We start from the raw sequence: 144,179 nt of genomic DNA on the forward strand, positions 1-144,179 counted from the left end.
TTCTGTCTTTGATAAACACTCTCTCCTAAAATTGTTGAGCAGTTTCATAAACCTTTTGGAAATACAAAAAGATACCTAGAAAGAGAAATTGAAAAAAAACAAAAAACAAAAAACAAAAACCCAAACAAATCAGAATAGTACAAACAAGCAAACAAAAACACCAAGACATTTGTGTGTGACAAAAAATATTACAATTAATTTTTTCTTGACCCCTTTCCCCATTTTTTGTACACTATAACTTATTATCAGTGCTCTTTCTGAACTTCCATAACACATGATTCTCTGGTGTCCAATATAGATCAAAGTATGCTGCACCATTTTCCTGCAGGGGTGCAGATTGCTGGACAGATTTGAAAATCATTATAGAAGTTGGGGGGCGGGAGGGGGAAGCTGATGAGCAGAGGCAGTCAGATGCACTGAGTATGGTTGTGTAGATCTTTCCTTCTTTGAGGAAGACTGCCTAAAAACTGAGATCTGGAGTTACAGGCAAAATTCAGAAGTAGCAAGACTTAGATGTGTGTAATAGAGCCAGTGGAGGAAGTTCATAAAAATTAGGTACTGAAACATGTGTTGTGTTCCTTTTTGATTAATACCCTTTCCCTAAAATCAGTGTGCAAGTTAGAGAAGGCTTTGCCTTCACGGGAATTGGTTGCTCTGACCCAAATTCAGTGTTTTCCAAGTGAAAGGAAGTGCACATATTTTTAGGCAGTGTTTGGATATCTCTCTTCGGAAAGACGTCTTCCTTTCTCATGGAATACTTTTTTCTTCTCGGAAGCCTTGTTACAGGGCAGCTCACTAAAAGCCTTCATGTCAGTTGATTTCTCTGCACAATACTTCAGAGTCTCATCAATTTTGGGTTTGAGAAGAGAGGAAATAAATTCTTGAGAGAAATTCTGTTTCTTTTTTAAATTTTCAATTCATGTGAATTAAATAGAGATACAATAAGCTGTTGCATTTTACACTGAAAAAGCTATACTGGCGTAAGGAAACAGCTCACCAAAAGCAAAAATGAACGCAAATACATTGTTGTTCTACAAAATCTACCAAAAGTTCCGTCTGTCCTTATTGAACCTGAAAGTTCAAAATCAGTTGTAGAACCTGTAAAATTTTCAAATGTAGATCCAAAAAAAAGTGACACTGGATCTTAGCCTTCATTCATTTACTTACTCACAGTCAGGAACTGTTCAAATGTTTTTCTTAACTTGGGGTTACAGAAAAAAACACTGAGGTTTATTGGTTCTCAGAATTGGTAACTGTGCTGCAGGTGCTGGAGGGCAAGACTGAGCTCTGCCTTGCTTTAATTAGTAGGGACTTTGCAGTTGGAAGGAAATTGCAGCAAGATCAATCTACTTCATGGTAATCTGCATTATATTTCAGAGCAATACCGCATTAGTTATATTGCACTCTAAAAGTCCTTTATTAACGCAAGGTAGTGCACCTTTGCTGGCAGTTTTTAATTTGTATGTATTCTCCATTATTTCTTTATATTATGAAAAATGAAAGTAAAGGAATAATGTGAGCTCTATTAATTTAAATAGTATCTATCTACATTGAAAGCTCAGATGACAAAGCAATTGCAGAATAATACAGAAAATGAGGAGGGGAAAGTAATAAAAGCACCCTCTAACTAAGAGCACCTAATTATTGGTTTTTAATTTAGGTGATTAATGTTGCCATTCTATTTGGAATGGTTTGGATTCTGTAGCTCATAGCTTGGTAAAAGACTTTTTTAGTTCTTAATATTTTTGAATAAATGTGTCATTAATTGATCACTCAAAACATCTTAACCTTCCCAACACTGAATTCCAAAAAAAATACTTTTTGGATACTTTTAATTCCAAAACATCCTATTGCTTTTTTTATTTCAAAGACTGAATTCTAAATTTCTGATTAAGATTATTGATCTGATCTTGGGGAAAAAAAAACCCCACCATATTTAATATGTTTTGTTTTTTTTTTTTTTTCTTATGTGCAGACTGGAAATTCTTCAGACCACCCTTTTTTTGAATTTTCTTTCTCCAGGCTGAGCAGGCTGATCTCATTTACTCTAACGTTGTATCCAACTCTTCTTGTCTTGGAGATGGTATAAATTACATTCAGATCACCTTCCTACTATCAAAGCAGACGAAGGTGACATTAGTCTTTGTCTACACTAAATTGTTAGTACTGCAGTGTAGCAAATGTGTAAGAACATAATATATTTTCTTCAAATACTTCAACGTAGATGGAAGTAGGCTGGTAATAATATAGTTAGACCTTGTGGTATGTAAATTATTAATGCAGGGAACTGATTTCAGTTATCTTTTAAAAAATCTTTTTTACTCACTTAAAATAAAATTTCTACTAACCAACATCTCTATATCCCCAATTTCTTAAAATTTAAACAAATTCTTCCTGCAAAGGAGAATCATACCTTGCATGAACATTGTATTATTAAGACCAAACACTTCTGTCATATCATATAGTTAGGTCATTGCTGTGTTTTTATTAAATGGACTAATCTTGTTTCTCAGTTGATTTATCAACTGTCCAAACCTCTGTAATGCCACGCATTCTGGCAACCATTGGAGAGCATTCTGGTGGAGTATGCCAATATACCACTTCTTTTTCTTGTAACTTTTTCCCAAGACTGACACCACACCACAAAGGGTTTACATTTCCTTGCTCTGCCAGATTTTTGATGAGCACCTGATGCTGCACTCTCTGAGAAGGGATTTGGGAATTACAGGTTTGTGCTGGTTCGCATGAGAAGTAATTGCATAAACCTTTGCCTGGCATAATTGTGCCTCTTGGTAAAAGAATCACATGGATAGATTCAGTACTTTATTAATTAATAGAGTATATCAGCTGCTTTGGGGTCACTTAGGTCCATAAGTGTTAACTCAAGTTCTGCTTAAAACTTATGCTATTTTCCGTTCCACCTGTATCCATGTGAGTATTGACCACTGAGATTCTGGAGTTAAGTGTGACATGTCCTGTCACCACTCACATACAACATTTGCATATAGCTGGCTTTAGAAACTGGGGAAGTTTTATCCTGCTATCCTGGTGAGCCACCAGGGTCCATTGAGCTTTTTGTCATTTGCTTATTGATTCTCAACTGTCAGTTTTCCTTAGGCATTAAAAATAGCCTTTCTCTCCTACCCCTTCTACCTTCTGAAACCAGATAAACCATTAATAATTTCCTCACTTAGAACAGGAAGAATAGGTTAATTGCTTAATGATCCAGAATTTTTATTTTAATAAAACTGACATATCATAGAAACACAGCAAAGTTCACAGATTCCCTTTAATTGTCGATTTTTCCTGTTAAACTTGTAAATGCTTGCAAATACCACACCATACTGATGCTGAGTTTCCATGGCATTTCATAGCAAACCTAAATAATAGGAGAAAAAGTAGATTTAAAAAGGGATTGCTTTTTACCAACTGATGAAAAACAGATTTAATTGTCTAAATGGGCAATAAAAATAGCATTAAGACTTGTAAGCAGGTCTGGGTAAGACCTGTATTCTTAGTCAGTGTTGCTACAGTCCCCAAAAATTTCGGAGCCAACTTAGGAAACACTTTTCTTGTCAAGCTGTCAAAACATGTTTCAAAGGAGTGAAGGGGAGGGAGTGGAGGTAAACTATATATGAATAGTGGCCATGGTTGATGAAATGGCAAGCAGCTAACCTAAGGTCAGATTCAGCTCTCAAGACACCACTTTAACCTACTGTTTAAATTCTTGCTATGTCTGGGTTTTTGTCACGGTCCCACTCTGTGATTATGTGGAAAAGTCATCTTTTTCTTTAAAGGTCCTACCCCATTTGCTTGTTGGAAGAAAATTGAAGGAATTCATCTTTAGAGGGTCAAACAAAGAAATGAAAGTACTCTGCTTGATACTGTTTGTTAAGAACATGGCATCTCATCATAAGGGATGGTTTGAGTCACAAATTTGTTTTAACACAGTTGTAACGTTGGGGTTTACAACACCACATAGTAACTTTATAAAAGTTACTTTTCCCACAGAAGTGACAACACAATTTGTTCATTATATGTCTTTTTTTTTTTTTCTTTTTCACCAGAGTGGGAAGGCAATGGGCAGAGAAAAGCCAAAAGCATTTAAATTTAATTTGTGAATATTTAAGTAGCTGCAGAAGTAGTTGTATTAATTTCCAAGGAACAGTAATTTACCCATTAATCTGGAAATGATCCATTTCTGGAATGGAACATTTGTCTTTATATATAAATGCATGCCTATTGAAAAGAAAGAGGTGATCAGTTTTGCAGCAACATGCTAGAGCGTATTTAATTACTTTATGTTGTTAGATGGAATTGCCATACAGAATAGTATACCAGTGTCCCTGAAATACTTGCAGGCATCTATACTGTGCTTTACAGAGCAAAACTGTTAAATCAGTTCTTCTTAGTGACATCTGTGTAAATTTGAACAGCTGTGTAGATACTAGTTCGGTTACTCTGAATTTAAATTGTTATAACTGGAAACAAACTTTCTCCAAGAATCTTCTTGAAAGTGTACAGACTCCTAACTTTCACTGAAAATAATAGGCAATATTATCTACCTATTTCTTTAAGAGAATGCTCTACTGGATCTGAGAGGAATGGAGAATGAATCATCAGGTAATTTTCTTACACTGTTCAGATGCTCTTTACTGGTGTGTTTCATGTATACACTCTGTATATATTTTTAAATATATCTTGATGAGAATTGGAAACGTTCTTTTTCCTTACTATTTTATGCTTTGAAGACCATATATTGTTGAGCTTGCTGTTAGAGTAATTAGAGTAATGTGTGGTGTTTTTTTCTGAAGTTAGAAGACTGAAAGAACATATACTTGTATAAATTTTCTTCAAGTGGATATAGCTGTCAGAGGGTGGAGCACAGCAGAGGAAGAGATGTTAACCAGGTCTCAAGTCAGCATCTGAGCCTGGAATAACACATGCCCTTGACTGCCATTTACCTCTTTTCTTCTCTTTAGAACTTGGACAATTTTGATAGTAAGATAATGAAGTTGTGCATCTCTTCCTATGTATAAATATAGCAGCGGTTACAAGGGGGGCTCATTTCAGTTGGGCTCTCCCGGTACTAATATAATTCAGATTGATAACATGAACAAACTTGAATTTCCCAAAAAGTTCCATGTCCCGCAGTAAAAACTTTGCTTCAGGTTTTGACAGAAGGTTCATTGATCCCTAAAGTGCCACAAATGTAAGTAATGAAAATTTCCATATTTTGACCCAAATCTAACATTTTTCTTTCATAAAGCTATGTTGTAAAGAATCTTATCAACCTTGACTGACATGCTGCTGCTCTCTTAGAATGATTTATATATCACTTGCAAGAATATTTATTTATACTTTCGCTTACTGTGAGAATTATGTTCTCCAGAAGTCCTTAATAAAACACAGTGTACTTCCTTTACAGTGAGATTGATCATATCTGGAATTAAAGTGTACAATCACATACCTATAAATAAAAAGAACACCTTATTGTGTTGCTGATGCACTGAACTTTGAGATATTCCTTGGCAATGGTGTAGAATATATAAAAAACTTTTGTTGAAATATGATATCTGAAAAGCAAATGCCCTGTCACTGGATGCTCTTGTAGACAAATAGTTTTCTTACAGGAGGCAGCAGATATAACCTATATTTGAATTTCTGTAAAGATAGTTGCATACTAATCATCCTTCAGTAAAGCACCTCGAGAATCTGGCCATCTGAGGTCTGAATTTTTTATTGTAAATCATGACAAGAAGTTTCATTGGTGGAGTGTAGGAGAAATGATAAAAGGATGTGTATACAAGAAGTCAAACGTGACTTGCTGTATCTCACTATGCTTGCTTCCCTAAAATATCACACATCAACAACAGTTCATGCACAAAACTAAACATACTGGTGGAGTCCTGAAGAGAAAGTTGATGGAGATATACTTGTCTGTTCCAGTGAATCAGGATCATAACTGAAGTGGTTTTGACCTACAACAACTGCTTTACAATTAGCTCATTTTCATTCTCATTTGTCTTCAGGTTCAGGATCTTGATGAACCCAGTATATTTGGGTTCCATCAGCACAGGTAGCAGTAGCTGCTAATAACCTGAAAGCCTGAGAGGAGGCACAAGAATTTTGAAAAAGTTCAGGAGAAAAGGAACTCTTTGGTTCCTGAGTTGGCCGTGCCAGCAATACAGAATCTGTAATGAGTCTGTGCAGAGAGCATGCAAACTTCACTGCTCCTGGGCAAAAAATCTAGTGTTTGCCTAACATAATCTATCCAATTTCTCCTAGTGTGTGTAGAAGGCTGTATGGTGTCTGTTTTTCTCTTCTATCACCTACAGATAATTGTTTGTATCATGAGAGACCCTAGGAGTTTCTTCACATACAGAGATCCCTTTGCTAAGCCCTTTGTAAACCCAGAGTTGATCCCTGCCCATCTGAATTTACAGTCAGGGTTTTACTCCTCTGCACCATTGTATTGGGCACAATGTGCTTTGTAATTCTGAGTCTCTCACTATATTGATTTCCTCTATTCAAAACTAAAATTCACTTTTTTTTTTTTCTTTCTTTCTTGTAGTTAATGTGAATGGACATCGACATCCATCACCATTAGCAGTTCTTTCTTCAATTAAATTTAACTGTGATCTACAACATGCCTCCACTCTTGGGTAGAGGCAGGTATTATTGTTCCCAAAGTATAATTTTTCACGTCTGTCTTCTCCTTCATTTTCGTGACAGTGTTGTGCAAGTACTTACAAAATGCTTACCAAGAGATATAAATATAGAAAAAAAGGGTGCATTTCTGTTTCCATTTTCCCAAAAAGGTGTCTTTACCAATTACCTGATAGAAAGGATATTGATATCTGTAACAATCTTTGCATTTATCTAAAGTAGCCTTTGTTCTGGTCCCAAAACAAGAGAACAACGCATCTTGAGAGGGAGAACTCCAATGGTGTAATTAGGAAAAGACACTCATAGCCATGTATATTACATTTGCATAAACTGATATAAATAGATCCTGCTCATTCAGCAAGGAAGTGAAAGAATGGGCTGTCATGACGAGTAAGGCCAGATAATAAGACTCTGCTTGCTGTATTTTATGTCTTCTTACAAAGAGTTTTCTCCATTTCAACATTTTGTCCTGCTGTTATCTGAGTCCAGTATTTAGAGTACTCACTGAATCTGATGGAGAACTACTTTCAGAAGGATGAATTCTGTCGGGTAGCAGGAGGTTAAGCAGGCCAGCTACGGCTGCCTTATAGGATATTGCTTTGCCAGACTTACCTATGGCAGAGCCAGTAATCTGTAATGGAGATATCGGGCCCTTGTGTCATGGTGATTACATTCTGCAACTCTTCAAAAGAACTTTAGGGATACATACAATACAATATGCATCAGAAACTTTACCACAAAGGATAAATCCAGCAAAATAATTAGATTGGCTTTTTATTGGGTTATCTAGAATACTCTGTTAAATAATAAAATTCAGGTATGCTTTGAAGGAACAAAGGAAAGAAAGCATGTAAAAGCATATCTGTGTTTGCAGCTTTGCTTTGGGGAAATCTAATTCATGTTTGCTTAGATTTACTGTAAGAAAAGACCTTGAAAATGAGACAGTCTTTGTTCTAGTAGTCCGATTTAATCCATACATAACTGCATTGAGATAAGTCTCGTACCTCATTGATTTATAGATTTCCTCCTCTATCCTTGTCACTTCTAAAGAGGGAAGACTTTTCCTCTGTACAGAGAATATGTAACTAGATAATAAGTGCCAACTTGAAAAGTCACACCAAACTGCAGGGCCTGTCACATGTCACCACCATGAAGATTTTCAGTTTCGTTTCATAAACTGCATCTTATTTTCCACATGATTTGGGTAGGTGATATTCACTGGAAAGAGGCACAATCACAATCCTTATGCAGGTGAAGATCTGATAAATATTACCCACTGTCTTGTTATAATTTATTTATATCACATAATATTTACATTTTACACCTCATTGTTTTGTATACAGCTTTCGGGTACTGGATTTGTGTGAGAAAAATCCAGTAAGGTATCTCATTTTAATGAGATCCGTTGGCCACCACTAGGATTGCAATAGACTGACTTCAGAGAAGGGGATAGGGATGGCTGTATTCCTGTTATTTTCCATTCTCAGCAGAAGAACTGGTTTTATACTGGGGGAATAAGTGGAATAGATCCCCAGAGCCATGAAGGGCCAGGTACATGTCAAACATGTCTGCATCCCTGCTGAGCACAGCAGGGGCCTGTACCTGCCAGGAAGTCACACTGTATGATGTGAAACACCCTCTATCAGTGGTGATCTGGGGACAGAAACAGTGAGGTTAGTAAAGTACTCCAGACTTTTTTCCTTCCTTTCTATACCCTGATTTTTCTCATCAGGCACTTGCTTGAAAGCTGGGCTTTATAAGACCTTTAATATACCATCAAACCATCCTGTTGGGAAGCGACTTTTGTGAAGAACAAAATCCTCCAACAGATGGTAATCATGAAAACTTTGCTGGGCCAGGTTTCATTAGATCTGGTTTGGGAGACCTAACAGCTCTCGTTAAGAGAAGAATTAACAAATGTATGATTCCTTCTAATTTTACAGAAGGACAGAAGGACTATTATCAGCTTGATAAATGATTTCATCTTAGTCATTAATGTAAGGACAAACAAAAGTAAATGTCTCAGAAGCAAGCATGTGTTTTTGTACATTGGTGCTTACTTATTCCCATGGCATGAAGCAGGAGGAGAGATGTATTCTTTTTTTTTTTCATGTCTATTATTATAACTTAGCCAAATTAAGATGAAATCAGTAAATCAGGGTAGAAATTCCGACTCAACTTGCTTAGCAATATCAGTTCTGAAGTAGAAAAAAGAAATAATATGTCTTTCTAATTCTGAGCCTGTGTATAATCTTACGCTAATTTACATCTGTCTGGTGTTCCTGTATATTGTAAGCTCATAATAGACTTTGAAAATAGTTTAGGGAAGTTTTTTTTTTTAACAGTGGTTACATTTATAGAGTGAAGTGTAGCTGAGTTCCAGTTTACCTTTGCATTTGCTCTGCCACTGCCTCTCTTTTGCCTAGGTTTTCGTGCTGCCCTCAGAATGAGCCTCTCTACTTCAGAAGTGGATACATTCAGAGATTATTAGCTACATTCAGTGTCTGTGTGTTAAATCCACTTAGACTGGAAGTAGTCATATTAGCTCCAATATATATTTATTTGTGTAAGAAATATGAAGCTCTTAGTTGACATTCTAGGAAATTCTTAATAATCAAACCTTGTTTTAATACAACAATTTTTATTATTAGATAGCCTAAGGCTTTGTCAAGGAAGTCAGTGTCTTGGATGTAGCTTTGAAAGTGGAGAAAATTACACACAGGAAATTAGAGAGACACATGAAAAGTCAGCCGTCTTACTATTTTTCAAGCAGTAGCAGAATAAGTATTAAGAAATGGATATCCTTATTCTCAGCTCCTTTTGAGCTAGCCTCTAAATTTTTCTGCCACAAACTTGAAGTAAGCTCACCTTTACATCTTAGTTTTAAACACTGATCTATTTTTCCGTAATGATTTTGAGTTAAGCAAAAGGTGTGCAGTTGCTTTGACCTCTGTGGATACATCAAAGAATGTTCCATCTAAGTAAATTATCTACCTGCCAGTGTTGGTAAAGAAAAAGAAATCTCATATTGTTTAGTGGGAAGGATAAACTCATGTGTTTTCTAATGCTGCATTTGTTTCAGTGTTCTGCGGTTATAGTCTGCAGCATTAGGTTATAAATGTAGACAGCAGTGAATACATTTTCTTGATTTTGAGTTTTGGTCTTAGGGAAGGAAGCTGAGATTGCTTTCTTGTCCAACAAGAACAATATAAATGAAATTCTGCCATAGTATATGGTCCAGTAAATGAGAGAGGCATTGGAAAGATAGTTTGTAAAAAGAAAAGGTATAATTATCCCAAGTGCAAAGAGGGAGTCTGGGTCAAATATGAGGTTTTGCTTTTCATAGAAGACTGTGCCTTCAGAAGGTACTGTATGTCAGTTATATTACATCTAAGTGCATAGCGAACTGTACAAGTGAGGAAGCGACCTTCATGGTACCCTACAAAGACATTCCATGCTTGTTAAGCATACTATGTATAGCAAAGTTATAGTCATGATGCTTAAGCAGGGGAGGAAGCATAATTAATTGGAACAAGCGCATTTACGACATGAACAGCAAATACTGACCACCTCTCTTCTGAAGGGATTAACCTGACTTTCCCCCTGCATTACATTTTGACTTAGAAATGGAAGTGGCAGTTCTGCAGGGATTTGTCATGCAGAATTTTTGACTGAACTTTAGCAAGATGAGAAAATTTATGAAGAGTTTGTATTCTCTACACCATAAGTAATGCTAGGAACTCATGTATTTTAAAGTTGGTTACCTCGACATTCATAAAAAGGAAATGTTTAAAAACAATTGCACGTTATTTTTAAGCAAATAGTATTTTGTAAACATTTAGATTAGGGATGACTTTCCTCAGATTTAAAACTATGATACTTTAGGGAGAGGAAGAAAAAGTAGACAAAAGGATAAAAGTTTTGGTTACAAACTATTTTTAGTGGAGTGATTTTGAGTATTTAAGGAAAGTAATTTAATCTCAAACTCAAACCTCATCAATCAGAAAGACTGAGACTCATATTATTCATGAGGATTTTTCTAGCAGCAGAGCCCTTGTTTAACTCCCTAAACAGATGCAGGGCTGTATAAGCACAGTGTGTTGCATCCTAAACTTTGCTAGAAGGTATGAAAGAAAATACTATTCTTGTCTCATTGAAAAAACGAAGTCACTCAGCGCACTCAGGAGTGACTAATACTGCTAACAGCGACAGTGATGCTGTGAACACCTGGGAAGTAAAAGCTGGGGGAAGGTTAACTGAATTTGGTGCTCTTGTATATTGTAACACATCTGAATCGTATCTGGAGAATATTATCATCATCTTTTGATAGGGAAAAATATTGTCATTCTTCTCATTGCCCCCCTTTTTCCTGTAGTCTATAGTAAGAAAAACTACAGATCTTTTCTGCTTTATATCAGTCTGGGTCATTTGATAGTATACTGAACTTGATAGCAAATTCCAAGCATGAGGGAACGTGTTGAGTTTCAGGTTTTCCAACTAAAGGCAAAGAAACCAAAAAGTAGTTTTCCGAGTTTAGCCTTATTTCCTTCTTAGATCCTGTGGAATGTGGTATATCTTGTTCTTGACTTCACTAGAGATATTTGGTTATTTTGATATTTAAAGCAAAGAAAGCTTTCCCCTTTCCCTACACACTAAATCTTGATACTTATTTCCCTAAAATCAACTGAGTCTAGGCACTGTTCAGGAGATGTGATAATACTGATTGTCATGGTGAATACGTGAACTTAGATGAAACGCAGATGGAGGGAAGTAAACATCAGTGGCTTTTTCTAAATATAGAATCCTAGAATGGTTAGAGTTGGAAGGGACCTTAAAGATCAAGTTCCAGCCCCCCTGCTGTGGGCAGGGACACCTCCCTCTAAACCAGGTTGCTCAAAGCCCCATCCAACCTGGCCTTCAACACTTCAGTAGTGCTACTATTAAGAAATATGCTAAACATGTAAGTTTTTTAGTTTTATGAATGATATTTGTTTATTTTTTGGGAGGTCATGCCACTTTGATCTTGTTTCCTGACCAGTATCTCATTTAGGAAGATTGGGAAATAGTAGACAGAACTATTTCCTAGAATTTGTCCTTACCGTCACAGAATAGCTTATAGAGCAATTTAAAAAACAGATTGCAATGCATAAAGTCATATTATAACTTGCTAAATTAGCTAGTACTTAAAGCAGTGCAGCCATGGCAACCAGGAGTTTAGTGGACACTAGATCCCTGAACTTAGGCAGGTTTTGTGGCCTGCATTGACTTTAATGCTACCATAGCAACACTCCCATTGCAGCAAAGATAGCTTATTTAAAGCCAGTACATCTACATAAATTGTCATTATGCCTTTGAATTTCATAATAGACACACTCTTAAAGATAGTGGATGTCCAACAGCCACAAGAAGTGAGTCTGGAGCCAGATCTTTCTGGTTTACTACCAGATCCGGTAGATATAACTGAGTTGGTTGTCAGTATAAAGAAAAGGAACTTAGCTGATGCAGGTGTGCACTGAGAGGATTTTGGCCAGACTAAACACATATTCTGTTTTTTTGATGAATACCATTTTTTAGTTGCTTGGATTGTTTTTTCTCCTTGAATAGATTGTATTGAATCTACTGACTCAATTGGCAGCAGTATCCTGTGATAAGGTAAATATACAACAAATCTCAAGCTAAAGTTCTGCACTTGTAAACTCAGGTGTTCCTATATAGAGTACAAAATATCTAGGTTAAAAGACAATTTAAGAAAAGAAAATTTGGCTCTGTAAGTAAAAATGGCAAGAAGAGGCACTGGCTTATATGTCCTGGAGATCATAAACCAACACAGTTTTATCTGAAATACGCCTCAATTTCCTAGTGGCCGGTGTGCTGTTCAAAATCTTATAATCATTGCAAGAACAAAGGGTGCAACTGTGACAGATAATAGCTGTAAATGAAAAGATTTAATCACATCTTTTGAGTTTGCAGGTTATAGAAATTGAAACCTGTGGTTTTCTTGGCCTCAGCTGGGATATTGAATTCATTCATAGTAGGTGGAGATGTAACAACAGCAGCCGCCTCATTCCTCTCCTGAAGCCTATACTGTTGCACTGTGGTCTAGCTGGAAGTGGTTCTCATGGCCTCCCAGCAGTTACAGCTTCTTGATACTCAGCTTATGTTATGATTTCCTTTTCCAGAGCCACTCATACATTACAGTAATGTTCTTTATCTTACATTCTCTGCTAATGCATTCTTGGGGTCATTCCAAAGTATTTAACACTGAATACAACACAACCTGAATACCTTATGCTAAATTTATATTCCACCACATCAGCTGAATTCCAAGTGCTTGAAGGATGGCCTTCATCATGAGGATTCTGGGACAGAAAAGTTTTTATGGTTACTGTGTTTTGAGTCTAGAGATTTGGAGAAGGAATGTTGGCTATTTTTCATTTTCAGATGTGGTGGTATCTACTGAATCTGAAATCGAGTGGCTTATCAGCCTATGGCAAAGTGTGCACATGAAGAGAAAAAACTTTCATGCAAGGATCCAAAATTATACCTGGCACCGAGCAGTTGGGGTCTTGTCCTCTGTTGTGTAATTTTGTAATGTAAAACATTACAAATTGATTACTTGCCATTGAATCTAGCTGATAACGGGCCTTCAGTGCTCCAAAAGAAACTTGGTTCATAAATGCCACAGAAACTTGCATTTTCTATATACGTGAGGTCACTATATTCTTTCAGGGAAGGGGACAAAAGGAAATGGGTGAGGACATGACTCCTGAGATGGCCTTTCCAGTGATTTTTGGAGAGGCAGAAAACAATTTATATGTGCAATTATTTTTCTCTTTGAAGAACTTTTTGTCTTTGCATTTGCTGGAAAGTGTCTTCAGCGTCAAACAAAATTTACATCAATATTTTCTGCAAGTGGAATTAAAATACAGCAATTGTAATTTTGAAAGGCATTTTAATTATTGAAGAAAAGATTAAAATAATAAAATTTAGCAAAAATGTATCATACCTGACAGTTGTTCATTATTAAAGTATGAATGACGAGCTAGGAAAATAAGTAGTGTTTTAAAAAATGTTATGTTCTGAGAAGTGAATTAAAATGCTGTTGAATTTAATCGAAATAAAAATGTAATATGAGATTGTGTGTTAAAAGCTTAGAGTAACATGTGATCTTGAAGGCCTGAGGGGCAAATTGACAATTAAAAACTAAAAAAGAGCAATTAAGCTTTTATTATGGCAAACATTTTATGCGACAGAGTTTCAGTTTATTGTCTGCTACTCCATGCCAAAGATGGATGTTTGAACATGATCAAAACCGGGTGAGAGCTGGTTAAGAAAAGTAGCTGGGAATATTGAAGGATTTTTCTGGCACCTTCCCTTTCTGCCGTATGTAAACAACTTCTGTATGTGATGGTTATACTGCACATATGATTATTGCCTATAGCTCCAGCAGTGTCCTTGTGTTGCTTTTAACCCTGCTCCTCTGTACTGTGAAATCTTTTCATTTGCACAGAACGGAAGACGTGTAATCTTTTCATTTGTGCTCTTTTAGAAATGTTTTTAAAAGTGTTAAATGTACATTTTGAGTACTTCATTTTAAGTGATGGCACAATGCCAAGAACACGCCGCTGTGTAGAATCTTAAGGGAGAGAAATTAAGCCTGTGTGTTGCAGGCTACTTCTGTTATTTTGTAGGAGTGTAGTTTCAAAAAAGTTTCCACTTTTATTCATTACTTAGATATGCCACATTGCCATGTAAAAATATCTGGATTTCCTCAATATATGAGGAATGAAGATGTTATAATATAGATCTTTATGCATTTTATGTTTTTATTGCATTTATTTCCACAACATTTGTGCTCCATCGTTGTCATATCAATTTGGAACATCAAGACCCTTCAAAATATTCCTTACTGCACAGATCTAGAATCAGGAACTTTGCTGTATGACAGAGAAGCTGTGAAAAGTGGATTAATTTAAATTTTAAAAAGTGATTCACCTCAAATATAGACTTTTTTTTTTAAAAAAGTTAACGTGTATAAAATTGTTTTTTATCTCAAGTGTAGGATGTAAGTATCACTGGGTGATGTTCCTGGGACATCACAGGATCTTCAGTCCAAGACAGTTTACTTTCAGTATGCTTTCCTTAAAATAAGTTACTGTCAATTGAAGCAAGTCATCTGTTTGCTAGTGATTCAGAGGCAGTATTTTCACACCTATTTTTCAGCATAATTAGATAGCGTTATGGATCTATGAGTCTCTTATACCTGCAGAGAGTACAAGTTAGCCAAACTAGTTGATTTAAGCAGTAGGATTTAATATGATTATTTAAAATAGAAAATGTGACCATACCAATAACCTGTTGTACTTACAAGATGTATGTTGAAATCTATATAAAATTCAGTAGTGGAGATGTTTAATCTGTGCCCTGAATTTGCCTTAGGGAATGCCCAAGGACTTGCTGGTTTAACAGCTAGTTTGAAACAAGTAATTTCTGTATCAAATTTCACATATGATTTTCTCTTGTTAATCAAACCTATTATTTGGTGAAATTCTCAAATGGTTTGTGCTTTGGAATGGTTCAGTGCTCCAACAGAAACTTTAGGACACAGGAACTTGCATTTTCAAAATAAATGAGAGCACTGAGTTCTGCCAGGGTAGGGCACAAGAGGAAATGACTTGAGATATGATTGTTGGGGTATTTTTTTCCAAAGACTTTACTGCTATTACTAAATATTGTTACCTTTATCTATGAAGCAGCACCAGAATAAATAGAAATGAAACCAGAATATTATCCAAACTTAGAAGTGTTGGATTTTTTCCAGATGATGATGTTTGTTTCCAGCCTGTGGTGAGATGAAGTATGTAATTATCATTTGAGGTTCAAATTTTAGAACTTTCACTCTAACAAAAGATCAAATATGTATTTTTATAACTGTTTGTGATCCATCTTACTGCCTTCCCAGTATTTAATCACCTAGACCATAACACAGATGTACAAAATCCATGTTACTTTGTCATGCCTTTGCTGCAAACAAGGGCAAAATAATTGTTACAAATAAAAATAAGGTTATGTTTTTACTAATGATCTTGCTACTCAGTCCTGTGAATAACATCAAAGATTTATAATAGGGTTCGATATACATCTGTGGAAAGTACCAGACCATTTTTTCTCTTTTCCTGTATTCTCATGTTATTTTTAAATGTTTTTCTGCTCAGGTCAATTCAATTTCTCAGTAGACAAAATGCATGAAACAACACCGATTTGCTTTATATCTACTTAAACTGGAAAACTCAATTTTCAAGTCAGATTTTTCAATCAGAAACACATGAGAACAATAAATTAATTTTAAAATGCTTTTATTTACAGAGATATGATACATCAAAAGGGAATACTTTAATGTGCCAATAATACATTTGGCTTCATTTTTTTTCAGCCAAGCACATGCAACAGGGTAGGTTTTATCTGTGGCCATGATAGTACTAAGGAGATGGATTGAAATGCACATTGAGAAAATGAAAAATCTTCAGGTTCAAATACAGAGAAGCTGCATGGATCTTTCTTTGCCTTTTCTTGAAAATGAGAATATGTCCTTCATGCCTGTCTTTGAATGCATCCTTTGAATGATATGTTCCTTTTGTACAGTGTTGCCTGAGCAAATACATTTACCCTGACTGTAAAATTATGGGAAGATTTGAGATAATAAGTTGATTGTAGGGATAGGTGTCGTGGTTTAACCCCAAGCGACGACCAGGTCCACACAGCCATTCACTCACTCCCCATCCCCCTACCCCAAGTGGAACAGGGAAGGAGAATCTGAAAAAAAGGAAACCTCGTGGGTTGAGATAAAGACAGTTTATTATAACAGTAATGGAAGAGAAGATAAAAATAATGATGAAAGAATGTACAAAATGAGTGATGCAATACAATTGCCTACCACCTGATAATCAATTGCCCAGCCTGTCCTGAGTAGCAAGAGTGGATTTTTTCCCCCCAGCATCCCCCAATTTGTATGTTGAACCTGATGTCTGTGGTGTGGAACATCCCTTTGCCCTGTTTGGGTCAGCTGTCCTGTGTATGCTCCCTCTCAACTTCTATGGGAAGCTGAAGAAGTAAGTAATGCTTAATATAAGCATTACTTAGCAAGAACTAAAACAATATGTGTTACCAACATTATTCTAATACTAAATCCAAAAAACAGCAGCTACTAGGAAGAAAACTAACTCGGTCTCAGCTGGAACCAGGACAATAGGAATAGTGTAAGCCTCTTCCTGCAGGCACTTTAACTTAGAGCACATCAAACTTGCAAGCTATTTTTTCCTTGTTAGAATGTGCCTTTTTCATTCACTAAGAAATGTAGGCTGGCTGGAAAACGGTAGCAGGCTCTAAAAGGGGCTTTATCCTGCCAGTGAGTGGTACAGGTTACTTTCTAAGCCAGGTCCTTTATGGATTTCACAGGGCAATATTTGTCAGTCTTAAGTCATAGGGGGTGCGATTCAGGCATTTGCTTCTCTGTATTGTCTGTGTGCTGTAAACCTGCTCATCTGGGAATGCTGTTCCTAAGACACAAGAAGACTGTTACACTTCTAAATATTGAACGTTAAAAGCTGGAGCTGATCAAGACTTTCTCTCAGCAGGGTTCTCCTGAAGAGCATGCTGAATTGGGAGAATTGTTATGGGACATATTGTTTGAACTGAAACCTTGTTTCTTACAGATCTGACAGATTTGTCAGCTCTGGTTCCTGGCAGCCTGTTCTCCCTTGGAGACTGTTACTATATTGCCTTTGGTAACTGCTCAGCTGCTGGTTCCTATTCACAGAGCCAAGATGCTCAAGCCAGGTGCCTCTATCTGCAATTAGCAGTGAAAATTAAATGTAAGGGAGTCTCATCGAGCCTTAGCTTTCTGACTGGAGAGCTTGTTGCCTTGCATGTGATTATGCCGAATATATAGCCGCTATGATCCATCCAGGAAGTGGAGGAGCAAGCTGGAACCCTGAGCTAATGAAAAAGCCAGAGTTGCTAATTGTCTACTTTCAATAAATCTCCAACTTTCCAAGCTGTGTGAGCAGCTGGCTAAAACAACACAGCAGCTACCTGGAAGCATGACTTGCAAGGAACAAATTGTAAAGTTTCTCCCTAAAGTTGATTTTTTTTTTTTTTTCTTTCCGAATCTTTGGGTAGTTACCTCACGTTCCTGTATTGAAATAAAGCATTTCCTTTTTCCTTTATCCCTTTCTGTGGGGCAGTATGTTTTTCCAACTAGTAATTTTTGGGACTCATGCAGATACTCTAATGAAAAAAAGAATATCTGTCAGGTGCAAGGTATATAGACATTGTGTGAGCTGACAAAGGCAGGGCACAGGAACAACCACAAAACCACGGATCAAATGCAAGGAGTAAATTTAATCTTGATACCTTATGAACTGGGGGATTTCCACAGCAACATCCAGGCAGAGGCACACAAGTAGGAACTCAGCCACTGTGGAGCTCAGTCCTTACCAGAGAGTGTTTCTTGAACCTGCTGTTCTCGCCTGTGTATCAGGGATTCACACAAGTGCATTTTTCCACTGTGCTTTGATCCTTCTGATAGCAGGACAGAAATCTCCAGCATGTTCGACAGGCTGCCTCTGAGTCTATCACTGGCCTATGTTGTCTAAGCACAGATGTTCTACTTGTCAAGCACACAAGACTAAACAATGATTAGTGCAATGTATGTGTTCTTCAACACCTCAGCTGCAAGTCACTTGAGTGTGTTTACAAACCTCCTCACCAATCTTCCGTTACTTTCCCACAAACACCCTCTGCTGTATTGAATCTGGGCACCTGCTCAATCTTTGCTAACCTGAGCAGCAGCCTCTAAACCTCTCCACATGCTGTTTACTCAAGTCTTAAATTATACTTTGGAGAAACCCAAGGAACATGAAAAGCACAGAAAAAACTTAAGTTGAGATTTATGCTTCATTGGTGCTTAATAAAGAAAAACTCCAGGGAGTGTGCTGTTCTGAGAGCTTGGGGTTGGGATTTTGCCTATTCATTCATTAATTTCACATCAAATGTTCATAGCAGTGCATTTTGGATCTTTACTATGGCATAAATTATGAGCTTTGGAGCCTAATTAATTCCAAATGAGAAAATATCAAAGAAACTTCAGCTGCTGCTTATGTAATTTGAATGATTGGATCACATTCTTTTTGCTTTTAAGGCCACAACAAAAGCATAGCAGAGATTGTCCTGTGTCACTCAGCTCCACCAGCAGGCTTTCATTTCTATGGTGGTCTTATTGCTGAGGTCAAGCAGCCTTCAAGAAACCTTTTCTATGCCTCCCTTTTATCAGAAAGAGTGGCTGCTACAACATTGCAAATTGAAAAAGGGTTGTTTCTAAAAGAGTGTGTAGAGTTCAGATTTAAATCTTTGGAAAATTTCTGTAAAAGAGCCCAAGCGGAGAAAAAAGAAGGGGCAAGAAATTTGGAATCACTTCACTAATGATTAGTTGAGGTGGAAAAAGCTACATGACTTAACTTCATGATCATGCTTGGGTCTCTGCGATTAAAAAGTATTCGGCTGCCAAGGAGCAATGTAAAATGTGTAAGGATCAAGTTAAAGAAGAAACATATTCTTAGCAGAAGCACATATGAGTTGCTTTGTGATTTGTCACTATGAGTATCTCACAACTATTCTTGAAAGATTGGAAGAATTGATGCTACTATTGACAGAATTAAAAAAAAGAAAAGAGAATTTCCTCACTGCATTCATTGCTCTTCTAGACAATTAACAAGAGCTATTCTGCAAGAATAAGATGAGATGGCTGACTTCCCTGGCACTTCTGCTTCAGATGGATCTGAAATTATAAGTATGGGCTTATTAACTTTTTTCTATTTTTCCCAGGAGCCCAGCAAAGCTTTTTAAACAAATGTTACAAAGGAAGATGTTTTAGATCATTCTGAAATATTTTCTATTATCAATTTGAGCTTTCTAGAACTAGTTTGACGTTTCTGGTGTTTCAGACTCTTAGCTAATATTCGTAATCAACTTGACTAAATATCTAACAGTATGTGTCACCATAATTCTAATTTGAATTCTAAATTGAATGTTTTAACAAGGTCAGTTCTAACCAGGAAAAAAAGTGAATCAAGTTCACATAAACAGTCTTAGTGGCTACAGTAAAACTACTCATTTGCTTGCAATTCAACATCTGCACAACTGTTTTCATCACTGAAAGAGAAAGTTACCTTCTTACGAATGCCAACACATTCACTTTTTGTATGTGCTGAATTTGGGGGAGACAGAAGCCTCAGACTCATCCATAGAGTTATATTTGACCACCTTTTGTAGGATTTCAAAATTACTGCAACTGTAGATGGCAAGTTAGCAGTCAGTGAAAGTGTAAGACTGTAGAGTAAGATAAACTGGCTGAAACACTTCAGTGTACTGGAGACAGAATGATCTCCATAACCTGGAGTGTCTGTGTTTGCTTGATAGTGTTCTTGGTATAACATAGCTTACATGGCTAAGGATATTTTTTTTCTATACAGAGGAATATGCAATGTACAAAACATTTAGCAGAAAACAATTCTACATGAAAAATCTGAATAATTAGTAACAGTCATGACATTAATTAAGGTGATATTGCCTGAATATCCATTATTAGTTTTAGATAACAAGAAGAAAGTACGGAATTAACAATGTGACACATATATAATAATGTGTCACAAATAATGTGATTTAAACTAACAAAAAAAAAAGACAAACAGCACATAGGTTGAATCAAAGTGCCTTTAACATTTTGGAACAATTGTTTTCTCCTCCACAGTTATGATCAAGAAGGTGTAACAGGGTACTTCACTAATTGGTTTTGGCTTTGTTTTATTTTTAAGAAAAAGAAAAAAAAAAAGAACACTTTCTGGTTCAAAGAATTTGGGTGATGTTCATCCTTTCTTAACTTTTACAAGTTTTGCACAACCTCTGGGTTAATTCATTCTCAGGTTTTGACCTCCCATAGTAAATCATGCATCTTTATCATGAAGATACAGTCAGAAATTGCTACTTGGGTATGGGGTGATTAAAAACAAGAGCAGACCTGGTTGGTCCATAGGAAGTGTTTCTAAAGGAAGCTCTGTAAGACTCTCTAGAAGGTTTGGGCAGGACGGGGAGTGGATGAGGAGCACAGAATCCAATCTGGTGGAAAAAGAGTAGCCTCATACTGATGGTTTTGCTTTGTCCCTGGACACGTTGGCAGATGACAGAGGTTCCTAAAGCAGACATCCAAAGACTTCGGTGATGGTTCCACTGAGGAAGTAGAAGCAGTTACTGTACTGTGCCAAGGATGTGTGTGTTGGTCTGCTTGGTCCGTATAAATTGCCATGTAAGTAGATACTGTAAACAAAGTCATGCACTGATATGCATTTATTTCCATTGATTTAATAATGCACTTTGTCTAAAATATTTTTTTATTTTTCCAGAGATTTCATATGAGAGCTTCATGGGAAGTCAATAGCTAAAAATGGCAGCAAAGATGCCATACTAAGGCTTATTAGTTTCCCCTCCATATTTCTCTCAGAAAAGTGTTTCTGACAACCTAGGAAAGTATATTGCGAAGAAATGCATTTAAGAGACTGTGGCCAGCCACAAAGGTTAATGTCCAAGTTAAATAGTTGCAGAAAAGAGAAAAGTAGGGCAGCTTAATGGATTGGAAATTGGTTGAAGGGCAAAAAAAATGAGTAATCTTAAATGCAGCCTTGGAGAGAACTTGGTATTATGTGTTCAGTGAAAGCCCTTTTTCAGTAAAGTATGTATGTGGTTGGAAAATTCAGTTTAGAATGCGTAAAGGTTTACATAAGACATTGGAAAACATTTATGTGTTTGAGTGTATGTTTTTATTCAGAGGATGTTGCAAAACACCAGATAAATATATTCAGAAAGGAGCTTTCAGAGAAACCACTTTGCGATTATAAGTCTGGGTACTGTTGTGATTCATGCAGTTCTTGGGGGAGGTATATAGACACATGCAGTTTCACAACGTTTAAGCTTGGAATTGATAAGGAAAAATCCTATTAATTTGCAGAGTCAAAGTAACCCTGTTAATTATATAAGCACTAATCCAATTAGTTGAGAAGTCCTCAAGACATTCCACCAACATTTTTACCAACCTCTATAGCATTGCCGTTAGAGACCACTGACGCTCCATTTTAGCTTCCCAAGAGTGAGACAATTAGTACAGTTATGATAGTGTTCTATACGTTATACTCCTTGAAACTTAAAATGCTTATTTTAGTTTGCTGTCCATTACCATTAGTTTACTAATTATCCTGACCTGTTCCATCTTGTTAGTCTACATGCTCCAGTGACAATAGGTCAGCAGATGCCATGACAACCCACAGATTCTTTTGATTCACCAACTTCTCTCCAATCTTAACTTACCTCGGACTTAAAAAGAATTAGGCAGAGCAATAATTAGTAGAACTACATGGCACCACTTCTATTTGAGATCACCAATCAAAGGCACAGTACTGGAGAAGGAGGGAAAAATGAGTGTCTGAGCTGACTTTTGCTGTCAGACCTTCCAGCCACTTAGGCAGTGAGGAGGAGCAAACCTCACACACATGCCTTTTTGATAGCAAGACTTTTGGAGCTTTAGAGTTCAATGCAGCGTGACAATGCTTGTGGTTATAATGCTTCGGGGGTGCATTAGTGATTCGTTACAGTGTTGTGTAGGAGTTCAGCTGCCTCTGAGCTGGTGTGGGGAATGCTGAGGCAGTGTTGCACAGCATCACAGGATCACAGAATTATTTAGGTTGGAAAAGACCCTTAAGATCATCGAGTCCAACTGTTAACCCAACACTGCCAAGTCGCGTTGAAGATCCTAGAATTGTTAGAGAGCCCTGTACATCTGTGTCCTACAGCTGCTCACCCTATAGAAGGGTGGTGTCTCCATGGGAGCTGTAGGGTTACATTGATCAGGTAAGTAAGCCAGTGTGGATGCATCTGTCAGCATCTGTCAGTAATTTAATTTTCAATTTGTTCCTTTCACAGACTATACTGTGTGGTGGAAATCCTTCTTGCTTTCCAGCGTGCCAGGTAGTTGTGGGTAGCTCTTGTGTTTGATGTGACTAATGATATTCTTAACATCCCTCTATGTCTAGTCCAGATGAATATTTTTCTACTTTCTAAAGTTTCATTTAATTTTTAGATGATTTGGCTGAATTCAAGTGTTGAAATTACATTCAGAGGAAAGTGATAATTGCTTTGGTGTATGGTAAAACACGGCATGTTTTCTCTAACGATTCCTAGCTTCTCTCGAATTGAGGGACATATTTAAAAAATGCTTCACAGGCCAAGATTGCTGTTGCTTGTTTGGCCATCTCTGTCTCTGCTTATATGTGCTGTAACAGCTTAAACTATTATTTATGTGCCTTTCTCAGATGCTGCTTCCTGAGGGTGACTCTTCTATGCGTGACCTGTGATTGTGTCTGAGAATTATGTAATTTTTTGACAAGTTGAACATGTCCAGTGAGTGTAACCAGTCCTGCCTGTACAAGTGGCTTCACTCTCCTGTTTCCACATACTGTGATACTTCCGATTGCACTCTCTTTGAGGTTATTATTTATGCTTTTAATAGTCATTGGTAATCCTGAGCCATGCAAGAAATATTTTAACTGTTGTACCTTTAATTTCAATTGCTTTGATACAGATAGATATCTTTTATAATGTCAATTATTTAGATAAGTTTATAGCTGCCCAGTGTCAATTTAACAGGTTCCTTTTCCTTGGCTCTTTCTCCTTGGAGGGGTGCATAATGGAAAAGCAACTCATAGGGTAACAATTTTAGTTCTTGGTCTGATATATCAGTATACAAATGAAGTTGAGCAGATGTTTACATTAACTTTTAATTGAATTTATAACAGGATACCACATGTCATATACATTAGTAATAAGCATTAACCAAAATAAAAAAAAACATTATGCATGTGCCCTAAGCAGCAGCATGACATGAGGAGAAGATCCCTCAGCAGTTGAAATTACTACTATCAATGGGATGAGAGGTGCAAGCCAGCTGTGGCTGTTTATGCTTTTTTTTCTTACTGTTCCAAATGGGAAGGAGATTTGGCCTCTTAAAGTTGACTTTAAGGCCTGCTTTGGCCCATTATGGGAAATCTGAAGCCTTGGCAAAGTGAAGAATAATCACAATAAGTCTCGGTATTTTGGAACTCTCAGTTCAGAATAAACCTTTCTACAGACAGGGCTGGATCTGCAGCCTGTTGAAGTTAACTGGAAATTTTCTACTGGCGTCACTAGGTTATGGGTGGGGTCTCATTAGAGAAATATTTTCTGTCATTCAGGAGACACACAGACTACTACAGATGAGGAAAAGATAACAGAGGATCCCATGCTGATAATAGTAATGGGGGAGAACTAATTTTAGTTTCCTCTTTTAGTGTACTGGGGATAGTTTCCAGGCCATGATTTCCCTCTTTGCTGTGTTTCCAATATGTCCCATGTAAAATTCCTGCCTGTTTGAAGCAATTCCTCATCTACTGACTCTTTTTATTTAGTACTATACTCATAAATTCCCAGCCAGTCTCTAGAAGATGGTGTTAAGCTTTTCTTGTTTCTTCTGACTATGTTGGAATGTTGTCTGTGTACTCACTGACTATGGGTTTTTTACTTAAAACAACTTTAGGCTTAGCGTTTAATAGGCCAAGACTATTGGTATATCCAGCATCCCAAGGTTTGTTCAACATCAATTCAAATTGCACATCCCACAGTTTCCACTTGTCACGGTTTCAGCTGGGATGGAGTTAATTTTTTGCTAGCAGCTGCTGTAATGGTGTGTTTTGGATTTAGGGTGGGAATAGTGTGATAGAGCACTGGTGTTTTTGATTGTTGCTGAGTTCTCAAGGCCTTTTCTGCTCCTCACACCACCCTGGTAGTGCTGGCTGGGGGTTAACAAGAAGCTGGGAGGAGATACAGATGGGATAGAGCTGACCCCAACTGACAAAGGTACATTCCATACCAGCTCAGTACATAAAGCTGGAGAACAAGAAGGGTGGGGGAGGTTGTTTGGGCTTATGGTATTTTGTTTTCCCAAGTAATCATTATGTGTATGGAGCCCTGCTTTCCTGGGGATGGCTGAACAGCTGCCTGCCAATGGGAAGCAGTGAATGAATTCCTTGTTTTGCTTTGCTTGCAGGTGTGGCTTTTGCTTTACCTATTAAGCTGTCTTTATCTTAACCCAATAGTTTTCCTTGCTTTTACCCTTCTGATTCTCCTGAAAGGAGGTTGTAGAGAGGCGGGGGTAGGTCTCTTCTCCCAAGTCACAGGCAATAGGACAAGAGGAAATGGCCTCAAGTTACGCTGGAGGAGGTTCAGGTTGGATATTAGGAAAAATTTTTGCACTGAAAGGGTTATCAATCCTTGGAATGGGCTGCCCAGGGAAGTGGTTGAGGCACCAACCCTGAAGATATTCAAAAGACGAGTTGACATGGTGCTTGGGAATATGGTTTAGTGTTGGTGGGCTTTTTTTTTTTTTTCTAAGGTTGGACTAGATGATCTTAAAGGTCCCTTCCAATCTAGGCGATTCTGTGATTCTCTCCATCATCTGAACTGGGGAGAGTGAATGAGTGGCTTTGTGGTTCTAGCTTCCAGCTGGGGTTAAACCACAACGCCGCTTCTGTCTTGGTTTTATTGTCCTGCTCTTGAAAATAGGGCTGTTTTCAAATAAGATTCTGAATGAGTGTAACCAAATCCTAATGTCAGACCATGAAATAAGATTATAAATGAAAATGTCAGAACCCTGCAACTTCTTGTCTATCCTTATTAACGTTCTGGGTGTTGAGTGCCCTCAGAATGGTATCTGTCCTGTTATTTAAAGTAGCAAAATGTATCATATCAATAACAGCAGTGCTCTTATTTTATCTAATATATTAATGTACCTTTATCATAGTCATTTCCGTCATTTGTCAATATAGTCTTTCCTTTTCTTTGTTAATTCTGAAGCCTGAAAATGAATGTTAGTGATCCAGCTAGTGTGAAGGCAAGGAACAGCTGGTAATAAGAAAATTATCAGAATTATTGGGCTGTCCACAACACCCATAAGACCTATTTACCAGAATTATAGCTGTTTATGAGGAAACTCTCAGTAATACTTCATCCTTTTGTCAGCTGAGTATTATCTATCTACAGGAAGGCATAAATACCTATCATGTTGGTAGCAAACCTTAAGAAGAGATTATGTTCAGAAATAAGTACGGTGGTGGTGTTTTATAATGGAGGTAATTCTAGGAACTGTGAATTACCCTTTTATCTCAGTGAATTGTTAAATCTCATATTTCAATATCACATGCTGAGCACCAAAGCAGTAACTCCAGCATGCTGGAAAATGATGAAAATTCTTCCTCCGCCAAATTTATTTATGTGTTCTAGTTGCTAGGTTTTCTTCCGTATTTTGTTTGAGATACCTTTATGTAAGAACAGCCAAATTCATGTGTCTACTGAAGAAATCTTTGCCCAACTTATGAATCAACAAGATACATTAATTGCAATAAATGTAATTATTTCACTACCAATAAATTTAAGACACATAATCTTTAACGTTAGATATACTCAACAGTATCTCATGGATTCTGTGATTATTGATGTGTGCCTGACTGCTCAGTTTCACAACGTCTTTTTGGCTTTGAGAAACTTAAGTACTCAATGAATATTTTATAGTCTCTCATATATTTTTGTTGTTAAGAAGAGTCCCATAAAGTAGAACCTCAAAATCAAACACTTTGTTCCATGTCTTGTTTTTGATGATGCTAATTTTAAAAATAGCCTTTCCTGTGTATGAATGACCATGCTATTCCCTGTGCAGTTCCCCAATGCAAAGGATGTGATGTCCACAGGAGACACCTCTTTTGAACATTTTTTTAAAAAAACAACATTTCTCCAAAATGCTTGTAAAGAATTAGCCAATGATTAAGGAGAATGTCAGATGATTAATAATAGATGAGACTACTATTCATAATATTGGGAAATTGATATACCTACATAACAGCTACATACATTTGTTTTCCATCCAGTCTTCTGTTTGGAAATGGATCATCTTGTACTGTGGTCTTATTGTGACAGAGATTATATCTTTATAGTTTTTACTTAGTGGAATAACATGTGATTTATTGAAACGGGGGATCTAGCACTTGTTCCAAAAAAGTACACGTTGCTCTGATTTGAAGTAATTCTGTGACATTAGCAGAAAGAGCCAGAAAGAATCCTGAACTTTGGCACTAGGTTCTTATACAAGAAGTTACTAAACTTCATGGAACTACTTGTGCTCAAACCTGAATACGTTAAAGTGAATGGTTTGGTAGGTCATGAGTTAGACACCAGGATGAAACTCTGTTAATGTTATTTTTGGTTATCTTCATCCTGGAAAAAAACTTTCCATGAAGAACTTGCTAAAAATAATGTGACATAGTAAGTGCTGCCTTGGGAGAAACAAGTTATTGGCTTGAAATTTCTTTGTAGAAGTGTTAATGCCTTTTTTTGGTTAAAAAAAAAAAAAGAAGAGTACAGCAGAAATTCTTCTCTTCATTTTAATTTGTCTTTTACATTTTTCATTTTCTTCAATAGACCCTCCTTGCTATAAAACAATTGTTTTTCTTAAATAATTGAATATATATTTGTTGATTTTGTGTGGATTTAATAGATATAAAAATCCCTGTATCAGGAGGTTTTGTGAAATGCAGCAAAGTATTTATTTCTCTGTCATTGTTTCCATTGTAAGCAATGTAGAATATATTTTAATTTGTCTCTGCAGCCTATGTAATGATTTTATTCTATTTCTTATTACTTACATTATCCATATATAATTTTTTGTGACGTTCTTGCATAAAGCTGTCAGTCATCTTCTAGAAATGTTACTTCATCAAGTTCTATTGAAGTGCAAAGATTTTATTCCCGTGTTCTCCAAGTCTTTAAAAAAGCAATAGAGCTACTGAAAAATCTGCAAAGTGAGCCTTCATTCAACAAAGCACAAGTTTTACTCCCTTCACTTTTTTTTTCAATAAGTTTGCATATAAAAGTGAAAAGAGAATGAAAATGCAAACTTGTTTATTCAATTAATAACAATCTGTATATGAAACATAGAAGACAGAAAATGGACAACATTTTATGGAATTTGAATCAGGCATCTGGAGAAATCATACTGTGTAATGAGATACTTTGGGTAATTTTCTGGTTCTTGGTCTTACACCATACAACTAGTTGCTTAATAATTATACATACATACAATGTAATCATATTACTTATCTTTTCTAGAGATGAAGTAATTCAGCTGTGTTTCTGTGGCTTCTAATTATACTACTGGAATTAGAATTTAGATATGAGAGCTGATGGCTGGAAAGAATACTTACGTAGCAGCAGTAGAACAAACAGTAGGAAAAATTAAATTACTTACAATTTTCAGTACTGCGCTACTATGGCTCTGCACTGTTTCCCAAGCTGCTTATTTTTAATTAAAAAAAGATAAATCAGCATCATTATATTCCATTATTTGTCTTTTCAAGCAAAACGAATCTGCTTGAGGGTGGGACGGCTCTACAGAGAGATCTGGACAGGCTGGATCGATGGGCTGAGGCCAACAGGATGAGGTTCAACAAGGCCAAGTGCTGGGTTCTGTACTTGAGTTGCAACAACCCCATGCAGTGTTACAGGCTTGAGGAAGAGTGGCTGGAAAGCTGCCTGGCAGAAAAGGACCTGGGAGTGTTGGTTGTGAACCGGTTGAATATGAGCCAGCAGTGTGCCCAGGTGGCCGATGTGGCCAACAGCATCCTGGCCTGTGTCAGGAATAGTGTGGCCAGCAGGACTTGGGGAAGCGATCGTCCCCCTGCACTCGGCACTGGTGAGGCCACACCTCAAATACTGTGTCCAGTTTTGGGCCCCTCACTACAAGCAAGACATTGAGGTGCTGGAGCTTGTCCGGAGAAGGGCAACAAAGCTGGTGAGGGGTCTGGAGAATAAGTCTTATGCGGAACGGCTGAGGGAGCTGGGATTGTTCAGCCTGGAGAAAAGGAGGCTGAGGGGAGAACTTACACTCTACAACTACCTGAAAGGAGGGTGTGGAGAGGTGGGGGTCAGTCTCTTTTCCCAAGTAACAGATGACAGGACAAGTGGAAATGGCCTCAGTTTGTGCCAGAGGAGGTTCAGATTGGTTGGATATTAGGAAAAAATTTCTTCACCGAAAGGGTTATTGAGCATTGGAACAGGCTGCCCAGGGAAGTGGTTGAGTCACCATCCCTGGAGGTATTTAATAGATGTCTAGATGTACTGCTGAGGGACATGGATTAGCAGTAATTTGGCAGTGTTAGGTTAGCGGTTGGACTTGATGATCTTAAAGGTCTCTTCCAACCATAATGATTCTATGATTCTATAAATAAAATAGTTGCTGCTACTAGTTATATGATTAACTGAAGGCTGAAAATGACAAGTGGTTTCAGAGAATGGAAGAAGTTACAGAGCATCAGAGGAAATGATAGGAGACAGAAAAAAGGTCTGATGTTTGTATTAGAAAGAAGAGATCCTGGATGTAGAAGGGGAACTAAAATGAAAGGTAGTCCCCGTATCTGGCACACTGCAGTGAATTCAGGAGAGTTTAGAAAATAGATGGAACTGTTCAATCAGTAAAAGCAATTTGTTATAGTTCATTTTATCGATTCGTTCTGAAGCTTTTTCTTTCTGTTGATATTTTGGTTGAGGTAATTCCTCCTTCTGCTCTATAAGGAAAGGCAATTTGAAGTTCTAGGAACTCCTTCCTTTTTGTTGGTGGTGTAGATGCCTTGACTAACCACCAAGTGCAAGGCAGCTACCAGCTCTTTTTGTCATCTTGCTAAATGTAGCTTCCTGGGTGAAGAGGAAAAGGGAACACTGTTCCTAGAATTCTCTTTTTTTTCCTTCTATGCAATGAAAGAAGGGAAGAAACCTTGATGGATCTCAAAGAACAGGTCTGAGCTTCAGTCCCAAGCGAAAAAAGAGCTGAAGGACTGCACACAGTTTAGGATCTGGCTAAGAAGCAGTGCATATTTGCCTGGACTGGACTGTTTCAGATACCGCTGAGGGCTAATGTACTGTCTAGGATGTATAAGGTATATGGCTATGTCATGCTGCATGTTATATTACATACATGAATAAGAAAGTAAAAGTCCCTTTAGAAATGTAATTATAGGGTGATTCTACAATATGTTGCAGAAAGAAATCTAGGAGTGCACGTAGTGAAAAGAAAAGGAGAAGCATATTATTGCAGTGATTGATTTCATTTTCTGGTGAATAGAAATGTCAAAAAACCCACCCCAAAACAAAACAAACTACCAGAGTGCAAGGGAGCAAATCATTGGGTGCCTTGAGACCTGGGAATTGCCATGTCAGTCACTGATGTGAAAGGGACAGGTTTGCTCGTAGGACTGATGTCATGTTCCTATGCCATCTGAGTTCCTGTTGCAGAAAGCAGCTGTGTTCCTTTGCTCAGGAGACTTCCCTGAATTGGTCTTTCCCCTGAAAAAAGCTGCCAAAGTCAGTCATGTCAAGGAAATTACATACTTATTCTTAACATAGTTTAGAAGCAAGATTGCCCTACATAATAGACACATAATGATTCCTCCAAACACTTAGCAAGGTTACTTTAACTAGTAAATGAAATAAAATGAGTACGTCACAGTAATTTTAACCCAAGCAATTGATCTGGACAAACACAAATCCACCATTCAGACCTGAAAAATTCAAATTGGTCAGACAGTCTTTTATGTCCCACGTACTCCTGCCTGTTGCTTTCAAGGCAAATTTAAATGTTTTCTGTTTAATATAAAATGCTGATCTTTTATTTCATTACAGATTCATTAACCCACTGTGTTTACTGATTTAGCAGCAGCAAGGGAGTCACTTTCAGTGCTAAGCCAGTGATTTTTTAGAACTGTTGAAGCTATTGCTAAATGACCATTTGGTATAATGTTGTCCACATCTGCATATGCTGTATAATTCCACAGTACACTAACTACATTCCTCACGTATGTCAGCTATCCATCCCATATGGTACAAATTCAGTCTGCATTAGCATTGAAGGCTCAGCTCGAGACTTGTGGAACTTATCACCAGGCATTGAATCAATGCATTTAAGTAAAAGGGTTTAAAATTTCATTCTTGATCATAGGGTTCAATACAAGAAGGAAAAGCAGATTCCGAGGAAGCTCATGTATCTCTATATTGTCTGTTGTCTGAGGAGAGTGGACAGGCAGAAGGGTCAACGTACCCTTGTTTTAAATTGGATATGTTCAGGGCTCATACTATTTACAGTGGCATCCAAAGCATTAGATAGCAATAATAGAGAATTCCCACGGTATTTTGTGCAATAGAGATATTTTATATTTTTTTTTTTTTTGGGGGGGGGAGCAATATTCAGTTCATTCTGTTGCACCAGTGCTGTGTCCTAGGTTAGGTATACCCTGACAATAGAAAATAGCTCTTGTGTTGTTGAAATGCCACACATTTGCCACACATTGAGTTATTGGTGCATTCGTGTCTCAAAAGTGATTAATGTTGCAACACTGTTTTATTACGTTCACAAATTTAAAACACCTATGGTTTAGTTTCTATTTGTGTTATATATGTGTGGTTTTCAGAATGATGTGAACTTTTTTCTTGAGTCTGAAACTGCAGATTGTGGACGAGAGAGATATTTTAATATCTGCTATTATAAAATGCATAATGAAGCTACCCTATTACTCAATATAAAATTAATTTCATATGTCTTTTTAAAATTACGTAGTAATGTTTCATTATGCACAGCACAGGACTTGATTCTAATCCATTTCTGATAGCTGGCTGATCCACAATACTTATCTTTTCTTATAATAAATTGAATAATCATATATTTAGAAATTTACTTCCTGTAGTTGGAGGGAAAAGTTGTTAGACTTTACTGTGCAGTAGTCCAAAAATTTTTTTGATTAAAATTATTATCTAGATGTGCCCGTTATTTTCTGGCTTGACAGTTATTAACCTCTGTGAAGATATACAGATGGTCCATAATAATAAGTTTTTGCTTTAAAAAATAAATTTGTTCAGCTTAACAGTGGTTTTGATGGGTTTCTTTCCCATGTGTAAAAACAAAGCCAAAGAAAGACCGGGATATTATGGATTAGGTTGTAGTCTCCTTATCTGCAAAGGAAGGATTCTATAGATCCCTCAAAGAGTACTGTTTTACAAGATCGGTTGTCTCAAGTCCACTATTGGACTTTGGGATCCAATAATAGTAATAGAATGGCATTCAGTGTCTGCAGATTACTAAGCACAAAGCCCTGTACGGTCAGTGGGAGCAGGTGGAAGAGCTGGAGCCGTTGCTGTGTGCGGTAGTGGGTCTGACTGCGCAGGCTCTGATCCGTGTTGCTGTTCTTCTTTCCTGCTTTTGCAGCAGTGTAACATAAATGCTTCTTTGAAAACTTACATTACTGACTGTGGAAGAAGAATACAACTTCTGCTATTATGTCACTTGAAAAGAATAATCTCAAGTGTCACTAGCACTGCTTCTAGGACATTCCCACTAAACATCCTAGGGATGCTGAGAAGCAGCGTCAGGATATTTCAGACAAGGCCACATGCAGAAAGTGAGGCAACCACGCATGCCCTCAGTGAGACATTGGGGAGATATGGAAAAAGGAGTCCAACAACCATGACATACTCCTTTCAGTGTCCCCCTGCTGTGGACAGAAGGGTAAGCCCGGTTGTGACTGAGCCAGTTAAACTGCATTTGCCTGAAGAAGTGCATAAAGCATATAGGAGAGTCTTGTTATACCGTCTCAGCTGTAAGATTCATCGTCCCTCTGAAGTCAAGTAGCTTCCAGAAACACTTTCAGACTGAGAACTTTCTGGAGTTCATGGCTGTATCAAGTATGATGTACACATTAAATTTGCCAGCTTCCATTTCCTTCTGCTCTTCCCTTCTTGTGACCAAAGCAGCAATCTGTCCTGGCATCGCAATCTCCCAAAAACTACTGAGGGTTTTACTCTACTGTTTCCATTTGGTAATTGGTCTGATTTTGGCTGAACATCATAGTTCAGTTCACTGCATTTATCGAGTACTCTGATAACTATTTTTCAAGGGTTTGTTTGCCTTCCAAAGAGAAAAGCTGTTCTCATTTGATCATGACACTCAAGCTGGTGAAAATTGCTGGATTCACTACTGTTTGGACCAGCTGAAGCTATGACTCAGTACTTGCACTTTTAAATGCTATTGAGAAATACAGTTCATTTATAGCACGACACAGAATGTCCATAAAGGATAATTATCAAAATGTAGTATTCTTTTATCCTTCAGCTGTATTGCTGATATGAAATGTGTGGAAAATATTATCATTTTAAATCATATTTTACATAGAGGCTTATCTGATTACCACCAAAAGTCTTTGCAGCAGTTTTTAATTTAGCCTTATGCATTTTTAACATGACAGCTGGAGCTGCATGCATATGGCATACTAATAGAGAAGGAGGCTAATAGTCAGTTCTGTCTATCTCTTCTTGCAAAGAAAAGAAACAGGAAATAAGCAAAAATGTTTAAATTGCATGCTGCTGGATAAAAGCACCAGACACTGCATGGCAAACTGAAGCAGCGTTCAGAGATTACTTCATTATTCAATCTCCGGTTTGCTTTTCAGACACTAGCTGGCTTTTTTGTTTGTTTTCAGTTAAAGTACTGTGGTGTACATTGAGAGATCTATCATTTCTCTATCAAATAGAAAGTTGTGCTGGAAAAGCAGTTCGCTGTAAACTCCATTTTCAGTTGCTCCTCACTTTGCAAACAAGAAGTCCTCTTGAGTTGAAATTTCCTCTATTTGATCATGAGATTTCGGTGCTTGTTTGTTTCTGCAAAACTGGGTCTTATTCAGGCTTTTTGAAGCTAATGTTTAAAAACAAACATGCACTAAGTGATTAAGAACATGAAAACAAGTGTTCCATTTTGTTATTCAGTCATAATGGAAAAGAGAGAAACAATGTAGAGCTCGCTATTTTTAGAGAAAATAAGCTCACAAGCTTTAAAATAATATGTATTCTGCTTCTCCATTCTCTCATGATATTCTCTGTGGGGTTTTTCTGGTAGATTTCTTTTTCAAACTAAATTTTTAAATGTATGGATTTTATAGGTGATCTGCCACATGGTATATTTTTGTGCAGCTCTTCTGATGAACAGAGTGGATTCAAAATGAGTTCTCAAAACTCCATTCCATCAAAGATTATTGAACTTCAAAGCCATGTTAAAGACAACACTCTAACCAGTCTAAAACTATGGGAAAAAGAACATTGTTTCTCACTGTTCTTGGCTTTTTCAAGGAAAAAAGGAAACCTAATATAAAATGCAAACAAAAAGCTTAAGAAATCTCAGTCAACAAAGAATTTTAACTTGAGTAGTGCACGGTTAATTTAATAAATATTAAGTTTCAGTTACGGTGTAAATTTAACATTAATTTTCCTCTTAATTTTCATTAAATCAAATAAAGAAAAGATGATTTGCAGAAACTAATTTTTTCGAAATTTTACATGGCTATAGCTCTGAGAATCACAAATACTTCCTTGTCTTGTGATTTCCTCACAAAATTCACTGGCTTTCTACCATGTTGCAGTTCTGCATTCATCACTTGCTTGGCCTATATTAGTCTTCTCTTGCACAGCTGAGTCCATTTGACCCCATGCACTGGAAATGCACTGGAAACGTTCCTGTCTTCAGTACTAGCAAGCTTAATGGCTTTTGACACTTTTCTTCTTCTTTCTTACTAGAAATAATGATCCTGAACTATATTTGTAAAGTGCCTTTGAAGTGAATGACCTCTAAATCAACACTTGGTAGTTTAGCACATGAGGAATTCGGGCAGAGGTGGAATGCTTTAAACACCTATTGACATTCTGAAGCAGTTTGCTTTCTGACCTTTCATGACAGAATGAGTTCAGCCAGCAAACAAGAGAATGTCAGAATCTGCTGCAAAAATTGACTGCAATTATGAGCCTAGAAAAGGAAACAAATGCCTTAGGGCAATATTTTTAGATTGCAGAATGGTGGGCAGATTATGGATATAGTACTTAATAGTGAGGTGACATGCAGGTACCCTTTTAAAAGGTCATGCCTCCCTGAGTTGGGAGTGGTTTGGTTTGTAATGACGGCAAAGTCTCTTTCCTGAAATGGTTTCCATATGTGATGGGGAGGCGTTGCCTGTGTAATATTCCTGGAATACAGAAATCCAAAAAATTGTATTTCTGGAAATTGGATTGCTGCTTGGCATACTTGAGAAGGTGTTAAATACTGGTCATGGAACGATGGTAATTTCTAATTTGATTTCTTAATTGACTGTGAGTCACATTTTTTGAACTTGATCCTCAGCTGGTGCCAGTTGTTTGGTAATGTAAAGCCACTCAATCTGAATCACCTTGTTTATACTTTACAACATGTCATTTTACACAGATATTGCCACATCTTCTGATGTATTTGTGCTCCTGGTAATTGACAGTTTCATCAAAAAATGCAGTGAGGATTTGCTGAAAAGAATTGCACAAATATCCAGAATCTTCATTTGGTTTCTCTTCTCCATACTCTTTGGCCTTTCTCTAAGCCCTGGAGAAACTCAGTGAATTTGGATCAAGCCTTTGATTATCCTGTTTCAAAGAGGGTGATGCAGCCACTTTTCCTGTCAGTTGCTATTCTTGGGAAATCAGAAAACCAAGTGAATGTTCTTTTCTAACTTCAGTGCCCCTTTAATTTGATTTGTGTTATGAGAAAAAAAAAAAAAAAAAAGCAGCCTTATAAGAACTGTAGAGAAATTTATGAGATGAATGTTGCATCCTTCACAATTTTTCAAGTGTTTTTATCTTGGTGGTGGTTTAGCAATGTAATAGAAAATGATGGGGCTCTGACAGCAATTCTGTAGGAATTTTTGTATCAGACAATGAGAACTGTGTCCTCTTTGATTTAACTGATACTTGTGCGGTAGACGTGGGTCTTCCTACCATATGATTAGAAGCTTAAGTGTTTTTCTGCCAAGTCTTGGTATTGTAGGACAGGTGGGGTTACTCCTGACTGGGAGCTGCCCTGAAGGACGCTTCCATCATGTGCGCAGCTGCAGTGCCACAGAAGTTCAGTTAAGCAGAATTTTTCACTAAAAACAACTTGGGCACGCAGAAAGCATCTTGCAAGAACAAGATGCACATATGCCAAATGATCCCTCATCTCCTTAACTTTCAGCAAGTTTGCTTTACACAGTATTCCTCAAGGATGTGAAAGGCAGACCATGGCACAGTATCTTCAGTTTCCAGACAGAACTGTCAACTCCAGCAGTCATTCCGCTGTAGCAACCTCAAACTCATTTACGCAGGCAGCGGACACATGCAGGCTTTTACAGTCTTTTGAATTTTTAAACAATATTGGTTTAATGTAATCAGCTAAAACAAATCCACAGTGCTACCCTAGTGATATGAATAATATCTGAAATCCAGAAATAGAATATGATCAGAATAGATGAAATATTTTACTTTCCTGATTGGCTTTGAATGATGTTATATTTATAGAATTAATCTCTGAAAAAGTGAGGGCTCTGATTATTTTTTTTTTCCTTATTTTTTTTTCCTTAATAATTTCTGTTTCAGAATAATAAGAAGTCTCTGCAGGCAAGGTACTTCTGGAGGATTATTTCACTGATCAGGTGGCTGTATGTACTTGACCTTCAGTCCCATGTGACAACATACCTGAAGAATAGACTTAATCCTCTAAAAATGCACTATTTGTTGTGTCTAATGCTTTGAATATCACATGCCTCCGTGCTTTTCACATCATAAGAAGTTCGTATGCAGGCTAGGATGAATGCATTTAACTCTTATTTTGCAGAATGACAACACAGTCACTATACCTACTGCAGTTATTTTTTGATTCAGCACAGTAGTCATTTTACGGCAGGCAGAATGAAGGTAGGATCAGGTGAGGAACAAAATTCTCGAGGTCAGAGGGAGAATCTCCCCGTCTGCTGCTTTATGGTGCCAGAGGAACCACTGGCACCTGAAGGCAGTTCCCTACCCTGCTGCGCATGGGGAAGTCCCACTGACTTTGTGCAGATCAGTCTGCCTCCTGGGCAAGAGCTTTGAGTGCAGGTTCAGCCGCAGCGGGAAATCATGGAGTAATATTTGGGTTGGGAGGCAAATGGCAGTGGAGTTTTTCTAACTAGAAAGTTTGCGTGGTAGATTCTTATTCACAAGGTCATTTTGTCTGCCTCTGTGTGACTCAAGTGCTGTATCAAGCCAGCTCAGGGGAGAGTAGATGTCAGACTTAAAGCTGAATTTCAGAGCCTGGAACACTAAGGCAGCGTATAATATTTGCTGAGGGGCACTGGTGCTTTGATTATACGTCACAGGAGGGTTATGCATACTGGCAGCCTTGAGGGTTGTGCCACATGTCTTCCCCAAACGGGATCTATGTGCAAAGATTCTGTAAAGGGAAGGATGGCTCCCCAGCTGCCAATGGACATTAGTCGATAGTTTTAAAGCATTCCTCCCTATCCAGAGTGCAGCAGTGCAGAACGATGTATCAAATCCTCTAGCACCGAAGAATCTCTTTGGAGGAAAGCAAGTACAAAAATCTGAAACCAAGTGAGCAGTACAACAGCTGAACATTCCCTGCTACTTCTTAATATCAAAGTGTGCAGGGTTTTTTTTCCTCCCCTGTGTGTTTCTCCTAAGAGAAGTGAGTCTGATGCAGAACAAGAATATTTTTAATAAAAAAAAAGGATGCCAAAATGCTGCAGTGAACAGCTAACTTGCACAACTTGCTAACGTCTAAAACAAGCACCAGTGTACTTTTAGGGATATTCATGCTTGTATTGCTGACATCAATATGTTAGTATTGAAATCAACAGGCTCACTATGTCCCATCAGCCTCTGTAAGACTAGACCATTTTCACTGAAGTATGACATATGCCGAAAGATAATAGGCTAACAAAAGGTAGTGTGTTTTTAAGTTTGAAAGAATAGAAGGTTTTCTCTTGTACTGAATGGCTGCAATGTACAGCTTAGAAGCAAAATGAAAGAAGATTTTTCTGTCAGTTTGTGTTTGGGCTGAAGGAGAAGAACAGAAGGTGATGTTTTCCACTTTGGTTCGCTTGCTGCTCACTGACCTGGGGAGTCTACACCAGTTCACTCTATTGCTGACCGACTTAGGCATCTCGGTGGAGACAAGTGCAGCCCCCAGTAAAAGGCCCGGGTTCACAAAGGTGTTTAGAAAAACAACTCCCTTTGAAGCCAATTTAGCTAAAAGGAGCTAAAAATCAAAAGGCTGCTGAAGATGTTTGCTGTACGTCTTTACGCTTAAATTATGGAGCTGCCTTTGTCTCACTGTGGTCCAGGCTTCTTTTGTCGGTTGCAGTGTGTTCTCACCTTAGCCCACTAGTTAAACATCCTTGCTCACATGTCAAACAGCGGCATGCTAATTAAGAGTGGAAATACAAGCCTGTGGAGGATTGGAAAAGGGAACTTTAAACTAGGATTCTAACTTTATAAGAGATTGTCTGCACATAAAGAACTTCACAGATCATAGAGTTCAGATTCCTGCCCTCGGGTGCAGGGGAATCCTACAAGATTATGAGTTTGCTGCTGGTTGCTCTGAATTTTCCCAGATTTTATGTATTATTTGCTTTCTCTACAACATGTGCTAAAAAATATTTTATGCAATACATGATTTTACAAAAAAAAATCTAAAATAGTAGCAGAGAGGTGGTGTTGCAGCATTCTTACACCTATTATTGCTACTTTATTAACGCATTTGTAAGGACAAAAATTAAATATTTACAAGGCTTACTCTGACTTAGTGTGCCAATATTAATCACATTGTCATGTGATAAGTTTGGAGCAGAAAGCACACGTATCTGTATACACACACTACTGTCTAAAATCCTAATTTACAAAATTACTTAGTAAATATAATACATTTCATATGAAAAGTTGAAGTAGGAAAATATGGTGATTAGAAAATCAGAAAGTAGCATTTTCTTCACCTTCTGCAGATAGGCAGCAGAACTGATCACTTGTGGTGTCCTTAACCCTCGCAGTTGATAGGAACAGACTTCACTTCTGTTCCTATGAAGGTTGTGACTCACATTTATACCTTCTTGTTATCACCTTTGTATTTTTACCATATGAGTCATTTTACATATGCTGGATACCGCTTCTTTTTTATCTTTGTTATACCCTAAAACCAGTTCTAGCCAACTGTCAAAGTTACATTCCTTTAGTAATTGACCATTTGTATTTAGATGCTGGAGGCCTTTGGCTTCATCCCGTGCCTTGTATTTTCAAGGTCTCTACTATCATCTTGTGCTTATGCTGTCAGGATCCCTATTTTGATGTGTGGAAAACATGTCATCAGTCTTACTGAAATGCTAGTGGCTCTCTGCAAAGATCCAGTGTGCTGGTTTAGATGATATGCTAGACTGATGCTCAACTGGTATAAATCACTGCAGCTGCACTGACATTGTCAGGGCCCTACTATCTTGAACCAACTGAATATGTGGTCCCCTTTTTAGATATTACTTTCTCCCATCAGATGTGCAATTTGGTTAAGTTTTTCTCTAAGAAGTAGTATAATTTTGCACACTTGAAAAAGTGTGCATTTAGGACACTTGTTAGAATGAACAACCTCAATTCATTCATAATCAAATCTCAATATGGAATTGTTACTGATTATCTCCTATTTTTTCTGGGTTCCTTACTGCACTGCAAGTGTGAGTATCTTGCCAGTGCTTCTATCATACTTATATATCAATTTTTCATTTTCTGGGAATTATTTCATACTCTTTTTTTGGTGGGTATGCATAATGAGAATAGTGATATGACATCCATGAAGACATGGTTTGAAGAGTACTTCCTTGTTTGGACAAATAGTTGATGTCAGATGTTTTAGTTAAGAGGCCACAGAGTGCTTAGAAAAAAACTGTTGTTCTCATCCAAAGTGGAAAGGTACGGTGCACATTACTGATAACCTCTTATCACTCTGACTTTAAAGATGGTGTTTTATGTTTTCCTTTCATCAGGGACAGTAAATTATAGTAGAGATCCAGTTCTGCTACAGTTGGTTGAAAAGCTCTTATGTCGAAATGTTGACTTTTCTAAACACTTTAAAATCTGCACGTTAATTCTCAAATCACCCCGTAAATTACTGTGCCAGATGGAGGAACAGAGTTAAGGTTTGAATTTATTGGAACAAGGGGCTCCTTAAACACATTCCCTTCAAATCGGTATTTTTTTGACACTCTTTCAAATTTATTTGTACATCTCTAGGGATCAAATCATCCTGTCGTCCTATCTTCCACCCGATTCATTTCTCTTGCTTAATTTTAGTGCCAGCTTACTGTAGTGGCTGTTGTCATGATATCCTCTGGCTGAAGCCAGGCAAGATAGTGCTTTTTTGCATACTGAGTTACAAGAAGTTAACCTCAATTAGCTTAATCGGGACAAACGTTTGTGCTTGAGAATCGGCTCTGGTGCAGCTGTCCCTATTGCCAGTTGGTGACTGCTAAATCAGAGCTGTCCCCAACTCTGAGCAGCGCCTAAGGGCTCCTACCAATGAAATGCATACGGTGGCAGGTCAACGTACCCAATAAAGTAATCCCTTCCCATGTGCATTTGAACAGTAAATTATACCCATCATTCATTTGGAAAGCAAGGCAAGTTTTAAAGTGTGTTTTTCATCTCAGTTGCTGTGTGGTTTGAAAACTAATCTGCCTCAAACTAATGCTGTTCTGTAAGTAGAGTCTTTTGAGATTTTCTCCTTGGTTTATAACCTTCCCCCTTTAGTCTGCTTGTCAGAGATTCAGAATAGTTTATTACACTCTTGCACAGCCTGCTCCAGGCTTTGCCTCAAGTCTGCTGGATGGCCATCAGCAGGTCACTTGTAGTCCAGCAACTTGGCTCTTCCTTCTGTTAATGAGAGTAGCAAAGCTGACACTGCTGAAGATCTCCTGGAGAAAACTGAAGTTTTGTTTAACAATGGAATGTTCTCTAATCTGGCATGATACACATCTCCACAAATTCATCTGTATTATATCTTTCAACACTCTGGTTTTGTCCTGCTGTATCTGAGAGGACTGCAAGAAGCTATGAGTAGTTCCTGACAGGCAGCCATCAGGGCTGATCTGGAGTCCTGGCATGAGGTGAAGCTCTGGTTCTTGTATTCCGCAGAAATCAATGGATGTAAGTAGCCTCCTCCAAAAGAGAGGATCAGACACCAAACGTGTATTTATTATTGCCCTGAAAGCTTCTTAAGTGAATGGTTTATCAAACTGATACCTTGATATCACCTATCTCCAAAGGAGAATTTACAGCTTGTATAATGCCTGGCTCTGCCAAAGCTCTTAAGCATGATGACACTGAGACAGCTCATAAGCTCAGGGCTAAGGATGTACTCAAATGTTGTGTTGGCTCACTTCCCGAGTCTTCTTGTTTGTCTTGGAATCAAGTAAAGGTCACTACAGAGGGTTGGCATTTGTCCCCCAGTCTTTTGTTTATCTGTATGTTCTTGTATTTCATTACAGTAAATATTCCTAGTAACTCTGCCTTCTGATGCTGATGAAACAATATTTGCTTTATGACTGCCTGAGAATACACAAATGTGTTATGTATAATCACATTTGGGAGAACATAATTTGAGTTTAAGGGAGTTATTTTTTTCCCACGGTAGAGGTATAATTCAATTAACATTAATGTTAAATCTAGATATCACTTTACCTCTGCTGCACCGCAAAGGTAATTACTTTCTGGTTAACTTAAATTCCTTTGTAGTTGCAACACTGAAGTTATTCTTAGTGTGTCTAGAGTACCAAGTCTCGTTTGTAGGACTAGTGAATCCTGAGTCTGATTCTAGCTTTGGACTGCTTATGAAAATGATGTGATTCCCTGTCCTGGAAGTACTCTGTTTAAAAACAGTGTTAAAATGAATGAATTAAAACATTCAGAGTTAAGGAATTGTGGCTCAAGGTTGGAATCTGTGAACACTTTTCCCGGTCCATAAACAGGATGTCTACAACTCTAAACACAAGGAATCTCACAGCATTTGGGGAGTTACTCCCAGTGGAGCTAAGAACAGGTGTAAGTGTCTCCACTACCAGGTTGGTGTGCATAGAAATCTCCAGATACCAGTTAAAATCAAACATTTTATCTTTATGGCATTAGAGACTTTTAACTGGAATATGGCTGTGTATGCCTTTATGTTACGGCACTGTGTGTTGGAGGGAAAGAAAAGGTTTCTGTGCATCAGTGAGCTTGGTAGGATGCTGTGAAGTGTCTTCCACCTGCTCTGACAGAGGGGAAAGAGTGTTTGTACCTTGGTTGTTAAAGCCCAAACTTTATATGAACTGTCTTCTCCTTATGCAGTGGTTTAAACAAGATCTTCTTGGGTCCCTTCTTTGCTGAGATAACCTGTTAGTTGTATTTAAGTCTGCTTATTAGTTGACTCCAGCTCTTCTCAGAAGTTAATCTTTCAACTGACAAGCTTTGCTGGAATGATGTATTGACAAAAAGCCCGAGTTATTTTTTTTTATATTTCTTTTTCTGGTAATCTCGGAAGTTCTTTTGGAATGGAGGGCTTCTTTTAAAATACCAATTGATATGTAAAAGCCACAAAATATACACTTCAAGGTCCAAACCCAGTTTATTCTCTGATAAATGGTCCTTTGGGGAAAATCAATTACAATGCCAGAAGATAGAGTTTAATCATGTCTTTTGAAAGGTCAAATGAAAATGAAAGGTCATACTCAAATTTATCCCTTCTCAGAGAATAAATGTTTTATGTCCAGAACAACTATCTTGGCCCCATACCTCTCTATATATGTATATGCCTGTACTTATATATAAATATACACACACACCCCTATACCTATTATATATTTATGTATGCCTATTATATGTTTATGTACATGTATATAAACACACACACGTACAACAAAAATGCCCTGTTCGATGTATTCTGTCACGGCAATCTGATCTTCAGCTACTCAGATTTATGATTAGTGACATATTGAAGGATATATAGATGTGTTCCTCTGAAGGCATAACAGGATGGCAGATCTGGCAGCAGCTCCTATTTTTGCCTTAAAAACACCTAAAGTTCTCACTGGGGAAGAGAAACAAGAACAAGGAGGGAAAGCAACCTTGGGGCAGCTTTTTTCACAGCTCTTAGAAATAATGCAAAATCAGTTCGTTAGCTAAGCCTAAAAGACCTAGATTAGTCTAAAATTGCTTCTGAGAATCCTTATTTTCTATAACCCTACATTGTATTTTGCTGTGGAATTAAATTCTGATGCCTCTGTCCTTTACCATATAATAGAACATAAGGTTGTTCTTAATTGTTGCTCTAGGGGTAGGTTTGCAGATTTTCCCTTTCAAATTTAAAGTTTATCTCTTCCCGCATGAGAAATGAAACCGTGCTGAAAAATGTGGAACCTTCACATTTCTTGATATAAAAATCTGAATAGGAGAGCCTTGGTCTTAGTTTTTAAGATCTCTAGCTTCAACTATATATTGCAGAGAATTTTCTTCGGTGGAGAGGTGGCTAGGTGAAATTAAATGGTCTGTTAAGTAGCAAGTCAAACACTAACCATGGCAGTCCCCTGTGGCCTTAAATTTATGAGTTCCTTAAAATCTCAAGCACTGTGTAGTCTTTGATGAATGTTTACCATGCTCACTGCCCCTGAAAGTTAAGCCATTGACAAAGTTGGGCAGAATGAAGGGAAAAGTTGTGCCACTGATGGTATTCAGGCTCTTGTAGATCTTCAGTAAAGATCTGATCACACTTTTTTTTTTTTTTCTAGACTGTCAATTTCTTAATTTCAGGTAGCTTCTGAGAGTTTATATGTTTCATGCTTAAAAATCTGTGTGCTTTATTAATATGACCTGCCACTTGTTCACTTGCTTATTTTTAGCAGTGGATATCTCATCCTTTACGGGTCTGTGCTAATTAAATTTTCGCAAACTTTGCTCTTAATGCCAGTGGGACTGACACCAGATTGAATTCTAAAATGTGTATATTTGTGCATGGGTTTCTTTAGGGTTATTGCTTGTATTCAGGAAGAGCACAGAGATCATTTTGAAGAGTGTGTGTTCCATAGGTGAGACATGCCACTTCTGAACGCTGGATTTGGGAACTCATTTCTTATTGTGTGCATCCTTGTAATTACTCATCTACGCTGATTCTTAGCAAGAATGCAGAGTGATTTAGATCTTGTTTTCTGGTGGTTTTCTTCCCCTCATGTACCATTGTGCACCAAGATGGACTGGTCTAGGAGAGACCTCACAGAGGTGCCTGTCAAATTGCATCATCCTGAGAAGAGGGTATGATGCTGTGATATATTCACGGAGGTGAAAGGATTCAGTGAAACCTCAGCAGAAAACTAAATTGCAGTTCAAATGTTTAAAAAGTGTTTTGCTTTGCAATAGCTTCAGTAGTAACTTCATGATTCCTCTTCTCAAACTTTAGAACAGGAAATCCCTTGAGCTTTTAGAAGCATCAGTAGACCCTTTCTTTTTCCCCTGATTCTGAAGATGGGTACAGCTTCACAGGAGCAAAGCTAATGTAGAAGGAAGTCGAAAGTCTAAGGGGAATGGAAGTCTGATTTCTTTTATTGCTAGATTATTATATTTAACATAAATATTCCCTGACTAATCAGGAGATGATTAAGGCATCCCAGATCACTGAAAAGTTTTGTCACCATTATCATTTGTAAAACCTAACTGGATATAATTTTACAGAAAAATCTTTTTTGCTTCACATAAAAAAGAAGCAATAAAGAACTCATCAACTAATCCAGCTAACACTTCATATTTCACTCCTAGACTGCTCTAGTAATCAGTTATCACGCCATGCTTCATCCTCATATAACCTAACCCCTGGGCAAAGAGGAATAACCCATTTCAATTTTAAAATCCTCCTGAAAGTAAGAGAACTTGATCCAAAGACTAGTGAAATAATTAAAAAGGCTTCCTTTAACCTTGATGCGGGTTTTGGATTAGACCCTTTTCTGAGAAATTAAGTATTTAAGCTGATGAACAGACTATCCCTTTTTTACAGCATAGAATGTAAGATAGAACTGAAATAACTTAATAGCAATTCCTAAAGAACATTAAAGGTCAAGGTTTTCAGAGGTTTTGCCAGGCCAGGTTTTCCCTGGACAATTTTCAAAGCTCTATTATTTTTAACACCTTTGCAAATATCCAGAAGTGGGCTGTGCAGTGTCGCTTTTTTAATTCTCCCAGGTGGAGTTGCTTACTACCCTTGCTCTCTTTCAGTAGCAACCAGAAATGCTAAGTGAAAGCTAAAGGTGGATATTAAAAAGTTGGCCTATGGCCAAGTTGAAGTAACGTAGCACTTTGGGGAAATGGCACATGTTGGACACTTTAGATGTGCATTAACCACACAAGAGGAAACAGCCACAGATGTTAAGAGGTTAATTACTATGAGTGAAACAAAACAGCAAAGATGTTGTCAAATTAACCTACCTGACTATGTCTCTTGAGCAATTGAAACACTGATACGGATTGTAGAAAATAATTAAGTTTATAATTAGTTGTGGTAAATAATATGATAATTAAAATAATTATTACATTTAACCCAGTGATATTAATTAGGTACTTTTTAAAATTCAGTTTTATTACATGCTATCATATGAAGAGTCACAGTTTCGTAAGTAAAAATGTTAGTCAGTTAAAATGCAAGTTCCACTTCAGTACTGTGACCAAGCCAGAAGTATATCAACATATATCCTGTTTCGTGAAAGAGGAATCCAGAGCTAAGCCACATCCACAATGAGACTTTGGCAGAATCGATGTATTTAATTTCAAAGACATGATCCCGTACACTATGGCATAACTGTCTCTGCAGATGCCTAAAGCAACTTCCCACTTAGTTCTCAATATGTCAACGGTCGTGCCGAGAATTACTTCACGTTTCTTGGGGATGATTAGCCAGAAATTCAGCCAGTGCCCTGCTTAAATCCCCGTGGAGCTTTCCTGGTGGAGGTTGTCAGAGCGCATCTAGTAAAGGATCACAGACTTCAGCAGCTCCTTCTTTAATTTGTACCCCAAGGAAGAACTGCCACCCTCTTTCCACATACTGCTGTAGTGGCTAGAGGATTTCACCAGGAAATGGGAGATTTGAATTTGTTTTTCTTGTCTGCCATGAGGATTGAAAATCCATGACTTCTCAGGACAGAACTATATTTAGTAAGGTTTGCTTAATGTTTTGAAAGAAAAATGTATGCTCCTGCCCATAGGGCAGGGTAGGCAGAGCTTCCAAGGAGAAGGTGTGATTTCTTGTAGCACTACGTGAAAGCTTTCTTCTCCTGTCTCGTGTCCTCTGTGCAATTGCTTCTGTCAAGAGCCTTTCTTTATTTGCTAGATTCCAGCACCTTCCAACTTTTAGATTTTGGATGTTGTTTGAGGAGTTTAACTTGCCACATAAAGGATACCTCGATGCCTAACAGAACTTACTGCACCTTAATCTGAGCACCTACAGCAGACAAAGCTGTGGTTAGCTCAGGTGACTTGAATCCATTACGAGATCTGGCCTGCAGCAATTAGTAAAGTGGAAATTTTATTAGCAAAGATGTCAGATTGCTATGTACGTAATGCAGATGTTAATGATTACAAGGAGCTAAGATGACCCATGCATGCTAGCCCCCTGTTGATTCTAACCAGAGCTTTCTCCAATCGATTTCACAACGTGTATGCAAGAAATTACAGAACAAAACTCTGCTTGCTCTGTATCTATCGCTTCCACAAGCCATAAGAGTTAGCTGACCTTTTCCATTCACGGGTGGCAGGCATCCAGCTGTCCATCTTGGATGCATAGTTTGTTTTATGTGACATGGGTAAATTCATGCCAAGAGTATCTTAATCTCAGAGGATGAGTCTTTACTGACTGTTGTCTTAACAAAAGCTTAGCAAGGACTAGAGGTTAATGACCGGACTCCATTGCCGGCTTCATTAGAAAAGATGCATGAACGTTTTGCAAGCATGTAATCTATGTGCAGTAAAGCCAAGGTGCTAGAATTACTTTGCTATGTGTCAGAGCTTCAGAATATCATGATTGTGGAAGTCTATGTGATGAAAAGATCATCCTGGTTTCGGCTGGGATAGAGTTAATTTTCTTCCTAGTACCTGGTGTAGTGCTGTGTTCCGGATTTAGTATGAGAATAATGTTAACAATATGCTGATGTTTCAGTTGTTGCGAAGTAGTGCTTAACCTAAGTCAAGGACTTTTCAACTTTCCATGCTCTGCCAGCAAGGAGGTGCACAAGCAGCTGGGAAGGAATATAGCCAGGAGAGGTGACACAAACTGGCCAAAGGGATGTTCCATACCATATGATGTCATGCTTGGGGTATAAACTGGGGGGAGTTGCCGGGGGGGCTGGGATCACTGCTTGGGGACGGGCTGGGCATCGGCCAGTGGGTGGTGAGCACTGTGCAATATTCGTTTTTCATATTTTTTATTATTATTAATTCGTCTTCCTTTGCTGTCCTTTTAAACTGTCTTTATCTCAACCCAGGAGTTTTACCTTTTTTTTTCGATTCTCCTCCCCATCCCACCTTGGAGGGGTGGAGGAGAGAGCAAGCAGCTGCGTGGTGTTTAGTCGCCAGCTGGGGTTAAATGGATGTGTAACAAAAAGCCAAATGTTTCTTTGCCTAAGTTGTAATTCCCCTGATATGTGCTTGGAGTTTTATATGCAGGCCCTTAACTTCAGGCCATTCCATTCCTGCAGAGATGCAGCACGTGCTGTCTCAGTGTTGGGTTAATGGAACTATGGACTTTTTGAAACATGGATAGTACTTGCTGTTATCTGTGTGAGGTATACTGTGCAGACAGGGTTTCCTTCTGGCTAGCCATCCTCCGTTAAATTGAAAGCATTTTGACCTGTCTATGCTCTCCAGTTTTTTATATTTATAACTACTTCATCACTTTGTTGAAAATAACTCTGGAACACACTCCTCAAAGTTTTGTTTCCTGTCAGCCAGTGAAATCACCTCGTTGTCTGATAATCTGAGATATTTTACCACATATATTTCCCCTTCATCAAGGTTTAATTCTGTTAGGCTCCAATTACACATTTCTGACTAATTGGAAAGGATGTCCTTATTGTCAAACTTCTGCAGAACTCAAGGTATAATTTAGGTCTGGAAAAAGGCTGCTTTATCTCAATTTGTGATTCATTAAAACACAAGAATTTTGAAATCTTGCTTAATCTCCCCTTTCAATCTTTGCATGGGATACCACAAAATTAATTGAAGAGGATGTTTTTCCATGTTGTTAATAAGTCTGTGTAGAAAGATTCAGAGAGACGCTGTTGCAAGTGTATTCTAAGGTACTATGACCCATTCTGGACTTCCACAACAGATGAGGAGAGACAACAATTACATTAATTCATGTGAATATTTCAATTCTGTGGAGTGAGGCTTTATAGTCATTGGAGCTTCAGCAGTAGAGTAAAGGAAATTCTCTGTGTTGCCTCTTCTGTGTCTTCAAGTCTTGAATCTTGAACATCCATTTGTGCTGCCAAGATTCTGACACAGAGGTGCCTTGGGCGTCGTGCTGAAGTTGAAAGCAATGGAGAACTGCTGGAAATCTTTGAAAGAAAATGCAACAAAACTGAGAAACGTTGCAAGGTCATGTTGCAGTAGTGTCATCCCACATGTGGGTGGAGGCAAGAGAAAGAAGCTGTTAAACTTAACTGTTGTACTTTTGATTGAACAAATAGAACTAGCCTGTCTACTCAAAGCAAGGTAGTCAACACTCTAAGTCCCGATGCAACATTTTGCCTCAAATGAGGCACTCCAGAATGAGATCACCATTGTTTGTGGAGGAACTTACAAAAAGGTTGGAAGTCATTTACCCCAGACTTTCAAAGTTATATAGGTAGCTACTCTCACTAACTTGAGTAGAAGTTGAGCTCCGTGCCCTTTGGGTTCTGTCAATCATGTGTTGCTGAAAGGACTATTGGGATATCAAGTCCTACAAGCCACCTCATAAGCCATATATGTACAAGTTAACTCATATGTTTGTGACAATGTGAGAATGGGAGCTGGCAGAATAAAAGGACCAAATAGGAAAGGTATTTCATTTGAGGAGCAGATAAGAATACAACATTGCTGTGTTTCACTGCTCAGCATGTAAAACATCTGTTTAATTCCTTTATGTCTTGGGTGTCCTTGTGGCTAAAGATTTGACATTCAGAAAATTTTATTAGACAAGCACATGGTAGTAAAATGTTCCTTTTTAGTACTGTATACTGTAATTCAATGTTTCCATTTGCTTTAGCAGCTGGCATAATAGAATAACTTCTACTGTGATGTCCTCCAGTTGTCCTCTGCTGAAATCTAAGCTATCATGCTGAGGGGTAGAATACAAAAGGTAATTTTCAGATAGACTTTTCTCAGGAAACTTTAGACAAAACTGCTTTGGGTGTAGAATATATGCTTGCCAGAATTGTAACCTCAAAACTTAGTTGTATTTCACCATGAATAAATCAGTTATTTCTATTTGTGATGTATTGCTGTATGTAAATATATGAAGCGTAATTTTTTTCAATATTGATCTCTTTCTAGATAAAACAGAGACATCAATTCACCTTCACTATGCTGTGAATGTGTATCTGCCTTTATATGTATGTTTGTATGTATATACATACGTGTGCTCTCTCTTTCCTTCCCTCCCCATACATGCACACAATGTGATTGTTGTGGAAAGAAGGAAATGCGGATCTGCCCTTTTGATACAAGCATTAGTTTAATTTAGTTACAACTATAATTTGGTGCTCTGGGGTGATTTTGGAAATTAGAATGAAAAGTTTGTTACATTTTATAGAAGAATGAGGGATTTTCTAAATTATTATTTTAGGAACAGGACAACATTGCTGCTGATATTATTACAGAATGAAAGCCAAGCCATGAAAAGGTGTTGAATAGATAGCTTTGGAGATAGGGAGCTTTTGCTTTTCTAGAGATGAGATTATACTTCTGACATAACAGCCATTTCACGTTGCTGAGATGTGTTCCATCACCACAAATCACATCAGAGCCCTTCCTCACCTTCTTTTGTAAAACTATGCTTATGGTTCAGAGTTCAGAGATACAAGGAAACCACTGAGATATATTTGCCTTTTTAATATGGGGAGCACTCAAGCACCATGTTGACGTACTATTAATATAAACCCTAGAGTAGACAGAATTCCCTTTCATGCTTGTCTTTTTTTTTTTTTTTTTTATCATCACACATTATTCAGGATCACATTTTTGTCAATATGTTGGAATACATAGGTATTCCAGATCAAACAAAGTAGGGACAAACACACAGATTATTTCTGGCAATCATGCTAAAATGTTATTTTTAATATTTTAAAAGTTGTTCTTTTCTTCTGGGCCTCACACAACAAAGATTTTTTTAATGCCTCTTGGCTTCGAAAAACACAGTGAATTCACACAAATATGAAGGATTTTGAATCAAACTCCAAGGACTCCTGTGAACAATTCTGAGTCTCTTCATTCCTGCGGATTTGGTGGCAGGTTGTTTGCAAGCATCTGAGTCCTCTGCAGGGAAACGGGTGTTGCTTATACCACATACAGTATTACCATTGTAACTTGTCCATATAGTGATGGCCATTTGTCTTTCAACACCATCATTTCTTAACTTTACTCCTTTTACTTTACTCGGTTTTGTTTTTCATGAGATTTCTGTCAAAGGGCCTTCCCTAAAAGACGGAAGGTGGACATTTGGCATGTCTAAAATATGGTGTTTGCAGATTCACATCCCCAGATATCGCCAACAAGAGGCAGTTCAGGCAAAAAGAGTAGTGAAGCCTAGAAATTGCTCATAGAACTATTAGAGCAAAAGCATACTCTTCAAGTGATCGGATTAGCTCGTATTCTTTGGGAAGTAGCTAACAGAGTTTCAGTTCATTTCTTGTCAGGTGGTAATGTAGAGAAAATTTATTTGCATCGTAGTGCATATACTGCAGTCAGTGCTGCTGTCAAGTTGCATTGCTCTGTGCAGATCACCAGGCCTTTTTGCTAAGCATTTTTAACACACGTTAGCACATATGCTCCTTCAGTATGCTACAGTCACTCACAAAACGCGTGCTGATTTCATTCCTAGAATATACTGTTTTTTTACACGTTCCTTTTAATGAATGTATGCAGGAGAAAAGAACAATTTCAACGAAGTAGAAAGTATCAAAGATAAGGCTCAATTTAGCATATAAAAATTTATCAATAAACCAAGTCCTTTTAACAGGATTGCTGGAAGCAGGAAAAAATGGATTATTTGACAAAGCTATATTTCTGTTTTCTAATTAGTTATACAGAGCGTTTCTGTTTGGGTTTCTTTTACTTTTTTGAAAGATCCATGTTGAAAGAGCCATTGTTTTTTCAATGAGAAGAATCTGAGCAGAGTAGATCTCTTCCCATCTTTTCTTTTAGAAAATTAAATAGCTTTGAAATATCAGAACTGAAGTGTCACTGTGACACTGAGATCGCACGTAGCTTCTGAAGGTACCTAAGTAAAAGAGAGAGCCAGGACACTCCCTGTGGTGCAAAAGAAGGGAATTACTCCTCTATCTGATGTGCAGAAGGTTCCTCAAGTATCCAGCCTCAGAGCCTGGCGCCTCTTCACCAAAGTCTCAGGCAAAAGTGTAGCTTATACCCTACTTTGAACTCACAGCTTTCATGGCTACATAGTGGGTGCAAAAACTTTCCTTTATTTGTTCTTCATGTAGTAACTACCTGCTTTAGCTTTTTACTGGGATCATTTTGCCACCTGGTTTTCCATGTGATTTCAGGTATGAACCATCAAAGCTTTTTTTCTGATTTTTAGAAGCGTGCAGAACTTTTTTCTTTCTATTTATTCCTTAACTTTGAGCTTTTGTGATCAAAAGTAGGAAAGATAGATAAGTATATGAAATTTAGAATAAACCTTTAGCCAAGAATTATTTCAAACAAATTGTGTGTAGCAGGTATAGCTGAGTAAAAAGAGGTTGCTTGTAAAGGGGAATGCATGTGACCCCATTTTGGATTCAAACCTTCACAAAGACAGGTTGGAAGAAATGCTGCCAGCCAGCCAAGGAAATTGATACTCATATATTGTACAAAAGGACAAATGCCAGGTATTTGGAGGGAAAATGTTTCCTAGGCACAAATAGAAGCAGAAAATATAACTGAAAAAAGTATATTGAATGAAGTAGTAGGTGTGGAGTCCAGTGCCACCGTGACTGCTGGTTGTCTTCATTACTTCAGGCTATTTCTGCTAAGCCTCCAGATAGATAGAGACAGTGTCTATAGGGCTGGTAAACTTGCTATCACATGAAGTTTTCTCTGATGTATTCTAAATGGCAACAAGATAAGCTCATTGAGTTTATTTTCAGTTTTGAAGTTTGATAAAGACAACCAAATCAAGCAACCAACAGAGAAGCAGACATGTAGTCAACAGTTTTTGTCTTAGCTCAAAAAAGTATGAAGTGCAAAACTCAAAAGGGAGAAAGATTTGTGGACATTTATGAAGTGGTGAGGTCATGCTTTTACTTCCTTGTTTTCATAACATGCGCTTTGAATGTCTCCATAAATTTGAGTTTGCCCTTACAGAACAGATGGCTGAAAGAGATTTGCACCAAAAGCTCTAGATTTATGCTTACCAATTGCTGAACCCAGAAGCACTGAAAGATTTGCCGTTGTAGTTTGACTTGAATGGTTATGTCAGTTCCCATCAATACAACTAATGTTTGTGCAGTGTGAGCTTCAGCATGAACAAGAATAAAGAACGTTGTTTATTGGTGCTATCTGAAAGCCATTATTGTGGAGCAGGAGAGAAAGAACAGCTGTTACCTCTCACAGAGAACTTCTGTTACTGTGCATCCATGTCACAGGACAAGGACTCCCCTGAATTTGTTTTCTTGAGCATAATCAGTGACACAGAGGCACAGGGGAACAGTGCAAGAATGGAGGAATGAATGGGCAGGGACTTCGGCTCTGTCTCTGCCACGCCATTGACAATCACAGACGAGTGGAATCACCACTTTCTGGGCTGCTCTTCCTTTTCCATACGGGGCACTTGGTGGGTTTGCATGAAGACAGGAATAGGCAGAGGCATTCGTCAGGGTGTATGTCGGCTCCATGCTATGGAAAGAGACACACGAAAGTGTTAGATGCTTATGGTATCTGCTGATGTGTTCATCTGGATGTGATCCTTGTTTCCGTTCCATTGCACGCAAATCAGATTAAAGTTGAACGTAACCAGTATGGAATGAATACTATAAATAGCAGAGTTTTCACTCCGCTAGTCTGAGTTTAGTCAACTGGTCTGTTGTGCCCTCCCAGCCTCTGGTAATTAAGATGGTTTATTTTAGCTTTTGGATATTCAGTATCCCTAAAAGCCATGCAGTCATTTTCTCTAGTTATCTGTTACAAACCATACAACAGCGATGACAACGGTGACTCTAGCAGGCGGCCTTCGGACAGGAGCTGAAATGAGGCTGAGTACGTCTGTTCTTCAGTTTATCAGGGCCTAGATAAAAGGCTCAGCAATTGCAGTGGGGACTGAGGGGCTTTCAGAGGATGAAGACCTCTGTGAATACAAATTAACATAGCATTTACCGCCCTACTAGAAACAAATTTAACTGATTTTAAAAAGGCACAGATGCAGTTTTCATCTGAATTACTTTTGCTGACTCTCTACCAGAGTAGGCTTACTGATTCTTTACTGGCATTCACCCAATTAGTATGCAGAAATTATCACTAATTAGAGAGATACAAGAAGCTGACCTTGCTCTTATTCACCAGAGCAATCTCTACTCCTTTCAAGCAACATATTACAAGAGGTGCGTGTGGAGCTGAACCAGTGTATCCTGCTTGCGGTAATGTGGAAGTCAAAGGAAGCTCCTCTGAGCTGTGTACAATACTCAGCCTTTGTGAAACATGCTTTTTAGTGGACAAGGACATTGATGAATTTCCAGGAACTGATGCAATATTTTCTGTTGAAAATGTAATGGACAGTGGACAATGTAACTTTGTGGAAAGAGCACTGAATTGGATGATGGGGCAAACTTGGATTCACTTTAAAAGATCTGTCTCCAATATACTTGGTGAATTTAGGTAAGAGATCATGTCCCCACATGTCTTAGTTTGCACATGCCAGCTTTTCCCTTTGAAGAGCTTAGAAAAGCACTTAACTACATAAGAGCTAGGTGTGTTGTATATTGGGAATATGGCAAACACATGACACTATACAGCTTGAGCTACAGACTGTTTTGCCTCATTTCCAGGGTTTAGGCTTTTTTATTCTGATGGCTAACATGTAGAAATATAATTTATTTTTCTATTTTTTAACTTTAACTTAGTATCAACTTCACATTGATTATTATTTTTTTCATTATGTATAGGTTATAACTTAAAGATTTTTTTGAAATTTCTGTCTACAAGGTAGAATAATCTAGTTTAATTAGAAATGAAGCTTAGAGAGACAGCCTTTCTCAGAGCTGAATGAGTAAATGTATTGCATTTCTCAGGCATGTGCTGCCCTTTAGAAGAAGTGCATACTGTCTTAATGAAGACCAGGATGCCAGAACACGCTATGATGACTTTATTGTCCCCACAGAGGAAGTCCTGCATGCAAAAGTCAGAAGTCAATATAAAACCAGGAAGTATGTTTTAGGTGTAATTATTTCAAGCTTTGTCTTTTTGTCAGAAAAAATATGGCACTTGCCTATAGTACATTTAGTACCTTAATGCATTTATAACTGCTTAAGAGCATTCGGTGTTCCACAGTGACACCAGTTTGTATCTACTGCTGTATCCCACCGGAGCAGTAATAAATCAGTCATTTGAAATGTCACAAGTGGGTGGATTAGTAGGTATTACAGAAGAGTTCGTGTCCTTGCAGGTGTGAAAGTTTACGAAGGAAATGTTATATATGCTTGCCCCATTCTTTGCAAGGAACGTCCTCTTTCCTTGCAATCTCAGTTGGCCACTGCTCGAGGCAAGGACTGAGCTCAATTAAACTGTGCTGTGATCTGGTGCCGCTACTCCCAGTTATGTTGTTATGTTCCAGGTGTCACTATAGAGATGGTTATAGACAGCCATGTATTCATGCTGCTTGTTAACATTGATTTGGGAGCCCACCAACCACTGTGTTGTACAGTGCTGTGTCTGAATTAATAAGCCATGCTAAACTCAGTGGGCAGAAAGCCACACTGGTGTCGCTGCAGTTTCCAGACTGAAGCTGGGTCGTGATCCACCAGATTGAGCACTGGCACAGCTATGTGTGATTGCCTGCATCCATTTGTCTGCATTGTTTGTCTCTTGGCAAACTGAGGAAGACAGTACTGGATCAGCAATGCTTGGTTTACATTTGAAAGGTCCTTTATCTAAACATGATGCGTTGGAAATGCTTATTTCCTCTGTCTCCCCTCTTCCAAAAGAAAAAAAAAAAAAAAAGAAAAGAATGAGGTTCCACATAATCCTGAAAACCCATATAAATACATCAAGCAGTCTGCTGTTTATCCATAACATGTTTTAGATGCCCGATCTATATACAGATGGATTATTATAACGGGAGAGTTGTTTATTATTGTTATTTAAGGGTATAATGGGGTGCAAATAAAGGTGCAAATTAGCATGTAATGTGGTTGAAAAAGGCTAGCTATCTTTTGGCACATAAACTCTTCATCAGTTTGGATAGCTGTTTCTATTTCAGACTTGGCAATAATTCATGTGTCCAAAAATGTGTCTGTGTTTCTCTAAAAATATCAGCTGGTCCAAGATGAAATCATAGTATCTTTTGTTGTTTTCAAAGTGTACGTGGGTCAGGCATGACTTTAAGAATAACCTCTGTCTTTTGTCTCACTATCCATATGCCAACAAGCAGCCCCTTTAAAATGTGCTTCTGTCAGTATTCTAACTTCTACTGAAATAATCCATTATAAAGATGAGAAATTTTACACTTTTGGTATTTTTACTGTAGTTTACAAATTAAAAAACTTGCAATTACAAATTACAGCAGAAATTACTAGAACTTGCACTGTTTCATAAAACTTCTCAAAGTCACTGTATTTAATTCTTAAAGACAAAGTTAGTGCTTGTATTTTATCAATATTCAAAACTTCTTGTGCAGAATAAGACTGTCTTCACATAACATAATACCAGCTGTTTTCACCTAAAAAGCATCTCTCTGAGGTACAAGCCTTCCAGTGCAATTTGCGTATTGTGTACGCATAAAGAAGTGCATTTTGAATACTGGGAGGGAATTTGCTAGTTCATGCTGCAGAATGAGTTAAGCATACAGACAGAATTTTTGACTTTTTCTACCATGCCTGGTGAAAGATAAAACAATTTCCTTCTGATCTGTAGATAATGACCAATGGTAGAGATTTAGGTGAGTACTTCTGTCTTGAATCTGCTGGTATTTTAATTAGTTTGCATCAGCTGGGTTCTTATAATCACTTTACGTTCAGCACGTCTATTCACTGGATTCAGTAACAGAAACATTGGTATTTTATTAAAGTTTTCAAGAGAGAAATGCAACACAAGCACCTGCATTTGCACCAGAGCCATGGTACATCATTTCTGTGACACGAGTCTGAACACTTTCCTTATTCTGCACCCACTTCTGACATGATCTGACAGCAGGAGTGAAGCCTCCTAATGACAACCAATGATCATACATCACATCACTATATTACTTTCTGTGAGTGGAAAGATCAGTGTAATGAAACAGAACTGATAGGGCAATATTCTTTATAGTACTAGTTACCCATGGGATTGGTATGAACTAAACCCTGCCCTGTAAGCTTATCTACGAGACATCACTGGAGTAAGTTCAATCCTGTTGTAACTCCACTGATTCCCATGATATTTTCAACAAATATGAACGTTGAAAGGTCTGGGCCACACTTGCTTGTTTCTGAGATTTGGATCACTGAATGGTCTACTCATGATTTTTTATTTTTTTTTTCTTAATTCATGTCTATTAGAAAAGGTGCACACTTTTCTCAAATTGCCCTTATTAAAGAGAAAACATAAGTGGCCAAACAGTTCATGAACATAGATCACCATTAAATGAAAGGATAGAAAAACAGACTGCTTGTTTATCTGTAAGAAATTACTGTGAAGGTTTTTTTTCTCAAGGAAAACTCCCCTTTTCACCGGAAGAATGAATTATTGTGGTCACACTGCCAGGAGTCTGACTGTTACAGAGTTTTCATGTGTAACATGAAACTGTCAAATATAGGAGGAAAATGCCTATAATTCCAGCCTTACATGGAATAACTGATGACTTCCATGGTGAAGCAGAATGATTGGCTTCATAGTGTGGCTACAATGTAGAGAGGGCTTTATTGAATCAAGGACACGGTGACATTCACAAATCTGCCAGTAGGGCTACTGCACAACTTGTGGAATAAGCACTTTAAGAAAAAATTAATAAACTGTCTCGCAGAAAAGAGGATGTGGTGGAATTACCCCAAGAGACCTAAATATAGTGTTCGACCAGATGGACTGCAGGAGAAACACCATCTGATTAGAACAATGTGGGCTTTTCTATACGACTGTTGCTGTGCATGAACTTGTCTATGCTGGATTTTTTTTATATATTTCTCACTAGCTTGTTTAGGAAAATCCTTCCTTCTGCATTGCTGTTTCCCTTCTTTGTTTCTTCAAAGCTCACTGCTTTGAAAAGCTTAGGGAGAACTTCATTAAATTTAATAGAGCAGTTGCAACAGAGAGGAAAAGAAAAATTGCTGGCTTGTTTTGTTTTGTTCCTTCTTTGTGACTAGCATCACTCTCAAATAAAATTTAATTTCTCAGGTATAAATATTGGCATCTTTCAGGCTTTACTCTGTCTTCCAAAGCACACTGGACAAACAGTAGCAATTGATTATAGTCTTCTTCAAGGCAGTCTGAGTTCAAATCTCTGTCCAAAAGCCCACTGTGTAGACTACCCACAATTTTTTTTGTGATAGTGTTATAAAAAGTATGTTTTAATTGCAGTGTTTAAATTTGCAATCAGCTGATCTTTAAATGTATCCAACACTACACAGAACAAATGCAGAAAGTTATATACCTATTCTTATAGTTAAATTTGACTCTACATAAGTTATTGGACTAAATGAGCTGGATTTAATCTAATCTTTTCAAGTTCCTGGAACTTCTGTTCAAAACATGAGAGCGTTTATCATGCATAATTGTTTCTCCTTTGTAGTGCTCCTCATTACCTCTGTTTGCATTCAGCTTTTTACATGGTCTAAATTCTGCTTTAAGTATCAAAATTCATTTCAGCAAGGCAAGAAACCAGCAGTAAGAAATATGTGTTTGTTTTGTGATACCTTAATTCTTTATAAAAAGCTATCAGTGAAATGAATAGAAGCCCTTGGTGTGCAGAAGATGAGACACCCCAAACCCTTGTGGTTTTTTGAAGCCTTTTGTGTATGAAGGTCTAAAATTTTGTTGCATCCGCTTGGGTGTTCATGGACATTGAGAGCTCTCTTGTATTCTCTGGTCCAGCAGTCATCCACCTCTGAACTTCCAGTTAACTGCATTTGCCTTTAATCAGAGCAGTCCCCTGAAGGGCTCCGCATGAAACAGGAGATTTCTGGTAGCCGCACTCGGACAGCCCTGCCAGGTACTGGCTAATGCAAAGCTCAGAGGGCTACTGTGGGCGCTGCGGTTTGCAGGCACCATGGGTTATAGCCCCCTGCCAACCTGCTAGTGGTGATGATTGCTCTGCTTTACTGCTTTGGGTTTACTTTGTTTTTAAATGCTTGAATGTTACATGGCTTCTTTAATTAAAACACTTGCACAATGAGGAAAATTCACCCTTTGGCACTAGATTACTCCCAGAGATACGATAAAAGTAAATAAGCATTACTCTTCTTTAGCGACGGGAGTTGTACAATTAATATCTACGAGCCAGAGCTGCAGACCAGGAGTCAGTGGCAAGGGGTTCTATATATAAGTGTTTTGCAGGAGGCTTTTCTTTAACTGTAAGAACTGAAGAGGCAGCAGGTTGTGGTGTCAGAGTGTTGGTCCTGGGGAGCAGAGGGCACTGCTACTGTTGCAGAGGAAAATGAAAACAGTCCAAAGCATGTGTACCTGCCTCCAAGTGTGCAGCTGGGCCACTGTTGCTGTGGTTGTCATTGCCACACTGTAGTACTTTTTCTATTAGATGAAAATATTTTTGAGTTTGATTTGGACTTCCATTTAACTATAGAACATAGACATGTGCAGTCCGGATTCATATAGAGTCATAATACAGAATTTGTAGTAAATCTTTCTTTAATAAACAAGGAGCTATAGAATGAATCCTACTAATGCACATTACTGCAACCTTTATGTATTCTCTCAAAAGAAGGAAATGGGAAAAGGGTGATTGTTGAGTTGAATTCAAGCTTCCAAGCATTGATGTGATATTCAGGACTTCAACACTCAGATGAACTGAGGTACCTGGGACTTCTAACATGGGTGCTCTATTCCTGCTGGAGGTATTGGGAGCTGAACATGCCCATGTGCAGGAGAAAACCTTCTTTCAGTAGACCTGGTTATGCAATTGATAATGAGCTCTGGCCATGCAAGCTAACATTTATGACAGGCTTTACTAGATTTGAAGCTGAGAAATAGAATGTCTGTTTTGCATATGCCGAACTTTAATTCTCTCTTTCTTTTTAATCCTACATGTACTCACCCATCAATTGAAAGCAGTGGTAAGCATTTGTCATCTCTGAAAAGTGTAGGAGACAGCAGGTGTAAGGTCTTTGGGATACACTGGTACAATTCCACTGAAGAGAAATATTCAAATCTAAACCAGTAGAAAATATATGGTATTCCAAAGATGACCTTAATGCACCTTAATATAAAGTTAGAATAATTTCTTTCTGTCTTTTAAATACGTAACATCTTTAGAGAGCTAAAAATTACATTTGTTTTTGCCACCGATAAATACAGATATTTTTCTGCTGTTTTCTTTTTGTTTATTTATTTATTTTCTAAGTCTTCTGAGTCCTCGTTTCTCAAAAGTAATTTATTGACAAACATAACTAGCCAGGTGTATACCCCATGTGTCTGGAACAAGAAGAGGCCCTGAGCTTCATTTAACCTGGCACTGTTCAGCGATCCAACAGTGATTTACTTTTTCTTGCTCATGAGATTATTGATCCAAATTCGAAATGTTTTTGCTGATTTTCAATTCTTCTTGACCTATGTAAAATCCCAATCAGTCACCCAGAGGTGAAAGGTTCCTTACCAAGCTAGAACTGCACATTGACATCAATTAATCAGCATGAGGACCTATAACCAAGCCACTGTGAAGGTTAATATAATGAATATTCATGAGTACCAATGTAAATCTAACCCTGCAAAATATGAGTGGGAAGATCCTTAAAGAATTTTCAATCAGCTGTATCATCCATCATTTTTTAGATCAACATTACATGGATCATGGTTTAATTCACTGCTATTCTCTGTCCTCTCTCTCAAAGTCTCCAGTTACAGATACCTACAAATAGATTGGACGCCTCCTGCGATAATTAGTTTTTCTTTTAAGGACCATGTATTACCCTTCAGGTTTAAATTGTGTGAGGATGGCTGCAATCCCTCTAATGATTGATATCAAGCTCCTCACAGTTCTAGTAGGTTAATAAAGAGTAACATGAGCAAATATAAGCCAGTGAGTGTATTAAAAGCTCACCTTCAAGCAATCAACAGGGTATAAGGAAAAAAATAGTTACTGGACTATGCCCTAAGCTCATCTAGGCAGCCTTCCCTTATTTTTCAGTTGTAACTTATTCTGAAAATTGTGTCCTTCAACTAAAAAAAGTGGCATGAGACAGGAGAGGAAGTGTCTGCCATAATTATCTTGTGAAGTTCTTCTTGGATCAGTTTGTCAGAATGACAAAGTTCAGACAGAGCACAGGCTTTTCTGCAAATGAGGAGATAAACAGCATCTGTAGGATTCCCACTGAAATAGGTGTCACAAGTTGCCTGATGGAATTTAATCTGCTTTATAATTGATAATTGTAATTGTGAGGCAATTTATAAGCTCCTGTGTTTGCAGGTAAGAAAGAGTTAATGGAATGACCACTTTTCCCCTCCACTTGCATTGCTTCCCTTGCTTCCATTACAAAGCTAATTAGTGGCAGCTCTCCTAAAAGACTGCAGCCCAACCACAAAGGGACATCCTGGCACTTGGCCAGAGAAATATCTCAGGCAGGAGAAGATTAGAGCCACATATTGTCATATTTTTCTGTGAAAGATGATGGGAGACAGAGAAATTAAGAGCAGCATTTGACTGCCTGTCCCATACCCTGTAGGCTTGCCCCTGCAGAAAAGCCCAGGTTTGGATTCTCCCTTTTTCCTGCAGGGGTGGAGGTAACAATCCCAACACAAACGAAGTAAACATCACGTGGGAGAAAACCTGAAAACTGTGCATGGACTTAGAGACTTTTTTGATTAATTTATTTTTTTTTTAACCCAGAAGCAGGGAAAGCAGAGAAAGCTGCAGAGATGATCAATTTTTTAGCTTTTTAGATTCTGCTATGGGAGATGTGGACACCAGGGGGTGCAATGACCACTGTCTGAAGCGCTGAGGACGCCAAGATGCAATTACATCCTTTCTCTATGTAGGTTAAACAGAGGAGAGATTATTCTGTGAGATGTGTTGTAAGGAAACACTCTCTGTAATAATTCTGTTGCCAACAATACACTTAGAAAACTTAATTTTTTATTATACAACTTCAAGCATACTCTTCTGAGTATCTGGCAACATGAGTGGGACTGAAAAGCCTGGAGAGCTGAGACGTCCTGAAACATCACAGTCGATTACTACACCTAAAGTATTGCAGCATCGCCTCTACAATTTTTCTCGGCAGAACTAAGCTATGCAGTGGAACTGCTGAAAACGTGCATGATGATAGAATAAAATTTATTGTAAAAGGTTCTTAAATACATGCTAATATTAAATATTATGAGATTATTCTCCAGTCTTGTGCTAATTTTGCTGAAGTGAGAAATCCTTTCACATTATTGTAAGCATGCATCTTTCCATGCAAAATCAATTCTGATGATAACACTAGCACTTAGCTGATCTCAGAAGGCAGTTCCATTGTGTTTGTGAAGTCAATCCCTTATTACTCGTCTATAGAAATTCATATACAATGTGTTGAAAAGCTTGCAGATAAATAGCTCTGCAATAGTGTACATCATTGCATCTGTTATTATGGAAATTGCTGTGATCATTTAGATGTGATAGATTTGGGACTTTTTAGTTAGCAACAGAGTTTCTGCAGAATAAATGAAAGAAAAATATTGATAGGTAAACTTGGTTCAACAAGATGAGAAGAATAGTGTAACACATTTGTAGTAAAGCAAGGCTGTTCAATTAAAAAGCTAATATTAAAGGACATACCTGTTTATAGAAAAACAAAACAACTGAAGAGAATTTCAACCATAAATGCTGACAGACAAATTAAGTAATAAATGGGTTGAAAGGATTTGTGTTACTTATCTTGATCTAAAGAAGCAAGTACATAATTGTAATTGACCACAGTTTAACCCGTTTGCAGTTCACTGTTCAGTGAACATTTTTAAGATAAGTAATTTCAGTTGTAAAAGCAAAATGAGATAAATGTGATACGGCTTGCCTTAGTGATATCTGAAGCATAAAATGCCTGTCTTCAACCTATAACCTCTTAAAAATAGAGCTAATGTAAGTGAACATAGTGCCATTCATTAGCATGTCAATGGTGATTCTCTTACACGGTGCCATTAAATTACTGTGGTGATAATTGAGACATTAAAAAAAGACAGATGCTAGGTCTGTTTCTAGGCTCTTATAACCCTTTAGCAATTAAATTTCAATGAGCTAACATAACACAGCTCTAGCTAAAATTAACAATTGGGAATATTTTTCTGTAAGATTGCCTTTCTCTAACTGAATTAATATTTTAAAGGGCCAAATTTTCAGTGCAGACTCTACTTGGTCGATGTGATTTCAGTATTGTTAAATGGGCCAAAGGCTGGCCTAAAGGGGCTGATCAGGATTCTCATAACGGGGATGAATAGGACATGGGTGGGGGAGATTGTTAGATGCTGTAGATTCAGTGTATTCTCTGCCTGAAAAGCATGGGAAACGGGAGAATGTGCCAGGGCTAAACCTTCAGTTAAGCAGAAGGTTCAACTGAAAGCAAGCAGGAACAGAGTGACGGGTAGAGACAGAGGTATGGGACAGGGAACGGAGGTTTTCAGTTTGTGTCGCCGTAGAGTAAAAGTGATGGAAATGTGTTGCGGACTCTGCCTGTCAATCCCGGTCTCTGGCAGTAACGACAATCTCACCACCCTGGTAAGACACCGGTGGCTGCCAAAGCAGAGCTGGCTGAAGGGATCCTTGCTTGGGAAAAGCTGCTCTATCACCTTCTGCACATGTGGGAGGGGGACCAAGACTGATGAACAAAACTCCCACAGCAAAAGCAAAACAAGCAGATGTGAATGCCATTGACCCTCTGGAATCTGAATGTTTTGTTTGAGTAATTTCATAAATTCTTATTTTCATCATGTATTTAGAGGATTATTTTTCTTTTCCACTTTTGGCCTTCCAAAACATGACAAAATAGTGAAAATTTTCCATGTTTAGTAACATCAAGGACAGGGGCTACTAAGTACCAACTGAAATACCTTGTCTTCTCAGCTAGATCAGTGTCTCCCCTTTGCCTTGTAATGAACCAGTTTGATGCATTGTCACAGGGCCATGGAATGCTGTAGTGCAAATATGGTATAGTTAGAAGCACTGGCTGCTAGCTAAAACCACCTGCTGTCGATGCTGCTGGCCCCAGGCATCTCCACTGGCTTCCAAATTCTTTCCCAAAATGGTGCTGGGCAACTAAATGCTGGGTGTGATGTTCAGGGAACTGAAAACCATGCAGCACAGCGTGCAGTGCGACACATCATTTTGTTCCTAAGGCAGCTTCTCACGTAAATCTCATGCAACTGTCAAACCTTGTGGGATATACTTCAGTTTATAGGCAAACTTGCCTGGGTCTGAATGGCAAAGAAAATTATAGAGAATGTCCTACTTCTTTCTCAGTCACGTCTGATTGTGGAGCACCAGCTGTGCTTGCTAAGGTCTAAACCCAACACAGATAAACTCTTTTGCCTCCCTATGACCTTGCAGAATCTTGAGGCTGGTAAATTCCGGGAACTTTCCAGGGAAATGGACAGGGCAGGACTGGAAGAAAAGGCAGCAGGATCTCTTCCCCAATCCCCTTGCCTCCCAGGTATCTGCTAAATGCTGGAATTCACTTATTAGAGGCTACTAACAACATTGTATGTGAGGGCTAGTCACAATGCACACATTGGGAAAAACTGGGATTTCTTTCGCTTCACTGGGATGTTTGCTTTATCATACAAGGCACACTGAATAAGGCTAATATTTCCCAGGTCACTGGGAGTAAATTGCAGTATGAAAGATCTACTTGCAGACTATGGGTCATGCTAATGCAAATCTTCTTATTCTACTGGTTTCCTTTGAGGTATGCCCATTTGCACCAATCTGAATAGTTGACCCTATCTATATAACGGTGATAGCATATGGCTTTTAAAAACTTCATGACGCTGTACTTTAAATCAGAGTGATCATTAGCATCTCAAAAATCATCATAGCATGGATTGAATTATCTGTAATAGCTTCAATATGCCAACACCTGGCTCAACAGGTGCCTGAAGTCACAGCAGGCCATCTGTTACTGGTCCAGTTGGATGCTTTCTAAATGCATGTAGCAAGAAAACAAGGGCACTGGGGAATAAAGCTGGAGAGAGGGAATCCAGCAACCTGCAGTCAGAATGCCAGGTACAGAAGCAAAGGAGGAATGTGTATTGTAAGTAAGGCTTTCCATTCTGTGTTTTAGTCTGCTGGGAAGATTGGAGGCACTGTGAAATTTTTAAATAAAAGCTAGATATAAACTTGGAGACAACCACCAGCTGTTCATTTCTCTTCTGCAGCATGTGGAGGAACAAAGGCACATTAAAGACCGACAAAAGGATTGAAACAGCATAGAGCAGCATCTGTGTGGCATGTTTCCCACTACCACAGGGGCCTCTGTCTTTACAGATGAATTTCACAACAGTGATAAGAGACAACTGGGTAATATTATTGCCCAGTGTTAAAGATCTGTCTGGTATATAAGTGGTTGTGTATGTCTATACTAAGTCATGCCCTGCTCTGATCGTATGTGACTATATCCAGTAGGATGGCTTGCTCTGTGCTGCGGTAGGACTGTGCCGCAGGTCTATGAGAAATGAGCCTTCACTCAGGCAACATTGGCTGTAAATCATCTAATGCATAAAAGCTACTGCTTGTAGTGTTAAAACTTAACTCTGTTGTCTTTGCCGCGTTCTTGTGGATTAGCAGCATGGCCCCTGGCATGCAATAGTGTGCCAATTAAACTTACTGTGCTGGCAAGAGGAGAGCCCAAACAGAATACAGAGCACCAAAAATCAGAAGGTCCTGAATGTCCATTAGTATTGATGTAAGCAGATCTGGCAGGCACCATCCATTCTGTTTGTTTCTAGTGCTGGGGCTTTTTGTGTTTGTTCATTTGGTTGGTTGCTTGGTTTTTAAGGCAGAAGACAGCAGAGGGAGGATGGTCTGTGTGCCTCACCTGGACTTATCCAGCTCTCTGGTTCAGGCCATGCCTTCAAGGTGATGTCTTCCACCAACCTGCATCCCACATAGGAAATATTCTGGTGCATAAACACAGCTTGTGTGGGACTGATTCACTCATCACCGACCCTGTAGCAGAAGGGCAAACGAGGATACTGTTGAGGCGAGACAGAAGCAGACGTGCTGCCAGGCCCCTGAGGGTAGGAAGGAAAGAGACTTTTTATAGAGATCCTGTGATATCGCACAAAGCTGTTGTCTCCAGAGGTGGCACTGAGACATGCTTGATCTAAGAGCTGGCCCGGAGAAGGTTTTCCCAGTAAGGACATGAGCAGAGGGACTGGTTTTATCCTTTTCTCTCTGAGCTGTTAAGACAGAGCTTTTGCTATGTTGGAAGTTTGTTTAGTTTGTGTTCTAATGAAATATTACAGCAGAGATTCAGAGCGTTCTTCAGCTGAGCTTCTGCACCACCTGGCATCAGCAAGTGATTTACCTCCTGTATGTCATTTAGTGAGTAGCCTTCCCTTTTCTAGCAAGTTGAGCTCCAGAAAACACTAATTTGGTTTCACAGAGAGCAGAACAAAAGTGATATCTGTCTCCTTGCCTGTAGGAGAGCTGGGCTTGGAGGGATGAGGCTGCTACCCTTTCTGTCCTCGCAGCTTTCCTACTGGTTTCAGTTCCTCAAGCAATGATAACATAGCACGTTGGCTGGAAAGGGATTTGCTTTTTGTTACTTTTGGCTCCACAGTAGTTTAAGTGAATCATTCACAGTCAGTAAGTTTTAAGAACCTGTTTCTCTGTCATGTGATGCCATAGGGAGTGGACATTATTAATTCAGAAAACAATTTCTTATTCATGTTCTCAAATGCCCTTAACATTATAGGCATGGGAAAGCCATCTTTAACATGCTGGTTGCATATATGTTCTCTTCATATAAAAAGAAATGCAGTAATGCCAATTTTATTGCCATTAGGAAAAGCTAAATTGTGACCCTTTATCCATTAATGCCTGTGATCTATATGTAAAAAGTCCCCTCTATTAGTGTTTGAAAGGAGTTTCAGTCCTGCTTCTCCATATTTTGCCATATGTACATTGTCCAGGGTAGCATAGTGAAACAGGAACATAAATGTTCCTAGTACAGGAGTCCAGTTCGTTTCACCCAGCTATAATTTTGATGAAAAGCAATAAAAGTACTTCCTAGTGTACTAAATAATGGAAAGTACACTCATATGTGAATTTTCCAATAGCTTTGTTGAGGAGCACGTAGCCTCATCACCAGCACAGTATGCACTGCATGATCTGCTCAGGCTTTTCTGCCAAATGTGCATCCAGCCTGAATGGTGGAACCCAGAGCCTTTACACTGGCAAATCTCCTGTGTGTAAGTGCTGTATAATGATGGCTAGCTTGGTGCTCAGTTGAGATATTAAGAGCGTAAAAGCTGAAAGCTGAACATGTACCTATGTACCTTCTCATCAAAGGAGAAAAGAAAAGGGCTTTTATTGCTTACATTTTTATTGGCATCCATGCTAGTGTGATCCAAGCTTCTGAGCCTTACATTTGCATTTACTAAAAGCTTTCAGTCCACATCCTCTAGCTTGAAATGTATCAATGAGAAGATCTGTCCTGATGACATCCCCTCTCTGGAACATAGGAAGGACTGAACGGCAGCTGTCTCTGCAGATAGAGCTCATCCTTGCACTGTAGAAGGTGCCAAACACTGATTACAGAGGTTCTGGATTTGGCAGCCCCCCTTCCTGCATTAAGTATCCCTGAACATAGGATTTGTTCATGGGTAGAGACCTGGCATTCATTTCAATATTTTCCCTTCTTTGCTGCAGAGATCCTAACATTCACATGTGTTTACCAAATGTATAAAAATATACTGTTATGAAAGTACATTGGAAACCATACCCCTCTGTGAGGAAGGAAATTGGAACTACATGTGAAAAAATGGCAGGACAGCTTAGCATTTCTCTCTCCTATATTAACAGGGTTTGATCAAGATTTTCATTTTTGTTCTAAGATATTTGAGATGCAACTCTTGTGTCAGTCTTGTGTTTTGAATGCTAATCTTGCTACTAGAAATTATGCGTACTGTTATGTTGCTTTAGTATGAGGTATAACAGGCACATGCCTATATTATTTTTAATGAGTATGAAAAATATTAAAGCATCAAAGCTTTAGCCTTCATAACCTTTGTTACCTGCTCTCTCTCTATGGAACATGCAAATCGTTTTTTGTAGTCTTGTGGCATCTTATTTGAGAATTTCCTGACTTTCAGAATCTAATAAAAATATTTAGGTAACAGTTGATAGACTAGTGCTTTTTTTTTCATGGTAAATATTTACAAAAAGGCAATATTCAGTATGGGGAATTTTAAATGTAAGTGAAACCTGTGGATTCATTTTTCATCAAGAGTTTGCAAGAAATATTTCCTTGCAGACTAGGGTTGATCTGCATGTCTCCACAAAATCCATGGAAGCCAGTTTTGATTTGAATGTGCTTGGGGCTTCACATCAAGTGTGTTTAAGGCCTGAAAGTGCTTTTCTTATTCTTTGTGTAAGAAAGCACAGAATTTGATGATAGGTTAAAGGTGTCCATCTACCAGAGACCTATGTAGTCTGTCTTACCCAGCAATGTTAGCCTCTATAGTCAAAGCAGTCACCTAGCCATGAAAAATTATAAATGTTTAGTGGACTGTGAACAAATGGCACACAAGTCTCTCCAGTCTGACAGATGTGAAGGAGAACAGTTTAATGGGGTAGGTCTTCTGGCCTGGTACAGCCCAACCATGTCTTTACTCGGGTTTCATTTTTATGGAAAGCTCTCATGGTACCATGATAACCAAATCATCTTGTGAAAACACTGCTCCTTTGGCTGGTATTTGTCAAAGATTTGTTACAGGACAAAATGACAAACACTGGTAAGATGTCAAGCCTGCGCATAGTCAACTTGTCAGCTTCTGCATGTGAAAATCATAAGGAAGCAAAACTGTTACTCACACGTGTCTTACTTCATTTGACCTGCCTCTGGATGGTCTGAGGAAAAAAAAAATCCTCTACATTTCAGGCTTTAGCTTGTTTTGATGAAGAAAATATGGATTTTCCCTTCTTGTTATTTATATTTTGAAAATAAAATACAAATTTTAGGCTTTGTTTAAGGCTGATTATCATTTAAACCTGTGTTTTCTATTGTTCTGCACTTATTTATGCTCTCCTGAACATGTGCATGCTGTTATCATTCCAGTCTAAGAGCAGTACTGGTTCTTTAATGAAGCATCAATGTGGGAGGCAGTAAAAGATGCCTCCGATACTTGTTTAATTAGCTTTTTCTCTACCATCACTTCCCTGCTACTCAAGGTAGCTGTAACTTAGAGAAGAGATTTATTGACATTTTCATTACAATATTGCTGATAATTTGAGAAGAGCACCCTAATTTACTACCCAGATGCACCCATACTCCACAGTGTGGATGTGGTTGTCGCTGCACTCTTGGCACAGACAGTGACTGCCATAACTTCATTCCATTCCCCAGGAGTGCCGAGGTTGTTGATTTGGAAGCCGAGCTGATTGCAATGAATGCCTAAGTGGGAATGAGGTTGGATATCTAACCTTGTCCCCTTCAACTTCAGTAATTCAGGTAAAAATGAACCCAGCTCCAAACCACCTTGCTTTCTGGGGGAGGAGAGGGTAAAATCTAGCAGCCGACTGACACGGCTTTGCAGTGACTACAGATTAACTAATTTCATAGCGGAGACGAGAAGTCAGATGCAGGCAGAGGAAGAAAGAAGCATGAGTAGCAGGTTAATCTGCTGTGCTGAGAAACACTGCTGCTGGCTTTACAAGGGTCAGGAGAGCAGCATCGAGTTTGTTCTGCCCCCCAGATTGCTTGAATGACAGGAGCCGTGAGTCTGAGAGTGCAACTGCCTGAGTGACAGCGGGAGATAGGGGACTTGAACTTTAGCTGAGAGGAAGAGTCTGTTTTCCTGATAAAGAAAGCATAACATGGCTTTGGTTATAGCAAGAGAAGTTTGATAGCACTGAAATACAAAGAGTTTTATGGTTTGGAATCAGATTAAACATGGATTCATGTAAAAGCCAGAGCAATATAGAGGAAAAGATCATGAATTTTGGGGCTTCAGTGATGTTTGATGGGTGTTTGTATTGGGCTAGCTTGTGGGTAGTTGCTTGTTTAAATGCATATGAAACTACTAGTGGAAAAGCTGATTGGAATAATAAAAAAGCAAACAAATACAAAACCCCCACCCCAACTCTGTCATAAAATCATGGTATTTGAGTTCCTCCTGGAAAGATACTCCTCTCCTATTCTGGCTTGAGTTTAAATATACATGTCAAGTCTCAAATGAGAAAGGGGCAGACTGAAAGGAAAACTAAGGAGTGAAATATAAAAACCAGACATTTCAAAGTCCTCTAATTTTTGTAGGTGTAATAGAACAGTACCTCTGTGTTGCTAAGACTGAAGGAGTCCATCATGAGCCTGCTGGGATATATGCACTCCATATTTTTTTTTCTGGAGAATGTTTTTTGAAATAGAAGTACAGGAGGAGGAGAATGGTAAATAAATTACATTTTCTTGCTGCATCTTTCCCTCTGTCTATTAAAAACTGTTGTGTTCCATGCAAAGAGAAATGCACTGAATTGTATTCCAACTGGGAAGAACACTGACTTAAATATGTGCTGTAATTAATAGCTTTTCATTCTGTATCTGCTGGGCAGAGCAAACACCAGGGCCTTAAACCCACCTTTTCTGGCTCTGAACGGGCAGCTGGTTTTGCATCAACCTTGGCATAGATTATATATAGTTGGGGGCTTCTTAATCAGTGTTAGTAGCATACAATATCCCGAGGGACAAATGCTATCTGAAGATTGCTAGAGTATTGTGCTGCCTTTCAATGACAGGCAAGAGATCCCCACATGGGAAGTATGATTTCCTGCTCCATCTGCTCTGGGTAAGGTTGAAATTGGAAAGTACCTTTAATGTTTGTTTGTTTTGTGGTTTTTTGGGCTTATGGTCCCTGTAGCATTGCTAAGATATAAGGAAAGGTTCTTCTGTAGGGTGCTCAGTCTAAAATAACAATGTAGGTGCAGATTTTTAATAATAAGTAGGGGATTTATGTGTGTACCCACCTTGAAGGTTTAATATTAAATATTTTATGTTTTCTGTTCTTGTCTCTAGTGTATTCAAGTGTATACTAGGGGCATAGTAATTATAGAGAAGAGAACAAAGAACATATGCCAACAAGGAAGAGAACTTCAGCAGTAGGCTTTTGTAGTTGGTCTGCACCAACATAAAGGATAATTCTTAAATTATCTGCAGAACAAAGCCAAGGACATTACCAATATTTCATTATATAGGGCCACTAATGGCCACAGTGATAAATAATATTCTTCATTACAGAATTTCAGCAAGGCTGTCTATGCACTGGGAACTGTTCAGTTAAAACAAGTACCTTGTTAAACTTTTAAGTAAGTCTGCATTTTTTAATCCAGCCTCAATGTTTTTACTGAAATATTCCATCACAATAACACAGTATCACTCATTCTGAAAGACAGTTACTGGATATTGTGTACTAATTAGGGGTATATTCAAATTAATGCGAGTTACTGGCTGTAAATTAAGATATAATTTGATAAATACATGTTGTGACTGTCTTTAAGCATAATCTAATGCTGTCAAGGAATCAGGATTTTTCCCTTCTCCCTCTACTAATTAAAAGCAAATAAGGATACTGTGTCTAAACATGCTGCAGCTTTGTGCTACTGTATATGTAAAGTGTCACCATAATTCTTTCACCTGCATCTTTTAAGTATGAAATTTGTGGAACATGGGTATTTATTTACCTTGTTGATGAAAGGAGGCTGGTTTTATGATTCTTAAAATGTAAGGAATAATAATCCTCACTCTGAGTGGATGATGACAGCGTTCTCATCTGCATGTTTCTATGTTTGTAAATCTAATACTGAAACAAGGTGAAATCTTTAGGAATCCTAAACTACCAGATAATCCACTACTCCACTCTCAACAGGAAATCAGGCCGGAGGCAACGCTTAGGCTTTACCAAAGCCAATTGAAGCCGATAGGGGACTTTGTACTTGTTTCAGTGGGTTTTGGATTAGACCCAAGTAGCTTTTGAAACCAATACAGACTGTATGTTTTCTGGGAAATCAATATCTAGACAATCTCCTTACTTATGCTGTTTTACATTCGCAAACTCATTAAAAGCCTACATCTCATTGACAGGGATATAGTCACGAAAATGCTTTGTAGTTCTGGGTCATACATACCAAGGACTTTATCTTGCCTTTCTCTCCTTAGTAACACAGTACAACAGAACAGATAAAACCGTGATTACCAACATGCGTTGGGACTGCACGATTCGTTCTACACACACATTTTTGCCATAATGCAAAAATACTTGGCTTCAGGGCCTGAATGCTCACATCACCTAATTTGATGCTATTACAGTTTGACACTACTAGGCTGCTCTTACAAAGAGCATGTGAAGCACAACTTGAAAAAAACCCACTTTGTTAAGAATTACATCATAGAAATTAATGAATAGCCCAGCTGAAATTTAGGTTCCACTCTTTTCCCTTGACTTTGAGAAAGCCATTATTCCACCTGCCTTTTTCTCATAGTTTCCCATCAAGCTTATGAAAGGCAAGAAATAAGCAAACTGAATGAAGTACTCTTCCCATTACCCCCATGTCGTAAAGAGATCTGAGATCAAGAAAACACTAAGAAACTTTAAGGGCAAACCCTATATTTATCATTTTATCATGCAGGTTTGTCGGGCTTTGACAGTAGAGGAAAAAGTGTCTGTTCTTTTGTTGTTTGTTTTATTCTTTCCCCTCAGGAAAAATAAAGAAAATCTGGGGAGCTGCTGAGGGAGGAAAAAAGATTTTTCGTGAAATACTTTGAATCAGTACTGAAAGAATCCTCAACATTGAAAATTATATTACTGCTACACTTCAATTCTTCCAAATCATTCTAAAATTAATTAGGATTTCAAATTATGTGTTTTTATTTTGAATTTAAAACAATATAGAGGTCCGATGCCTGTATTCTATGTATATCTATATGCCCTGGAGCTACTTTTCAATGAATATGTAGGAATGCCACATTCATTTTCCAGATTTCACCTATACAAAACATACTTTTCTTCTGCATCTGCATTAAAGCACTATGTTTTCAATATGGGGTGGGGCTCAGATGTAGTATGTAGATACTTTTCTGCTAAAAAGTCAATAATATTGACGTTTTGTATTTCCATTTCTTATTTTTTTCTTACTTTACAAATGTCTACAAGCAAACCGTAAATGTAGATACCTTAATATGCAGAACAGTTCTGTCTCAAATATTGCATATATTTCTCATTGTTCTAAAATAAAGTATGTATAGTTATTTATTACATAAAGCTGCCCAGCAGTACTTTCTGTTTCATGAATAAATTATGCATAATACATTTTTCACTCTTAAAAGAGTAATTAAATCTTACTTTCAAAGAGAAAAATAAGTGAAGTAGATATATTTATAATTCAATTTCCTCCCTCTTTCTCTGTAGAAATTCTCCTCTTCATTCTCTAAGCAATCCTGCTTCAGCAGGGGAGTTGGACTAGGTGATCTATACGGTCCCTTCCAACTCTAAAAAAATTCAGTAAAATTCAGTGGAAATGGAGCTGTTGCATTTTAATTTGTGCTTCTTCCCAGACTTCCAAACTTCCCATAAAGTTTATGTCTCTCAAGATAAATACCTATTGCATCTATGTAAGGGATACCACAACTACGCCTAATAAGCCGTTGTACTATAATTTCTTAATTCCAGTTCCTCCTCTGATTTATTTGAATGACCTGCTTTTGGTTTGCAGTAATATCTTTTTGGGATGTTGAGAACTCTGCTGTAGATTTCAGGACCAACTTTTCCACCTTCTCACCCTTACTTTTCCTAACAGCTCATTCATGGCAAACCAGCTATTATGGAACTTATTTTTTCACCACTCCATATTCTTTCTTTCCTCTCCACTTCATCTTGGCTAATGTGAAATATCTGTTCACTTAATTCCCTCTCTCTCTCCCGCCTTTATTGCCTTATTGCGCCTCTCTTATCAATGCCTTTTATTTTTTCATCAAAGCGTCAAGCCTCCAAACTTACGAATAAGCCTCCAGAAAGTGACCTATTCAGCCTTCTCCAATCATGAGTAACATAAACAAGAAGAGTCTAAATTTTACGAATGGTCTTACCCAATGCTTTTACTTACCAGGGGACTTGAATTGGTGACAGAACCAGTAGCTCCCTCAGTCCCCATCTCAAACCTTCAGATGGAAAATTAGCATTTCTTTTCTTGCTTTTTAATAACCTCACTTGTCTGAACACAAATCTTCTGCATCTGTATGTGTCCCCCTATCTTTGTGTCAAATAACTTATTGCCACTAGAATAAATTATTGACTGAGCTAGACACCGGCAAAGAATACCCTTTTGTGGCAGCATTTTAATGCAAGAGATTTCTAGGCCTGAATGTGCTTCTGTCTTGTACAATGGTGAGTTAAACTTGAGACAGTTAATTTTGTGCTGAAGCTGACCTAATCCACAACAAGGTTAGTGAAAGGAAAAGTGATCAAAAGGCAGGCAGTGAAAGTAATGTTTTGGAATCATGAGAGAAGACCTCAGCTTTTATTGATTTCTTCCCTTCTCTGCTAAAAACAGCTACATTCTGGCACACCAAGGGTAGGATCTTGCTTAATGTTAGCCTCCTAAGCATTATCTGTCTAGTCAAAGCTGGCCAGGCAAGCTGTCTCTTGTGGAAGGGGATGGGGACAAAGAAGGGCCACTGGTTTGCAGGAGCTGTCCATACTCCAGGTGGCTTAGGATAAATGAGATATATCCCCCCTTGTGAAATGGGGATGAGTAATGTCCTGGAGCTCTGGTGGGTAAGCTCGAATTTTGGCAGTGTTTACAGAGTTGCCATCTATTGGGCATTACCATCCTTTGAGTGGAAATGGTAGGATGGGTGCTGTTTCTCCTTTCAGCAGCCACAGTTCACAGTCCGGTAAACAACTTCCAGCTCTAGTTTAATTAAATATTTTGGTAATACACGGGTAACAAATATGACATTTTTCCAGGGCAGAAACTTTCCTCCATGGAGTAGGGTAGAAACTGGGATAATATCACTCAGACTTTGCCTAATCTTGGTGTGTAGTTATCTGCAAAAGTCCTTGTACTTTGTGTAACCCCATTGAAAATACTGAGACTAATACCAGATTAAAGCACTGCTTGGTGGGAAATTATGTGAGAGAACTGGGACACTTTGAATTCATCCATATTAAAAAAATCTTATTGAAAAGAAAAATAATGCAACTGAGACCATTGATGGGCATTTTGCCTTCCTCACTAACCCATGTACAATAAAAAATTAGCATTCTTCACTCAGCTGGAGACTAGTTTTTATTGCAGCTGTGTTTCATCACTGTTGCTTGTGTAGTTGATGTGTGCTGAATGAACCTTAGCTCCACAACAGCAATGCGAGAAATAGTAAAGGTGAATTTGCTTGGAGCACTGGTAAGGGACTCTGGAGCACAGGTAGTTTTGTCACCAGTCCTTCTGGTCAAAGGGAAGTGGTTTTAAAGGGCCAGTCGAATACAGTGAGTCAACAAATGGTTACAGGATTGGTGCCACAGCCAGGGGTTTGGCTGCTTAGACCATGAGAAACCATATCTGTTGGGGACTGATGAGGTCCATCTGTTGGAGAAAGGGAAGAGCATCTTCAGTCATAGGCTTGCCAAGCTTATGAAGAGGTCTTTAAACTAAAATTGCCAGGGGAGGGGAACCTCAATCCATCCTACTCCTACCAGTTTGATGCCAGTGCCAGAAATACATACCCAGGGCCTGGAGAAGGATCACAGGTCAGCAGGAGAGCACCTAAGTGCAGCACACAGAAGGAATTACTTACTGTGAGGGCTGTGAGAAACTGGAACATGTTGCCCAGAGAAGTTGTGGGTGCCCCATCCCTGGAGGTGTTGAAGGCAAGGCTGGATGGGGCTTTGAGCAACCTGGTCTAGTGGGAGGTGTCCCTCCCTATTACGGGGGGTTGGAACTGGATGATCTTTAAGGTCCCTTCCAACGCAAACCATTCTGTGATTCTATGATTCTATGATTTGTTTTTAAGGCTAAATAAACACTATGGGCCTGGATTCATTTTTGATCCTGTGTTTGTTTTTGAAGATGAAGGGGAAAGGAGAGAAGAATATTTGCGAGTGAGAGGTCATATCTGATCACCTTGCTCATTTTAACCACTATTGGGAGGTCAGCTTTGTACTGGTTTGTTCCTGATATCTTTACTGCCGGCTATGTCACTGATGTGGTGCAATGAGATACAGGAAAAGGTGGATGGCACAGGCTTTACATCAGCTGGGAGCTGCATGCAGATAGGATATTGTCTTGTTCAGAAGAGCAGACTGTGTTTCATAATCTGACCTTTTGGGCATTACTAAAAGCCTTCAACAATCACTGGAAATATTCCTTATGAGCTGCAGGCTGGATCAGGTCTCAGCTAGCACGGAGGTGCTAAGACCAGTAGACTAGTCCTGCTCTTTGTAGCTCTTAGTCCCACGTCTGTGTTTGTATGAACACTAAAGAAAAGGAAGAGAAAGACCAACACGGTCACAGGAGGCTGCTTGAGAAGCCAGTGCCTGGCTAGTTCCACGCAAACAGTTGCTTTTTAAGGGCTTGCACTACAGAAGTTGGGGAAAGGGACTGGGAATAGAGAGAGGAGATTGATTTGTTTGACAAGCATTTCCAGTGTGTCCATCTTTATAATTCAACCTGATGTCTCAATCTGAACACGTTTTATTGTTGGTGTTTGGGAGTAAGCTGTCACCCAAAGTGCCTGCTAGGAATTTCGTAATTAACATGCTAATCAAGATTCGCCTCAAGGTGTTGTTTAGACTCATTAGTAATACAAAGAAGTAGCTAGCAGACAAGTGTGGCAGGACTTGAGGAAAGAAAGTATACAGAGAATACTGTCTGCTTGTACCAAAACCATCAAGGACATGAAAAATAACAAATTAATTAAAGTGGGTTATAGTGAGTCATAAGGCCACATTAAGCGTCCGGTCATAATGAGTTAGTATTGGATTGTGCTTTGAGGAGAGAGACCAGTAAGGTGCTGCCCGGGGAGAATACCTTAGATAGGGGAGAAGTTTTGAAACCTCATCTTGTGACAAAGGAAAGCAGCTTTGAATAACAAGACTGCAAGATACTGATTTGCACTGCCTTCAGAGAGAGCAGGCTCCCCAGGTCCTTCAGTTGTGCGGTTCTCTGCTGGCACTCAAAGCCATATCATTCAAGGTGGATATCCGTGTCAGTCTCCCTGTAGCATAATGCCACCAGCTACCAGGTCCCTCCGGGCCAGGCCACGCACTAGGGCCTTTCACACTGGGTGCAAATTCTGCGTTTGAACGCAGCGCCGGCAAGTTAGTGTAGAGGAAAGAGAATTTCCTCTGGGGGAGGCCATGAGATTTGTAGCTGAAATACAGTTTTGCAAAATTCAGGATCCTCTACTGTGTCACAAGATATTACCAAAACAACAAGGCTCTGAAGTGAGCTAGCTTGACCTGGCTGGCTGCGGGTACACAGACGGGAACAAACAGACAACCAGAAGCACTGACACTTCCCTCTGTGGTGGTACAAAATATTTGGAATGTCTTCTGTGTGTTAGCATAAGAGGTACCTTAGAAACACGAGTGATAAATGACAGCAGCACAAATTATTTCCATTATAGTGAAAAGCCTTTGTAGGCAATAGTTAGGGCACCTGTATCTATTAGCAACAGATTAGTGGGAAGCTTGAAAATAAGACAGGGGGGCATAATAAGGTTAACGATCTCACCATGCACCTAAGTACATTCATCTGGGTGGAATTTATATTGCTAATTGACTTGGTAAGAAATCCTTCAGTCAGCCGATGTGGAGTCAGGAGGGAGTATAGCTTTCTGTTTTGTTACCTGGGAAAGAATCAAAGATTAATCTTGTTTAGCCTGAATTTGAGTTACAAAAATGAAAGTCTGAAGGCCGTAGGGAATCTCTTAGGGAAGGCAGTCATCTGCCATTTAAGATTTAAGGCTAAACTTAAATGCAACTACCTATTGCATATATAGCAATCAAGTAATCTGACAACATTGTAAAATATTCAAGTCTTCCTTGCATTAATGGACTAGATTCCAAGGGTTTGTTATAAGTATCTGTTTATTCAAAAATGGTTTGAAATGAAAACTATTTGAAAAAATATGAAGAAGTCTCTTAAAATCAAGCTGTTTGATGTGTGTCATTTAAATTAAAAATCTGACTTGATAGTCAACCACCAGGGATGCGTAGTTTCCTGAGATTTTGAAACACTTTAAATTACTGGTAAGATGTGTGGACGTTAATGAATGTGCATGTGTTCTCATTGTCATGGTCCATTCCAATTTAAATAGAATATCATAATCTATTAGATAAAAACCTGTGTATTGTAGCTGGTTTGCATTATTTTCTTTGCCATGCAGGGCTTCTTTCTCCTATCAACAGGAGATGACAGGCTGCGGCAATCAGTGCGCACAAGGGGACTGTGCACAGCCTTGAAAGCACAATTGCTTTGTTCTTGGCCTATACTTAACTGTTCTTCAGCCTAGCAGCAGGGGTTTATATTTTGCTGGTTTGCCTAAGAAATGTTAAGAGGAAGTTACAGACTCAATGCCTGTGTAATTATGTGGCTGTTAAAGGCTTTTGGCAAATTATAACTATTTGTTTGGAAAGAAATAGTACTGGCATGAACTCCTCTTACTAGCCTGCGTTTGAGTAACAGTGAGTCACCAAGGTTGTGGACGTTTTGCCTTATCAGATCATTTTTGAGGGAGATAGACAATAACAGCTGTAAATTGCATGTGTGTAGATGGGGGGAGAAGGAGGTAGCTATGGAAGAAATTTTATTTGTATCCTATGGCCTGTCTACCTGTAAATAGGTACATAATGATAGATAATCTGCATAGGTTTACCTTGTTATGTCATATTATATAAGTGTAATGAGATTACGCTTACAACTCAAAGCTGCAAAATTGAGGCCGTACCTTTGGATGAGAGGGCTTCGTAAATCTCCATCCATAATCTAAACTCAGGGGACTAGAGTATTAATGAATTTACAATTTCTTTTGTTTGCCTTGCTGTGCAGAGCAAGATGTAATCTTGATGCTTCTGCCTGTGAGTTTACTGTAAGAGTCTAGGGGTGACACCGGACTGGGCAACACAGCCCGTGAGAGTGTTTTGCTAGAAAGTAAAAATTATAATTGCAGGTTAGAATTGACAGGGAAGCAGCAGACTTCATTGAAGATGTTAGGAATGCTGCCCATGTGCCTTGTATGGCTGTTTACAAGAAAGCCCAAGTTGTGTCTGTCTTTCTTCAGTATGGAATAGTATGGAAAGGCAAGTAAGGTCTTGCTGGATGGCCAGGAGGACGAATTGCTTCCAGATCTCTGAGCCTTTGATCTGAGTTTTACAGATTATCAGTTCTTTCTTTGACAAGGACCTGTCATCACAGCAGAGAGACCTCAGTCATTTGCTTAAAGTAGTACCAAACGGAACAGTAGTAGCATTTCCCACATAATGTGGCTGAGTTTTAGATGCATGAAGATTTGCTGTCGAACAGCATTCCTTCCACTGTTCTCACACAATTTCATCTTCTGCAACAGTATGTTTGTGCGCTTAGCTTTCTTATTCTAATTAAAGGTAAAAAGGAGTCTCAACAATTTGTTCATTCACTCAATCAGAAAAGTTATTCGTTTCCTGGCTAAATCTACTGTGGGACAAGCAAAGAAAGGTGAAACAGAATGTGCTTTAATATTGAACCTGAAATGCAGTAAAGGAAAAGTTCTATAGAATCAGGTGGTAAGGCTTTCTTCCATGAATTTTTTTTTTCGAAGTAGCATGTTGAAAGTTTTCTTCCTAGCTCCTCTTAATTATGGGGCAGTTTTAGAATCTCTGTCTTAAGTTCTTAGAATCGGTGTTATACCTTCACAACAGACCATAGATGAAAAGAAATCTTTTCATCATATTTGAAGGAAAGAAAGAGATTTATGCAAAAAGCTTCTGAACTGGATGAATCTCAGCCTTGTTTTCTAGTGTAGCTTTTCAATACTCCATTTATACTTGATTATATTTTTTCAGTAGGATTTTTGCATTAAGCACTTTTCCTCAAACTTTCTCTGAGCATAAAATGAAATAGTTCACATGATGGCTACACCCTTGATATCTCCTACTTGAGGCACTCGTTCCATTATGTGACAGAGAACTTCTGAAGAAGTACTTTTGGGTTCACTTTTAAGCCCTTTGTCCCATTCTCCCATCTCTTCCCATTGTTTATTTAAAGTACTCCTTGGGTTGTTAAGCTATTTCTTAAGTTACTTCCCAGTCAGATGTTACAGAGAGTATAATACAGTCTATGAAGACCGATTTTCTACAAGGTATTGAAAACCTAAATTTTATTCAAGTATTCTAACAATCAAGTGTCAGCAAGTCTTTAATCAAAGTTTTATTATTCATAGAAGACCAACAGCTTTAGTACTTTTGATTCAGTTGTCTGTATCACATCTAGGAATACGTCTGAAACCAAATCCAGTAGAAATAAGGATCAACTACAGTTCTGTATTTGCACAAAACAGTGAAAGGAGTTTGATGTGATTGAAATGGGATCACAGAATATGGAAATCTCTTTTGATTCAGAGCATGAATAAATAGTTGGAATTGTTTTCACCTTTAGTATAATCAAACACTGAAAAATGACTTGCAGCAAACTATGTTGTAAAGTAAAGGATTTAAGTTATCAATTGTCAGACTGCTGTCTTTATAAACTTACTGTTCTAGGTTCATCATTGGGTGTTATACTGTGTGTTAATGCTATAAATGTCATTGTATATGTCAAAAAAGTGCCAACTACTTGTTACTGAATTTAAAGCAACTTTCAGAATTACCTGGATATTTGGAACATCTTTTGTTTCTACTTGTGATATTTGAGATACTTTAAAAATTCCAAATACTTTGGATAAATGAATACTTACCCTTTTTTGTCTTGCTTTCTGCGTATGATCTTCATAGATCTTTAGATAACTTGACTAGAGAATGCAATCTTTTAATTCATTCCATGATTGAAAAAATATAATTATTTCAGTTTTCATATGGGATATTTGAATATAGTTTAATTTTCATTTAAATATTGTTATTTGAGTGATCTATCTGTAAAACACTTTTATTCAAGACTTTCAAAATTAGCCAGACATGATTCAACCAAGTATATTTTTCATGTTCTTCCAGTGTTCGCCTAGTTTCATTACTTTACAAAGTAGTTATTGCAAAATAGCTTTTCTTTCCAGCAGAAACAATCTGTGAATTGTTTCATTGTCGTTATTAAACAGGAAAGAAGTAGTTCCTCAAAACTACTCCAGTATTTAAGGTGTCATCCCTTGCTGTTCACGTAGAAAGAGAAATGGCTCCATAAAATCAGAACTATTGCAGGAATCTTCCTACTAAGCAGGTAAAGAAATTACGGGCTGTTTATAAGAAGTGTATTATATAAACTCTAGTGCATCTAACAGAACACTAATCTTCCCTACATTACAGCCAAACAGCTTTGTCCAGCACCATTGGGTGAAGTTATTGATGTCTAGTAAGTTCATTACCTTTTTCTTTTTATCTTAGATAGCATTGTGAACTATATGTTAGTTGGTTTCCTTATTTATTGAGTTTTCACCGTGTCAAAAAAGGTAATGTCAGCATGCTTGCTCTGACTGGATACATTTATATGTATTTTTATGCTTCGTGTGAGCAGGACTGCTAAAACATTATTTCTCCAGTCAATCTTGAAAACCCTGAATGAGGAGAATGAACTACTTCTATTCAGTCTGCTGTTGTTGTTAGGCTTACCTTGTTGACTGAAACTGCTCAGACCTGCGTTATTTTGTACCTCTATTCTAACATCACTTGTATTAACGGAGGATTGGCAAATCACTGGCAGTGTTTTTATATTACCTGCTTGCCAAAAGATTGACGGATTAACTGATTTGTGCTTACGTACTTGGTTACAATAGCATCTTAACTGCAAAAAACTGCATAAGCTAAAACACCAGCACATGATAGACATAAATCTAATCTGCAGTTTTTCGAAGTACATCAGTGTTGTATTGTGAACCGTGAAATTTTAAGCTCGGTTGCTGCCGATTCAGCTTTGTCTCTCAGTCATGGCTCATGGGGTGCTGTTATACCTTCTGCATTTAAGTGGAAGGTCCAGAATCTCATGGAAGATTGCAGGGGGGGAGAGACTAATATTTCTGTATTTTACAATCTTGGTTGACACCAAAGATTCATTGCACTTTATAAAAGTTTTAAAAATTCATCATACTTTACCTGTTTGGATCACTCATTGTCTTGGATCTTTTTGAATTCGCAGTTCTAGCAAGTGCCAAGTAAGGGTATTGCATCTGCAGTTAATATGATTAATTACTGAACTGCCAAGAGTGGTCTTGGAATCTCTTTGAATGAACTACGAGAGTTGATAACCATGTTCTGTTTTAACTAATTTCAGGAAAATAACTTGCTAGTCTCTTCAATTGTTTTCAAAGTAAAAAACCAACAGGGTCTAATTTCCATTAAATCGTAAAATGTAAAAAAAAAAAAAAAAAAAAAAGAAACTGAAAAGAACAATTGATACAAGTATTTGCAGTCCTTAACATTTGCCTACAACCTCAAAGTTTAATTTAAATAAACTATGTGGTCTAAAAACACAGTTTGCAGCTTAATCGCTTAGTGACTGACTGACTTTGGGAAAACTACTGTGTTTTCAGGTGACTGTCCAGAGACTTGTGTCACACGTGCCCGTCCCTCCCCAACCCAGGGCCATCGGCTGATAGAGCTCTTTTTGTTGTTTTCTGTTCATCTTGAAAGCAATCTGTTGAAGCTGCTGCATTGTTAATGAAAACACACTGTGTAGTGCCCAAGATACTCTCCTTTGAAAAAGGAAATTAAATTTTAAAAGCTTAATTAAGGTAATGCTGAAGATCCAGTTTACCTACAAACAAATGGTATCAGAGTTAAGGGAGCGAATGTTGCTATGCCAAAGAGATTCCAAGACAGACATCTTAAAGCTGATCTTGTGCTGTTTTATTTGTAAGCAATTGTGTAGCTTTCTTATTTATTGCTCATCGCTAGTGAGGTAGCAGATAATTTAATTTGTGATATCACTGACAGAGAGGCTTCCTCATTACCATCAAGTTAATTTGTGCTATTAAATGTGTCTGTTACCTTCCCACTCATATTATGAGCCATTGTAGGATGTGTCCTATTGCAGAGCAGCACGTTCATGAACACTTGCTAATTAGAGAACTGCAGTGCAGCCTGTGATTAAAGCATTTAAATTTCAGAGTGTTCTGAGGACCTGGTATGAATTAAGAAAATGCTGAGTGTGAGCTTCATTTATGGGGATTTTGATTAGTATCCACAGTTCCACTGAGAACTTCTGTTGGGATTTGTCTGGTATGTACATACTGACATGGTATTAGTGGTTTGTTTAGGAAATGAGTGATGCCTAGCATCATATCGGTAGACATTTCACTTTAGACTCATAGAAAGAAATTCATGCCTTGCTCCAGGCTTTTATCTTTAACTTCCCTACAGATGAGTGTCTTAGTCCAAGAAGTCAATTAAGTTTCATGACGGTTCCAGTGCTTCTTCACCTGTTGATTACAGAATTAGGGCTGTCTGACAGCTACCTGATAAATCTTTTGTATTCTGAAAGAACTAAGAATGCAAACTTCTTTTACTTATTAAAATAACATGGAAAATATGTAGATTATTTCTTTTTGAGATCATATGCAAATACAAACTATTTTTTTATCTTGAAAGTATTTTAGCTTATAATAAAAGTATTGGTTACTCTTCTTACAGGACATTTGAGTGCTTGTAAGTAGTGTTAAAGGTGCAACAGAAGAAATTTTGGGTATTTGATACCCTTATCCAAAAATAAAAGTAGGATGCGTATCATTGTATTGAAGGATGTAGAGTTTACGTGAATGGATGTTCAAGATCCATTCGGGGAGGGACTCTTTATCAGTGAGTGTAGCAATAGGATGAGGGGTAACGATTTTAAATTGAAAGAGGGGAGATTTAGATTAGATATCAGGAAGCAATTCTTTCCTGTGAGGGTGGTGAGACACTGGAACAGCTTGCCCAGAGAAGATGTGGATGCCGCATCCCTGGAGGTGTTTAAGGCCAGGCTGGATGGGGCTTTGAGCAGCCTGGTCTAGTGGGAGGTGTCCCTGCCCATGGCTGGGGTTTGGAACTGGATGATGTTTAAGGTCCCTTCCAACCTGAACCATTCTATGATTCTATGAAGATATGTAAACTGCTAGGCTGGAACAGGATTCATAATTACCACCCTTTTTTCTGTCCTGAAGGAAAACTTCACTAGGATGAAGATTGTCAAGTGTGATTTTATAGAACAGAAAGAAACACAAGTGGATTGGGGAACAAGGAGGACAGCAAGGGGAAGGGGGAATGATGGGCACTTTCTGCCTTTCACTCCTGCACTCTATACAGAATTTAAGCACAGAAATGTTTAGGGCTCCATTGTCTGCTTGCCAGGGCTTGTGGTCCTTCTGTTTAAGTGTCTTACCCTCTGATCTCTATTACAACATGTTCTTTAAGAGGAGTTAGTCATAAAACAGCTCCCTAAAATAGAAGTAGTAGTGGGTGGGGATAGTTGAGCCTGCCACAGCAAGCAAGGAAAAACTTACGTTAAAAATATGAAAGATGCAAGCCATTTTATATGAAGTTTTTGAGGTCTATCAAAAGACTTGTCTCTGTGGAAGCAGACGCAGGACTGGGAAGCTGAGTGGAAAAGCCTTCATAAGACTCCTGAGCACATTATTATGAATCTCACCTGTGCTCGTGTCAGATAGTGAGGCTTCTTCAGGGAATATGTCAGAGTGACATTCAGTGACAACACCTGGAAATATACCACATTATTAATGGTAGGCAATTCTCACAGGCTGCCTTCTTTCCCTGCCTGCTCTCAGCCAAATGACACAGGAATCCTCTCTGACAGTGGTCAGAAATAGGAACCTAAATCTTCTTATATTGAAAAATGTTCCATGTCAATGTGTCTTAGCCAGATAAACAGTATCAAACAGAATTAACTTTAACATGAGGGAATGCTGCAGTCTCTTGCTGTAGAAAATCAATGCGGACTCTTTGGTTTCTGCTCAGATGCCCCATGTTCACTAAGCACAACTCTGCTCCATTGGATGTATTCTTTTCTGTGGGGCAAGCCAAGGTTCCAGACCCTATTAAGCCTTAATTCTCTAGTGAAATGAGACTTCCCCAAAAAAGAAACATTCTCCCTTGCTTGCTTTCAGGCTAAATTTAAAGTTGCCATTCATTTCTCTGTCTCTCAATCTCTCTTCTGGGGTCAAAACAGTCTCTCAGTTGTAAATGACTGGCTCTTGCAGATTGTAGCAGATGTGTTTCCTGATTAAAATATTTCAAAATTTGGCCCTTTAGGAGTACGCAGAGCAACATGAAAAATCCAATGCTAGTGCTCAAGTGAAAAAAAAAAAAAAACACCAAACACCCAAAACACCCAAAAGTTAGATATCAGTCACAGTTCATGACTATCTGAGAGTATATATTGATAGCACTCAGTAGATACATGAAGAAAGCAATTTACATGTACCAGCAATGAATAAAGCAGGAAGCTTTATTTACATGTGTATGTGCGCACGCACTTGCGCACGATTTCCTGCAGGTTCACTATAGCAACTAGGCTTCCAGATGTCATTAATTTCCAACACAGCCTATAATTCAAGGGTGCCTGAAGTCAGAACTCTGTTTCGGGCCCTCTGAGCCTCCTTCTACTCTACCCTCCCTTGGACGCCTTCCAGTAGCTGCTCTACAGATGTGCATCCTGTTCTGGATGGCTGCACAAGAGAGCTGAGCACGGTAGGTCCCACACAGACACTTTCAGAAACCACTCTTGCTCTTCCCTTGCTGTAGATTTGGTGAGTAGATGATTTCAGTGATAGTCACCTTCGTTCTTGTACTTGAGCATGGGATTTAAGCATAAAGAAGTCACTTCTTTGCTTGCCTAAGCTTTGTGGTTGATGGGTCTTGACAGCTCTCCACATACCCTTTGTAGGGAAATCTCTTATGGTAAACCGTAATTATTTTTTTTTAATGAAAAATTATGAAAAAGTCATGAAACAGCATACTCTTTTCAACTTGTGCTTCTGAAATGCTATTGGTATTTTGCTTTGTTTGCAAGTTTTGGAGGCTAGGGAAGAATTTCTCATGCAAGCTAGTCTGACAAGAGGCTCTGTGGACTCTTTCACTTTAGGTTAATTAAATGGGGACTATGGGCAGGGTTAAAGCACAATATGCCTGACTGTGATTTATTTCAAGCTTTTGGCCGGTAGGCAATCAAGCTGAGAGTCAGAAAATGACCACTTCCCACAAGTAAGTGTAAGTCCTTTGTCCTATTTAGTATCCTGGAGGAGAAGGAAACCTGAGGTTCTCACATCCACATCCTTCAGGACACACATATGCCCCTTTGCAAGAAAGTGAAAGAAAAGTTTCAATGGTATTGGGCTGAGGGTGGCCAACCTAGACAGTTTGCTTATTGATAGTTATTTAACATAACGCAAAATAAAGGAAGCAGGGTTTTAGCCATCTCACTCAAAACCATAGTTGTGCTTTTCATTTTGAAGTGCACCCATTTGTCTAATTCCCTTCAATCCACTGTTCCCAGTTTATACATTACTATATTATTTGTAGGCATTCCAATTTATCTTTTCAAGTCAGTAATTCTCAGTCATCCACAAATGCTCAATTATGAATATTCATTTAAAAAAGGCATGTGGCAACTTTCCTGTCCTCTTTTCAAATGACTTACAACTAAAAGCACTGTGAACTATGTATTTGAGTGTACCATACCTCATAAGCAGTTTGAGCGTACCTTATTAAATCTTTGCAAAGATTTGTGCTGGGAAAGCTTTTTTGCTGGAGTTTTTGGGAAACGCAAACAAAAAGCAAATGGATATTCACATAGCGTGTTCTGCAGGCTGTCTGCAGAGATTCACTTGGTTTGTTTTGTTTCATCAATCATATGTATAATAAGCAACTAAAGTAAAGCCTGACACCACATCAGATTTTTTTATGCCTAGTCACTCTTGCAGGATGTATGGGTGGATTTTCCACTTTTGCTAGTTGCAACTCAGGATTCTCTTGAAGTGGAGAAATCCCAGGTGACCAGGAGCAGAAGAGATTGTTCTTTATTTCTTTTGTCCTTGAGCTCCTAGTGCAAGTTACGCCAGAAAAGGTGGCAGCTGATACAATTTAGAGTACCCTAATGCACTTCCAGCTTGGCCTGGGATTGAAGGCAAGGTTACAGGGACTTTTCATTTGGCTTTCTGACAGCTGTGTACATTGTAACAGTGTGGGGACTTCATTTGGTTTTTTTACTGTACTTCAAAACATATTCAAAATTAGTTCCTCCAAACAGCATAGTACTATTTGGAAATCTAGGTAAATTCTGGAAAGAATGCTGAAAGGAAATAAGTGAAAAGCCCCAGTATTTGTTTTCTTGGAAGCAGAAAATACGTCTTCTCAACACTTTATGTAGAGATTAATAAACCAATGATGGAGTGTTAAAACACAAGAACATGGATCAGATTTGTCTTCTTTAACCATGAAAAAAACTTCGATTTGTGTGGAAAAGTTAACCAAATCTTAGAGGTAAGAATATTTAATTCATATGTCAGGTATTAAACATTAAATAGTAGAAAAATTGAATGTAAACTTTCCATTAATTTCTAAAGAGAGACTATAGGAGTCTGTGTGTGACCAGTCATGGAGAATTAGGAACCTGCTTCAACGAGTTAGATGGTAAGGTGCAGTAGGAATTGTGCTTGCAGCAACATGGGTTGCTGACTGGATATAAGAAACTTTGTCCCCACGAGGACAGTGAACGGATTGCAGAAACAAGTTGTGCAGATCTCCATTCTTTGAGATTTTCATGACCAGACTGGATAACCTGAGTAACCTGATCTGACCTTGCTTGAGCAGGAGACTGGATTAGAGACCAGATGAGGGTCCATATAAACTGAACTATCCTATGATATCCTGTAATGCAATAGATTGATGAAGCCAGAGGGAGGGAGTCAGAGGTAAAAGACATACCAACAAACAGAGTAGTTCACCCAAGATGGAAAAGACAGACGGTGCCTAGCACTTTGTGGAAATTTGAACCACTTTGCAGCTGTTATTACTATGGGCCTCACTGAAGTATGAGCATAGAGATTGTAGTTTTTGGGAACCTGACTCAGCATGAGCAGAATGGGAGCCAATAATACTAAGTACTTTCCTCCACCTCTTGTGGAGCTGTAGGAGATCCAGGTTGAAAATAAATTTGATAGATTTACATCTTGATCTTGCATTGCACTTAAGAATTTTGAGATGAATGTTGAGGGAAACAGGAAGGAGACATGGCTTGGCAGATGATTGATGTATACATAGATGCAGTAGTGAACCGTTATGACAGAACTGAACTATTTAGTACCGCTTTTCTGTTTCATGCTGTCTACAGCCCTGACATGTGATGACAGAAGTCTCACAGGTGGAAATTAACTCCCTGAATCAAAACGATGTAGCAGCATTTTTATCTGGGGCCTTATCAGCTATATAATTACAATTATCACTGTGTTTTATACAAACAAATATGTTGTACAAGCAGTTGTTGCCCATGATTGTTTATAGTTGGCCAGTGGAAAAAACATGTGGTGGTACTGACATTTGATGAATGTCAGCTGTGATACCTGGAAATGGCTTTAATTTTCCTCAACTTTTATCCTTTTCCTAAGTTTAAGATCAAATATGAAATATCTGTTGATGCTTGCTGAAAGTATGAGCAATGCCTATTTGCTCTCTGAGCTTGACTTTCTCTGTCTATAGCTCTGCAAGTGTCCCCTTCGATCACGCAGAAACATCACTGTGGGGGAATTCAAGATACTGCTGATGACAGCAACGTTGATGTACTTTTAGTTCCTGCTGTCAAGTGAAAACAAATTACCTTGATTTTTTTTTTTTTTTTAATGGCAATTCCACTTACCCAGAGGTGGGTGAGAGGAGAAATGACATGTTATTTTCACTTGCGTGTTGTTGTTTGTCATTTTAAAATCCACAGTCAGATGATAGCTGAGACTCTGTGAGCCAAGAGCTTGCACCACTTTTGTAGTGTTTTTCCACTGCTTTCTTCTTGTGCCTTTTTATTAAAAGATAAATTTAAGGCAAAAAGACAAAACACATATAAACCTTTAATGGCCTTACCTGAAAAGAAAATGTTTCTGTAGAGCTTTAGTAAACCCAGGCTTAACAGTAAATCCTGAAAGAAGATATCTAGCTCTGCCTAGATGAAAAGAAAGTAAAACAAGCATATAAATACATTTATTATTATTATTATTATTGCTCTAATAAGTAACGTAGTAAGCTTTAGCTGGGTAGCTTGAGCTGTCTTGGCAGAACTTTTTAACTGACACCGCTCAAGAAATGCGCATATTTAATTTGAGATCCGTTGCCAAGAGTTTCACTGATAGCTTATAAGCAAAGTAATGTTTGTGCCATTTCATGACCATCACAGTCCTGTGGAGTACATGATCCAAGCCCTGCTGGGACTGTGCAAAGTAGATTCATAAAGGAATTTTTACTCTTCAACAGTCGATTTTTAGGACCCTACTGGAGTTAATGGCAGAGTTCAGAGCCTATAAATCTCTGTGCAAGGAGAGTTAAGGGCTGTGTACAGAAGTAGGTAAGGCACCATGGAAAGCCAACTTAGCCAGCAGGATGTGGAAAGAAGATGAAGAAAGGGCAAGATCTTTCAAGGGACTTTAGCAATACCTTGTGAATTCCCTTTCCAGGAGCCAAGCCATTACTGTCAAGATAAAAAAAAGTCAACAAGCAGGAGAACCTGATAAGACTTTAGGAGATCCTCTGTTTTGCCCCAGAGCTTCATTCTGGATAATTTTAAACTGGACCGGCTCTACCCAGAATGTTTAGAGAAAAGACTGTATGAATACTTGGCATTCCCACACATCAGTGCTGAGTCCCAATCACAGAGGTTTAAACAAGTGGGGATTTAGCTGCAGTATTTTCTAGTTGCAATGTGGTCTGTAGTGACATGAAAATCCAGATTATTTTGTAGGAGTTCTTAAAGAAAGCTCTGCTGCAAAGTAGGGAGGGACAGAACAGCTTCAGGAGCTACAGTATTCTCATATTCCTTCTCATACAATGTTAGAATAAAACTACACTTTCCCTGCTTCCTGTACGACAACTAAGAAAACCTATTCTGCTCTGTTATATTCGACTATTGCCTGGAAAACTCAGCTAGCTACAGGAATGCAGCATTATTTATGTAGAAGTGGACTGCCAGTGTTGAGGGATTTAGAAGACCCTAATGCTAGGAATTAAAATGACAGCTGATGACCCACAAGTGAAAAGAATGTGGCATTATCCCCCAAGATATAAGCTACATTTATGCATTGGTTTATTATTTATGATGAATCTGTCATGTGCATTTGAGAAATTGCACATCAGGATCTATAATAATCTTAAAGAATATTTTGTAACCTGTGGCTGCTAAATTGATAACCTTGGGTTCTTTACTGACTCAGCTTTGCTTGCAAACCCCATCCCATCATCTTACTCACCAATTCTTGTTTGGGAATAAGGAGATGTTTGTCTCTTAAAATTACCTTTTTTGAAAGACAGAGTGCTCTCTGATTCATCTAATCAAAGCAAGGCACTTTTTTTTTTTTTTTTTTATCCTTTGCCTCATTTAGGCATTCCTTGTCAAACACCAAATCCAAGCCTAAGTGACTGCTGGCCTGGGAGCTCTGTTTCTTTTATGCACTCTGCCAAACTCTGGCATACAGCCCGGAAGGAGCTTAAAGCAAACTTATCTCATTTCCACCGAGGTCTAATAGGTGTGGGAATTCCCCCGAGGTAGTACAGAAGTAATTTTCTCATCAGCTGTCAATGGTCCCAATCCACATGGCACAGATAATTTAAAGCATCTCAAAAGGGTAGCTTTAATTTAACAGCAGCTCAGACTGGGCCCATGACCTTGAACAAGAACATGTTTTTTCTCCCTGGTTTGTGGAACTCTGTGGAACCTGTTTATCTTATAATGTCTAATGAAAGTGGTCACTTTCGTAGGAGATGCATATGAGGTATTCTGTGAATTCTTGCAACAACATTATTGTTGGAGGCCAGTTTTACATGTGTAGAAAAATTCTGTCATTGCATGGAGTTTGGTTGAGGGGAGAGCATCCTATAGAAACTTGTGTCATCACCTAATAGAAAAAAAAATCATTTTTCTATTTTTGTCTTATCTTCAGCTTTGCCTGTCAAGTGACAAATCCAGCCATTAGAGACTGCTGAGTGAAGAGCTTTTACAGAAAATGATGTGTGTCATATGTTTGTAGGTGAAAACCCTGGGATAACATGTAGAATCGTGTGATAAATGTGCACTGCATTTTGCCTCTGGCCAGGGTTAGATGCAATATTCAGTTTAGTAACTGAACACAGGAACAGGGAAAGGAAAATGAAGAGCATGCAAGTTGGCTGGACCTGAATTGTCCTTCATTTGTTGGTTTTTGCTTTCCTTGAGGAGTGCTTTTTTGGGAAGCCGAGGGGAGGATATGATCTTAAAATAATTTTTTGTTTTGAGACATTATAAACCATTTTGCAAGTGAAGCATAAGAAGCAAAATACTTTGAACAGGGATTTTAAGCATTGTTCACAAAACAGTGAAAGCATGAATATGATTTGATAGTTTGGGACTGGGAGAATAAAGCTGAGCTTCAGTGGAGATTACAAAAGGAGAGTAATGGGGGAGTACTAAGCAAAAAGCACTTATTGGGAACTGGAAGAGCACCACACTCTTACGGAACTAATTCTAGTGTAAGATCAGGTAGGACTAGATGTGTGGAGGGAATGTCTTATAGTTGGATCAAGTTCTCTCTTCTTTTAAGCAAAGGAATGTTTAAGTAGCACTTGCAGAGGAAACACTGAGAGACCGGTACAATGTTTTTATTCAATGTCTTCTCATTCTATGTCCTAAATATATTCACAGAATCACAGAATCACAGAGGTTGGAAGGGACCTTTTAAGATCATCTAGTCCAACCAATGAAAAAAAAAAAAAAAACAAAAAAAAACACAACACAAAAAAAAAAAAAAAAAATTCCTTATCATATTCTTTTCCCTCAGTGTTTGACTAGAGTTTTTTGCTTTACAAGAGAAAGGTAAAAAGTAATAGATCCTCTAAAAACACTCTAAAATGTTATTTTTTTCTACAAGAGAAAGTGTGACGAGCAATCCTGCTCATCAGGGTTGGGGAGCCAGGAGAGAACCAGTCTGACTTTTGGCATTGAGCTACTGTTAAATCTGGACAGACAACACTTTGCACAGTGTTGTTCCTCTCTTGCCAAGTGAATCTTAGTACCCCTATTGTACAAATAACAATATTGAGAGGTTTTATTTATTGCCAGAGGTAGGAAAGTGATGTGTTGTCTCAAATCTGATTTTTATGTCCAGATCCAAATTTGAGTCCCACATTTGCCTTGATGCAACTGAACTCAAATATGAGCAAGAGAAGACGTAGGGACACAAATTGAACAGGGTAGGACATTTAAAGGGACATTTCTAATACTAACTGCTGTAGTTTGGATTGATGAAGGGCTAGTATAAGGAAGTCAGCCCACAACTTTCCTTAGAGTGATTATATGACAGAATAATTCACTTAGATGTTTTATGGCAATTTATTTATAAAATATTTGCATGTTAAGGGCAATTGTTCTCCTTTAAACTAAGTTTGCATTAAGCTTTTAACTAAGTTTCAGGAATGATGTATTGAGTGAGCTAAGCTTCCGTAAGTTCCAGTATTCTGCTTCATGAATAAAACTGTCAGGGTAAAGCAACCAATAACTCTCTGTCTTGACATTATGTTCAGTATAACAAATAAATCTTTAGAATCTCAACAGACCTGGCAACTTCATTAACAGTTATGCCTGCAGCAGAGAATGAAAGAAAATCAATTCACGGAGTCTGATATTTTAGGGTTTACAGCAGAGAGGGGTTAGTGGATTGCTGAAGAACCTTCTGTGTTTTAGCTCAATCTTCCTCTTACAGAAGGGAACAAAAATTGTAAGACGAGAATACTTCCATCCAAGAAAGGAACAGAGTATGAAACAAGGGCAAGGGTTTAAGTTTGATAGAAATAGAAGCCAAAATAGTATATCTGGGCTCTCAGGCCTGTGAATCCTAATTCCCACTTAAAGGAAATATCTATTTCCTGTAAAGTTTCTCAAGTGCAGCAATGGCACTTAAGAATTCTGCAGAATACAACAATTAGGTGATTAATGTAATTTCGGATTAAAATCAGTTAAGAAGTAGTGAATATGTTGTATTGCCCTTGGTTCTCACTGCAGTCAATAGCTCTTAAATACTTGATGTTTAGTGATGGTTCAGTCCTCCTTCCAATGAAGGCAATGAGAAAACCTCCCTGACTTCAAAGTAGTAAGGATTATCTCTTTCATAAGAGACTAACCACTGAAAATCAGTGCATGGCTTTGCACTAAAGGCAGATGAACCTAGTTAGGCAATTTGCTGAAGAGGTCACACTATAATTCTAAAGACTGATGCAGCTAGTTAAGAAATGTTCTGCAGTAAGAGGTCATACTATGACACTAATCTCTCTGTGCATGCAGCTCTTGAAGCAAAGGCTCTTCTTTGTCATGTCAGTTGGAGTGAACATTCAAGACAGATTTCACTGTGAACTGAAGAGCACCTAAAGGAGGACGTGTGCACAGAAGACATGAGAGAAGCACTTTTTCTTTCTTTGTTCTGGGTCCAGTGGTAAGAATCTGAGTCCAGGGTTCCCATGTGCTCTTGGGACGCAAGAAGAATCAAAGCTGTTTCTCCAGAAAAAGACCTTGGAAGATTAAGCATACTCTTGGAGGACTTTCTTTCTCTCATAAAAGCTAGAGAAGCAGTGTGAAAAACTAAAACAATTTGTTGACTGCATAAGTAATCAGTTCTATATTTTTCAGTCATAAATTGATATGTGTAATCTGGTTTAAAGTCTCATAGAACAGATCTGAAGACACTTTCCATACTTCTGACAGGATGAAGAGGAACTTAAACTCTCTTCAGTTTACCACTATGACTAGTTTACAACAGATAATGGGTCCCAACCATTCCTTACTAGGGTTGAACGCTCTGAGCTCCTTGCTTGATAATTATCAACTTGAAGAATATGATGTGGAGCATTTTTCTTCTGTAGAATAGACAGAAGTTAATGGCTGCTGATAAACTGTGAATTATTAGTGTGAAGTTCCTGCTGATAATAATTAACTGTTTAATTGCTGGTTCATGGAACAAATAACAGATAAATACTGAGTCTGGAAGATTTGGTTCTTTGTGTAATGAAACTTTTGAAGTCCAATGTTTTTCTTGACATGTACACCTTTTGACTGGATTCTCTAACATCTAATGATGCAGGGTATGCTCTGACCTCTTTTTTCTGTGGCATCTGTCCTGTACCTGGTCACTGATATTCATGAAACTTGAGTTAAATTCTCTGAAATAACTATCTTTAATTTAGTTAAAATCAACCAGTAGAATTCTAAGTTATTGAGCGAAAATGAAGAGACTGAGGAGGAAAAAATCTTCCATATTTGTGTCTGCCAAAATATCTGGAAAAAGCCCTTTGACAGCACACTATACACTGAAGAATTTCAAATATAAATAATTTCTCAACACAGGGAGGCTTGTGATAAATCCTCAAAAGCACTCCAGATACCTGCCCCTATTCTTGTTTATGATCTCATTTTCTTTAGTGGAAAATAAGATTAATGAGATGTCTGCTCATCTAGGCTAAAGGTTCAGCGTTGCAGATGGCCATATAAAAAAAGCAATACTATCTACACGCATAGTCGAGTTGAAATCCTTAGGATGACATGGCAGAAACAGGGGTAGTAAACATTCTGCACAGCAATAGCTGTGGACTCATTTGCTCTATGGTTTTATAGCGCCTATTCAGCTCTGATTTTCACTGGTGAGAGAGAACAGCAGCACTGTCGGGTCACTAGTGATCCCACTGCCTTGTCATTATTTCTGCTGGCCATGTGGCTCCACTCCAGGGAATGCACTGCCTGTGATTTCATTTGAATACATGGTGATAAAAGATTTGCCCAACCTCAGCTGAATAATAAAACATCCACTCAGTATCAGGGGAGTAAGTATGTCCTTCCTTATTCTCCACCATGTAATCCTGCACCATTAAGGCAGAGAAATGTTAACACTGACCTCAGTGGCAGTAGGACAGTGCTGGACAGTTTTAAGCTTGTTGAAAGTTGCTTAAGTGCAACAAGGTGCAGCAAGGCAGGCTTTAAGCACAAACTAAATGGTCAGCCACCCAGGGCAAGCTGCCAGGAGCTGTGTCTGAGCCGACCAAGCTGGCAGCACGGGTGCCAGCTGCTGAGGTCCCTGTGGACTGTAAGGCATGATGGCTACTTCTGCAAAGGTGGCTGCCTCTTGCAGTGGTACTCACAGCAAGAGAACAGGGACAGCAAGCTGGGGTCCTCAGAGCTGGCTCCAGGTACTGCACCTCCCCATCTTTTTTCCTTTCCATTCCCTTCCTGTGGCTGGACTGACTGGGCCTTCACTGTCAGAGCATCTAACCTGAGGTTTTGTCTGTCCTACTGAGGAGATTTGAGCCACCTCTGATGCACAGAGAAAATGCAACGCAATATTTTCCTATGAAGAGTTACACACTGCTGTTCAAACACTTCTACTCTTTCACTGTCTTTACTGCTGCAATTCTTTTCATATTACACATTTTTCCCTGTATACGTGGCACTTTGGAAATGATTCCTTTCTTCCCCACCTATAAACCGTGCTGAGATTTCTTCGGTTTGTTGCCACATAAATGAGAACAAGTTGTGTGTATGCCAGGAAATAACAAACACCAATCTATTGTCACTTACTTTTTATATGGCTACTTTCATCTGAGGATATTAAATCACCTTAGAAGTATCAGTTAGCTGAGAATAGGTTTTACTGCATCTCTGAACTTAAAAAGTAGTGAAAAAAGAAGACATTGCAAATTTTTATCCATATTTTTCTTGACTCTTTTTTTTGTTCTTTTTTTCTCCCTGTATTCTAGAGAGCTCAGAAGGGTTTGTTCAGTGGTGCCCACGGATAGGACAAGAGGAAATGGGCACAAACTTGAGTATAAGAAGTTCCACCTAAACATGAGGAGGAACTTCTTTACTTTGAGGGTGGCAGAGCGCTGGAAGAGGCTGCCCAGAGAGGTTGTGGAGTCTCCTTCTCTGGAGACATTCAAAACCCGCCTGGACAGGTTCCTGTGCAACCTGCTCTGGGTGGACCTGCTTTGGCAGGGGGGTTGGACTAGATGATCTCTGGAGGTCCCTTCCAACCCCATGTGATTCTGTGAACATGTATTCAACTCTTCACACTTCCAGTAATGCAGTATTTTGGTGGGAGTGGGGAAGGGATTAAGAAAATTTATTTTAAGTCTTGTTGTTGCCATTTAGATAAACTGAAGCAAACCAATATTTTGAGCCTGAATGAAAAGTTATTAGGCATGCCTGTGATACTTTGGTTGTGCCCTTATGTAGTCCAGAGACTTTGCTGTCAAGCAGAAAAGTTAGATAGAAATTATATTAATATTTGAAATTCATCTGTAGTAGAATCTGCACAGGCACAATTGTCCACTGGCTAGCAAATCAAACAGTACCTTCTCGTCTTTTAAGAATGTGCTTAAAACCATTGTTCCATGTATTTTCTGTGCTTTGTTGGATTAAGACTAAGTACTCAGTGCTGCTAAGTGCTCAGTGTTGCTCTAGGGAATTTCTCCATGAAGGATGTCAAATAGTTGTATGTCATGAACTTGCTGAAAAATCATCATGATGATGTTGTGAGTGCCTTCCTTATGGGTAGGTTTATCTCAATGAATGTCTCTGTACTGTCATTTTGATACCTTTCTCATTACCATCACTCACTTGTTCAATGCAAAGAACCCTGATTTTTCTTCTGCTGTCTGAGTGATAGGGCTATCTAAATTGTTCTCCTTCCTGGTTTAGCACAGCAATTCATAATGCTATGAGGAAAACAATTTGTTTCCCATTTCACCATAAATTAAGGCTCTATATTTGTTTCTAGTGGATTTATTTGAAACAGTCGAAAAACTTTTAATGGGAGTTGGGCACTTATTTGTCCTTCTGTGCCTTTGAAAATCTTTCCCTTATGTCATTTACCTTTGTAACGCCCTCAGAAGAACACAGGTAAGATTTTCAGCAGCAGTGGGATGACTTTCAACTTCCATTCATTTTCATTTTTTTTTCCTTCTTAATTGCTTTGATGCTTTAAAAACCATACCTGATGTTCATGATTGCTTTTAGAGCAGTATTGACCAACCACCTCACAGTGGTAGGGGTTTCCCCTCCTTCCCCATCTTTCTTCTCCTGTAGCATTTTTTTTACCTTGAGGTAATTGAGCTCTTTGCAAATTTAATTTACCAATGGAAATAATGGCATTCATGAATGCAAGCTCATTATCGCAGGAATCCCATTGCAGCATCTTAAACTAAAATGAGTTTCATAGTTATCACCAGTACAGAAAGATACGGATATTCAGCAATAATTCTATTTTTAAAATGGCACTTAAGTTCTTAATTTGTGTTTGATTAGCTGTGAATTGTTAGCTATGTGAAATTTGTATCTTAAATTCTGATGATATTTTTGGTCAGTTGCAGAAAAGAAATCATGCGTGCTGTCATAAGCATATTGAAATGGTTTGCTTTAACTTGCTTAATAAATCACTCTGCACAGACAGCTTGTAGGAAGATGAAAAAAAAATTATTCTGGGGTCAAAGTCAGTATAAAATTCACATCAACATTAACATAGAAGATATACTTGGGTGTGTTATTTAGTAACTTGAACATTTTCGGTGTTCAGTAATTCCATGCTGTAGTAAAAGGGACGATTTATCAAAATATACTGCACGATCAATTTATAACAGCAAAATAGATGACTTTATTTGCCTTCTTCAGTGCTGTTGAATTATCTATGTGAAATGGTGTAACTATGTAAAATAAACTGCTTATAGGAGGCATCTTATAAAAAATATTAGTATTACTGGCCACTTTCCCCAGTTCTACATAAAGGTGTCAGTTCAAGAAAGTATATACATTTTAATGCGAAACTTTAAATTATTTGGGGACTAATTGAAGGCCCTGAGATCGCTGTAATTTTATTCTTCAGCTTTTTTCAAAACTTCAGTCATAAGAGGTGAGATTTCTAAAAGTGTTTAAGTGATAAAGGACTAAAGTGTATAAAGTGCTGATTCTCCAACTCACAGTTTGGAAGTCTGGAAACGTGCAACCACCAGTTGCAGGAGGTGGAGGGGATGTCCCAGAGAAAGTTTCCCAGTACTTCTGCCCTGTTTTGTGGCCTCTCAAGTATGTCCCACTTGTCCCTGCCAGAGACCAGAGCTGGCTTCCTTCTGCTCTCTTCTAACAAGCTTTATGTTCTTCTTAAAATAGAAAAGTAGAAACCTCATAAAATATGTAAGTAAATGGCAAAAAGAAATGTTACAAAATATTTTATTCTTAACAAGTTCTAACCAGTATGTTATAATCTGTATTACAGGAAGTTAAAATAGCACATGAATGAGGCATTTTTGACTTTACTGATATGTTGCGACAGAAATTTTACTCTTTCTGGCAGGTTAGAGGATGCAGATGTGAAACTGCTCTGTCAAAACATTTTCTATCAGATTGACTTAGGATCACATGGAATTGAATGAGATACACCTTTGTAAGTGATGTACAGCTGGGTTTACAGAGTTGTCTGAGAAAGTGAGTGGAGGTCACAGAAGCTGGATGTGTAACCAGGGGCTGGGTTTGTAAATCCTAATAAATGCTTAGCTGCGCCGTTCGTGCTTAGACTTATACATCACAGGAGAAAAGATGCTCAAACAGACTTAGAATGAACTCAGGTTGAAACCAGAAATGATACTGCCACGTTAGGTGGGTTGTGAAGAAAAAACAGCTTCAGGTTCTGATTTGGTTCTAGCTTGGCTTGTCTGCATGGTGCTCTATCTTCTAGATGTGCCCAATTTTAGAGCAGTAATTCTGATAATACCAGTGGATTATTAACTTTTTTATTTTCCTGTTACCAAAATAAATACATGAAATAATCATTAGAATGACAGGGAAAGGAGAAGAGTGTAAAATTAGAATCTGGGTGTTTTTGCTGGCAGTGCTTCTTGACTTTGGCTTGGAGCTTTAGTACAATATCTGTAAGATCCCTGTTATTGATTAAAGTTCAGTTAAAACTGAAGAAAATGGACAGAGAAGTATGCTTTCATGGATCTGTATTCCGGGAATGAGTTTTACAGTGTATGCTTATGAAATTCTATCTACTCCCTGCCCCAAAGGCAGGAAGTTACTGTAATTCGATTTACAGATCATGCAGGGAGTGATTAAGCATGTGTATTTTGTGATAGGTGTAAATTAAAAAGGAATGTCAGATACCCAGAAAGCGCCTCGCTGAGTGCTTCTGTAGATATGCGATTGCCTTCTTTATCTGAAGACAAGATTTAGAGATCCAGGAAAAACAATGTTGCGCTTTGTGTATATTTATACCTTTTCAGACAAGACTCTCCAAACACCTGAAGACAGATAAAAACTAATAAACAATGTTAACTACTTTGATGTCAGTCCTCCGAAATTTGTTGCGTACAAACCTAATGAAATACCTTGCTTGCCACGCATGAACGCTCACTTGATGCACTATTTTTGGAGAATATCTGAGTGTTATATGAATGCCTGAATTGGAATTTGAACAAAGGCAGTCATGCTCTAACACTCATATCTGTTTTTCACTATTTGTTATTTGCTGTTCTCTATTTTCCTGCTTAGGATGTTTCAGGCATCTGTTTGGACAGCAGAAAAAACAGGGAAGTCAGTTGGCTGAGATCATAAATCACATGCAATGAATAATGGCTACAGACAGTCAAAGGGAACAGTGTGAAGCTCCTCAGGGGAACTGAAATGTGTTCACCAAAACTTTACCTTTATCACTGAGTATAACAGAAATATGTTTGCCAGTGTTACTCAAATAAAAAGAATTACGTTCCCTTACTGAGCCATTATCATCCTCTTCCCTCCCAACGCAACGATTTTATCGACTCCTTAGTACAATGGTTTGAGATTAATGTAAAGCAAGACTCTCAAACATTTCAAAATTGAATTTATATATCTATATATTTTCAGGCAGATCTATAAACTGAAGTGATTTGTCTATCTTAAAACAGTAAATCAGGGACAAAACCAGAAACAGAACCTAAGACTTGATTCTGGCTCTCTAGATCCCAGTAGTAGGTTTTGGTGTCTGTTCCATAATCTGTAAAAAGAAAATGAGATTACGTTGAATGGAATATTAAGATCAAAGTATTGTAAGATTTTCATGATATTTTTGATATGTTGACTTATTGTTTTCCTTTGTAGCCCTTTGTACCTCTTGAAAGTTTAATGTATAGTTTTTGGTAAGACATACCAGCCCTCTACTGCCTGGAGCATCTTTCATGCTCTAATAGAAAATAGAGAATGCAGTAACTGAGCAGGCTTCCTTAGATGTTGAAAAAGCACTGAGTTTGGTCTTTCCATTTATGAATAGAGCAATAAGTATAATGTGATGTTTCCTGAGTATCTGGCTCTTGGTAGAGGTTAACATCTTATCAGAATTTAACTGTTTCCTAGGTAATAAAATTAGAGGTCCTCAAAGTTAAATACTCACGTCTGCATCTGCTGGAAAAAGCACACAATCAAGAAAAGATGTATAAATCCTCAGCTGTGAGGGCAAAGTGTCAAGTTATATTGGTAGTAAAAATGTCCCACTATGCAGCTTTTCATGCAAAGCCTGGATCATTTGAAAAATACCCTGATCTCATTACAGCCCTCCTTTAGCTGTTACTTATGTGGACAATGATATAAAAGGTTATAAAGGGTCCCCAAATTATTTTTGATAACTGGTTGTTTCTTTCCCACCTTCCCCTTTATCTGTTGTGAAATCAGATACCCTGATATCTTTTCTATCCACGACTGCTTGTTTTGTTAAATGGTTAACTCGAAAAGGAGCTGGATCTGATGACCCAAGAAATCTTATATAGTCTCCTTGACCTATGAAACATTTTGGCTCAACTACAAGGACTACGTCAGAATAATTACTGAAGGAGAGAAAAAGCCAAATTACTTTCAATCATTGAATTGCTATGAATCCTTTTTAAAATAAGGTTTAATTGACTAAAGCATTATTTATTTTCAAGTCTTATAATTGTTCCATTGTCATGGAAGCTTATCAGAAGTACCAATGCTGAGTATTGCTATAAAATGAACCTGGCTTATGTTAAATCCCCAGTGAGTCAGTCTGTTCGTGACAGATATCACTACCAGCTAAATGGCCATCCAAAAACTCTAAGTCTTGTAAAGTAGAAACAAAACAACAAAAAGGCTTATTTAGTTTTCATTCAGAGACCTCAGTTTATATAAGGGCAAGAGATTCTTCCTGTTTAAATGACAAGTAAGCTGGGATTTTCCAGAACTCTTGTTTTAACTTCATATCATCAAAGTCAACAAGAGTGACTGGAATAGCAAGCTGAGTGAGGCCAAACCTCTTAGAAAAATCCGTCTCATTCTCCAGGGGGTAGAAAAGACATTGCTTTGTTTCGTATATGAGTTCTGTGGAACTTCTGTCCAATGTAGGATCCTATAATTCCTGTTTTCTTCAGGTAAAAATTTTCTAGATTTTAAGAAACTTCTAGAACTAGGTCAGTGCCTTTGGATTTGTTTTTGGTATGCCCAGTTAGATTTTTAAATGTACTTAGAAATCTAGTCCATACAATTTTCCTGGGAGGTGGGCTAGTGATGAACTGAAATAAGGAGTCTTGAAAAACACTAGAAAAATAGAATTCAGCCAAAAATTTTAAATGAAAAGAAAAAGGGGAAGCACTTGTTTCATAGTTAACTTTGAATACATTTTGGATGGAGTTTTGGAGAGGCTACAGACAAGACTGAGACATATTGGCTGTACAGCTGTTGTTTTTCAAACAGCCCACCCCCCTGCACTTCCCCTGGCAGCCTTTTCATAGAAGATTTTGTACTTGGACGTTTTTAATGCCACTATAATATAATGCTTTGTCTGCTTTTTTTAGCTACAGTTGCCAATTGCAGCAAGCTGTCTGATGCTTTCAACATGTGAAATAAACAGGCCTTAGAGATAAGGCTGACGGTATCAAATTCTTTTAGATGGTAACTTGTGCCAAATTTGAACCATAGCCTTCAAAGCTGAAATGCTGTATGAGGACTATGCAGTTGTAGCAGTATATGAATGCCCGATGAGAGATGATTTTTTATTTCTGTTTGTGAATATGCTGGTAAGAGCAAAAGTTGTCTAATGCAAATATATTGTAATACTAGTATCTGGGCCCCACGTGTTTTTTCTCCTGTTGATCCTGTAAAACGGCTCTGCAGGAAGGAACACAGCTGTTTCTCTGCCTTTTGATCTCTGCTCAGATAGCTGTGTTCACCTCTTTTGCTGTATGGGAGGCATTTCGACAAGACGGAAATTTGATGTTTGAGAAAGGGGAGGCAGTCTTATTTCTCATGATGTACGCACAAAACGAAATTAAAGGTGAGACTTTAGCAGGTAGTCAGGTGACAGTGACAGTCCATGAAAATATTCTTAATCACTGTAGTCTGTAATTATGGGTGGTGGTAGTGTGTTAGCCAATTTTACCAAAAATTGCTCTGAATCTAATTTTTACCTTTAGTTTCATTTTACCATCCATTTTAGGATTAACCTGATCATGTTTCAGGCCAACCCAACCATGCTTAGCTTTTCTGGGAGCCTGGCTGAGAGCCTACAGCTATGAGAAAGGGGCAGTGCATCTACTTGGTAGCACAGAAACCATAGAGAGACGCACTGACACATTTGCTCAAAGAGGTAGGAATCGGAGATAACCTCACCAATAGCCCTTTCCTCTAGACACTGCTTGAGGAATCCCAGAGGTTACAAAACCACCTGGGTTTAACCGTGCTTCAAAACCCTCTGCAGTTTAACTTGAAAGACCATTGCTCTGCCTGGGTCATCTCATTCTCACTGAGAACTGCAGATGTGCAGCCATCTCAGACATGCAGAAGAGCACCAAGATCCTTCACAAGCAAGTATTTCTTACCAGCAGCTTTACTGAAAGCCCAGATTTGTTAACTGTCCTTGACCAGCTGATGGTAGAAGGTGTGACCGTATCTGACCCACTTGGAATAGCTGTTTGGCAGCTTTCCTTTCTAATCGCTGACCTGTTCTCCTTCCCTTCCTCTAAGATTCAACACGGAGGTCTATAAACTCACTCATGAAAAGAAAGTTGCTGGGGTTTGTTGTTATTTAAAACAGGAGCTTTTTGTAGTGACAAGCGATTAAAGAGATGGTGCTTTCTCAACATGACATATCGCCCAGTAATGTCATTGCGCATAATGGAGGCACCGCTCTGTGAGACATGTGATGGCTTGTGATATGTCATGAGGCTATTTAGTTAGAAATTAACTTGTGTCTAATCTGATCAGTAGGCTGTTTCAGGTGATTCAGTCAATGCAAATGTGTGGATGGAGGGATGCTTTTTTTGCAGGCAGGTGAGGGAAGGTGACTAATTTGCATTTTTAAAGCTAGAGATAGCAAATTTGTTGTCTTTCTCTTGAAACTGCCTTCGAGTAAGATTTCTAATTGTTGAACTTTCCTTGAAGGGAATTAAAATAGAACAGAAATAAATACTTGATCAGTTGCATACACCACAGTATCATATAACATAGATCAGCACAGCTGTACTATTTTTGTGCAGTTTCATTGCTCTGTTTGAATTCCAACTTCTTATATATATATATTTCGTAACCACTTTGAATGACTATAATGTTTCAGTCTTCAGATTTATTCACTAGACAATTTTGATTAGGTGAAGAAGGGGTAAATACAGCCAGGGATTTAATTTCTACTGATTATTTGGAAAATGTATGTATGACATATCAATAGAGAAGTTTCTGTGTATTCATTCTGACTTTGTGCCAGGCTGCATGACATATTTCTGTCTTCTAGGTATCTTTTTGTAATCTATTACCCTTTCAAATTTATTATTTAAAATCTTCTCAAGTGGACCTATAAATGTTTTTCAATTTCAAAGCTGGAAAGAATATTTTGTCTTAGTCTGTAGATACCGATTTTGTGGAAAAAAAATAATAAATTGTAATGAACTATAAAATTAATTCAGCAGGTTTTGTGGCCTTTTACAATTCTAAAGAAAGGAGTTGGTGCTTTGGAATTTAACATGCTATATTGTTCTTTGTAACCTGGACATTGCAAAATTTCATGGTGGCTGATACCCGGAGATCCAAATACATAACCAGTTACATGTATGTTGAAAGCAACTGTGGTTTTTTCCCATTGCCAAATAAGAAGTGGAGGACAAAAATAACCTAAATGGAGAAATATCTAGAAAACAGAAAAAGAACATAGAATTAGTTTTTTCAAATGCAGCAACTTCAAGTTTTAATGCATAAAGTCACCATGCACAAAAGAATTTGCTTTTTAAGTGTGTATCAGTTTTAATTTGGCAGTATACCTTGCATTGACTTGACAGCATTTAACAGAAAAATATGATGGTCTTGATACTTCAGATCAAGTGCATGGTCTGTGGGACTGCTGATGAAATTATTTAGTTTAGTGTCTAAGATTCTAAACTAATATTTGTATTGAATATTATCTTGCTCCACAAGTGGCCTTACATAATTCAATGGGACCTTTACTGGAGCAAGATGTTCCCACAGCTGAAGGGTAATCACACAATTATCAGTTCCTTCCTCTAAAATTAAGATCTAATTATGTGTTTCCTTTACTTGAACAGTCTTGTTTACAGAGTTCAGTTCTTGACTTTTAACATGCAAAAGGGAAAGGGGTTGGAATTTTATATTGGACTGAAGACATTTCTTTTAGTAACAAAATTACATTTTTCAGCGCCTAGAGATTAATGTTCATTATGAAACTTCCCTGCTTTTGCACCTGTAAATTATCATTGAGTGTGTATGGCACTATCAGACTGATAGTATCAATTACTGTTAATTTATGCAGTGGGAAAATGACCATTTTCCTTGTTATGGCAAGGAGAAGAGAGAGACCACCCCGTTGCTGTTTAACACTGAAGGTTATTAGTGGCTGATGGTTTTCAGTACCCACCATGGTCATTAGCTGTGTCAAATAACTGTCAGTTGTAGGAGACAAGCTGCCAAAAATGTTTCTGACTGTTTTGGAGAAACGAATGCAGAGGGGGTTGGATGAGTCTCAAAACCACTGAGGTTTTGCTGAGGTCTCAAACCATACCGAGCTTGCAAACCTTGCTGCTCTGTTTTGAAGCCTATTTTTTTCTCATTGTGCCCTTCTGAAAGAAATGTTCCCTGCATTAATCACAGTCCACACTAAATCTAAACAGACACTCATAAATAGAGAAAGTATGGACTTTTCTCCATACCACCTTGTTTCCAGGTGCCCTGTAAGATTCTGAGTTTTAGAAGCAGACATGTCTATTTCCTGCTAGTGGCCAGTTCAGATTTTCTCCTCTGAAAGGAAGCATCATGGACAGTGCTTGTTGATACATCTGTAAAGTGCCATGAAATGTATAGAACTATAAAAATATATTTTTTAATTGATTAAAACTGTTTAGCAAAGAGATAGAAATGCTAGAGAGAAAAAGAGAGAGGGAAATGGGAGTAATGGAACCAATGTATGAATTAAATAACTATTTAATTGAGCTCACATAAATAAAAGTCTTCCAGTCCTTTCCAGAGCTTCTTTACACAATTATATCTTCTATCAAATCATTCTTAGTTTAAATTTTACTTTTGTCCCCTGCCAGTGCTTTATATCTGGCTTATGCAGAGGTCTTGAACATCTTACAGCTATCCTCAAGTCATGGTTCGTGTTCACTTGATTCAGCACAAGCCTGATTTCTAAAGCAAGATGCTAGGTTGTATGCATGAGATTAACTACTTTGTTAAAAGGCCAACAAACCATTCTTTTTAATCACATCTAAGCACACTTTACAGCAGGTGATAAACTACTCTAGTGTCCCTCTGTAACAATCAGTGAAAGGACAAGACTGTTTAGCTCTTCCTCTGGGACATTTGTCACTATCTTCTCCCCAGACCTATTCACAAAGGTTTCTACTTCTTCCCTTTCCATTCAGTTCATAATTCCATCCATTTTGCATTAATTTGTCAGTAGAAATTTTGTTTCTTGCCCTATCAGTTCTTATTTCCAATTTTCCTGCGTGGAATGCAAACCCCAAAAGCCTTTTAGTTCGGACATGAGTAGACTTGGCAAACAGTTGGTGTTTAAAAATGTATTAGCTCATGCATTTCAATGGACTTGTTTTTAAGCATCTTTATAGGATTATTGAACACCTTTTAAAATGTAGGATCTGGCTGTACTGAAACAGTTTAAAGGTATGAAGTCCTATATACATGCAGTGCCTAAAATCATGTTTAAAATTGCTGTGCTGGTTTGGTTTTAAATACAATGTATTTATACACTATGTTTATGCAGTTTAACCAGTCTTTTGCAGACACTTCTGAAATGCTGTGTGACCTCTGAACCAACTAGAAGCCATATTGTCAGGGTTAATGAGGCACTCAGCCCAAGCTAATAAGCTCAGCTGGGAAGCAGGAGACATCAGCTGAGGTTCAGAGTCTTGCTACAAGCCTATTGCTTCTGGTCAGTTGAAAGGAGGGGCAGAGCACATCTGCCTTATGTATCTGGAGAATATATTCAGGATTATGTGAAAAGATCACATACTTCAATCTTTTTGGGGAGACTTGTAGACATGGTAGGAAAAACTCAAATTTTTGGTTTTCTAAGTAGTTCAAAATATGCAAAACATGTTAATCTGTCTATAATCATAGCAGTGAAGTCTGTAATGTTTGTCATAGAGGAAGAACTATTTGTTATCTCAGCATTCTTCTTATTTTGCAAAGGATTTTAGTTGCATGCCAATCCAAAGCCATGTGTTGTAATTGTTAGGCGTGACATCTCCCCATTGGTCATAGATACCAAATGAGTGGTGAATCATGTTCTATTTGGTTTCTCCACCCTAAAGGCGGTGTAACTCTATCAGTGTTAGAGTTACTTCTGATGCATATGTGGGTGAATACAGGCAAAGCTGAGGATAATCAAGTTGTTCCATTTTAGTGAATTCCTAAATCACATCTCTACTTTCTACGCTTGTTTCTGAATTTTTGTATCCATCCACTTTGAAAAAAGGCCCAGAAAATATCACAGTGGCACCAGAATTAAATTTGTAAGCTTAACTGTTGTGTTTCTTGCAACACTGTAAAGTAGTAACTATAATCTTTACAGTGACTGACAACTGTAATAAATCTCTCTGATTAGTAGGTGCAAGTGCTATGTTATGTAAATTACTTTGATACCAAAAAAAGGGAGGACAACACTATTAAAAACTGATTGAAAGGCCACAGATCTTTTCATCGGGCTACTCAGTCCACAGACTCTGGAAGTTAAAACCCCTCTGGGACATGCAACTGTGAAGAAAAAGCTGTTTAAGAAGAAGTAGTAATTTAAAAGAAGCAGAATTCAAATAGTCATCAATGACTATTCTTTTAGATGAGTACTGGTAAAGGGGATAACCCTAAGATAGATCCTTCTGTTGTGGACATCCCAGATTAGAATCATAGAAACATTTAGGTTGGAAAAGATCTTTAAGATCATTGAGTTCAATTGTTAACCTAAGACTGCCAAGTCCACCTCTAAACTATGTCCCTCAGCGCTACATCTAGACATCTTTTAAATACCTCCAGGGATGGTGACTTGACCACTTTCCTGGGCAGCCTCTTCCAATGCTTGATAACTCTTTCAGTGAAGAAACTTTTCCTAACCTCAGCTGCTCCTCATTGGACTTTTTCTCTTGGCCCTTCACCATCTTTGTTTCTCTTTGGACATGCTCCAGCACTTCAATGTCTTTCTTGTAGTGAGAGGCCCAAACCACAGTATTCAAGGTGCAGCCTCATCAGTGCCGAGTACAGAGGTACACAATCCCTTCCCTAGTCCTGCTGGCCACACTATTCCTGTTACAAGCCAGGGTGCTGTCGGCCTTATTGTCCACCTGGGCACACTGCTGGCTCATATTCAGATGGCTGTCGACCAACACCTCCAGGTCCTTTTCTGCCAGGCAGTTCTCCAGCCACTCTTCCCCAAGTCTATTGTGTTCATGGGGTTGTTGTGACCCAAGTGCGGGACCCTGCACTTGGCCTTGTTGAACCTCATTCCATTGGCTTCGGCACATCAATCCAGCCTGTCCAGATCCCTCTGTAGAGCCTTCCTACCCTCAAGCAGATCAACACTCCTGCCCAACTTGGTGTCATCTGCAAACTTACTGGAGGTGCACTGGAACCCCTCGTCCAGATCATTGATAATGATATTAAACAGAACCTGCCCCAATACTGAGCCCTGGGGAACACCACTTGTGACTGGCTGCCAACTGGATTTAACTCCACCAGAACTCTTTGGGCTCAGCCATCCAGAAACAGTAAAACTGTGCTGTCAAACATCACATACCTGTGTGGCCTCTTCACTGCTTCACAAAAGCTCAGGCAATTATTAAACTTTTATCATCTTGCTGGGCTTGTAGCTAAACTGTATAGGTCAGGCTGTTGCTGGTTATAAACACACGACCCTCTGTCAGTCATTTCTCTTTGATAATTTACCTGCTTTCTTCTGTTCGCAGCTCTCAGCATCCATGCTGTTCAGAGTTTACTCACTGTATTTTGTCTCTCCCAGGGGTAACTCATGTCGTGCTGATTGGTCTTCATCATCCAGTTTGTTTCTGTCCCCTTTTGTCCACACGATGATGTTTGTCTGGGGAGATTTTTCTCCCCGTTGTCTTTTTAATTCATTTCCAGGATGAATTTCACTTAAATTTTACATCTGTTTTTGTTTCTTGCTCTGTTACAACATAAAGCTGTAATTCTCCCTTCTGGAAATTCTGTAGCAATAGCTCTGCTGAATTCCATTTGATTGTTGAGACAAAATACTTTACATATCTGCATTTCTTAAAAAATTCTTTGTGTCAGTTTCAAACCAGTTTGAAATGGTACTTGGTAGTCATATGAGCCAAGAATCTGGCCAATAAAGTCATATTCTGTCTTACAAATCAGTAAATTCCTGTTCCTTAAGATGTATTTTGGCTTGCAAATCCACTGCAAATCCACCTACATTTTATCATTTGATTATATCTGGACTAAGTAGCAATTTCCTCCTGCTGCTTGTCAAGGTGTATATATTCCAGGTTGTATTTAATAATGCAGCTTCCTAAGGTGACCTCTTTTCCGCATGAATGTTGGCTCTGACCTTCATTTTGTTAAGCTCAGTTCATTACATATTCTCTCTTGCTTGCTTCTGCACTCTCTAGGGAATACTCTCATTTCAGCGCACAAGGGGTTTCACTGCTAATGAAAATCCCTAAGCATCACAATTAAAATTTACTCTGCTGTGCTCAGTCTACGAAAAAGAACAATGTATATTGCAGTTAATAATCTAGATCTCATTAAAACCAACTTGAGATTTATTTCCACGTCAAGTCAAAGTCATTTACATGCATATAATAGACTTATATCTAAAGAGTTAAACAAAATGAGCCAAATTGTGGCATTAGTCTCACTGGAACCACAGACATCTGTTCCAATATATCTTAGTAAAGATGCTGCTCCAAAATAAGTCACTCCAGTGTTTCTTTCTTCAGATAGTCAGAACAGGCTGGTGTCACCATTGCAGGAAAGGAAGACTTACTCTATTGTGTATCTCAATTTCCTTATGCTGTTTGACCGCTTCCCATGCTAAGAATACTGTCTGACATGAACAATCTGGAGATGTTTTAGAGTAAAAGCTTTTCCTCAAAAATCTATTATGGCTATTTCTTGCATTGCTCTGACTAGAATTGAATGAGTTTCTAAAACAGGGTTAATTAGAGCAAGTAAATAAATGCTCTACATATGATGGAGAGAAATGGTACAGAGGGATTATCTGTGTCCATTTGGGTAAATCTGAATAATCATTTGTGATAGAGTTGTCTCTGATGCAAATACTTCTGTATTTCCCATCTCTGTGCATACCTCTCTGTCTTTCATTCTTCCTCTCTGTTGAAAACAGTACTCTAAATTAAGAAGAGTTTAGTAATGGTAGAGGTCCAACTCATCTCAATTTATATCTTACCAACCTGACATATAGTGCATGAAAGCTGTGGAGAAAGCAGCTGTCCCTGACTTCTGAGTCACTTACACAGAGCACCTATGCAAGGCCTCTCTGATGCTGGAAGGAAAGTCAAAACATGTCTTTAAGCCAATACTCCCCCATTTCTTTCCTGTCTCAAGAAAGAAGCCTGAGCTTCTTCCCACTCACACAATCTCAGGCAAGGATCTACCCCACTGACATTTCTCGAGGCTCCCCACCAGGCGTTGCTACAGCAGCAATGGCTGTGACGTTCAATTTAGTATTTATTCTCCCCTTAGGAATGTATCCATGACTCAAATCTCCATCTCTGCCAAACACTAGTTCTCGGCATCAGTGTTGATGCCTCATCTCTGTGACTTGAAGCCTCTGCATGGGCAGCAGTCACCATACCAGTAGCATTTATCAGCTGTGTTTCACCATCATCTCTGTTATAACTACACTGTAATTTTAAACAAATGGAAAATTAACCAAATTCTATATATTTAAAGGCAAGATACTTGATCACAATGCATGAGGGCATTATGCATATTTTTTGCTTAACGTAAGTAAAAAATAAAAAATTTAGAGTGGGAATTGAGTTAATCAAGTTGAGTCTTAAATAAAATTAATAGTCATGGTAAAGTATAATGAAAGTGAGATGTGTGTCTCATGAGTCTTTATTCAGCACAGTATTAAGTAATTTTAGTTTTTCATTATAAGTTTAGTTCTTCATTATAATCTTATATTTAAATGGTATTTTCTCTTACAAACATCCAAAAGAAGTCACATTATGTTTGTGAGATGTACACAAAAAGTGTGCTTAATTTCTTAGCATTTGATACCCTTGGACTGAATCAATAAATATCACTCACTTAGGAGGACTATCAAAGGTCTTTGAGTCAGACTTTAAGCCATGATTCTGAAACTCTTAGAATGTACAAAGCTAGTGAGGCTTAGTGTTGTTAGAATTACTAGGAAGAACAACACTGGACTTCCCAAGTTCCAGTTAGAGTTTTCCTTCAAGAACAATGAAAATACTAGAAGTTTTCAAGGTAAATATGTCCAATGAAGAAATTTCAATATGTGATTTGGACAAGAAAACATTTTTTTAAATCTTAACAAAACGTTATATGATCTGAAAGTTGAATCTCTATTTTCTTAAATTCATATGAAAATTACATTGGGGGTTGTCACAAGAATATTTAATGAGCAGGTAATTTATTTGCTAATTTATCAATAGAATTTGAAGATTAAAAATCTTTTCATTTAAGATTAATCATCAGCAATTCATATTTTTTGATCTGAAAGCTTTTCCTTCGATGTTAAAAATATACTAGGAAGTAAATCACAGTGTTGTAAATTTTTAAAACTACAGAAAGAGTAATGCTTGAAATTTTTAAGAGACAGAGTTTATTACTACTGTTGTATTAAGGAATTTTGTGTTACTGTTGATGTTTTCATATATCTATGTTCCAACTAGAAAAATCTGAAAAAGAATGACCATAGGCTTAGGTGTGTGAATGCAACAGAATGCGGCATTCATATCTGGCGATTAACAAAAGAATTCTCGGAAAGATTTGCTTTGGTTTTAGGCACACATTTTTAGGCCCACTTCTGAGAGTACATCTGCCTTTAAAAATTGATCAATGTTTTATCATCAAGTGGTAAAATGATGCACTCAAAGAGATTAACAGCATGGTGCGTGTTCCTAGTATAAGTAGTAGCTTTGTCATTGAAAGTAGCAAACAATTAAGATTTAAATTAAAAAGTAGGATGTTTATGGCAATTTTTCAGAAATAAGGGAGACAGGGTTTTTCTGCATTTACATGGAAAAGGCAGATGATCTGACATAAATTCACAACTACATCTTTTCTGGTCAGCTTTTCTCATTGTGCTCTCCAGTGAAATGGATCCAAGGCATGCTGAGTTTAGGCAGAAACTTTTATGTGTGCATTTGTGATTTGTAATAAACTTAAGCCTCTGGGGAGGTGTTGGAGCAAAGGAAAATTTTAAAGAAGATAAAATCTAAAAGCTTTTAAAGTAATTTTATTTTTCAGATCTCACTGTGAGGATAAGTGACTAAAAGGACCATGATGCTCCATTACTAATTTCCTATTCCTGTGCAGTGTAAGATCTTCTGGATAAAATACATCACATTAGTGAAAAACCCAAACACCTATTTCATTAAAAGATACTGCATCATGAAAGGCAGGAAACAGCCTTGTGAAAGTGCTCTGCAATGCACACAAAGCACTTTTACTTATTTCAATTCAATTTGAAACCCAAGCATTGTAAAATCACCAAGCTATATTTTCCTTATCAGTGTAATTTATGAAGCAGAATTTCTGGAACTGCAGTTGTTTGCTTAGTTTCCATTTTCTCTCCTATTCTCAGTAAAATAATCATATTCATCACTCACTAGCAGCAGGAAAAAAAAAAGGAGAATTCTTTTTCTGCAGCAGTTTACTAAGTGTATTCAACTCAGATTTCCTACACATTAATACCTTTTAGTTACTCCAAGCGGTTTCTGTCTGTGTACAAAAGTGTTCATACTGAAATTTTCTCACTTTTGAGTAATTGAGTGCAATATCTTCTAATGCTATTAGAACCACAATGCAATAAAATACAAAAAGATGCTGTCACTAGCTGATTCAGTTACATTTTTCATAACAAATTTTAACCCCAGAGACTGTGAAATGTGTCATACTGTGGTCTCCAATTCTTATAAATTGGCTAGCCTGATTCAGACCTAGCAGGAGCCTCATAGCCATCTGGCTGTAGCTTGGGATCTCTCTCCAGAGAGCAAATCAAGTGTCAGAGTGCATCTTTATGTTAGAGAGAAGAAACTATAACTTACTATTTCAAAACTTGTGGTTCTGAAATAACCATAGCGAACCTGCAGACAGCTACGTGATTTGAAACTCAGAATTACACTCCCTTAATCACACTGACATTGATGGGATCCACGGGCAGAGCTGAGCCCTTAACTCTGGGATGTCTAACCATCACCAGCTGAATTTTTGCAGAGCATCATTTGAGTGCATTATGAAGGTGTGTGGAGTGGTAAGAGAACCATCACAGAACTGAGGAGTCTCTGTGACAATCAGTGGCAAAAACTTAAAGTCTGTGGTAACCTTTACTCACAGAAAGGCTCTTTGCAATGACTGGGAGATATTTTGTCAGTGGGAAGCTGGGTACTGGATACTGAACCTTTCTTGGCTGCAGACATAATGAAATACCTTTGAGGATACAGGCCTACAAGATGCAGAGTTGCAGAAGAGTATAATTAGTAGAGCAGATTTCATTTTTTATAATACAAAGATTTTCATCTTTGAAGAGGATATTACAGACCTTGCTTGTCCTGGTAGTCCCAAAATAGCCTGAGCTCCTATGGTAAAATTCCTACTGTGGATAAAGAAATATGAGCTTAGACTTGTGCTTCACTTTTTCTATGAAAGCACAATATCGAACCACTGAGGCAACAGCCAGGCTACTATGAAACAGAAGAACGTCACTGATGTAGAACAGTAGAGGATTGGTATACAAATCCTATATAGTCTCCATAACAACAGTTCTCAGTCTAAGAAATTATTAATAATAACAATAGTTAATAAAGAGGTAGAAACATCTCTTTAAAGATAAGTTTGCTGAAGCCTTTTGCAGCTGAACAGTGAGGCATTTTCTAAGCCAGATAGGTCAGTCAGGTCTTTCCCCACCATGTTGGCTTTGGGGTGACACACAGGCTGGCAGACTCTCTTACATTATTTTTAGAAATGTTAGCAAAGTAATTAAGTGTGAATGATTGCATTGGTCTCTCCATTCTTGCCAGCTATAGTTTTTAAAGAGGATGTCTCGGAGGACTCCCAATAAACCATGGTACGGATTCCTCCCCGTCGTCATGTGCAGCCCAGTGTGGCATTTCTCTGCCAGTGAATAATCCTTCACTTGCTGGGAATCCCTGAGTGGATTAAGGTAATTTCTGCGAAGAAAGGGTGAAATACTGGGCACGCAGGTTTCACAAGAGAGGTGAATTCTTCTGTCATTTATTTTAGCCTTCAAAATAAATTAAAATGCACAAGCAGCTGGTGCACACCTACTTCTAGATTCAGGTCCTACTTGTTTCATATCTTCAGCTCAGGAGACTTTAACTTTTCTATATTTGTTAAATGTTACTTTTCAGTATTTTTCTGGATGAATTTTGCTTTCATGCTTTTGGTGTTATACTTGGGATACATGAGCTTCTTAAAAATTGTTTGTTTACCAATAAAAAATAAGAGGCTGAAGAGGAAAAAGATAAGAAATTTAAAATATTCTGTAGGCTTTATTTATACAAATTGGAAGTGTATGGATATTAGATGTATGAAATGTAGAGCTGCTGAGAAAGTGAAATTTCTGTCCCAGGAGGAATGTCAGTACTTTAATGTTGGTTTTATCTTTGAGTAAAATGATAATCAAAATATGGATATGGCTTTCAGAACAAAACCTTTAAAAACACCCCTAAATTAAGAAACATTTATATGAAAATATTTGAGAAAAAATATATAGAGCATCAGCATACTGTTTTTATACAAAATATTTGAAAATTGCACTGGAGAAATTAACTGGAGTGGGTATCATTCTAAGATTCTTTTTATTATTAACTTTTAGATCAAACTTCATATTTCATTACTATTCTTTAGATAAAACATAAATTATAAACAGCTGGGAGTTTTGTGCTCTTCTGGAAGAAATCTGAGATTTAATATATAAAATCATTAACTGTATAAGTTGTGGTGGATTCCTCAATAGTATAAAACCTTCCAGTCCAAATATAAGCTCCCCACTGTCTCTGCTTTTCATGGACTTGCATTCTTTTGTTTTTCATGGACTTGGATTCTCTTGTTTTCTGCTTGTAGTCCTAGAAACTGGGTCCCAGGTTTTCCCAGTGGATTTAGATCCTGTCCAAGAGAAAAAAACCTACCTAAAGCGTTATGCTTACAATCCAGCTTTCACTGCAATCATATTGCACAAAACCTTATTGCACTAGACTACTTACAAATGCATGCTTTCGTTTGATCACTATGTTCTAAGTTGGACATTTCTTTAGCTTGAGATTCAGCAGTCATTCGGTCATTTCAAATGAACTTTAGCCTTGCAAGACCATTATTGTGAAATAACTGATAAAATGATTACTGTGACACATGGATAGTAAAAATGTTTCATACATGCTTTTTTATTTACAGCAAAATATAAGTGAACAACCTAAAAGGGGAAGGCACAAGAAGAAAAGCTTATAAGTGTATATGATGAGGTTGGAATAAAGTAATACGTTACACAAGGTCTGCATTACATTCCCAATGTGAACAAAAGGATCAGTGGCCAGCTGAAAAATTAAATGTTGGCATTTAGTACAATGTTCAGAGAGAGTATGCCACAAGAAACCAGTAATTAGTTCTGAAACACCCCTGTGAACAGGTTTTCTTTTTAGAGATGAGCAACGAGAGACACAGCTCAATAGACCCAAGGTACTGCCGGAGCCATATTTAACTTGTTTGCACATTATGAGCTCTTATGACAAATAAATAAAATAATAGAGAATACTTACAACAGAGAGAAGTTGAAGTACAAATGCCAAAATTTGTGTGCTTGTCTGTTTAGACTGAGACTCATTTATCTACAGTCTGGCATATTCCATGATTGATTTTCAGATGTTAAGAGCTATCGTCCTCCTTGAGCAGAGACAAAGATCCACATTCTTCTTCTGGAGATCAGGTTAGATGCTCAGACCTGGAAACTATTAAAGCTCATACTTTAAATTATAGCTTTCCAATAGTGTATGTAAATATATACTTAATATTGACAGATTAAAATATTTATCCATATCCTGAGATATCCTTGCTTAGATGTGGTCTTTGCATTTTAATTTCGGGTATTAAGGTTATTCTTAATTAACTTAATTAAATTGTCTTAAACAACTTAAATATAAACCAGGGGGTTTAGCTATTATGCGTGAAGACAGCAAGACGATGAAAAAAGCCCAGAATATGATAAACTAGGGTTATACATCTGCCTTTCACATCAGAAGGAAACTTTTGACTGATTTTTTTCTTAATTTTTCTCTGAATTGTCTTCAGCTGCACCATTTGTTTCATGCTGTTTTTATTCCAAAGAGCTACCATGAATTAGTATAAGGCACCTGAGAATTCATGGGGAGGTGTGTTGCCAAGATGTCTTTTTTTTAAAATAGAAAATCTCAACACTTATTGATAAGTTTGGGTCAGTTTTTTTTTAAAGTCTGACAACTTTTCTGAGTTAGAATTAGGAGCTTATTTTCTGTCTGCAAAGCTAAGAATAGAAAACTATTAGTGCAGGCGTCAAGAGACATTTTCAATCTTTTTTGGAGCTGTGTTTGCCCTGCATGTTCTAGGACTAAGCTCAGAATCTCTGTATATGTGTAAATTTAGTAAGTAACAGTTAAGAGTTTAGTCAGCTTCTGTGTCATTGCTTTCTCCCTCGCTGGGAAGCCAACCTCTAAGGCTCTGAACATCTGCTGTCATGTAGCAGAATGGCAATGGTGGTGTCAGAGTGTGACACTGGTGCTGGAATTAGGGACAACTATATTCTCGTTTAGCATATGGCAACATGTGTTCTCATCAGTCATTTATCTGCTAATATGTGCCTACATTTGAATCTTAATGAGGGGGAGAGAGTGATGAGTGAAAGCCTGCCCTTGGATACATATAGTTCTCTAGAATCATCACATACAAGGTTAAACAAAGATCAGTTGAAATGAGTTGCTCCCAAAAGTCCACATTGCATACTTTGTACTAATTTTCTACAAGTAATTGGAAATCATCTAACATTTCTAACTGTCAGTTTCTATGGACAATTCCTACAGGTTCTGCTGTCACAAGGGGTGTGTTCAAGTTACTGGTAGCAATCAGGATTATGTCCATAAAACACTGACTAGAGCTGTCTCAACTGAATGAACTGTATATGGGAAAAAAAACACTAGATTTCACTTTAATAATGGAAATGGGATAGTGTTCTTTCTCTGGTAACTACTTAAATATGTATAGAAGCTGCTGAAAGGATTCACTTTACTGATAATTGTTCCACATTTATGAAAAATAAGATGATGGGAAAAACCCAGAACATCAGCTTTAAATAGTTTGCCTGAGATGTTATGACTGAAAAATAAATATGAGATAGTCATAAAGTCAAATTGATTGAAGGTTTTATGACAACACTAAAGGCTCTTCACATTGCTTTGTTTTTTCCTTTCAAGACTGAACAGCGTGTACAGTTTTGTGCATTTCTCTCAATCTATGTGGTTGAAGTTATGTAAAGATTCGCCACAGTTTAATTCACTGCATCTCAGTGGAGCTCATGTTTGGGTACTCTGCATGCAAGGTGTTAAATTGCAAGAAATGTGGAACTGATCCAAAACTTGAAAAGAGCTGTAATCTCTACTTAATTACAATGTTGTTTTTTTTTTTATAATCAGGATACAGGTTTGAATAAATGTCAACAGACTTGATACAAGATCTACCGCAGGTGTGGCAAGATCTAGCCCTAGGAGAACAATCCAACTCCTGCTAGCAAGCTTTCCAGTATCATTATTTCTGGATTGGATCCTAAACGGTCTCCAAGAGTGTGTATGTTAAGTTCTACAGAGAACCTTTTTCTTAGAAAAAGCCATACTTGCACAGGTGATGTCTGGCAGTTTGGAAAATGCAGTTCAACCTTTGTGTGAAAGATAAGCCCAGTGTGAATTTAAAAAAAAAATAATAAAAAATATAACTTTTGCAAGATTGTTTTTCAGCTACTGCTTGACTGAGGAATACACCAAGTTTCCAAGATTCCTGCTTTCCTTTTGATCATGGACACTATTCCCACATTAAATCAATTACTGTTCCTTTGTACATACCCCATGACGTTGAAGTTTGCTACTCAAACTATTCTAATGTTTGATACTTAAATTAGTCTGCTCTGTTTAAATGACACTTTTGGCTTTGGTACTCAGGAAATGGTTTTTGCAGTAAAAATGACGGACAGCAGAATAACAAGGATCTCTCAACTCCAGGAGATTCCTGAAACTATCCTGATATCTTAGTGCAATGTTAGTACCATTTTGTGTTAGCAAATTATTTCAATCTGCCAGAAACAAACAATTTTTATACAATTACATTGGGAATTTTTGACATTTCTAATGGGAAATCTGGTATTTCAGAAGATGATTTCCCAAAGAAGAGTAAGTCTTTGAGTTTTGAGCAAAATCCAAGTAATCAGTCTGAATAGACTTAGGGCAGCAAAGATCTGTACAGAAAAGTTCACAGAAAGGTGATACCTTGGGGGATGAAGTCCCCACACAGGTTTTCTTGGTGGCAGCTCTAGTTAAGAATCTTCTCTTGCTTCAGCGTCTTTCCAGTGACCCCTCAGTAGTGCCAGTACAACATATGAAGCCTGATGCTGGATCACCAGGAAGCTGACTTGAGTTAGTAATGACCCACCGTTTTGTGTTCGATTTCCCTCATTCCTCCAACTCCTCTATCTAGGATAAATGAGAGGTGGAACAGAGGTAAGAATTGGTATTTATGGATGTAGAGTGTAGGGAAGGGGAACTGCATGTGTTGAAACAGAAGTCCTTAGTACAAATGAGCGGGTTGAATTTTGCAGTTTTTTCTGTTTGTATATTACATTGCTGTCCACTTGCTATTCCATTCAAAAGCATTTTTAAGCAAATCAGGCTTTCTTGTGTCAGTTCTGCAGGACAAAGAGTGGTTGGAACTACTACCTGGAGCAAATGTGTTACAAGTAAAGGTGGCTGCTGGAGTCCAGGGTGCCTTTGATTTTGCACCGCTGTGCTCTGCTGGCAAAGAGTTAATTTGAAGCTGTGTACAAAGCAGGTTTTGGAAACTGTCTTTAACCTAGGAGAGCATTTTATGTTAGCCAAGTCTTTCAGTGCTGCCAGAGGAGGAAATCCTATCCCCACTTGTTCATTCCAGCCTCTACTTTTTGTGTACACTAGTGCCATCCGTGTAGTAATGCAGAAAAAAAACCCAACCAAACAACAAAAACCAAAAAAAACCCCAACCAACATGTCTGGGAACTGATCTTTATTTATTTTGCCAGGTGAGTTGTAACAGGGATCAGTTCCCTGAGCATGGACATTTCTTCTGGCTGAAGTGAAAGGACGGTTTTGTTGGTACATGGAGGACTTTCAGCAGCAACATTGGCTTACAACAACTTTCAGTGCTCAAGGAGCCATGAGTGCAATTCTCAAGGAAAGACTGGTAGCTTGCTTTAAAACTAGGGGGCAAATGGAGAAATGGCTACCTTAACCTTGATGTTGGTCTCACTATATCTCTTGCATTTGTAAGTCAATACTACATAGCATAGTGCATGCATCACTAAGCCCACAAAGAAGATATAGGGTTGCATTCTCTCTGCAGAGCACTGAGCTTTGTGCAACTTCCATTAACACTGAGTTAAAAATATAGCCCAAAGCATGAATCCAGGATAAATACCAGATGCGGAAAATAAAAGATATGCTTTAGTCTATCCTTTATCTGGACACCTGCAGTTTCATGACTCTTTCCCAGCTTATTTGTGTTAACCTGACTTTATAACCCACTCAGCTTCTTTTTTTGCTTATCCATTGATGCTCCCTCTGGGGCAGATTGTTCCTGGCTGTGCTGTGAGAGCACACAGTCTGTGCAACATCAGGATATGGCTGCAGTTCCTGCATTTCCCTGTGACTGTTTTCTGTGTTCATTTCTTGAAATTAAGGATACATTGAAGGAACGGGAACTATATGAGGTCATGTCTTCAGTTCATATCCTTGTATCCTGTACAATGAAGACAGTGAAGACAAAACAGATTACCTGTTTCCTGGTCCTCACATTTATTACTTAGTCATCTGCAATAAAAGAATGCTAATCTGATGGGTCAAGTGGTCAGTTCCAGTGGTACATCCAATTTCTCTCACGTCATTATATTCCCACATGGGGAAAACAGTCAAATCCTTTTTCTACTATTATTTATTTCAAAGAATAACATTCTCGCCTGGGCTGAGACTTTATATGACAAGTTTCAGTGCCATGTGAGTTCTTTATGCTTGAGCTATAAACCAAGGCAGGGAAGAAAGGATTTTCATAATAGAAATGCTCACACACCACATTAATTGTATCAGCATGAACTGTGGCACTACAATAAAGGTTGTTTTAATTTGACTAAAAATGAATAGATTGCTGTGAATCAATTGCAATCTAATAAGGGTCTTATTGTAAAACCTACTGATAAGATGGAGTGGTATTGTTCCGAACTGTGTTTCCTGGGAATGAGATTTCAAAAGAACTTAATGCTGACTTTTATAAATCTTTGATCAGTGATACTAGTAGAAATACAGAAACACCTACCTCCCAATGTTTCCATTTTTCAATAAACTGTTGCCAGATTATTATTAAAAGAGAATTCTGTTCCTTAAAGCTTTAGTCTGAGAGGCACTTAGCTGCTCCTGGGTAGAGTGCTGTGCTCTGAACTCCTATTGTCTGTACGGGAAGCTGAGGGTATTCAGCAGTTCACAGAATTTGGCTCACAAGCACAGAAAAAGATGCAAGTAGATTGTCTAAGGTGTCTAAGACAGGAGGGATTTGTCCCATTCTTAAACAGTTGTTTTCAGGTGGATTCTAAAATCACCCTATCTCTCTGCATTGTACCAGACTGTAGCCTAAATAACTGTGTTTTGACTAAATACTTACTGTCACTTCTACTTGAAGATGTTAACCAATCTCTAACTGGCATACTTCAGGCAAAGAACTATGGGAGTTTTCTGATTATTTTCCCTCTGCTGTTACAGATTTCTTCTGGCTTCTTTTGAAGGATCCAATACTGACAACTGTCAGATGCAAAGTATTGGACTATACGCAAGATAGTTTATTCCAGGATGGCAGATTCTATGATCCTAGAGGCTTTTCCTCATTTGCAATTCTCATACATTTCTTTTATCTTTTTTTTTTTTTTTTCCCCAAGCCTCTGTCACACTGTCAAGGAGAAGAAATAACTCTGTGTGATTTAGCTGACCAAATATGTCAGAAATCATAAAAAATGACTAGTCCTATAGTAAATGGTCAAAGAAAGGAGAGAGTATAAGGAAAATTATATACCCAGACTATCTGGCAAACACTTATTGATAGCAAATGCATTTGTGGAACTTAGGAACAACTTATGAATGATTCATAAACAGAATGGTGATAGATTTTACAGCAAATAGAATCAGCAGCAAATAATTTGAAAAACCTCGAAAATACAATGTGTGATATTCTCAGATTAATCACTTGACTGAGGCTCTGTGGTTTAAATTAGTAATCACTAAATTCAGACAATCGTATTTATCTGAATCGCTGTGACCTAATTGTAGATTTATTATCTGCACAGCGAGGCAGGATGCTAAGGAACAGGAGTTTCTTCCCTTCCCTTTGGCTTTACAAATATTCAGTTATGTTTTGCTCAGATATTTTGTCATTTCTGATTCTGATCCTAATCAGGTCCAGAAGAATAAAAGGTGTATGAAAATGCAATCAAATTTAAATTCAGTCACAATTTAGCTGACTAAAGAGAGGATTATGTTTCATTTTAAATTAATACGTTTGCTTGCAGCCTATATATAACCTCCTTCAATACCAGATTAAAAGACTGACAGTCTATGACACCATTATCTTAAAACTTCATATAGACAACCACTAAAACACACATACAGGTTTTAGCCTTCTCAAGGAGAAACATCCATTCACACTACCACGTGCTCCTTCACACATTGAAGTATGTTAAAAATTTCTTCCTCTTATATTTCTTCATTAGTGATCACTGAAGCAGAAAGACACTGGGTTAGATTGACATCACTAGTTGCCTTCATTATATGTACCAGGAGAGACTTATTCTGTCTTTCCTTTTAAAGTAAATTTCATGGGCAACTTAAAGCACATTGAGAAAGTTGGCAGATGTGATGCTCTACTCATCTAGGGAAGGCACACAGCACAGCTCTGTTCATAGAGGACTCTTCCAGGGTGTTCAACCTCTAGAAATGCTGCAACATTGAGTGAAGTAACTCTCCCGCTCTGTTTACATTAACTCTCCAGTCATGTTGAGAAGAAAAGAAATATCCATTTGGAGTTGTTTTTCTCAACTTATGACCAAGAGTTTAGGGGCTGAATTACTCGTCTGAGATGTGGAGGATGTTAATTAGATGGATATTGTCCAGCTGACAGAGCAAGAGTTCAAGTCCAGGATTGCCAGCTTTAAGGAGAGTGTCTGAACACGTCATTATGGGATTTTAAGTGATGGAGTTACCTCAGCCTTTGCTGTAAAAGCTGCTGTTCTGCTTTGAATATAATGCATAAATATTCATTGGGTAAGAATGAGTAAGAATAATTCTTTGGCTTGCTGGTTTGGTAGGCTAAAATTCTAATTCCTAATGCAAAAAATGTATTATTTTATGATGAAAGACCAACTTCAACAGGAGACAGATTGAGAAATGTCTATTCCATGAAATTTAGTGGCTCAAAAATTAGGGTATTGTCTTGATAGCTTGAAGGAAGGAAAAAGATATAGCATTGCCCTCACACAAACCAAGCACAGAGGTACTCAAACTACTGGACCAATTGACTTATGGGGAAAACACGTCTCTCCTACTTTTTTGAATCTGTAGTTAAGAGGCATGAAACATGTCCAGAGGCTCAGGCCCGGCAGAGAACACTGGAGGAGGAAGTAGCTTTTTTGTCAGTCTCATTGTTGCTTACAGGGAAGGCAGAATGAGAGCTTTTCAATGTCATTGTGGCTTAAGAAATTCCAGGCTTCCTCCAATGCTGAAACATAGACCCTATGGGATTTTGCAAACTGAGCCACAGGTAACAGAGATTTACTGCACTAAGCAGTAGCTGAACAGGGATAATACTTATTCCAGTTGAGAGGGTTTCAGGTGCCCAAAGGGTAGGTGGATGGCTGACTTATTCTGTGAATCCAATGTTAAGTCTTGAGAACGTTCTAAAATCATAATATTACCACCTAATTCTACTCTTTGCTCTCTAATCCAGAGCTATAGACCAATTTAATATTACAGGAGTAATTCACATCATACTTTATATAACACTACTTTGTTTCCATAGCATCTTTCTTTTGCATAAAATTTGTATACTTTTTTAAGTATACAAATTGTTCATCTTTATTGTACTTTTGAGAAATTTAAAACAGATTATAAAGAAGAGCAGGAGGACCAACGATCTTCCCCCCCCCCAAAAAAAAAAAAAAAAAAGCAGAGACTTGTGTTTTATATTGTTGCTTTGGACATCTCTCTTTCTCAGCAACTTTTTATGAATTAAAGGAAATTCCTGAGATTGTGTTGGTCTCTCTACACTGGAAAAGAGAACTGGAGAGAAAAAATCACTCCATGGTATGTGTACTGTTCAATACCACTTTAGGAATGTCACTGAGATGATTGTATCATTGCATAATTGATATTATCACCTAGAAGGTTTTGGTTTATTTGATAGATTCCATGGTTTCTTTACTGTGCCACCTGTTATACCTTCAGAAAGAATGAAGAACCTTGCTTTGAATTTAAGAATAATCAAGTAAACACTGGGAGCTAAAAACTATTTTTATGTAAGTTGTGGGTCTTTCAGAAGGACTCACATGGGGCTTAAACAGGATAAGCAGAACTTGCAAGAAAGTGGAGAAGACTGTTTTTTTGCATGGTGATGACTATCTAGAAGAAAGTATGGAGGTGAGGTTAGGAGATACGGACAAATGAGCAGGCATGGCTGGAAATACAGCAAAGCAAAAAGTTGATTGGAGAATAATGGGATGTTTAACCAAAAAGGATGAAGATAAGGTGTCTAATGATCAATCCGCTTTCAGCTTGCATATGGTGCCAGGACTGTATTAAATCTTCATCACTGGTATTGAAAGGTTGATGTTGTATACCACCATTAAGGAATTTTTTCTGAATGGTCACCCAAGCCTAGCAAATGCATGAGTCTCTCCTCTATTCGACAAGCCAGAAATCACTTGAACCTTTCTGTTTCTATTTATGCTCCTTTACCCGGGGTCTGTGCCAAAACGGCCTAAGTCACTAGGCCATTTGAGCACATGCTTATTTAAAAAATGCATTAAAGACTGTATCCCCTGCCTAGTGCTAAAATTTAAAAAAAAAAAAAGATTGCTAGGACTTGAATTTGATATTTGCTACAAGTGTTGTTCCTGTTTTAGCTCTGAGACAACCCTACTTCCAGCTAAGCATACGTGTTAGTGGGCATAGAGCTAGAGTCAGTGACATTCCTCCCAGCAACTCTGGGTTTTTTCACATTTCCTAGCTACCCTGAAAGTATGGCATGTGATGCTCCCAGCCTCCTTTGCTCTGGGACCATACTTGTCCTTCCACATCTCTGCTGACTATTGCAGAGTACCGAGTTGTTTAAGAAGATAGTCATGAATTGGTAGCTCTTTCTTCAAAATTAACTTATTTATTCTTTATCCATAATAGGAGCTCATTTCAAGCACTTCTCATTCATTGAGAAAGCTACATCATTCACGGATGCTGTATAGATTTTTAATTTTCTCCTGTAAATGTTATATGATGCCTGTCAGTTACTACTTTGGACTAAAGCTTTAGGAATTAGATAAGCCACATTAAAGCAGAACAATAATTTCAAAGTAAATTGTGACTATTATGTGCTGAATAACTGCAAAAAAAGATACCATAATCTAAAATTGCTATTTTCATGTTGATAGAATCAACCAGGCTTTTTTCTTTGAAAAGCTACATAACGTGTTTCCATTCAAATTTGGTATGGACATAACCACTGTGCTTGAGAGTAAAAGCCAGCACTTTGCAACTGCCAATGGATAACAGAGTGTCCTCATGACCTTGACACTTGCATCTAGCTTTGGATTCCAGCTCCCAAGTAATCCTACATTTGAGGGCATGTATAGGTTGGTGTCTTTTAGGGGCCTCTTCCATATTCATAGTAAGAATTTCAACAAATGCATTGCTGAGCATATGTGAAAGCCAGTGGGAGCAAAAAGATTTTGTTTTAAATGTGAATACTATTAAAGTTAAGCACATATTAACGTTTTGCTGAATAAAGATGGATTTAACTGTTGCTTAAATATTTCCCTGAGTCAGTGGTTTGGTTTGGTCCATTACAGTGCTAGGCCATCTGTGAGTTTTAGATGTAAATCTGAAGTCTGGGAATCTTTGGAACAGAAGAGAGATGTGTTGTGATTTTTAAGATGCAATGTGAAAACTTTAGAATAATGTTGTTAACATTGTTTGCAAAATAACTGCAGTAGCTATATATTCTATCTAGTCCAGATGGATAAAATCTCCAAGGGACATTTGTTTTTATGGCCTCCAGCTTATTATTTTAACGCCTAACTTTCATGAGGCAAACTCATTATTTTTAGCAGTCTTTTACTGTCTTTTAAATGCAGTGAAAGGCAAAAGAGGACCACAAATCTGTTATATTTAAAGCTATTGAACTAAATTTCAACAATCACCATAGACCTTGTACATTTCTTAAATAAAAATAAGGGTAACTCTTTCTTGACCAAAGCTTTTTCCCTCTCTGAATAAAACCCAGACATTATATCCAAGGATTTGTCTGTATTATTGCCTCAGTAGTGTTTGGTGATAACGTTCCATCAGGTTGTGTTAAAATCAGTGTAATTTGGCTCAGAGATCAGCTCGATACATGCAATGTATAATAAGTAGCCTGTGTTTTGGAGTTGTTAAAAAAATCTGAAGAAGGACACAGAACCATAAGAATAGGAATGATGTGACCCCAGGAGGTCACTGATTTCCTTTACTAATCCCAGACAGATTCAGCTTTATCTAAATTGTGTTTGACAGCCGTTTGTCTAACCTGTTTTTAAAATAGCCCGGTGATGCAGAATCCCCAGCTTCTCTCGACAGTTGTGTTTTAGCACTTAACTCTCTTGCCATTCAGCATGTTCTTAATGTGTAGGTTAAATCTCCCTTGTGGCAACTTAAATCCATTACTTTTTGTCCTGGAGAATACATTAGTGCTTTCCTCTCTTTGTGAAGCTTTTGATGACATCACCTGCCACCTGAAGTCCATACTTGTTTCTCCCAGCTACTTTCCAGCTTTCTTCACAGGTTTTGTTGGAAAAGTCTCGGTGCTTCTTGCTCTTTTCTGGGCTTTCTTCAGTTTATCCAGCTACAATGTTGTGCCCAAATCTGATGTAGTACTCCAGCTGAGCCACATCAATGTTACAGAGACTTCAGGTACCTTACATACAGCATGCCTACACGTACCTCCCTGTACGTTATCGCCCTGTGGACGTGTGTGCCATTTTTGGTCCATTAATTCTCACATCATCCTCTGTAGAACCATTTCTATTATTCTGTCTTTGTCTTGTAGCTGTGTGTCACTTTGTATTTAATGCCTCTGAATTACTTATTATTTTGCTGATTTCATCACATCACTTCAAATTTCACTCCTGCCCTCTAAAGTGCTTGCCATCCCTCCCAGCTTGTTATCATCTCAAATTAAAAGTGCTTTCCATTTCATCATCTAAATCATCAATAATGAATCAAACGGTTAGAGTACAGGATGGATTTAGGATAGCAGAGTTCTGTTAATGGCAAACTTGTTCAAGTTCTTCATGGGATCCAGTTCACTTCTAAAATGATTCACCCGTTCCACTTTTACCTTTATTATTTATTTGTGGAGTAGCAGTGTTCAGTGTTCTGAGAACTGGCATGTCCTGAGAAGTCCCGTGTCACACTGCAATGAAGAACGAAACATTTTGAGCTGACTAGAACGTGAAGATTGCTGTTCCTAATGAATGTGGAACAGATCTCAGAGGTTTGGCAGGGTCAATATTGAGTGAAGAAACAGGTGGTACTGAACACGAGCGATTGGGTTTCTCTGAGCTGTTAGTATTAGAAAAACATATGAATCATTGTGAACCAATTCTGTTCTGGTTTAACCAATCCACAGTTCCACTGCCTACTTACACATGCTACTTAGACGTTATTATGTCTTGTATTCTTGATACTTTTAAAATGTATTTGTAATTCTCTCACATCTTGATAGTGCAATCATAACCCCAGATGTTACCCTACAGGAAATCTTGGATAACTAAAAGGATTTTTTTTGTTTAGTAAATAAAGTACACAATTTAACTAAAATGCAGTTTAAAACAATTTCATAGCACTTTGTGCTGAATAATATGAAGGAGGGGATTTTTTTATACGTGTGCATGGAATTTTAAACGTTCTTTTCATGTTGACCAAAACTTTGTCTGAAAAGAATTTCATTTTCAGCTTGCCAAAAACTTAGAAATATAAATTTTGGGAGATTCGAATCTTTCTGGCCAAATCAAATTCCTCATGTTTGTCTCCTATAAAAATGTTCCTGTAAGTGTATAACAAAAATGAAAACCAAAAAAAATGTATTGTATTTGCTATAGGGAAAGATAATATTAAATTTTTTTTAACTTTTTAATTAGTCGTTGTAACAAAAATATTGAAAGTTACAAATATTTTAGATTCTTATGGAAATTATGCAAACCAGGACATTCAAATCCTTCTAAATAATCTAGACCATCATAGTATCAATGAAGAACACTGAAAATATTTATGAATATATGTTTCTGGAAAGTTGTACAACAGTAATATTTCAGATAAAGTTCTATTTAAACTGAAAAAAGCCATTTAATCATTTCCTCATAAATGTTTAGCACTGACTACTACTGAAGTTGTATCAGCAATTTGTTGAGAAACAGCATTAAATGTGAAAGCAAACCAATGTGAACCAAAGAAATCCTCTTAGGGAAATTTCTGTTTGGGTGGCAAAAAAGTTTTTGATAGATTTACTTTATAATTCCAAACAAACTACCTAGTTTTACGTCATTTGCAGTCCAATATAATTAGATCTTGAGTAATGTGTAACTGATTCTATTTGAAGAGTAAGCAAAACCCAACTGTGACTCTGTAGATCAGAATATTGATGATGTCAGGTGGAAAAATAGATTAGAGACACAGATGGCTTAAGAGACCATGCTGACACTACACCTTCTTGAAACTCTGCAGCATTCTAGGAGTATAACCCTGCGCTTCTGTAACTACTGAAAGGTGACCAACATGTGACACTGGGTTTCTGTTAATTATGGGAAGGTACAAAGGCATCCATAAACCAGACAGCCTGTAGCTTATGTAGATACCAGAAAAAGTCAGAGCAAAAGGGTCAGCTTTTTTGTTCCTTGACGTCAGCACTGTGCTTACTCTTTGCTGAGGACAGCACTGTGCAAAATGCTATTTATTCCATAGCAGCTCTGAGCTGTTTAATCCTTAATCTCTGGGTTGATGATTTTTGTCATAAACTCTCAAAACCCAGAATAAATGTCAGAATATTCTTATATTTGCATTCTTGTGAAAATGTTTTCTCTGCATACTCATCTTAGATTTTGACATTAAATCTTCCTTGAGCTTTCAGAGATACCTCCAGACTGAATTCACTTGAGAGCTGGTTCATAAATGAAAGAGAATCTTGATGTTTTGCTACATAAACATGCTGATAGACTTTTGCTGATCACTATCAGCCTAATTCAGTGTATCTACCCACCTTTATGTACTGTGCTATGCAAGTCTGTTATAAGAAATTGTAACAGGGAAAAGGAAGGATTATTTTAGACAGCATCTACAGATTCACATTCAAATATTACTGAATGAAGTGCAACCAATCAATAACATTAATATATTAAAGAGCATCTGTGATCATATTTGGTTAAGTACATATCACTCACTGGTACAATGCAATGTGAATTTGTAAGGTTGTTAAGCAAGAGGCTAAAGATGCGAAGGATTTTTATTTCAGGAAGAGATAAAGGAAACAAATACAGTGGAAATTTAATTAAGGGAACAGGAAGATGCATTTTTTAAATGGTTTTGGCAAAGTGCAGAGAAATGGGAAATGAAGCAACTTATGTAAGCACAAAATTGATGGACCTACTCTGAGATTATATTAAGACAGTGTCCTTTGGAGGCATGTTTAGTTCTTTGGGGAATGAAAAAGGCAATTAGAAAATATTTGAAGATTTAGAGGGGGCTAGTCCTGGTGATTATTTGGAGTCATTGAGAAATCTCAAGAATGAGCTTTGGGTAAAGTATAAAAGATTAGTCATCATCAATAGTTATTTAACTGTAAGATTGGAAAGCTTTAGAAGAGTTTAAATGCTTCAAAGAACTAAGTGAAATGTGAGTTGGTTTGGTATAGGCAGCTTTTTAGTAAATGTTTAATGAATCCATCATATTAAATGATTAATATTTTCACAAACATGATTCTTTAATCTATTGATGAAAGCATAGAGGAATCTAGTGTCTGGGACTTGAAGCTATCAAAATTGAAATAAAAAAAATTAAATAAAGAGAACATTTGTAAGTGGATATAATTAATTATTGGAATTATTTGCATTTGCATTATTAGCTGACTCTATCATATATTGCCTTCCATCAGCTCTACGTGCCATTCTAGAGGAATCTAATCTGAGGGTCAAAACCTTATTTATACAACAGGAAAAATGGAGACGTTCTGGTGTTTATTCTTGGTCCTCCTGTCTTAGAAAGCTAGGACCAACACCATATATTCTGAAAGATCATCTGTGCTAGTACTTTAAATCTGACACAATAAACACCTCAAATAATAACACCTCAAATAAATACCTCAATAAGCACCTGGGGCTGCACAAGAAGCTGGGAGGGGACACAGCTGGGACAGCTGACCCCAACTGAGCAAAAGTGTATCCCAGACGATGTGACATCGTGCTCAGCAATAACAGCTGGGGAAGAAGGAGGAATGGAACATGTTTGGAGTTACAGTGGTTGTCTTCCCAAGTAACCGTTATGCATGATGAAGCCCTGCTTTCCTGGAAATGCCTAAACACCTGCCTGCCCATGGAAAATAGTGAATTAGTTCCTTATTCTGCCTTGCTTGCACATGTAGCTTTTGCTTTACCTATTAGACTGCCTTTATCTCAACCCATGAGTTTTCTCACTTTTGCCCTTCCAATTCACTTCCCCATCCCACTGTGGGGGAGCGAGTGAGTGGCTGCGTGGGGCCGAGCTGCCTACTGGGGTTACCCCACAATAACATGTTCTTAGCGGTCTCTAACAACCAGTTATTTTTTTTATCTGTATCTGTTAAAAAGACTGAAGAGAACCAATAATCTAACCATTTATCTTTCTGTTGTCTGTAGAGTTAGAACACTATAGATGGCATAATTCAGTGTCAAAAATCTATAAGCATTTGACCTTACATTATACCATAATAAAAAAAATATGAAACATACTTAATTGAATAGTATTTCATTCTGTTGCCTTTCCAACCAATACTCATTAAAAAGCTGGCTCATACAGCATACAGCTCTTCTCTGGTGGAGATGAATCTTTCCCATTTTCCAGGAACTTTAAAACCATATTCAACATGAAAGTTGAATTTATTTTTCATTTATCTTTCATTTTGAAGTTGACCAAAGTGCCAGACCAATGTTCAGAGAAAAAAAAAATCTTGATATAGGCCTAGTACAAAAATTCTTACTCACAAACCTTCTCTTTGAAGGCACGATTTAGAGTTTAGATACAAAGGCTTATCTGCGGGTCAAGTCCAAAGAGCACACAATTTCAATTGAAATTGTGGATTCAAAAATGCTGCTCAGCCTCACTGTAAGTGGTTGCATGCAAATATTTTACAGCAGTCTGTGAGATGATCAAATTACTTTCAGCTACTGTTTTTCTTGTGAAAGGGAGTGAAGGGAAGCATCCTCTTTTCAGTGTGATACAGGGGACAATATGCAAATACACCTCACCTAAAACTTGTTTACAGAGGTTTTGGGTTCTCTTCATGCCAGCAGGATGGGGGTCATGAGTACACTAATACTTCTTGTGAAGGTGAGGGGTTGGAGGGCAAAATATGTGACAATTCTGGGGAGTAAACCAAGATGCAATATGAATGCAAATGAAGGAAATTATGAAACTTGATCTAATTTGCCTTTCATTTTTGAATATGCTATGAGACTATGGAATATGCCTGGCTATTGATCTGTTCATTAGCTTGCCTTAAGCAAGCTTTACATGCATTATTTATTAATTTCCACTTTCTTTTATGTTTCTAGGAATATGGATCTTTGGAAGAAAAACTTGCTCTCCATTTTTATAGCAAAGCGATAAGTAGTCAACAGTATTTCAGGGAATGAAATTACTTGGGGTGACTTAATTTAAGCACATTGCATCCTTAAATCTTTAATTTCTTTCTTCCTGAAAGAACATTGCTGAAATAAACAGGTAGAAAGACCGCCCAGGAAAAGTGAGAAAGAGTGTACAAAATATAACTAGACCCAGATGAACCCATTGTGTCCTGTTGTGACATAAACAATAGGAGAAGCACAAAGAATACAAGAAAAAGAAATCTGGTTTATTGAAGCCGAGTTTTTATGTGAATACTTCAAGGAGTGCAAAAGATTTGATAAGTAGCAAAAGACAAAATATCACCTTCAAATTTCAGGAGGAAACAATACCTTTGTTTTCATATAAAGCCAATTGTAAACCCGGTTGCTTATGTTTATCTCCACTTTGTCTTAGCATTAAAGCCTCACCTGCAGCCACAGTGACCTTGAATCCTTTCACCAAGTCTGAAAAATACACAAAGAGCTGCTTCTATGATATACGCGAGGAAGCCAGGAGAGTTCACATGCAGCTACCTCTAATTTCTTCCCTTCTCTTCTACGGAAATGCAGCCATGTAGCTGTGAAATTTAGTAAGTTCAGTTTCCTCCAGCAATCCTGCTAATGTTATCAAGAAGGGCTGTCCTCGCCTAACTGCAGAGTACATTTCTGAAGCGTACTTACACCAAGTCTTCACTGGTTCTCAGCATCACCGTGTCTCCTCTGGATCTCATTAGGCTGTTCAGATCAGGTTTTCCCAATTGAAAAATGCTTTAGAATCAAAAGCAGTGTTTTTCACAGCAACTTTCCACGTTAGCTGAGATTTGAGATCTTGACTAGTATACTGTTTTTTTTGTTGGTTTGACAGGTTTGTAAATTGTTTCTCTTCCTGCCAATCCAAAATTGTTCCATTTTAAGCTCCTTCTTTCACCTAAGTTCCTCTTTTGAAACATGGTTCAGGTTTGAAACTGATACGAAGTATTTTACTTCTGGGTTGGTTTTTTTTTCTGAAAAGAAATAAAAGCCCAATGGAATGAAACTTGTGTTTGGGTTTGTTTTTTTTATTTTTGCTTAAATACTTTATTTCATCAAAATACTTGTATTTTTTCAACGGGTCTAAAGTCCACGTGTAAAGTGAGACGAAATAAAGACATAATAAACTAAAGTCAATCCTAAACTGCAGGAAGACTATTCAGATGGAGAGGTATTTCCTGGTGCAGGAAATCTCTGTGATCCATTATTTTGGTAATGTTCTTATACAAATTATTTTTCACCTGCTCTTGGTCAGTGCTGTAATTCCTTGGAGCTTTTTCAACTGTGGATGTTGCACAGAACTTCTGAAATTAAGACATCCTCAGAGTAAATTGTTGGAAGCCCGTCAAAAGAGTAGCATGTAAGGTGACATTCTCTGTGTTACATCTCATTTAATGAATGCCTGCAAATGCAGTCAGAACGACCTTTTAAATTAAATTTCATAATTGGGCTTAGAACCTGAAATCAACTTACCTCCACAGAAATCAACTATTCTGTAACCACAGTAGTACAGAGCCTGGGAGTGGGTGAAAATGTGTAGGCGGAAACAGAACATAATTTTATTCTGCTTTCTTGGTGCTGGTAATGTCATAAACATCCTGCCTTTCTGATATTATTGTGTTAATGTTAAAATATTTGGTTGATGCAAATCGGAGTCGAGATGTAATATTCTTTATATGGCATTGCCCAGAGCAAAGTAAGAACACCATGACAACAAGTAGCCTGCAAGCTGTCATGTTATTTGTGTTCAGCTTGCAGAACAGCTTATAAAAAGCTATCAGCTGACAGGCATCCTGAACATCAATAGTAATTGAGAGAGAAAGAATAGAAGAATAGCAAATGGTGAACATGAAAAAAAAAAAAAGTATAATAATACACCCTAGGAACAATACTTTCTCATACACTTTGAGTTTTCTTAAATGACAGTAATTTATTTAAAAATACAACTTCTCAAATAAAACCCTTGGATGCAACCACTTTAGCCTTCAGACATCACCATCCCTCCTATAGAGAACTTTACTAGTTAAAGGTGAAAGCACACAAGAAACCCTTCTAACATTCTACTGAACAAAACTATTGAGCAATTATAAGATTGACAAAGATGACCACAGGGATATGAAGAAATTTCTTTTAAAAGTACATATATTACATAGAAAAATTTATCCAAAGAACAACAAACTATGTGAACAGTAACACATTTAATAATATTGCCCATGGTGCTGCCAGTATCTTTATAGATATAACTCTTAAGATTAAGCATCAGTGCAGTTACTCATCTATATTTTTTATTCTAAAATCATCTTTCATTGTTTTGGACTTTGGACGAGCTTATTATTGTTTTGCCACATACAGAAGTACTAAATGACTATGAAGCAATGCACCTTTTTGTATGGTGAACTTGGTCACACAATTCGGTTGCACGAAACAAACAATAAGCAAGAGACCACATATTCCACAGCTGGCTTAGTCTCAATGGGACTATTTGTGACAGTAAAGTGAGGGGGAGTTGATCCTTTAACTATTATTGTTTCATTTGGAATTTAAAGTACGTGAAACTGTAACCAGGTGTTTTAAAATCTGAATTGTTACACACAACACTCCACCAACTCATTACAGCTTTATGTTGTCCTCCAAGGAATAGACTTTCCTAGATGTAGCAAAAATAAAAGAGGCAATACAAAGATAAAAAGACCTACTGATTGGCATTTCTAGCTGTCCCAAGTTTTTCTGTATCCCTTGACACCTAACATTGGCATATGTCAGGAAATACAGAGATACACTACTACTATTGGAGATGCAAAGTAGTATTTTAGCACTTACTCACCTCTGGAAAAATAAAATTTGTCAGAAAGAATGCAGGGCACCATTGACATACGTTGCTGGAGAAGGCTGATTTTTTCTGTGTCACAGATTTAGCACAACTGGTTTCCTGAAATGACACATGGGGTCTAATAAACTACTTTTACATTGTCCTGCACCACTTTTTTAATATCAGGGAGCTGAAAACAGAAGCTCGTATTTGGCTTCATTAATGATGTACCCTACTAAAAGTATGAACAATTCTGCTGACAGGCCATCTGTTTGCTGTCAGCTAGGAATCGATAGCGTGGCCCTCAACTGCGTCAGCTGCAGAGCAACTTCTTGAAGAATTCAGTGAGCAATCCCTAGAAAGTAAACTGCTTAATTGTGCTTGTCTTAGCTGCCACTGTAAGAAATTAACATCTCCATTTTTCTCTAGGTGTTAAGGAAAAAAAAACACCACAACAACAAAAAAAGCATTGATACATTATTCATGCCAGGGAAAGAGAGAGGCAGTGATGGAGAAAGTAAATAAACAGGCCATCAAGGGTAAGTTTTCTGGGTTTGTACCTGATAAATATACTTCTGAAGTTCATAGCGCTGCTTCTCAGTAGTTTTCCAAAATACAAATTGTAGATCATCTTGGGAAACACTGCTTTGAATGCATGGGGACATTGATGTAATTACAATTCACTAAGGAAAAGGAAAATTTTATTACTTCAGTACATAGTTTTTGTCATGTGTGAGTTTAGATGAGGGTTAACAGAAATTAATGACCCAATTATTTTGATAGCAAGGGATTTCAAAAAAATGAAGGCTGAGTGTTCAGAGGAAGAAACTGAACCCACATTGCATAGTTTTGGGTAAGTGCTCTAAACCTAAGGGTACTACATAAGCAGATCATCCTCCTGCCATGCGTTTTATGTCTCGTTTTAGAAAGAAGACAAGGCCTCTCCTTCCAGGAGGATGTTCCAGCAGTGGTACCCTGCAGATGATGATTTCCTGAGACTCTGATTAACTTCTCACACCAGAGAAGAATAGCAGCATTTCCTTCTTATCTAGGTAAGCCTGCATTTGAATGGCTTTAAGAGGACCACGTCTTCATTGTACAGGCATTCACTGTACCTAACACTGGGAATTAGCTTCCACTCCAAGACCCAGAAAACTCAAGTCAGGTGTGAGAGCATCGATGTCCCTGTTTGGATTCAGCACTGATGAGATGTGCTGTGCCTGTAACAGAAGAGGGGCCAGAAATGGGGATTTCGTCATCCTGGGTGAGAACACTAAGCACCGAGTCAGTACACTGCTGTGCTGGACTTCTTGTCCATGCCCTGGCCAGGAACTGCCTGTCTGGCTAACTCACAGCACAACAGAGGAGAAGTCATTTGGGCCAGCAGCACCGGGATCTCTAACATCTGGAAAGGACAGGCTGGCCTTTCTTTCTCCCATCCCCCAAAAATCTCACCTGAAATAAAATCAGTTTCATAGAATTTAGTTTATCTGCTACAGAACTGTGAACAGCTGAGTCAAACCTGCTGGCATTTGCAATATGAATGTTGATCCAATTACTGAAATTGTCAGCTGCTAGCAACTTGCCGTAATAATAAAATAATGATTTACCCAGGGCTTTTTGAGAGCACCTTTCATTCCAGGCCATCCTCAAGTGTGCTATGAACCCAGGCACAAGCTATATATAGGAAGCGCTTCACCCACCCGTGACAGGCAGCCACCTACGGGATGAATCACTGAACCTCCTCACAGCTCCCATCACCGAGACCCAGCAGATCAGAACATGGAGCAAACGAGGATGGTACAGTGCTGATCCTCAGCTCCTGCGTGCTTGTTTTTCTGCATGCTTATTCAGGCCCTACATCAAAGGAAAGCAGTTTGTAATTTTTTTTTTTTTTTCATTATGTAACTCTTAGGCTAATATTTATTCATTTATTATTAACACCCATGTTCTTGCAAAAAAAAAAAACCCACAGAATGTCTCCTGATCACATTTGGTCAGGTTATAAAGCTTCATCAACACAGCTGTAACATTACATATATGACCTCATCATTAATATAGCTCATAGCTATTAGTGATTTTTCATATTAATTTGATAAGAAATGTGTTCTATCACAGACAAAAAAAAACACTTCTCTGTCACTAGTACCATTTCCAGAACTTTTCCTTTGATTTTTCCCATCTCACACCACTTAGCCTGTGAAATGTTAACACTGTCACGCTGTGGGATTTGTCAGCCCAGAGAAGGTACTGTTCCATTACGATTACATTTGTGTCTCAAAGAAATAATGTAAACATCCAGACCATCGTCAGCTGTAAGAGTGAAGAAAAGCCCTGCGTGCGCTCTGCTGACACTAGCTGGGTACTGGAGTGATATTATTGAGTCTGCTGAGCCCCAGCATATTCCCAGTACCTCCTGAGTGTCTTCACTCAGCAGGGGCCAGAGACACATAACTTGCCATCCTGCAATAACCACGGAGTCCTACTGAAAGCCGGAGGCATCACTGTCAAGAGATTTATATTTTTTTTAAACCTGAAACAAGATTATATTGCATGTGGGAGCTGCAAAAAACCTTGTGGAAGCAGCATAGCCTTAACTTTCAAAATCAAATGCTTTACTAAAGAGATCTTTTAAACCTTGCAGAATAAGATTTTTACAAGGTACTGCATTTTCTTCAGCTTTTTAGCACAGAGAAAGAGTCTCTTACATTTTTAATAGAAAAGGAAACTGAGAACAGGTTAAAGTATATGCTGAGCTCTGGAAACAGCTGCAATTCAACCCTCCTTTTGGCATATGCTAACTCAAAAGAAAGCTCATAATTTTCAAAGTGTTTTCTCAGAGGAAACAGTGTTGCTGTTTGATTCAAAAGACAGTGTTATTCAAAACTTACTTCTTCGGGGATCTTTCCCTTGTTTTGAAATTCAGCCTAATTTTCTGTCACAGAAAATGCTACATTTGGAAAAAGAAAAAGAGATGCAGATCAGCTACTGAGCACCTTCTACTCCTTTCATCTAGCACTGTCTCATCTTGCAAACTATTCTTATGTCATTATTTGCATTCAATTAGTAGCTGGAATGAGTCAAGGAAGCACACCGAGTGCAGTGACTGCTGGATTAGCAACACTGATGTCTAGACCTGGTTTAGAGTTTTAGACTCATTTTTTATTTGGACACCTCTCTCGGTTCACAGTACTGAATTTATGTCAAAAGTGTGTCACGTTGCTGAATCTCCAGTAAGAGCTTTCATGACTGTATCAGAGAATCTGATAGACATTTTGGTTACAAGATGTAGGATGTAGATGTTTCCTGCACATCACCTAAAATTTAGGAACACAAAATTTGCATGCATCCATCCATGCCTCCATAATATACTTTAGTCATAAATATACTTTAGCTGGTGATTTTCCTATACGGATTTGTATTTTGAGGAAATGGCACAAATTATTTCTAATTGAGATTCTTGAATGTGGGGATGTGTACTGATAGACTATTTCCCTGTGTATTGAGTCCCATGTCAAACCTTGCTCACAGTAAAATCTACGAGATGGCTGAGGCACTCAAAAAAATGACAGCTGATGTTGTGTACAATGTCTCAGTTGGAAACCGTGTCAAAATTGCAGATTTACCATGAAAAGGTGTAAAATCACAGGCCATGGCTTTATGTCTCACTCTTCTCCCAGCTTTTTTTGTTCTAATTTAATTTCTTCCGTGGCTTGCAGTAAAATATTGTAGTTTATTTTAGGTAGAATCATTCATAAATTGGCAATCACTGCTGCGATCACATAAGACAGCATAAATTCTTATAACAATAGCCATAATGATTTGGAATAAAGTAGAGGTTTTGCACATTTTCATGATTACTTAAACATTTTTATGATGCTGTACAGTAAATTCATTCCTTTTTATTTCTATTCTGTTTTGGGAAAATTAAAGTATTTGCATTTTCAAAGTGCTATTAATACACAATGGAATAGGAGATTCATTTTGAATTTAATATTCTATCAATAGCCATATTAAGATCTAGTCAAGATTTGTGATTTATACTTAATGCTTTTTCACTGCCTATATTTTAATAGCTCCTTTGGGGTCCTGCTAGAGAAACAGAGAAACCAATGTATATTCCATATTATAGATCTATAGCTGTTATAGAGTATAAATTCTTCATAGAGTTATATAATGTTAGAATAAGTCAAAATTATTTCCTTAGAAAAAGGTATTTCACACTAAACCACACCTTTAAATTTTACAGATCTCGACTATACATTTGTTATTATTGTCATAGCAATTATTTATGTATAGAGTTTTGCAAATTTATGTTGTGGTTTTATGTTCTAAACCAAGGAAAACTAGTAGAGAGGGTGCCTTTTGATAATAAACAGTGACTATACAGCATTGACAGCACAAGATTTTTTTCCTAAAGAGTTAAGCTGCTGGCTCAACTGCAGCTTTCCTTTCGAGCCTTTGGACAGATAAATACATGGTCTTGGACCCACAAAGGACCGTAGAGTAGCTAAAACTAAAATATTGACCTTCAAACTTGCCACCTGTCATCTCACTCTGGAGCAATATAATTTCTCCAGGCATGAGAGACTCCGAAAGGTGAATCTAACCCACTCGGTTGCAAAGTCATTCGCTCTCTCAGGCCCTGTGACCAAGTAATTATTTTGGTATAGAGAGTGGAACAGTTTTGGAAGTTAGTAAGGAGAAGCTTACTGAAAATACCTCCTGCCTTGATGTACTGGCACACTCAGTCAGGAATACTTTCCTGAATTTTCTACTAGAAGACATGAAGATTACTGAGTTTCCTGACCTGACAAGAAAAGCCTTACTGTGATTCCTGACTGGATGGATGCATCATCCTCCAGTCCAAATTACATGCCCATTCATCATGTTTCTTCTCAAGTAGTTGGGCTTTATTTCCTGGTTGCTCGCAGTTCCTGGCTTTCCAAGGTTAAGTTATGCAAAGATGAGCTTACATCTTGGCAATGTCTTCCATCTCTCTTTGTCCCCATTTTCAAAATGAGAAGACTACTTCTTCATTTTATAGGGGACATTTCATGCCAAATAAACACAGTACTGGGAGGAGATGCTCAGATGTAGGCTCAGGGGACTCAGAACGTGCAAGCTCCTCCTCATAAAGCAACACTCCATGAAAGCTCTGGCAAACCTGGCTATGTCTGAGTCTTTCACACCCAAATCTTTCATTGTTCTGACCCCCTGGAAGCTCTGGAAAACTGGTACTTATGTAGTACCGGTTCATTTCCATTTTAGAAAGATCTGATCAAATTCTGTACTTTCTCAAAAATTATTAATATCAAAATTATCATTCTTTAAATTTTTTGCTTCCATGGGAAATTTAGAAAACTTTACTTTCACCTCCATACTAAAATAAAAACTTGTTCAAAATACCCTAAATTCCCATGAAACAAAATTGAATTCCAGCCAGCTTTGATCTAAACAGTAAAGCCTTTTCCAGCATCAGAGTCTAATTTCATCTTTTAAGGAGCTATTAAAATACTGAAGCCTTGTTGTTATAAATCTCAGCCTGTAGAGGGAATTTTAGTGGCAAAATTTTAATCTATCTCATGAAAATACTGTCAAGGTCATAATAATACTACTATAAATAGAAACATGCACAGTTTACCTCACTTTTCACTTAACCTCAAGGTCCTTATGGGTTCTTGTGCCAAACAGCCTCATAGCAACTAATGCTTGATTGTGTGAAATTGCTTTAAAATCAAGACACAATGAGGTAACCTCAAACAGCCATGAACTGATGTAAAGCCCAGTATATATCCACATTCTGCAGTTATCTTCTTCCTATCTACAGTGCCTCTTTTCATTTTTAATAAAAAAAGAACACTGAGGTGAATTAATAAAAATACGTATTTCTGTTTACAGCCTTGATCATTGAGGTTGCCTTGGCCATTCAAAATAATTCCCTTTTCCTCCCTACTTAGCCATTTGATCCCATTAGAGTTACTCAGACTATCCATTAATTTAGGATAAAATCCAGAAGAACAATTAGGCACCTAGATTGTGATGCGTGCAGGGAGTATAAGTTAAATGAGTCAAAAAATTCTGCTTAGACTGAAAAAGTGAAAACTTCCCTAGATTCTCAGTTTTATGCTGCTGTACATGTTCAGAAGGCCTGCCTCAGTACTCATCTTCCACACAGAGCTCCTCAATATTTCTAGGTTGGAGCATGGATAAGAAAAAAAAATCATCGTGTTTTCTGTTTACAAAACAACTGCCCTAAACCCAGCAGGGAATTCTTTTCTCTTTTTTCTCTTTTTTTTTGGGAGTGGGTGTGTGAGGGGAATGTTAGAGGGGAAGTAGGATTCTGTTAGGAGATATCTGCTGAGATATCTGTTGGGAGAATGTAGACAACGGGCTGAAATCGCCCACAGACTGTGAAGCACTTTAACTGTGCAACAGGAGGGAAATCGACAGCTTTCAGAGACTCCTTAAAGACAGAATTACCAACATGTACGTGTTCCAGAAGAAAATGGCATAACCATAGTGTACTTTTGTGTTCCTGTCCCTCATATATCCTGATGTTGCACTGTTCCTCCCTCCTAACTCTAGGAACTGAGTCAAAAATTAAAACCAAATTATATCAGGCTGATGTAATGATGGAAAGTGCTCGGCAAGTACCTCAGCCAAAGGACATCCAACACCTTCCTCTTGATACGTGTGAAGAGCTCCATGCAAGAATATCACTTTCACTTCCAGTATTCCTTTGTGCAGGATATCTATGTGGTTGCTCAATACAGAATGAAAGAATCAGTGTGAAAAGAGAGACATGGATGAGCAATTGCAACTCAATAAGGAAATGTCACAAGTATTTTTTAATACAATGTGCACAGGGAGAGGATTCCATTAATTTGCTTCTCATGGAGAATGACATTAAATTTAGTAGACTTTTTACTTTAAAAATTATAGAGGTGAGCATAGACTCTCCATGGTGCAGATATGGTAGGAATAACCGTGATATTGGGAGCTATAAACTTCTAAGTCTCTGGATGAACAAGGCTATTCTTAGAAGGTGAGTGCTTTGTCAAACCCATGTTTGTAACGAACTATTTGGGTGTGTATGTTGGCAGTATAAGCACAGAATTGAAATTATACCTTTGGGAAGAGTTATATTCACATGGACATATTGTAAAAATACCCCACTAAGATATTCTTCTTGGTTCTAAGCTATTGCTAATATTTAAAATAATGCCTTGAAGAATGAGCAGAAAAAAGATTTTTCTTGTGTGTGCACAACTGTATATGTGTGTATATACATTGTTTCTAGTACTAAGATGTATTGCAGACTTCATGCGGTCTTTAATATTCAGTATGTCATAATTGCCCTATGTAGCCTTCTGTGCCAATTGTCACTGTTCCCTGGTGGCATAGCTGCATATACTCAAGTATATTTAGCTTCTGAGATTTATTCCATTAGTTTCTTTATTTTTATTTATTTACATTGGATCTGAACGTGTATATAAATAATTATCCTTTCAATTATGGCAGCTTTGTAAGGCACCACGTATTAAACAGTTGTTCACTCAAAAGGCAAGGGAGAAAGTCTGGGTTTACATTGTACGTAGAGCCTTCTGGCCCCAAGTATTAAATTCCAGTATAATGAGGACCTTGTGCTAGTTGTATCCTAGACAGGGATTCAGCTTATACTGCCAAAGATCTGGCAGCGATGAAAGACTGAGCAGCAACTGCCAAAAATTACTTGATATTGTGTAAGCCCTTGTGCTATACAGTCTAATAGTTGAAAGGGTTCATGTACAAGAGCAGAATCTGCAAATGAAATGTATACAACATTTGTAATAACCATCTGCTATGTACCCCCTCCTTTCTCTTTATGCATGCACACACATTCACACAAATCACATAGCTCCAAAACACTAGGAGTCCACGTTAGTGCTTTGGGATTAACGATATGGTGAAAAATATTTTATGTTCACTATATGATATTTTTGTCTGTGGAGAGGAAGAAAAGTTATTTGAGCCTCAAGGAAGCAGAAGCTGAGATTAGGCCCTGCAAAAGTTGGAGATTTCCAGTGCACCTCTTTAATTTTTTTTTTAACTGCAAAATTAAAGTGCTGAAAGTGAAAGTAGGTTTGGGGAAGGTGGGGAGAAGGTGTGGTTTAAATTTTAGGACAGATTTGAGTTTCATTTCTAGAATAACAGGAATGAAAGAACTTTGCAAAATTACACCAAAGATAACCCAAATATTTTTGAAATGGAGAAAAAGTTCCATTTATTTTTAATCCTTTTCCTATGTAACTTCTGCTATTTTTGAATAGAAGTAGTTCTAATTAGCTGCTTTTAGAGAAGCACTTGACAAAATGAATGTTTATGTACCCTGCTTATTTATCCAACCTTTCTTCAGAAACCAAGGCATAGGTCATTTTAACACAGTTTTATAATATTATGGTTTCAACCTCTTTGCAGTGTATGCTATGAGTTCCTGGAATTTTGTGAACATGAAAGCATAAGCTTGATTAATTCTGTATTTACTCTTCAAGATGGTTAGTGTGATTACAAGACAGTCTAAGAAACCAAGATGGTATTTTAAAATGAAATTTGAATAATTCTTGTGCCCTGACAATCCTTTTCCCCTTGGAGCATCTCAAAGAGGATAAAATGGGGGGTGACACTACTGAAGGAAATTAAACAGATGAAGACTATTTGTAGACAAATTGCAGACACACTAATCTTGTTAATTTACATTAAAACCTAACACTTACCCAAATCTCTGTCATGTCAAAAAGCAAGAAAAGAGAAGCATTTCTAATTTCTCAAGTGCACTTCGGATTAAATTATGTATTGCTACATCCACTGAGGAATTTTAATAATGTATATTTGCAATTGCAATCCTTCGTTCAAATTCAGCTTTGTTTTTTCAGGTGATATTAGATCACAGTTTTAGTTTATTTTCTTGTACTTCTTCCCATCCTTTGCCAATTGCTTTCTTTCTCCCTAATGTTACCAGTGCCATAATCATCTTCATTATACAAATTATGCGGAAGGACCATGTGCTTGTATAGTCTTATTCTTACCATATTCTGCTGCATTAGAATGAAATAATGTAGTCAAACCAACTTTGACTCATTGTTTTCTGACAAGTACACACTAGTTTAGATTTAAACTAGTCATTCTAAACCATACTGGTAAGAAGAGTTTGTATCTAATTTGTATAGAATATGTATCTCATCTAACTTTAGCCATACAGAATTAAACATCTTGTTGCAGTTAATCATCTGGACTCCCTTTAAAGTCGACAGCCTAGCACCCCCAGAGTGTGATTCTTCTCAGTTATTTTAGACTTCTGTCTTAGGCTGAGATGTGCCAACCACACTGTTTCAAATTTAGGCATCTAGTCAAAGATAGAAAAGATGAAACCTTACCCTTGGGATTACAGGTTGGTGAGGGTGGTGCAAAGACAAGCCTCCATGCCTGATATGCTTCCTACTTGGAAGTGCATAGTTCTGTGCCGTCTTAAAGGTTTAATGCAAGCCCTTCCTGTCACAAATGTATGAATAAATGAATCGGCATTTCTCAAATATCACAGAAAACTCTCTGGGTTCTGCCAGCCCACTTATACCAACAGGGCTTCATTCTGTTAGGATCCAAACACAGCAGCTGGGTGAGCTTTCGGAGATCCAGGGCTCCCCAAGGGAACATTCACCAGGACTGTGACATACGCCGCTCCATTTTAAAATTATCACTGTGCAAACTGTGCAGCACAGGTTCACGCAAAGTTACACATACTGAGTGAGTGACTACATGTGTTTCATGGGATTCCGTTTACTAAGGACAACAGATGGACGTTTTAAGCCTTTAGTAAAAACAGAAAAATGATATACTGTCTGATTGATCCATTAAGAGAGCTTCTCCAATACAAAACAAAAGTCAAGCTAAGATAAATGTTTTCCACTTGTTAAAGTAGGTAGTACACAGCTGTAGTAAAGTCTTTTGGCATTGGTAATTCCCAGACACTTATCATCATATACCGTCTGAGGAAAAAAATATTTGTCATTTTCTTTTAATGAGCACTCAAAATATTTGCTAGCTGCCAATAGAATTATTTTAAGAGGCTGTTGGAACAGAGGGGAAAAATGGACTGCACTTGTGTAGGAAGTAATTAATTGTTCAGACCACATCTTTCTGTGGATTTCCATACGTAACAAGAAACTAGTTTTGGGCAGTGACTTAGAATAATTACCACTGTG

Source organism: Numenius arquata, chromosome 5 (assembly GCF_964106895.1).
Source record: "Numenius arquata chromosome 5, bNumArq3.hap1.1, whole genome shotgun sequence".
Lineage (NCBI taxonomy): Eukaryota > Metazoa > Chordata > Aves > Charadriiformes > Scolopacidae > Numenius > Numenius arquata.